Genomic DNA, 109,376 nt, shown 5'->3' with positions numbered 1-109,376 from the left:
CAATACAGATAACCGATAATTTATCGTGTAGTATCTCTACAAATCTGACTGACTTCATAGGTACTTGCTGGGGGGGGGGGGGGCGGGGAGGGCAGCAGTGTGAAACTTGCTGGTGCTTATTAGCTAAAAGATGAGACATCTCTTTTTATCCTGTGGAAATGAAGAGATTGATCTGCTGGCTACATTTAATAGTGGATTAAAAACACATTGTGGGCTGTATTAAACAGTGGAGTTGTCACCGATCCCTTTTTTTATTGGACTGTCCCGTCATGCAAAATAAAATACTACAGTATGTCCCGTTTTGAGGAAATACAAGACGCGATCGATCCTGTATTTTCAGGGCATGTGATCCATCCTCTCTCCCACCCATAAATATTATCATCCCTTATTTCTGCAGACTGAACATCGTAGCCCTGCTTCTAAGCGGTGAATCAATAAAATCCCTCATCCTCCACTATGGAAAATAGCCGATTGTCCAGTGCAATCCTCTCCATTGTTTTACTAGCTCTGGTGCTGCTAACTGGATATTGATAAAGTTTAAATATCGGATGAGAATTCCGGCCAAGACTGACACATCGGAACGATATCAACATCTTGATTTTTAACAAGTATTGGCCAATACCAATATGTTAACTGATATATCCCACATCTCTAATATTAGGAATAGAATAAGTAATAAGCAAAAACCACAATAAAATCACAGAGCATTGATTCAATAATAAAAATACAAATAAGTGACTAAATTATTATACTACTATTATACTACTAAAATATTATTGCGACTAATGGTTTTCTTAGTGAAAAGAGATTGTTCCTTTCGTTGGGGGACAGTGCATGGCTCAGTGGGCTAAGTCGCTATGTGCCTGTGATCCGAAAGACACCGGATCAAGCCTGGCTTTGGAATGTCCATGGGCTCATGAGCAAGGCAAGAATTAGAATTAAGTGATCATCATTAACACACCACAGCACAACAAAATGTGTCCTCTGTACTTAACCCATTTATGACATAGCAGGGGGCAGCTAATTCAGCACCTGGGGGTGGTATGTTACTCAGGTTAGGGATTTGAACCAGCAATCTTTCAACCACAAGTGCACTTCCATAACCATTAAGCCACCACTGGCCACAAACAGCTCTCTTCCCATTACCTCATGCAGCCTGTCACGCATGTGGAAATGGTCCCACTGTGAAGCAGGCAGCATGTGTGTGCATGTGAAAGGTGCGAGATCAGGCCATGCTTCCTCCATCTCTCCCACCACACTCCCTACCTCCATCTCCCACCACACTCCCTACCTCCATCTCCCACCACACTCCATACCTCCATCTCCCACCACACTCCATACCTCCATCTCTCCCACCACACTCCCTACCTCCATCTCCCACCACGCTCCATACCTCCATCTCTCCCACCACACTCCATACCTCCATCTCCCACCACACTCCCTACCTCCATCTCTTCCACCACACTCCATACCTCCATCTCCCACCACACTCCATACCTCCATCTCCCACCACACTCCCTACCTCCATCTCTTCCACCACACTCCATACCTCCATCTCCCACCACGCTCCATACCTCCATCTCTCCCACCACACTCCATACCTCCATCTCCCACCACGCTCCCTACCTCCATCTCTTCCACCACACTCCATACCTCCATCTCCCACCACACTCCCTACCTCCATCTCTTCCACCACACTCCATACCTCCATCTCCCACCACACTCCATACCTCCATCTCCCACCACACTCCCTACCTCCATCTCCCACCACACTCCATACCTCCATCTCTCCCACCACACTCCCTACCTCCATCTCCCACCACGCTCCCTACCTCCATCTCCCACCACACTCCATACCTCCATCTCTCCCACCACACTCCCTACCTCCATCTCCCACCACGCTCCATACCTCCATCTCCCACCACACTTCCTACCTCCATCTCTTCCACCACACTCCCTACCTCCATCTCCCACCACACTCCATACCTCCATCTCTCCCACCACACTCCCTACCTCCATCTCCCACCACACTCCCTACCTCCATCTCTTCCACCACACTCCCTACCTCCATCTCCCACCACACTCCATACCTCCATCTCTCCCACCACACTCCCTACCTCCATCTCCCACCACACTCCCTACCTCCATCTCTTCCACCACACTCCCTACCTCCATCTCCCACCACACTCCATACCTCCATCTCTCCCACCACACTCCATACCTCCATCTCCCACCACACTCCATACCTCCATCTCTCCCACCACACTCCATACCTCCATCTCTCCCACCACACTCCCTACCTCCATCTCCCACCACACTCCATACCTCCATCTCTTCCACCACACTCCATACCTCCATCTCCCACCACACTCCATACCTCCATCTCTTCCACCACACTCCCTACCTCCATCTTCCACCACACTCCCTACCTTCATCTCCCACCACACTCCCTACCTCCATCTCCCACCACACTCCATACCTCCATCTCCCACCACACTCCATACCTCCATCTCTTCCACCACACTCCATACCTCCATCTCTTCCACCACACTCCATACCTCCATCTCCCACCACACTCCCTACCTCCATCTCCCACCACGCTCCCTACCTCCATCTCTTCCACCACACTCCATACCTCCATCTCCCACCACACTCCATACCTCCATCTCTTCCACCACACTCCATACCTCCATCTCCCACCACGCTCCCTACCTCCATCTCCCACCACGCTCCCTACCTCCATCTCCCACCACACTCCATACCTCCATCTCCCACCACGCTCCATACCTCCATCTCCCACCACGCTCCCTACCTCCATCTCCCACTACACTCCCTACCTCCATCTCCCACCACACTCCATACCTCCATCTCCCACCACACTCCATACCTCCATCTCTTCCACCACCCGCCTCTCCAACTCACCTGTGACACAATAATACTAATACAGCTCATTAAAACAATAATCAAACCACAATGAAAAATGTTAAATGAAATAACTGAAAGGTAATAAATTTGGCTAGTACGAGAGCTGAAGCACATTTGACAAATTTAACTAAAACAATTTAAAGCCATCAAACTATTAAGGCCATTGTATACTTAACACAGTTAAAATGCAAACAGAGGCTTTCATTTGAAATAACCCAGAAGTGTGTTTGACATGATTTGCCCATAACCATAGATCAGACTGAGGAGTAACAGAGAAACATTGGTTGAGGACCATCACAGACATCCATGGAGAGAGGAAAGCCACTTAAAAAGGCACGAGTTTACAAGGCACAGACACATACAGAAATGGGAACAGTACTCACTTAACAAGGCACCACAGAGAACTTTAATCACCGTCTCAGATGTGTTACTGAAAGAGTGAAGTCATAGCTTCAGGAATATTAAAGAAGAAATCTGTCAAAGACAGTGTTACTCATACTGACTACTCATGGTGCTGGGAGTACTGTCTGTAGTGAGTCAAGGAGTAATATTGTGAAACACAGTTACGATATAGCTATTCCCACAGGACTGTAGGCAGAAAGAGAGAATGAGAGCGAGAGCGGGGGAGAGAGAGAGAGATGTTGGGAAAACAGCCGCTGCCGCACCGGATAGAGGCCTCATCATAAGGAATGTAGTAAATAAAGGGAAGAAGTTACTGAATGACTGACAGAAACTGTCAGCCTATTAATGCTGTGGAATGCAGATCTATTTTTCCAGTGGCTGGGAAAACCTATTGTGCTCAGATGGACCTGGACAGTGGTCAGTCAACTGGATCTCTCTTGTCTGTTGTGTCTCATTTTTTGTTTTGTTTTGTTTTTTTATATGCTACCTCTGGTTGATTTTTGTAAAATTATGATGCATTAACTTACATGTATGCATATAGTTACTTATAGTGATCTTCCAGTGAAGTCAAACTGCAGCAGATGAATTAAAGTCAAACACAAAACCAGTGAAAGCAACTGAATAACACTTAAAAAGTCAAAGGATTTGTATGCCTCCCTGTGCTCTTTGAGTAGAATCACTACGCCAACCAGCAAAGGCCCAGCCTGTGGGAGAGGAGTCAGAGACCAAGTGGAATTGAGATTGTCCTTGACGAGAACCCAGTGGGCATGAGCCTGGGTCATGATGTAGGACTTTTGGAAGCTCCTGTAAACATTGCGCATGAAACAGTGCCATCTTGCGATCTCATGTATCTGGCAGAAGTGTTGGCACAACCTTAATGGAATATGGAAGCAGATGCGGACTTATACGCCTGGGTGCCATTCACCTTAAAGTGTGCACCACTTCAGGGCCCTAACGTTAGGGTTTCGTTCACAAACGGCTGCATGTGTTTTGACTGCAGGTTCAATTGTTGACAACACACAGATTCATGAAGAGCAGAAACAGTCCCGGCTCAGCGGAGTCTTCGCCTGCATTTGCCACTATCAGGAAAACACATTCAAGTCAACACACATTTTGACAACATTTACATAAGGTTCAAGACATTTTATCGTCAAGTATTATATAAATATTGAAGCGCCAGGCAGACTAAGGTATTGTGGTGGCGGCAAATGAAGATGACAAGAGTCAGATTAACACAAAGTTGCTCTTTATAAGAAGTCCTTAAAAGGACCACACAAATAGCAACAATAACTTGGAGACAATGAATGGCAGGGAAACATGGGGAAGTTACACTATGGGCGGTAAGGCACACAAACGGCGGGTAATTACACAATGGCTAAGACACACGAGGATCAGGCAAGGGCTGAGTACGAACACAGGTACGGGTACACGCGAAAGTTGGGTATACAGCACACTACACTGCACTAACAAATACAAATAGGGGCTATATACAAGACAAACACGGGGCTATATATACGCACTTGCAAGGCATGCTGGGACACGCAGATGCCGCCAACACTGCAATATGAATACCATTCCATACGTATTTGTATAGCACATCAGAAAGCCTTCTCAGATGTTTGCCTGCCTATAGATCAACACTTTAACGCTTTTATCACATTTCTGCAAGATCCAGCGAAGCATTTTCATCACAAACTGCATTACAGAACACCCCAACCCCTGGAATGTTACACTGGAAAACATGTGTAGATATGTTGACATAACCCATGTACGTCATATTGCAGCCTTCATAACCCATTACAGCACCCATATCTCCATGTCTGCCATGCCCTCAACAGCCCTACTTCCTTTTCCTACAGATGTCTGTGTCTGAAAACATCAGAATCATCATCCTAGTTGGGTGTGGTGGGAGATGATCTTGCACGAATCGCAACCCTTTCGACGCGCCTCACTTTTTCACATTGTCATTCAAAGGCTTAAATCAATATGACGGCGTCCAAAAATAACAAAGGTCCCAAGCGTGAGATGGACGATGCACTGAAAACAGGAGACAGGAAGGAGGGAAAAGAACCGCACTGTGCACTGGCGCAAAAACAGCCAGACTGGGCTCCACCACCTCCAGCAATCCCCAACCCACCCATCGTGCCGGACTTCCCCACCCACGGAGGGGTCACGGTACTGGGGGGGCAGAGGGCATAGTCACTGCTCTCATTCCCCAGGCAGCAACCACCCCTGGAGTTTACAAAGGAATGGGTTCCTTCTGAGATACACAAGGACATCCATCAATTTTGCCTTTCTTTCTGCCCCAGGCCTAAACCTACACAGCATATTCATAGGTTGAAATACTTGTTTCTCTCAACAATTTTTAACCTGTTTAAAAACATTTTATGGGTGGATGCAAAAATCCAAATCCTGTATTCACTCAGAACATAAACCGGGGCAGGATCATGTTGCGTCGTTCTATTTAAATTCAACAAATAGCCTCTGCGTCACCATTTTTGATTCTAATTAAATTTGGCAGATGAATTACACATACTGACCGTAGCTCAGATTCTTTTTTTTTTGTCCTTTTGAGATAGAGTACCCGTTCTACAGCAGAGGTATCAAAAAAAAGGATAATTCAGGATTTTTCCTTAAAAGCTTTTTTTACTATGACAGCTGCTCAGCTCAACTATCTCTTGTTATGAAGCTCAAAAAAGGTACTTTTTCCATTCAAGATTCTTTATTTGTTACATGCACAGCTATACAAGTACAAGTACAGTATATAGACACATACAAGTTATACAAGTACAACGTGTATTGTATTGTGTATGATTGTTTATGATTGTATTGTGGACAACGTGTATGATATTGAATCCAAAATTTTGTTTTTATCACTGACTCTCTCAATTTCTGTATTTTGCCTCCTTGCACCCAGTGGCAATTTCTTTCAAAATTATAAATTGGTGATGAAAAAACTTTTTTGGAAACTTGTAGAATTAAAATGGAATTAAGATGAAGTAGAGGGACAGGTGCTGATGCAAATGACGTAACACATCATGTCATAGCAATATAACTTTAAGAAACATGTCATTTGATAAGTAAAATTCATTTGTAATAAAAAAAAAAACAATTATCTTTGTGTATCTGCGACTTAAACTCACATGAGAAAAATGAAAACCACCTAATTTTCTGCAAATGTAAAAATTTCATCTAATGGAATTTCGACACATAAGCACAGGAACAAAAGAAAAATGTAAGTTTTTAAAAAGCGCTTTTCAGAACTTTTATTTATAATTAATAAGCTTACTAGGTTCCTCACATCATATCGTTGATATTACAGTTAATCCTGTAAAAGAAGATTACTGCTTTAATATGCCAGGATGTTGAATTTCCATGCACCATAATTAAACTGGCTGCTCATACAGTTAGCCTGTCACCAGCAGATAATCGGTGCCTAAAACCACAAATGCAAGGTCAGAAGGTCAACTTCCCAGAAGAAAAGCCTTAAAGAAAACATGACATAAATTTATTAAACATAATCCACTTTAATAAATTAGCAAAATTGCAGGATGCTTTGCACAAAATTGCTTAAGCACTCGGCTCAACTGCGCTTGATTAACACTGCGAGCCGAACGTTGACCGAGTTCTTAAAACAAACCAACCGACACCTGGAAACCAACCGGCGTGAGGAGGACATAAAACAGAATCTGCAACGGCATCGGCCAACACAACCTGATTGACCGGCAGGTCGGCAGCCCGGAATCCAGGGGGGAACTCATGGGATTCAACAGCAAGGCGGCAGTTAATCGGGGGAGTCAGAGGGGGGGGGTCAGACACACAATGATATCAAGGCAGTCTGTGCCACAGCAGGGCTGAGAAAAATTCCCAAGCATTCCCAAAATGGCTGGAATGAGTAACCACAACTTTAAATATCCCCTTTTGAATAAGCACAAAGAAAGAAAAATGTTATAACAAGATTGATATGTGTGTTCCGGCAGAATGAAATCTAGGACAAATCTGTTATGCTCAGGTGCTTTGACAGGATAAGCTAAAACATCCGTCTTCCAAATGCTTATCCTGGATAGTGTCAAAGGGACAGAAAACCCTCTGTTTCATATCACCCATCCACCAAAAACCTTTTTTTTTTTTTTTGCTAACCATCTCCCTAATTACAGCAAAATGCCAGGGAAGCCAAATATGCTCACATGTGCCCCCTAGTGTCCCTGCAGGGAAAACAAGACTGCTTACGGGTTTTCAATGCAGCAAGGAGAAGGAAATGTATAGCAGAACTAAATTCTGCATGTCACCAGGGGCCAGTTAGTTGTTTCTGGGGTCCCAATCAAAAAGTCACTTCCACCATCCGGGATACGATCATTTAATTTTAATGGCTTTATATCTAACGATAACACTAGCTAACAAGTAGCTTGTCGTACAGCAGAAGGCCTGTGGCCTGTGGCTCTTGAGGACACAACACTCCACCACTAAAATCACCTAGAAAAATTAATAATGCAATTACTGCCATTTCCAGAGGGAAGCGTTCCCAGTCCGCAGGAGAAAGAGAATCAACACAACGCCTCTGCTGTGGGAACTGTGATTCCCCCGGGTCTGTGAGACTCGCCATAGAAATGCGAGGCTCCCGCACAATCTGACCTTCTCAGGACCTGGCCAATTACAAAGCCCAGCCTGGGCTAAACATCCCCAGCTCCCCAGGAAGGACCTCAACAACTTAAAGGCCATTAGAAACACAATGATCTCACAGACTCGGCTCTTTAAAAGCCCAAGAGGAGAATACCTACAAGTGGAGAGCATTCTTGTCCACCTCCGCAAATTCAAGAGATTTACTTACTTTTACCAACTATATTTCATAAGGGCATAGCTGCACTAATACCGGTCTGAAAGCCTAAGTGGTGATCATGTTTCAGGCCACGAGAGCATGTAAATAAGGCAGTCTCTAAGTGCGGCCCCCCCTCTCCATCGAGGGGAAAGCATGTACTCTGGCTGCGGTACACGGCTGACCTCTGATGGCAAAGTACACTGAGAGCGGCTGGAGCAGCACGGTGGGCAGCACAAAGCTCACATCTCACAGAGGTTTTCCGTAAAACCTGTACCAGCACCTATCCATTCTCCATGCCCTGGAATAGACCGGCATCCCTGCCAGGCTCTCCCCAGCCTCCGGCCCTGGGCTTCCAGGCCCAATCGGTGGTTCTGGAAGATGGACGAATTAAAGAGCTGCATAATTTATAATCACCATATCTTCTGTTCACCCCCCCCCCGTTCAAAAAGTTCTAATGATCCGGGGTTGAGTTTCTAGACCTCCATGTAATACTGAGAACAAGAGCATGATGTGAGCATGTATGCCCATGTCACTGACCAGGAAAAACAGCTGGAAGATGGATGGACAGATGGATGGATGTATTTGTAATTTGTAATTCTCTCATACATTTCATCAGGTATAGACTGGACACATACTAAGCATTAATTTAATCTAATCAGCAATACTCTGTCAATACTCTATCTTTGGATGTTACAGTGAACATTTTTGCTTCTCAGCTCACCTTTGAATTAAATTGTGCTCCAAGCGATGTCAGGATGTGCATAATGCAAAGATTACGGGGTGTGACCAGGAATTCTTCTTCATTGACGATGCTGGACAGTTTTGCACGTGTTATTAATGATAATGTACAAATTAGCTTTCTCACCACCCACCCCCCAGCGTCAAAATGGTCCCCAACCAGAGGAGAGCAAACAGGAAGAACCATCAAATTGCTCTATATGGTCCATATAATTAGACAAAATGCATTGTTAAAAAAATACTGCTAAAGTGATAAAATCAGGCCTTGAGGCTAACAAGGTCCAGGTTCAGCCATAATGGTGCATCACATGGCTGAGGACCCCAGAGAAGGCAGGGAAGCATGTGGAGCATTCAGAAATCCTTCAAATTACCGCAGAATGTTCCGGATAATACGTCCGTCGTAAAAGGCACCCCTGAGGGTTAGCTGCCCCCACAGGCAGCACAAAGCCAGCTCACTTGCATGCTAAGGCCGTTGGCAGGCAGATAAACTTAGTAAGTCACGTCCTTGCTGGCTGACATGTGGGCTTCTTGAAGAAACTCGAGACCAGCAGATACCCCTGCTTGACAGAGGACTGAGAAAGGATGTTAGAAACAGAGAGCGCCATGACCATAAATAGAGGCGTAGATGGTCCTGTTGCCCATGGGAAGAGTTTATGGTTCTCCCTGGGGGAGAGATTAGCTCAGCTAAATAGCCACCCAAGCCCGTCATTACCTGCATTAACACATTTACATTGACGCATACATTAACACGGCAGTCGAACTTTAAAGTTTAAAAGCGAATTTGTCTGAAAATCAAGTGCTTTTTTCTGCGTTTGTGACCTTCTGAGTCCACCTGGAGATTTTAGGATTTACCTTTAGCTACTAATCTCTTTTTCTGTTTTCCCATAGTACTGGGAAGAATTTAACAAGAACAACAAACAAACAAATAATGAAAAAAAGCTTTAAGGGGCTACAATTCTGGTTCATTTCTCTGATATATTTTGTTGTGTATTATTTGGCTTCTACTACAATGCACTGGGATACCCTGCAATATTCGTCTTGGAGTTATAGTAATAGGAGCCTCTTAATCGTCCATAGTATTCGACTCTATCTGTGCGCCTGCACATGAGCCATGGATCGGCATCCAGTTCAGAGTGTCACCCTGCCTTGTGCCTGATCTGCACAGAATCTCCAGGCCTCCATGATTCTGACCAGAATAAGTGAATAGAAGATGGATGTATGGATGAATGATTGTTTCTCCTATGATTCTTAAATTTTTTGCATAATTGTTGGATCATTCTAATTTATGTTATAAAAACATCGCTGTTTCCAACCCACTTCATGTATTATTTTATGCTTTTTGGTTAATAACATGGTGACGTCAGCTTCCCAGATGATTCAATCAGGTGTGTAACTTTGGTATGAACACTGGGGGTGCTGAAGTCTCCACCCATTTAGGGGAGACATGATTATTGGTGGTGGTGGGGGGGGGGGGCATTATAACTCTCCAATCTTCCCGTAATTTATGCCCATGAATTCAATGACCATCGATACAAACAAACAGCACCGCGGCTTAACGCATTGCGGAGAGTATTGCATTTACACATTTTACTTTCCATTAAAGCAAATAACAAACATGACCTAATTTGGGTGAATAAACAGCACCGCTGCAGGCTTTTTCCAAAACACAAAGAAAATATTGTTAATATCTATGTATCTGGATAGGCTACCTGGCAAATGTCACAACCCCTGGTAAGCTCTGCCTTTTCTGTCGTAGCGGTTGGTGTTTGTTTACATGCACGGAAATACTATACAACTTTAGTATATTCATTAGCTGCGAGTAAATATTTAGCGATGCTTTATCCACTCTTTATTTAAAAAATTAAGCTATTTTCTTATTATAAATGCTGTTTAGACGTAAGTCCGGCAACGTTAACAGCCTTACTATTTCGCAGAGATGAACCCACAGGAGTGAACGCAGCTGTCCTGAAACCATAACGTAGAGTCTTTCCCCTAATTATATTTTCTGAAGATTTAATGAATATTACTTACGAATACTTGATATCCGACATAAATAATGTGTGTGTTTGGTCCAGGTATACCTTACCTTGTGTGGACCCGTTTTTTTACCTTATGGGGGTTAGCATTAGCATTTTTCCCATAGAAATTAATGAGCGGTCCCCAAAAAGATATGATTGCACAGCAGTGTGTGTGTGTGTAGGTGGGTGTGTGTGTGTGTGTAAGGGGGGTGTTACCACCTCACACCACCCAGACTGGAGCTTTCAGATCTTGCCCCCATGTGTTGGTGGAATTCACAGATTCTCTCTTTGTTGTGCAGTTTCAGCCCACTGTCCAAAAACAAGCATTTGACCAAACTGGTGCGTCTTAATTGCCCATTTGTAGGTGTGCCCTGTGATTGGCTGGCATCCTGTCCAGCGTGTTCTCCTGCCCTACACACTGGAGATAAGATAGGCTCAACCTCTCCATCATGCTGTATGGGATAGTTAGTTGAAAGGATGAATCTATAGACATTTGAGTGTCTTTTAATAGGCCTTTGTTAGCTTGAGCCCAATTATGGTTAAGGATGTTAAGATAGCACCCTGCGGTGTGTTGGTGACTGCCCAGGGTTGGTGCCTGCGCCTATTGTTCCCAACCCCAGTTGGGATTCAGCGGTTTCAGAAAATGGATGGATGGATGGATGTTAAGATAACTAGGCATAGCTAAAGAATCTACTGGCACAATATAAAACTCAGATATCAGAGAGATGGCACACATCAGCATGTCATTTTCTTTGTTTCCTTTTTGTACAGTACTAAACAATGCAAAATTTTGTGTACAGTGAGGAATGAAAAGAATTGTCAGGATCACAAAGTCTTACATTCTGCAATCATTTCGGCAACACAACACATTTGTTAGCAAAATGTGTGTTTTATTTAAATTTCTGACCGCTTTGAGGTTCAAAGATGTTAAGCAGTGGCTTTCCTGCAGACCAGCAGGAGTATGAGATCTTTACTATTGGCCTTCCTGGTGGGCTGGGTTTAAAAATCGATCATGTTCAAACAGCAGACTGGGATAAGTAAGACTGATATAAAGTCAAAATGGATTCTGCGTTGCAGTCCATTTGAACCTTATGCGGAGAACTTTATGCAGTCCCAAGGTGGTAGGCAATTTAAGCATCAGACTCAAACATCTTCTTCCTGCCACCCATACCAGCCTTGTCTTCAATGTTCTTACGCCAATCACCAACTGCTTCTTTCTCCTAGTGGGGTAGATTTAGACAGGAAATCATGATTCCTTCAATAGCATTTGATTAATACTTCAGGCTTGCATATTTTCTAAAGGTTTGCTCAAAGGACATACTCAATGCTTTTGCGTCAATGATTTTCTTCGACTGAGAAAATGCTATAGCATAAAGTGATAAATAGCAAGAATATTAAGGTTACATAATGCAGATCTTCTGTTTCTAAGCTACTAGTGCAGTTGTGCCATTCATAACTGTTGCAAAGCACCTTAGTTCCAGTGGTGGAGATTTCAGGCCCAGAGGGTCCAAATCCAGACCAAGATTTTGTTTCAACCAACCAGTTGAGTATAAAGAGTCATAGTCACAGAATACTCAACTGGTTGGTTGAAATAAAATCTTGGTCTGGACCTGAAATCTCACCTCTGCTTAGTTCTCCATATAAATCAATATTTAAGGAAAAAAACCATACAATATTTCTGCAGTCTCTCTTGGCTCCTTGTTCAGCAGTTTGTTATTATGACTGGGCATGTAATAATGCCTCTGCCAGTCATCTGAACTCGTGAAAGTGCGGCAGGAACAGTCCACATGAATGCTTACCTCCTCCCTGACCTCCTTCTTCACTTGCTTCAGGTTGGCCCTCAGGTCCAAGTTGACCGTGTGCTTGGAGCCCAGCAGAGCCTTCAGCATGGCGTCGGCAGACATGCGCACCTTCTTCAGTGCCGGTTTCTGAAACTTGCCCTTCAGGTCAACCACTTTAATCTTCAGGTCTTCAATCTGGTCAAAGTCACAAGGGTGGGATTGACATCAGTGACCTCCCCAGACCTACCTACAAAGGAAGCTTCGGAAAATTGACTTACCTCCTTGTTGGACTTTTCCACTTTGCTTCCCAAATCATATCTCTCTTCATCCACCTTATCGATCTGCTGGTGGAGCTTTTTGCACAGCTCCTGAAAAGAGAGAGATTCAGAATAAAAGTGATTTCAGAGAGTAGCCCTCCTAAGCAGCATGCGGATGATTCCTCTATGCTAACCTACCTGTTTGACTTGCCATTTAGTGAGAATTCTGTGGTTTTTACACAGGTGGCAAGATGTGTGATTAATCTGGATGCAGAGATTACAGCTGGTCGTTAGCTAACCTGCAGCTCCTGTAATGATCCTGGCATGGACAGAGAGGGGCAGTTCTCAGCCATGTACCGGGTCTTCTCAGCTTCTAGCTCAGAAACTTCAGCTTCCAGCAAATTCTTTGCAATCTGAAGCACCAGGCTCTGAAGGACAGTGGGCATGTCCAGTGTGTATCATAATGAACCAAAGCAAGGCAGAAGTTTATTTAAACCAGGGTTCCACAATTCTGGTCCTAGTGGGCCAGTGTGCAACACAGTTTCAAGATTTCCCTGCTCAAACATACCTACATAATCAGAAAAAAACAGAACCAATTTGTACCCTTGCTTTTCTCTGGGGCTGTATCCTCAAGGATCTGCCAATTGTACCCTAGCTGTAGGTAAAGGTACCTTCTGCTCAATTGGCAGAACCCCCCAGTGACAAGCAAAGGTACAAATTGCTACTCTTTCTTCTGACAGTGTACTAAACCTGGTAATTATCTGATTAAGATGTGTTTGAGCAGGGAAATGTGCAAAATGTGTTGCAGACTGACCCTCCAGCACCAGAATTGGGGAACCATGATTTAAACCAGAACTAACTCTTTTACAAAATATTCCTGTTTACAATTTTACATTTTAATTGCCATTTTTACCTTCAGATGATGCCTACGGCTTGATGTCATCTTTTTCCTTTTAAGATTCAAACAAGCAAATCATTATATAAGAATCTTACACTGTTATTAACAATTTTATTATTCCATGGTGAATGAGGGAAATTTGAAAAGATATGTGGCATCTGATGCCATACAGTCTTAACACGGTAAATGCTTAGTACACAGTCATTACTACATCCGTGTTATAGTGCTATTTACAGCAAGTCTGAATTTAGAATAAAAAACTGCACCCAAAGTCACAATGTGTTTCAGCACTATACCAGGAATATTGTAATCAGTCTCTTTATGGCAAACATGGCCAAATGAGTACTTACTCAGACATCTTGGCTGTTTATGTGACCCCCACCCTGCAAAAGGAAAGGCGTTATTTCAGCCATTTATTTGAAGAGAATGGAACTCTAGCATGGCATCTTAAATTGGACAACTTGCCCCTGAATTCAACAAGAATTTTTGTAATTATTTAGGTTAAACCTGAACCTACCGATGTGTTAAAAGAGAAAAAAAAAAGTAAAACTGTATGCTGACCATTTAGAGCAAGGAAAGTGTTTCTATATTTGGAAAGTACCAGCTGTCTTGTAGGGTTGCCCTGTTACACTCTTCGCTTCTCCAAGAAGTCAACACACGAAACCACAACAGGTGCCACAACCCCTGCCATTTAAAAGAATCTTTATGGAATGCCTGAGACTTTAGACCACAAACACTATCTGTATAGCCTTCTCTTGTGTAAATAACAATCAAGCTGGCAAATTTAAGCAAACTACACACGTACAGTTTCCACGGTTACTACTACATTTTACTGTTCACTTTGCGTCAATAAAGTTTCTTCAGCTATTCAAAGACAAATCCAACAGATGCATTTCATTAATTAATATAACTCCACATTAATAGGAAAGTTTAGAATATACAAAGTCTGATTGCTGATATATAATTCAGCCTGAATTGATTTGATAATGCCCCAAGAGGCCTTGGCAATATAATAGCAAAATGCTAAAAATAGAAAAAAGTACTCTGACAGTAGCTGCATTTTTGACAGATACAAGTTGTTTTGCTAAAATCTTTACAACTGAATGTGAATAAGACATGCAAATATTTAAGAGTCTTTAGCCATGGCAGTCTGAGCAATGGATACCATTTTTAAGGCTTTGACTATGCCTGTGCAAAAGACCAAGACCAAAGCCTCTCTGTGCCAATTTTCAGTGCCAGACTCTCTCCCTCTAGGTCATTTAACATGCTATACAAAACCTTAGAGCATTTCAGTTACTTCCAAGAATGATGACTCTCAAAAAAAAAAACTTTCTGTTACTGTGATGACCCTGTTTTGTGGAGATGATACATATGTATAAGATAAATCACTTATAAGAAAATGTTAGTCAGAAATATTCTACACCCAGTTATACAGTTAGAAGATGTTGAAATGAGTGGAGCGATTCTCACCTATAAGTGAAGAAGGAGAGCAGGACAGATTTGGAGGAAGGAAGGTACAGACTGGCAAGCCACAGACAGAAGACATTCCTAAGAGGTATATATGGTTTTCTCTGATGGCTCAGCAAAAGTCCATTTCTCTTTATGGAAGCAGAATCCCCTATAGACCAATAGGAATGCAACCTCTAGAAATACTGTCACCCCCATCCAGCTACTTCCGAAATAACCCCTTCAGCCCTCAGGCCTGCAAGACTTAGCTTCACATTAATTATGATCACAGGAAGAGGCACCATTAATATGTTAACATAGGCTTACAAATCTCAGGTGATGTTTTCATAGTTTCAGAATTAGTTCTGAATGCTTCAGAGCTGGGAATAAAAAATAACATTTTAAAATAGAAAAAAATTACTAAATAAGTAAAAATGAAATTTAAAAATGACTGTACTACAGGTCAAAGACACAGAGAGAATACAAGTACCATGGGACAGTTAAATATGATAAAAGTAATTTCAAAAATGGATTCAAAGTACAATACTGCCAACCATCCAGAATCGGAAAAATAAAATGTAATTATAATTACTACATTCATAATTCACAGTAAAACATACCAATTGTTCTGGATAGGAAGAATTCTACCAAAAATATTTGCAAAGTAGTATAGTATTTTATCATGTATAATTTGCAAATTTCTCTTCTTAATGAATCGAATTTGTTTCGCCACCATGTTACAGATAATTAAATGGACAAACAGGAGCAACAGCACTGGCAATTAAAAATACTTCAAACATTAAGTTTGTGTGAAATAATTTATTTAATTAAATTAACTTGGCATCGTTACATCTTTCTATGCAATGTAAATGCTACAGTTGAGAGACATAAGATGATACAGAGTGAAACAGTTTCAAATAGCAAAATTTTAACTTTGACCAGATTTACCAAGTACTCCAACAGCCTACATTAAACCAAAATTGATCACAACTCTGACAGCCTGTTTAAACACAAATCTATGAAAAATAAACCAAAACCAGGCAACATCCACCGATTTAAGCCTCGGACTCAAACATCTTCTTCCTGCCATCCATACCAGCCTTGTCCTCAATGTTCTTACGCCAATCACCAACTGCTTCTTTCTCCTGTATGGGCAGAGAAGACAAAAATGGAATGAGGAAAAAGTTGTTAAAAACACAATAGTTTGATAGAAAAGGAAAGCCAGTGAGAAATGGCATTAATCCAAATTGAAGTTGGTAGTGTGGGGGAAAAAACACAAATAGTACACTCTTACTTAATGTATTAATTAACCAGAAACTAAGTGTTAGTTATGTACTGATCCCATGTCCGATCATCATTAATCAATCATAATGGTTCATGTATTTCATGCAGTAACTATATTTGTTCATGATTTGTACATGAGTAGTAATTAAGTTACTAAGTTACTTGTGCCCTCAAAGGTAAAGTGTTACCTAAAAGTGTTTGAGACATGCCAATGGCAAGGGTTCCTCACCTCCTCCTTGACCTCCTTCTTCACTTGCTTCAGGTTGGCCCTCAGGTCCAAGTTGACCGTGTGCTTGGAGCCCAGCAGAGCCTTCAGCATGGCGTCGGCAGACATGCGCACCTTCCTCAGAGCCGGCTTCTTGAACTTGCCCTTCAGGTCCTGAATTTTAATCCTCAGGTCTTCAATCTGGGTAATTTGGCAGATATCAATGAATATTGAAAAGCCATCTCCACAGAAGCACTGTTGGTTACAAGAGTAGTAAGACTTGCAATTCACCTCTTTACTCCCTTTGTTTGCTTTAGTTTCCAGGTCGTATCTCTCTTCATCAATCTTATCAATCTGCTGGTGGAGCTTTTTGCACAGCTCCTGGAAAAGGTGTTAAGAATTTTATAAATTTCATATATGTTATAAACATCATATATTTTACTTAAATTGTGAGATGTTTATTATAATTGTCTTCATGGGTGGAAGTATGAATTCTTACCTAACAAGGATATACTAATGATGTGCTATTGCATTAAAATATGTATCATGTTGACCTGATGTCAATGCCTGATATTATACCTGCAGGTCTTGCACAGATCCAGGCATGGAGAGTGCGGGGCAGTTATCATCCATATATTTGACCCTGTCTGCTTCAGTCTGTGTTTTCTCAGCATCCAGCAAATTCTTAGCAATCGAGATCATCAAGCTCTGCAGGCCAAGAACAACGTTACATGTCAATAAAAAGACATGGAAGCATAAAATCTGTATGCAGCCCTAAGATTATATTTGCCAGACATCGTAAATATATTAAATGACCTGACTTGATTGGCTAAATTATTAACTGCATCAAATGAGATGGCGAACAATTGAGAGCATCAGGCTCTGCAGGACATATTTATGGAATCAGCAATAATGACAGCAAAAACACCAACATCAACAACAACAGCAGCAGCAGCAACACCCGCATCAGCAGCAGCAGCAACAACAAAAGCAACACCAGCAACAACAACAACAACAGCAGCAGCAGCAACAACAACAGCAGGAGCAGCAGCAACAACAGTAATAATAATAATAATAATAGCAGCAGTAACTTTAATCTACCTTCAGATGGTGCCTACGACTCGAGCTCATCTTTTTCCTGTAAGTCAGAAAGGAATTATTTGTAACATTAAATGAGTCTTAATAAGTCTCTGTAATATAAGTATTAAGTTTCATAGTGTCTAACCTTCAAGCACCAAACCAAGTATGATACCATAATACTCACTCAGACATCTTGGCTTCTTGTGTGTCTTCACCTGTGGCAGGAGAAACAATTGTCTGTTTTATTTAGGCAATTATAATTTTATGTTTGAGAAAAACACTAGATCAGCTAAATTACTTACTTCAAAAGCTAAGTTCCCAAATACTTAGGATATGTTTACTCCTTTGTTTTTCTGCCCACCACCACACCCCCCCTCTTCGGAGGACAACTTTATTTTACATTAAAGTTACAGTGTTAAGATACTTAATTCCAGTGTGGCCACTCCGAACTCACCCGCCCAGTACCGTGATTATACAAAAAAAAAGGGGGGGGAGGAGGAGAAGAGACACAGAAACAACCATCATAACAATAACAGACATTAATCACCATGGAGAAAGAAAACAAAAATTTAATTTGCCACATTTCAAAATTTTAACTGACAGTAAGAAACATCTAAAAATGATCCTGTAAGGTTTTGTTTCCCTCTAAGATATACGGAACATCTGGAAGAATACATCTATAACCACTTATTCAGCACAGAATCATGATGTGTCAGCAGTCTATACTTGGAAGCAGAACATGATGCAGGGTCCACTCTGGTTGACACACACTTTATCTAATTGCAGGAGGAAAGCCCGGTGAATGAGGGTGAACTTTACACACACACACACACACACACACCTAGGGTTTGGAATCAAACCCACAACCAAATAGGCATTAAGCTGCACTGCTATCCATTGCTTCCCAAACCAGATCATATGATATCAGACCGTCCTTCCAGAACATCATCTTGGAAAACTTTACTGGCACAGGCATAGAGGAGCCTTTCCACAAACTTTAATTTATAGCTTGCAATAAAACAAATCTTATATTCTGTTACATTGTAATTGGATATTACTGTCGGAGAGGTTGGGTATATTTTAGGTGTACAATTCCATGAGCACTCAAGGTCAGTTATTTGACATGAAAATAATTATTAAATGTTTTTCCACTACATATGGGATCTGTGATCCATATTTGATCAAGACTGCAACCTGAAAGCATATTGAAGTGCATCCTATATTCTGCATTTCGAAGATGGGTTTGAAAATTTCCAGAAATAAATATCTGAACGCAGATTCCATATGCAAGAACAATGATATATTTTAATTCTTAATCTTTCCGGGTAGAACATAAACAATTTACTCAAAATTCCCTAAGTTATATAACCAAATTTATTGACTGGAAAATAAATATTTTACTAAGCAATTCTGTACTTACTGCCACTCTATTATCAGTAATAACATTATATATAATACATAGTTCTAGAGATATTAAATATTTTTATACCAAACAACGAATTCGGGAAATTATTTTTATCCACATATAGCCTATATTTTAACAGGAGCCCATAAACAAATATGTTTTACACACGCTTAAGAAACGTTCCCTTGCAAATGCATGCAGGTCAATTTAATAAAATGGTGCTGGATACAACGCTAATACTGTAGTTTTAAAGCAAACAATCGATTAAATAATCAGGCGTTTATTGAATTTCTCAGCTATTTTTAATAGGCTAAACATTTTTACAAGTGCGCTAGCACTCAGTGCGGTGCTTGTATCTGCGCATATACCAGCTGTTCCAACACTCGCATGCCTGCTCTCTCCAGTTACGCTCCTGCCTTGTTGCAGTACAGTATGTGCATCTCGGCCTCATCCTTTTTGTCATTCTTTGCTATACAGTGCATCTCATCCCAGGTAAAATTTAAAAAGTGCTTTCCATTCAAAATCATCCACATCACTTCATATCCAATTCTATGTCTTATAAAACGAATAGTTCCCTTCGAATACTCAATTAAAACAGAATTTGCAATACTCTTGTTTACAAGTGCAATACATAAAAATTTAGCCGTATTTTACATGTCCGGGAATACAACACTCTGGGAAGATTTTAAAGTCATGTCATGATCATAACTGCACTAGTGTTAAATTTACTTTGAAACCCACTTAACCCTTTCATCTAGATGTTTATCGATTGCAGCAACAGCTAAATTTATTCTTCCCTTATCCTGGTCATGGTCGTGGACTTTAAAACCCACTGAATTAACGCTTTCAGGTATTTTTTCTGGATTGCATAAGATCTAAATTGAACCTAATAACCCATCAATCGTCTAACCACTTATCCTGGTCGGGGTCGCGAATTTAAATAATAGGAAATTGTTTTTAGTAATATTCATAATGTTTGACAAGAACATTTTCTTTTGCATTCTTGTATTTGGTCAGGTCACGAAACGCGCAATATCCAGTGCAGCTCGAAATGAACTGCACAAAACGGCGGATGCTTATAGCAACAGCCTTCTCAACATCCGCAAAAAAGACTTGTGTCTACATGTCTCAAACTACTTCCAAAAAATGTGAATCATATATATTTTTTTTAAATACTAAAAATGGTCGCATGCACTTAAATCGTGGATTTTAAAGTCAGGTGTGGTTTAGAAGGAGGAGAGGTAGGAGAGCGAAAGATCTCACCTATGAGAAGAAGACTTGGTGGAGCGACGAGATGAACTGGCAATCACCACACTAATGACGAGGTATATATGGATGGCGGCTCGTCATCTGGTGCGTCTTGGTACCTTTCTTGTTATGGAAATGCTGTTAGAAACAGAGGCTTTGCCAGGCTACTCAGATGTCTTAACACCAGAGCTTCCTAATTATAAATAACCACTCTTAATATTAAACAGTACTTCCAAATGTCTGCAACAGAATAGCCTTACTTTTACTTATTATTCCCAATTTACATATTGATTTCAGAAATGACATTCCATTCTTTACTATATTGTTTTTCCTTGACCACAAGTATGCATTATATACCGTGTAATCGCCACATCGTATATATCCCCAAAGAACTTCTGTTGTACGATATGATAGTTTAGTAATCTTTTAGAAAATGTAATAAATATCCACGTTTCGAGGACTGACATAATGCATTTAGCTTATGACATCATCGAGCAGCGATTTAAATTAGCGTGGCCCAAATGCTAGTTTTGTTGAATTGCAATTCAAGGTGCTGGCTTTGTCCCGTTTTTTACCAGATACTTTTGCCAAAAGGACACTAATATAATAACATGCTTTCTGAGGAGACATTTTCAATATTTTCTGATAAATTTACCAATGGAATGTGCTATAGAGTCAACCGAACTATACCCTAGAAATATATTTAGGCAGCAAAACTAAAATTAAAAGTTCTAATAAAAATATATAAACAAGCCCAAGTTCAAACAGCCGGGAAACATACGAATGCACAAAATAATTGCCCTGAGTGTTTATAAAAATGACTGAACAAATTAGTTTTCCTTTCGCGTAAATGAATAACCATTAACATCTAGTCTAGTGGGTGCCACTTAAAATGATATAGTCGCCTGTGGTATTAATAGCATTCCACCAGCGGAGCAAAACAGCAGTAAAGCAGAACATGCGAGCAATTACATGATATGTGGAACTCGACCTTTTATTGCATCACACTGTATGCTGCATAACAGCGATTCTCAGTCCTCAGTTTCGCGACCTAAATGTGGGTCTCGGCAAGTTCTGAAAGGGACGCGAGGCAGAGTAGGAAATGGAAGCATTTTAAAATCAACAAACTCCTATGCGGATCCAGGATCAGATTTCCCAGCCCCAATCCTAGAATTAACCCATATAAACGGATCTTCTTCTGCCAATGCATAGCGCAAAACTAGAGAACACTCAATCAATCCAAGAAGCCAAACCACAGATGCTTAATTTAACATTCATTGGCACATCCAATCAGATTTGTGCGATAGGCATTGATTGGCGTATATTGCAGAGCGCCCTGCGCTCTTGATCACAGCGTTAATTCGCGAAGCCCGCATGGTAAACATTGGGTCGCTGTGCAAAAGAGGTTGAGAATCACTGGTGTATAAAACATCAAGCTGCAAGTTAACAAATGCACTTGTTAATAAATGAATATTGTGTTGATTTTAAGGTGATTTTAAATTTTAACCAGTATAAATAACGCATTACACTGCCATTACAAAAAGATACATTCTATCATCATATCATTTTGATTTAAATGTTTAAATGTTAAACATTAAATGTTAGGAAAATTACAAGAAAGGAAAAATAACATTTAAATGGCATTCCAACTATGAATTATGAATGATATCATAAAAGTGCATCATCAAATGAATTGATTAATCATGGATTAATCCTGTTTTATCCATAATTAACAGCTTATCAATATTATATTAATTTAAACATTAAAAATGTGTTAGTAAGATAAAAAAGAAAATGAACACTTGAATGGTGTCTCCACACTTGAATTTCAGGAGCAGATTTAGGGCACCGGATTCAGGAAGCATGGCTTCACCAGGTTTCCACTACGGTAAATAAAAACCTGTGAATTAAATTTGGACATTACCTTTTACTGCCTTCCCCCATTGCAAAAAAAGAGGTCTGGGACAGCACGTGACACGCACCAGCCATCTCTTGTGGTCTAACGTGCCTAGCAAGTCGTCCTCTGTCACTCCTGCTAAAGGACGGCCCTCCTTCAATGCCCTCAGGCTTCCAGAAACTCATTTGTTGGAAAAGCACTGTTAGATGCATTCAGAAAACCATGAAATACTCATCAACAGCATGCCAAAATAATACAGTGATGTTATTTCATTATGAAACTCTTTTATGCATGCAAAGTTACATTAATGTTCAGATTTGCTAAATATACATTTCGGAACCTCTCAGATTACGCCTGGTAGTGGTACTTTTGGTAATGCATATGACAGACAACTCAAAGCCTTGCAGTAAAACCTTTTATTAAGTCTAGAGTTGAAATACCTCAGGAAATACATTATAAAACTGCTTCCCACAAATTCCTCTCTACAACCTGAGGCCATAAGGAGTTAAGGACCAGAGAACCTGCAGAGTCACAATAGTTGCCAACTTCCACCACTGACCCTCCCCGCTCCTCTACATCCAACGGAGAAAAAGGTCACAGACAATAAGAGAGTTCAGTTTGAGAGCTTTATGTAGCCAGACGGAAAACCTATTGGAAACAATCAGGCCAGAGATGATAAAACCATTTAAGCCTCAGACTCAAACATCTTCTTCCTGCCGTCCATGCCGGCCTTGTCCTCAATGTTCTTGCGCCAATCTCCAACCGCTTCCTTCTCCTGTGGGAGCACATTTTCAGGGAGTGTAGGGAATTCAGGACCAAAAATGTCCAAGTATCCAAATATAGTTTATTAAACAGGGAAAGCCAGAGTGTTGATGTTATGACTACTGAAAATGCTTGGGAAACACAGAGAAGCTTTGTATAACTAATACTCACCTCCTCCTTGACCTCCTTCTTCACTTGCTTCAGGTTGGCCCTCAGGTCCATGTTGACCGTGTGCTTGGAGCCCAGCAGAGCCTTCAGCATGGCGTCGGCGGACATGCGCACCTTCTTCAGGGCCGGCTTCTTGAACTTGCCCTTCAGGTCCTGTACGTTAATCTTTAGGTCTTCAATCTGGTCAGAGTCAATAGAGAAAACAAAGCACAAGGCATCAATGAGCTTCTCAGACCTGCAAATTCACAAAATTCACAATATCTTCTGCATCAGAAAGTGACTTTACCTCCTTATTGCCCTTCTCCACTTTGGCTGCTAAGTCGTATCTATCCTCATCCACCTTATCGATCTGATGGTGGAGCTTTTTGCACAGCTCCTGAAAAGAAATGTATCCAGAGTTTTTTTTTTATATGGTAAACACAAGCATGTGACTGTCATATATGCTCACATCACTACATCACTATTGAAGGGATGTGTTGTACCTGTGTCTTACAGGAGTGAAATATTAATTCTTACCTGTTAATATATTAAGATGTGTATTCTGTTGACCTGATGTCAGTGTCTGGTATCATACCTGCAGGTCTTGCACAGATCCAGGCATGGAGAGTGCGGGGCAGTTTTCATCCATATACTTGATCTTGTCTGCTTCAATCTGTGTTTTCTCAGTCTGCAGCAAATTCTTAGCAATCGAGAGCATCAAGCTCTGCAGACCAAGAACAACGTTACATGTCAATAAAAAGCCATGGAAGCATAAAATCTGTATGCAGCCCTAAGATTATATTTGACATCTTAAATATATTTAAAAAACCTGACAGATTGCCAAAATCATTAACCGCATTTCTGAAACGGGACAGGTTACCTTGAGATTGTGCTTTCGGGTGGAGGACATCTTTTTCCTGAGGGATTAATGCAGAATATAGTTGTTTAGTTAATAACAATGAAATACACTTTTCATGATACACATCTGAGAAGTGTTTCATAAAAATGCAACTTTAGACTGTGTCCTGACCAGGAATGATTGTTAGAGCTCAGTCCACTTAATGCTTTTAGGAGTGATTAAAAAACCAACACATATCCCACGTAAGAATAAGAATCTTTATTGTTGTTGTCACTTGACAACGAAATTGTGAAAATGCAGGCGACTCAATGTGAGGCATAAGAGTGATAAAAGAATATATTACAAAATATACAAAACTGCACTTTTTATACAAATTGCACTGACTACACAAAATGTACTTGTGAAATATAAAAACCGAGAAAAAGAAAAGTACAAAACCAGCTAAAGCAGATCAGGGTGAAGAGGAAGGGTGTTCAGCTAACTTAAAGTCGTCTTCATTGTTTTCTCAATTATTGCTATATCCTAGCTTAGCTTTATGACAGCGCCCCTTGCTGGCTATAACAGTCATGGCATCCATCGAAATTCCGAAGATGAACTTCGTGATGAATAGGACAAATTTGATACTTACTCAGACATCTTGGCTGCTTGTTTGGTCACACCCTGTAAAGAGATATTCACAACGGTCTTATTTTTTCCCCATATCTGAGAGATCTCCCTTTCTGAACAAGACTTTTAGGGTCGTATGACTATATTTAACACTAGTTCTTTCAAAAAATAAACTTTTAAATCTCTACATGTTTTCGCAAAGTTATGCTCAAACTTTAATTAAAGTTTATATATTTCCTTTGTGTATATAGCCTATACTTATTTCAATCATTCTTTAATTCAATTCAATTTCCTATTGCAAAGTTTCATATTGTTACCGGTGCACGTATTCGTCGTGTACCGTTCAGTTACATAACTTTCGTTTCGGGAACGTACAATTCAAGGAAGGAATACATTTATTACTGGTACAGGCGTAACCTGAATTTACAAGTAGATGTTAATTTCTGTTTTATTTTTCATTATTTTGCAATGTGCAAATAAGCATCTCAGGTTTTGTTATTCAGACACATCAACAGCTACATTGTCTTTTTGTGTGGTTTATAACTGTTCTTAATTGTGTTTATTAATAAACAATTTAAAAACAATTTTCCCTGCAGTAGGCTGCCGAAATTACACCGAACCGTGAACCCAAAACCAAGGTTTGTACTGAACCTAGACTTTTTTGTAACGTTGCACCCCTAATTTACAATGACGTAAAGTTCCCCAGATCTTATCAAATTCAAACACATAGAAAGAGACAGTTTTCATAGCTGCGTTTAGCGGTGTAATTATTATAATCACCTACCAGATAAGAAAAGGCACAGTTTCTTCGTGGTGTGCAAATATGTCTCTGTTTATTCCGATTCCGAAATATTCCTTTTTGCTCTCAGTTTTAGAGGATAAATACCAGCGTAATCACAATGTCTTAATTTTGCTATGTTGTTGAGCTAAGCAGACCCGTTATGAATTCAATGACCCAGCTTTTCGGCACTTGACACCCCGCCCCCCAGTTTTTGCGCTGCAAAAAATACAGCCATCGCACTAAACACCAAAACCGGAGCGAGACGTTTGGCACGCTTCAAAAACTCGTGAGTTTTTAAAAAACCAGACATCCTTAATAATTAATTAACCAAAAAAATCGCAATTCATAGGATCGAGTAATAATACAAGCAGTTAGTTTGCGTGTGCATCAAATACTAGATGCAAAACAGAGCCAACAAATAAAGCAAATGAGGATGTTATTAGTAAAATAGTAAAACGACGTATTTTTCTTGATTTTGGGCAATACACTATCGATACTGTTGATCTGCGATACAACTAAGATAATGGTGTTATACGCGTCTTTATTTCATTTTAAAAAGAGATGAAAACGGAACTGTCAAAATTAACAGCTAATGCTATTCTCTATGTTGCAAATTACTAAAAAAATATTTATAGAGAAATCTTAATGTTACGAAAGAAAGGGACATTTAACTGCACGAGTTCCCGCTCGTTGGTTTACCTGTGCCACCCAGGCATCCGTCTATCTTGCATAACTAAATATCCAGTATGGGTTGCAATGAATCACCTAAACATTCTGTTAAAACTGATATCTATAGAAATGTACCAGGAAATGCACTGCAGGACAGCGTAACGGCACTGTATCTTATTATTTTTTATTTGTGTTCAATTGTGTTCCACGGGTTTCCGTTCAACTTCTTTCTTTTTACCACAGCGGTCACGCTCACGAGACGTGCTAATGTGGGTGCTGTAAAGCCTCCATTGTGGATGGATGGAGGGATTCTCACTTAACATCTAAGGGCGTGATTTAGCGTGCCAGGCCTGTGAGGCACTGAGGAAGCTAAACAGGTAAACCTGCTGTGGCAGGAAAGGCAGCCGAGTACAGATTCGAAAGGAGAGGAGCGGTTCTCACCTATGCGAAGAGAAGAAGGACGGACCTGCTGTATGGGCGAGGGAGACCAGCCAGCCACAGGATCCTGCCACTATCGCGGGGTATATATGCCCAACGTATCTGCTTAGACCAATGAGGATTTCTCATTAAGGAAGTAGGCTAGAAGGCCATTTGATCCAGACATATCTGATCTCTCGCGGCTTCAAAATTATAAATAACCAACTAAAAATAATCCATCGATACACCTTCTGGCTTACTTTGAAAACAATGCATAAATTAATTAGAGTGGCTATTTTTAACTTGGATTATTGAACTTGTATGATTTTTTTTGGAGATGAAATATTTAGATACATGTAATATATTTATACAAAACAGCAAACATTTTTTTTCAATTCAACTCAAACGATTTTGAAGATGATTTTTTAAAAACACACAAACGATATTTTCAAATAGTTTTGGATTTTAAAAGGATGTGGGTCAAGTAAAGTGTATGCTGGGTCAAGAAGAGGACATATGAAATTGTGAGGATTCCCTACTGAATAACAACAATAATAATAATAATAATAATAATAATAATAATAAACTAAATGCTCCTGGAATGACAATAACCCCATCACTCCTTCCACCTCATCCAATCCCTGCTCCTCCTACACACCCCAACCTCCAGAATCTCTAGTCCCTTACACACTCTCCCCATCTCCAAAAAAATCTTTATTAAAAGCCCATCTCTATGTGATTTGTCTCAATGTAATCAGATTCAACAGATCTGCATTGGTCCGTTCATGTGCCACCACTAATTCACAGTTTCAATTTTGGTGCGATATGTATGAAAATGAAATATGCCTCAGATATACAATGTTCCTGGAAAGTTAAAAAAAAAAACATCAATAAAATACTTTTAGAGATACAGTATTCACAAGATCATGTCATCTTTAGCTACTCTTTCCTTCCTTTAGTGCCACATAGTGCTGATTATTCAATTTTGGTGAAAATAAAATCAGCTGTAGATCTTCTTGCATATAATGTTTTTGTGAAGTGGCAATAACACCCAGCAAATACATTTTGAGTTATCATGTCCTTTCCCTTTGCTGCCACTAAATGGTGTTGCTTCAAGTTTGGTGCAATCTGTTTCAAAATTTGATCAATTTCAGACCTTCAGCCATACAGTGTATCTGCAAAGTTTGAAAAAGATCAAAATGCTTTTTGAGTTATGCTTATGAGAAAGTGTCTCAAGAGCAGTCTCAAAACTGTATGCATTTCCTGTCCAGGGAATACAAGAATTAGAGTTCTGAACAGCGGTGTGTCACCACCAGCACCGTGTCTTTCCTCAAGTCATCAAGTTGCTTAACAGCCAGTGACCTGCACCCGTCCATCCACTGCATACACTGCACACTATTTTTAACATATTACTCACACTTTATCAATATTATTTACTCTATTGTTGTCAATTTGCACACCCTTATCCTCATACTGCACTATGTATTGCTTATTTGTTTACTCTTATCTACACTGTTTGTTGTGTATTGCACTACTGCTTGTCTTGTATTGCATCTCTGTTTGTCTTGTGTTGCACCACTGCTTGTCTTGTACTACAATGCTCATATTGTAATGTTTATACATATATACACTAAAGGTTCCAATTTATTAGAAAACGTGAAAAATACGTAAAATTAGAAATGTGAGGAATGCCAGACATGTAAATTATGGTTGGAAATATCAGTAGCAGTTTCAAAAATGTACTTAAGTACAAAATATGAATTTTATTTTATATTTTATTTTTGAAAATGTACTTATCTGGTGGTACATCAACAGCATATGCATCTTAGATCTTACTTAAACATTTCATTCACTTTACATTACTAATAATAAAATCAATTTGTGAACGATTTATTTGTGCTAGAAAATTCCAGTCATCCAAAAAAATAACTTTAGATTCTCAAATATTAAATTTAATCTTAATCTTAAATAAAAACTGAAGTCTAAAACAATCGGTAAATACTAAAATACTAAAATATATTATGCAATAGCGTAACACATCCATGATAACACCAAAGAACAAATAAAAAATAAGAATATTGTTAAGTATTAAAATATAAATATAATCTACAGCAGCGAAAATATTTGGATTTAAAGGGGAATTCCTGTGCCCAGTTTTATCCTTATTCTTTTTGATGTTAAAGAAAACTGTTATTTTTGGAGAAATTGCACCATCTAGTGGCAGTATCAATAACTTCTCATTCCACCATGTGGTTGTAGGAAGTACGGCTGGGGATCGTTTGCGCCTGGTGTCTCCCAGCCATAACTCGTCATGCAGCATTTAAAGACAGATGATACCACATGATCACCTAACTATGTACATCCTTTGTTATTCTATTTATTTATTTTTGCAGAACCTTATTCGCGCATGTTTTTCAATAAAGAGTGTGCCTGCCTGCCCGCCTGTCCGTCCGCTCGCCTGTTTCCCTGTATAGTTGGTGCCGCTTCACACGTTCTCCTTGCGTCATTTTATTGTAGGGCTACAGGTACGTGATACAGTATATCATTACATGGCGCATCCACAATAACCACCAGGACATCAGATGATGGGTGTAAACATTTGTCCGGATGCCAGCTTTTCGGTAATATACAGATGTTTACTTACACCCGCAATTTTTTAAACTGATCACTAGTGCGCCTAAAATAATGACAGGGCTGCCAACTCTCGCACATCTGGCGTGACACTCACACCTTCAGACTCTCACTCTCACGCAAGAAATCTTCCGGCAAATCTGTATTATTCCATTGTAAACCTAAAATTAGCTACATCAAAAGTCTTGGGGAAGTTTGCAAACCGTACAGATTATTTACAAGGTAATAATACTCGTACATACATGTAAATGTTTGTGTAGACTGATCTCGAATTCAAAATCTCACTCCACCCAGCTGACCAAAGTTGGTAACCCTGTATTAATCAGAGGCGCATTGTGATGCCCAGGAGTTATTAATCGGTATAAATTCGGGGTATGCTTATATTTATTAAACGCAGGTAGTGGAGCACGTAGGCTACGCCACATGGTATATTAGTGGAACTGATAAGCAATGAAGGGGCGGTGAAGAAAGGGGCATTTCAGCAGCCAGAACATCTTTTAAAAAGATATTTTGGATAATCAAGGTAAGAAAGACGGCAGTGTTGTGGAGGTACTTTTTGCAGTTTAAAATCCGACACGTTCATTAAACATAAAGAAACGCCGGTGTGATATCATGCACCTCTATTGTGGGGTTTTCTCCATGTTCTTCAGTTTCCTTCCACAGTCCAAAAACATGCTAAGCTGAACTGGAGTTACCAAATTGCCCATAGGTGTGCAGGTGTGTGCATGAGTGTGGTGTGGTGTGTGTGTGTGTGTGTGTGTGTGTGTGCCCAGAAATAGGTTGACACCCCATCCTGGGTTATTCCCTGCCCTGCACAGGTAGCTTCCAGGATAGGCCCCAAACCCTGCTTAAAACCAGCAGGTATAGAAAATGGATGGATGTCTATCTCTCTGTCTGTCTATCTCTCTGCCTGTCTGTCTATCTCTCTGCCTGTCATATAAAAATGACACACTGATCTCTTCATGCTTTGCATAGGAAATGTGCCAAAGTGATTGTACCCTTTTCCACTTTGCTGGCCAAGTCCTGTCTCCCTCCATCAATCTGAGCATTTCTCTTAGCTCCCAGAATGAGAGATGCTTAGAATTTTATAAATGGTTAATATTGTCATGTGACAGGCATGTGCAAAGTGCAGTGAAAGGAAATGATGTTTGAATCAACTTCATGTTGATGTAGAACTATGACATAATGCCTGTCAGCTTAGCCATTCCAAAGCCTCTGCTAAAATCACCCCAGTGTTTGCAGCAACCATTCTGGCCACCCATGTATTTTTTGACTCGACCACTAGCACACCTCGTATAGCTAATCAATACATCATTGACTTTTTTGACTAATTAATTAATTAGGTGAGCTGGTGGTGAAATTTAATAAATACATGCAATGGCTGAGGTGCCCCTGAGGAGCGGTTTGGGAACTGAAGCGATGTTCATCTAGCCGTCCAACTAGGTATCAGGAACTTTTTGGTGAACAGAAGCAGCTCTTACTAATTTTATTATGCTACTCCTAATTTGCATATCTTCTAATGCTAAATTCTGAGCAAAAGTCCACTTACTACGCAGATAAAAACTGATGCGTTTTACATTTGTTTTACATGAGTGCAAGTACAGATTCCATCCATCTAGTATAGGGCCAAATGGAGGAAAGAGCTTAGGAAGCTCTGGCAGTAAGCTTGTTTCCTGGCTGCTTAGGTAACAAGGCAGGGCTACTCACATGTGTATTCTGTGTCAATGTCTGATAACATACCTGCAGTTATTCCATAGGTCCTGGTAGGGACAGTGGGGGCAGTTTTCTTCCATAAACTTCATCCAGTACACTTCAGATTGGCTCTCTCCGCCGTCAGCAAAGGGAGGGGGGCATCAGGTCCTGCCGGACAGGAAGTTGTTGTAGAACAGGAAGTTGTTACAGGAGAGAAAGGTACATCTAGATGTACCAACAGCTATTCTGAATCATGAAATTGAAATCGGTAAGCAGTTTTTCATAATCTTTAACAAAGTCTATATTTTCATATTTTTATATGTATCCTCTCATGTCCCTTGACTGAAAAATGCAACCTTTTAAGTGTCGGAAACATGCTAGTGTCAAGTGATGCTTACAGCTCAATAACATATTTTTCTTGTTAAATAATGAAACCAAAGAGAACTGTATATTACTAGTGAATAAAAGCATACATGGATGATGATAATAAGCTGTATCTTACAAACATTATATCTGAAGCAGAAAGATTTCTAACATGATAAATTTTGACCTCAGATGAAAAGACTTTAAGCACAACAAGAAACATTTGTCAGTCATTAATATAAAAGTTTGACATTAATCTGGATAGAGCTAAATGCTATCAAAACACTATAATGAAAATGAAAGGTGTCTTTGAATTATTTGGTGTATAAATGAACCTTCAGTTGTAAAGTCTAGGAGGACAGTCCTATACAATTTACCGATTCATCTCTACAAAAATGGGTCCCAAAAGGTGAAAACTGTCAGATCTGACTCAAATATGATATCTGCTTTTTAGCTCCACACTCTGGGTAAAGAATTAAACAGCTGCTACCAGAAAAATTCAAATTTAAACTGGGGAATAAAATAATATTATAATATAGCTCTGAAACCAAAATTACTTAGTTGGAGTCTAACATATATGTATTTATCTATATTTATTTATACATAAAATGTTTAATTAAAGAGCTACATTAGATGAGGAAGGTCAGTTATTCTTAGTCATTATGGAAAACATTTAATCATGAATCACAGTCAAGTGTATTTCAAACATCACTTGTAAATCAATTCTTAAATTAATAAAGATAGTATTCCTTGCATTGAGTATCCATGATAAGCATCAGCTTAAGGTCTGAGTGTAATATAAGACGCATTTAAAGGGTGGAGGTCACTTTGGTTGGCTGGATTTCTGCCTGGTGATGAGTCCTAGATACTTCTGCAGGGAGATCCAGTGACATTCCACTGGTGTCAAGACAGCAGCGAACACTGCAAAGCAGCCTGCCAGTCAGACATCATCAGCGCATTTAAAAAAAGAAAAATGAACAATATCTGTTTCTACTTCTGTATAGTACCACTCCCCAAGTGGCAACCACTGTAGACATTGCATAAACATAATTACAACAAATTACAGCTAATATACTGTCTTAAAGGTACATTCGTAAAAATGCAGTTAAATCACCTTTCACAAATTTGCTATAGCATCAAACACCATGGAAAAACACAACTGCTTCAACAATCTGGAAAATTTCGTAAGTTCGTGCTGGACATATTTTCCTGTTGAGCTTGCATACATACAAAGTAGCAATAAAACACATTTGGAAAAAATATCTGATATGTTTAATTCCAAATTGTAGTAGCACTGCCCCCTACTGCACTTTACTGGCAATACAAGATTAAGATTAAAAAAAAAAAAAGACAACATGTATAGTATAGCTGCATAATATATAAAAATAAATAAATAATATATAAATAAAGATTTTTTTTAATGTTATAAACATAGAAGTTGCTAATAAAACAATGTAGTTATTCTCAAGAGGCAAAGAATGACATTAACACTGCTGACTGTAAAAGCCGACTTGTTTTGAAGGTCACTCACCTCTGTCTTTTTTCACTTGTTCTGCACTTCTTTTAGGCTGCTTGTGCTTTGGGAAAATAATAATACTAAATACATTTAGATCCGTTAAAAATTCTCAGCCGGAAAGTCAGTTTCACAAGAAAAAATCAATGAAATATTTGCATTACACTATATTCAGTAGTTTAGGAAATAATATAATGTAACATTTCAGATGGATATTTCCATGAAATCCAAAAATTCTGAATGTAATTTCCTTTCTACAGTTGAGCTTCAAAATGATGCCTACACCTAATACCTAATATTATTGCTACTATTATTGTTGTAAGTGATAATAATTAGTTTAACACTTGAGAGATGATTAAGTTGAAATGCCAGGCCTTTCCCAGCACACAAGCACCTCAACTTTAATTTATAACAACAATGAATGTGCACATTTTAATTCATTCATATTGCATACAGCATAGGCATTTCTTTTGTTGAACCAATGAATTATGGCCACTTAAATTGACACTGTTTGTGTGGAGCATAACAGTCAGAAAAGCTTGAAATGAGTTTTTTCCTCAAATCATTTATTTCTCATCTGTGTGTGTATAATAAGTTTATAAAGAAAGAACACTTTTACTTAATAGTTGTAAATTCTGCAGCTTGGCATAACGTACATAGATCATAGATGTTACAGTGAGTTGGCGTGCCATGCTAAAGATTACTGACAATAATAATTAGGTCAATAAAGCAAGTTGAATAGCAATGCAGACTATGAAGCAAAAAGAGGAGCAGTTTCTGCCTGACAGCATGGAGAATAATCCCAGTCCTTCCAGGTGATTTAGCCAGGGTGACCAGTTTTATGACTCAGCCTCAAACATCTTCTTCCTGCCGCCCATTCCGGCCTTGTCCTCAATGTTCTTGCGCCAATCACCCACATCACGCAGGTCCTTATTCTTTAGGGGTGAGGATGAGAAATGTGGAGAATTCGAGGACATTGACAGATTAATTTCAGGAACCATCCTTCTATGGTTACTTTTACTAGATTTGGGTATAACACATAACAGAGAGAAATTGCCCATAAACTCCAATGGTACAAAAATGTTACTCAGAGTCCATTTTTGTACCTTAAAAGGTATGTCTGTCTACAACTCGGGTACAATTGGCTCCAGTGAGAAGTAATTGTACCCTCAAAAGGTACAAACTAGTACTTTTCTGACTGTGTAGTTGCACATTCTCTGCGAAAAATAAAAACAAGTGCTGTAACAAGTTTGCTGTAGCTTCAAGGATCACTCACGTCTTCCTTGGCCTCCTTCTTCACTTGCTTCAGGTTGGATCTCAGATCTAAGGTCACCTTGTGCTTGGAGCCCAGCAGGGCCTGGAGCATGGCATCGGCAGACATTCGCACCTTCTTCAGAGCTGGTATCTTGAATTTACCCTTCAGGTCAATGATTTTAATTTTCATGTCAGCCACCTGCGAAATCAGGAGGAAGATGGACATTTGGAACACCAAGCTGTCCAGGAAAAGTAAATGCGATTAACGAATGAATGTGGGTATACCTCCGTGCAGACCAGTGCTACTTTTCTCTCTAAGTCGTATCGTTCTTCTTCAATCACATCGATTTTCTCGTTAAATTCCATGCATAGTTCCTAATAAGAAATCAGCACAACACACTGTGTGAAAGAATAGCTACAATGATGTAACAATATAAATGCGTACTTATTATATGAGCATTTGCGCTGATATTAAAACAAAATATAATGCATTTTAATCTTTATATACTAATTTTACTTCATTTGCCGCATACAGGTTAAAATGCAAGGTATTTTCTTGTCATAGCAGCATAAATGCACATAAATGAAGTACACATTTGCACTTGTACAAACAATCGATTGTGGCACGTATCGTTTTTAAAGGTGAATGCGTACCGGTACTTGCGTACCAGTTATGTCCCTGGCTATCTAAGTTGCATTCCGTGATGTTACTGTTATTTACACTAGTTTTAAGATTCCGTTACTTTTCTTGTGAAACAGAAGCGAGCTAGCTAGTTTGCAACCAGATACCCAGTGTTACTGAAATGTTTTTAATACAAATGAATTGACAGAATTTGTTTTCTGCTGCTCTGAAGGGAGCTTAGCAATCTTGCCTAGGGTGCTAGAACACTCAGTGTTGGCCATTTCACCTACATATATCTTGCATCAAATGACGAGTAATTGATTTGTAAACATCTGAAATAGAGAACATAATCACTAATTATATTTCGGCCTGAGTCTTGGTGTCCTACCTGTAACCCTTGCAGAGAATTAGGAAGGTGCAAGGGAGGACATTTCTCCTCCAAGTACCTCTTTCTCTCTTCTGCCTTTTCAGTCGCTTCTTGGTCGAGTAAAGTCTTAGCAAGCTGAAGCATCATGCTCTGGTAGACATTGCGTTAACAAAAGTCCTATTAGTACCAATACCTAATCACAGTAGTCTCAATCTGGTGATAAAATCAAGCAAGCCTCTTTACCTTTATGGTGTGCTTACGGCTTGCTGACATTTTTTTTCTATTCGTTGAAAAGAAAAGTCAATGTTATCACTTCAGAAACAACCACTGTTTCCTACGTCAGATGCATAGCAAGATATCCGTTTTATTAGAAGGTGCAACACCATGACAGGAATGAAAGTATAGCAAGCAGTTGCTGCCAGTTTTCATGCCTGCATCCTGACATTATCAATGAGTGATTTCAGAGGAAAAACACAAATAAGTGATTTCAGAGGAAAAACACAATGGGTGTCATTTTCAGTACCGTATTAGAGCATACAATAGATTAATAAACAAAACTCTTCAATCCCACAATCACAAAACACTTACTCTGTCATTTTGGTAGCCTGTATGCTTCACAAGCTGGGAAATGAAATGAAAATGATCAAAATATACTATCAAACAACTGGATACATTTTCATGAGTAAATATCTGAGCTTTTGATGAAACGTTTAATCATAAATATGGAATGTGACGATTTCTGTATCATTATGAAATTAGGTTTATTCTTTAGATCGCACATACAATGCATAGATGAGAAAAAAACAACAGATGATATGTAAATAAATGGGTAATTAATAGTAAATTCATGTGATAAGCAGGAACATGATCTGAACAAGACCTAATCCGTGATACAATTTGGATAGCATGTGCAGTGATCAGCAAATCCAGAGGCAAGCAAAAGGTTTCTAAATTTGGGGATGGCAAGATCTCCTGTTCGGTCACTCTGTTATGATAGGCTTGTCTCCGGGACAAGTCATTAAAATCTGACACTGCATGTGATGTTGCCAGTGCTTTCCTTAAGAGGAAGGCCTTCCTTGAGAGTGCCGAGACATTACAACACATCTCAGAAATAACTACTGTTCCAAATTACATCTCGCTGGAGCCTAATCAAATACAAACTAACAAGATCTTTAACTCTCCATATTCATGGAGCTCCTACCACTCAGCACTTGGCTTTATATGAATATAATTTAAGATCATCTTTAGTCTTTTCTTATTAACCAACTTCACACTGGAATGTTAGGCTTCATACAGCAATATATTACAAAAGCTTTCTCATTTATTTTTTTTGTCATTTTAGGTTCTATTAAGACACAATTAGTCCTACTATTACAACCAGAGGTTCCCTCTTTCTTATTAATACAGTGTTTAGCTGGTTGGTCTAAACTAGCCCAAAGCATAGCAAGAACAAGGAATTAAACTAAACCTGAAAAAGTTTACATTTACAAAACACTTTAACATATATGACTTCTGTGTGAGATGGTGATGTCAGAAGGTTAAAAGTAAAATTGCTGACTTTTTCATAGATTCTGAATAGAGGACAAGATCATTTTGAAAGGCAAAGTAATCCTAACATTCTGGAGACTTTTGAGGGTTTAAGGTTTTTACTATTTTTACCATGGATACAGATTTGTTGGTATCTTTAATTTGCTGTGCATTACATACAAAACGGCACCTTAGCTTTTCACTTATCCTGGCTAAATCAACTCATCTGTGGATATTAGCTTGTAGTAGCAGAAGTTGTTTCTTTTTTTACTTCTCGGCTTGAGAAAGTGTCAAGTGCACAAGACAGCGGCATGTTAAAGGCCAATTAATAGAAACTTTAAAGAGCGAAGGCGACAGCAAGCTGACAGCTCGTCCTCCCAATTTTTTGTCGTTAATTGTACCGAGGAACACTTGTTGGGCTCGTTATGTCTCATCAGTACTTGAGGAGTAATTTGACAGCTGGCTCAAATGTCAAGCACGATTAGAAATGCACCAATGTGACCTTTGCCTGACGCGGATTTTCCCTCCGTTTTGCTGGAGGGTAACAGTACAGAGCTTCAGCAATGTCCTTGTTGTTCAGGGTCAGAATGCAGAAAATTCAGAAACGCAGATATAGGCATGAGGAAGACTTTGACTTAACTGACATTATTTGAGTCCAACATTCTGTTGACAGCAAGGATAACATTTGAAGATCACTTTCAAATTTACTGCTTCTGGCTCTCTCAATTATAGCATAACACATCGTCAGGCCATAATTCAAGCCCCATTATCTGCGAATGACAACTTTTTGTATTTTTTTTCTCCGAATTTACTCTTTGTTTTACCCCAATGTTCTGTATGATCGTCCTAAAATTAAAATCACCTGAGCTGAAAAAGTCACTGGTTTTATAAGAATTCATTTTAATTTAATTATACTTTAAAATTTAGCATGCTTAGCATTTGCTGTTTTACAGCTCTTAATTTATGAAGAGAAAAAAAAAACTTTATACAGCAATACAACATACAGTATACGACAAATTGCCTATGGAGAGCACAAAGCTTGGCACTTCTAGCACAAAAGTAAAACCGTTTACTGACGGCGATATAAGCAGCCCGGTGTGGAGATGAGTAGAGTACAGCCGGAAAGAGAGATGGGATGGTTCCTACCTGTGAGGAGAAGAGCAGAGCAGGAAAAGCGTGTGGCAGCGATGGAGAGAAAAGCGGCCGAGAGCTGAAATGTAGGGATGGTATTTATTGCATTCTGCCAGAGCACTTCAAATCCCCATCTTTCTGTTTATGGCAGAGGATTACCCCCAGACCAATGGGCTAACAAGGTCAAGAAATACAGCACTACATCCATCCACTCCCTCACATTCATCCAATATAAATAAACTGTCCTTCAAGTATGTCATCTCATTGTCTTATTTCATAAACACTGCTACCCAGTAAAATCCGCAATAAAATCTTTAATGAGTTACAATGTAAATTCATTTAAAATACGTTTACTTACTTTATACTTCAGAAACATCACTCATCGATAATATCTACTTTACAAACACATTAATTGAACACGATTGATAAATATCCACATATAAATTTCACTATGACATTATACATATAATTCAAATTCAAAACAGCACTGAGGCAGGTATGATGTCACTCTTAATTCTGATATCTAAAGAAACAAAAGGATTTCTTAGACCTACCTGACTGAAGCCTGGGAGGTGGGTTCTCATTGGTCAGATCGTGAATGACGGAGACACCGCTTTTCATTCACACACCTGCTGTTTCCTTGGCAACAGCAATAAATGAAAAGTTCCTCTTCCAGGGAAAACTCAGAGTAAAGAACATACTCTATGACAGGCAGTGTTTTGAAAAAGGGGTAGAGAGAGAGATGATGTAGGGAAAAGTAAACAGGGAAAACCCTTGAGACTCCTCAAGATTAAATCTGGTCTAATTGTTAAAAATGACACTAATTAGACCTTGAGTCACACAAGCTGTGTCAGTTGTAACTCTGGCCATCACTCCTGAGGACCGATACATACAAATAGACAAATTATAAACAAATGAAAGCAACAAACGAAAAAGAGCTGACACACTGAGATAACCAGCATCTAGTGAAATGTCATGACATTCAGGTAACTGCAAAACTGAGCTTCCAGAATTTTTTGCCAGACCTAAAGGCCAGTGTCTAAATTTATTTCATATGTGAAGTGTTTTAATAACTATTTTTTAAAATTGTTAAAACCGTATTTTAAAATAGATTGTGTTATTTAATACCACAGTATTTGCATGAATAACATCCCAGGGAGCATTACAGCATTTACCTCAAATACTAAAAACAGAAATTCAGATTCTGATCTAACTATCATCAGCCACGAGAATGACAAATGAACATAACTGTGTACACAGTATTTATTAATAGTACCTATTAATATATTAATAGCAGCTGGGTCCATGATATTTACATTTTAATTAAAAAATACTTATGAGTCGTATCGGTAATTAATGTACTTCTGAATGTTACTTGTGTTTTAAGATTACTCCTAAACTAGCTCATTTTCACTCACATTAAAACAATTATATGTGCATATTCCCATCCACAAGAACCTGCAAAGTAAGAAATGCTTGCAAAGGCATACAGAAAAGGCTATAAAGCGTATGAAAAGTTTCCTTAAAGTCATTTATTTATACAAGTTTGTGTGCAATATTTGTGTTAATGAGTCGCAGTGAGGGCTTCAGGGCTGGTAAAATGGTCATTCAGCTATGGCGACAGACCCTGGCCTTGTTTGCCCACTATCCCCCCACCACAGCTAGCGGTTAGCAAATACAGCAATGGGCGACTTTGACATGAGATTCACAGCTCATTTCAGCAGAAGCCAGGCAAGAGAAACACATTTATGCCTCAGCGGACTCAAACATCTTCTTCCTGCCATCCATGCCAGCCTTGTCCTCGATGTTCTTGCGCCAGTCGCCAACATCACGCAGGTCCTTATCCTATGAAGCATAATGTAAGCATGATGTGTTTGAATACCGACTGATGACAAATATTTAAATTGTGATTTTTTTTTTTTTGTATTCAGTTTCAATCTAGTCAAATCCATGAACAATGAGGATCGGCAAGATCAGATTTGCGGACAGTTCATTCTTCAGCCCGTACGTTTCAGTCACTGCCATTCTTTGCAGACCTGTGTCGCATTACTGTTTTCAGAAGATCACTCACCTCCTCCTTGACCTCCTTCTTCACTTGCTTCAGGTTGGCCCTCAGGTCCAAGTTGACCGTGTGCTTGGAGCCCAGCAGAGCCTTCAGCATGGCGTCGGCGGACATGCGCACCTTCCTCAGAGCCGGCTTCTTGAACTTACCCTTCAGGTCCTGAATTTTAATCCTCAGGTCTTCAATCTGAACCCAGAAGGGGAATCACAACAGAACAGTACTGAGACACTAAGACCTATTACAAAAAAGACCATGGAGGTATCAGGGAAGACAAGCCCTTTACCTCCTTAGAACTCTTGTCCACTTTGCTTTCCAGGTCATATCGTTCCTCATCAACTTTGTCAATTTTCTGGTGAAGCGTTTTGCAAAATTCCTGGGTGGCAACAAATAGGTAGACAAACAGTGTGTCAGCTTCGGAGGTGAACGCGAGCACGGAAGCAGGCGAATGAAGCCAAAAGGTCCGGTGAAGGGTTTATTAAAGGCAAAAGGACAGGTGCAGACAACGACGGACCATACAACGATGACAGATCTGGGGAAACAGACTGAGACTCGGACTAAATACACAGGACTAGGCAACAGATAACGAGCTACAGGTGGGAACAATTAGGGCGAAACAGGAGGTAATGAGGTGGGCGTGGCACACATCGGGAGCGGACGGAGTGGGGCGTGACATAACCCCCCCCCAAAGGCGCGCACACCGGGCGCGCCAGGGAGGAGGCGACGGACGGGACGAGGGAACAGGACCTGAAAGACAAAACAGAACGTCAACCAAACCCAGGGAACAGGACGGAGACGCAAAACACGAACAGGGACGAAAAGAAGGACAGGACCTGACAGAGAACAGGGAAGGCGGAGAGACAGACCCAGAAGGGAGACACAGGGGGAACACCCACAGGCGACACGAAAGGGCCAGGAGTGCCAAAAGGAGGGACAAAGGGACCAGAAGGAGAGACAGGCGGGACGAACGAAAAGGGAGGAGGAGCAAGGGGAGCACGAAAAGGCCCAGGCGGGCGACGGGCAGCGGCCGGAGGGGCCGCAGGGGAGAGGGAGAAGGGAGCAGGAGGGGACCACCCAGGGACCAAAGGGACGGGACGAGGGAGTGACGGAGGGGACCAGGAGGGAGCAGGAGGGAACACCAGGGAAGGCAGGCAGGAGGGGGAAGCCGCGGCAGGCGGAGGCGCAGCCGAAGCCGGCGAAGGCGCCGTCCGACGCCAAGCCGGAGCAGGGGGGCCCGGAGGCGGCCGACCGGGAGCCGGAGGCGGGACCGAGGACCGGCACCCAGGGACCAGGGGGGGACCCGGCGGCGACCGCCGACCCCGAGGCGCAGGACCCGCAGGCAGCCACCGAGCCACAGCTAGGGGCCGAACGGGCGAGCCAGGGGGCATGGCGGGCGGGACCCAGGCCCGACGCCTGTGTCCCCGTCCCTTACGGGACACCGACAGGCGGGGTCCTGGGCGGTGTCGGTCTGGCCGGGGTAAGGGAGAAGGAGTCAGGAGGGAGGTCGAGTCTGGGCAGACAAGTGTCTTGGCCTCCAAAGAGGCAACAGGCGGGGCAGCCGGAGCCTCGGGTGTGGCCGCAGGCAGAGCGGCGGCCTCAGGCGGGGCCGCAGGCAGAGCGGCGGCCTCAGGCGGGGCCGCAGGCAGAGCGGCGGCCTCAGGCGGGGCCACGGGCAGGACTGGAACGGCGGCCTCAGGCGGGGCCGCGGGCAGGACTGGAACGGTGGCCGGCTGGACAGGTGAGCAGGGCTGGGCCGGCTGGACAGGCGAGACGGGCCGGTCAGGTGAGACGGGCTCGGGCGTGCGGCCCGCAGGGGGCGCCTCATTGAGCGCCACCAGCACGCGGGCAGCAGGGGGCGTAACCATGGCAACCTTAGGCAGTTCAGGTGCCGGCAGGGCAGGCAGTTCCGGTGCCGGCAGGGCAGGCAGTTCCGGTGCCGGCAGGGCAGGCAGTTCCGGTGCCGGCAGGGCAGGCAGTTCCGGTGCCGGCAGGGCAGGCAGTTCCGGTGCCGGCAGGATGGGCGCTGCCCTCCCGCGGCCAGCAGGGGGCGCCGTCGCGGGGCAGAACCCCCCCCCAAAGGCGCGCACTCCGGGCGCGCCAGAGGGGGACACCCCGGCGGGCGCCGTCTCCACGCGGCCAACAGGGGGCGCCTCGGCGGGCGCAGCCTCCACGCGGCCAGCAGGGGGCGCCTCGGCGGGCGCCACCAGCACGCGGCCAGCAGGGGGCGCCTCGGCGGGCGCAGCCTCCATGCGGCCAGCCACCGGGACTGCAGGCAAGCCAGGCAGGACAGGCGGGTCAGGCAAGACAGGAGGTGCCGCTGACAAGGCGGCGGAAGCTGCAGCAGGCGGTGCCGCAGGCAGAGCGGCGGCAGCTGCAGCAGGGTAGACAGGCAGGACGGGCGGTGCCGCTGACGAAGCGGCGGAAGCTGCAGCAGGCGGTGCCGCAGGCAGAGCGGCGGCAGCTGCAGCAGGGAAGACAGGCAGGACCGGCAGGTCGAGCGGTGCTGCGGGCATCGCGGCGGCTGCAGCAGGCGGGGCTGCAGGCAGCACAGCCGCGGGCAGATCCGGAGCGGCGGCAGGCAGCGCAGCCGCGGGCAGATCCGGAGCGGCGGCAGGCAGCGCAGCCGCGGGCAGATCCGGAGCGGCGGCAGCAGGCAGCGCAGCCGCGGGCAGATCCGAGGCGGCATCAGCAGCCGGCGGTGCCGCGGGCAGATCCGAGGCGGCATCAGCAGCCGGCGGTGCCGCGGGCAGTGCGGCGGCATCAGCAGCCGGCGGTGCCGCGGGCAGTGCGGCGGCATCAGCAGCCGGCGGTGCCGCGGGCAGTGCGGCGGCATCAGCAGCCGGCGGTGCCGCGGGCAGTGCGGCGGCATCAGCAGCCGGCGGTGCCGTCCAACGCACAGCCGGAACACGCAGGTCCGGAGCCGGCAGGAAGGGTGCTGAGCGCGTGGGCGCCCTCCCTTTCAGGGCTTTGGGAACCCGGGGAATGCCGTCTCTCGCGGCGCGAATTCCTCCCTGCCCCAGACGCTCCGGCCGATAGTCATAAGCCTCCATCGGAGGGGGCTGCTCCGGAAGCGAGCTGGCCAGGCTCGTAGCGCTGGTGTCTTCAAAGGCGGGGAGGAGATAGCAAGCTCCTAAGAAGAGCGACGGAGTCTCCTCCTGTTGCTTCTCCCCACGCTCGGCGAGCCGGCGTTGCAGCCGACGGAGGCATTTCCGGGCTTTACCTAGAGGGTACTCCTGCCCCGGCGGGCGCTCCTTCCGGAGCAGGTCCCAGCCCCGGCTAGCCAGCTCCAGGGCTAGCGGGTCCTCCTGTACCTCGGGCTGGGCATGCCAGTACATGAAGTCCTGCAGCAGTCCGAGCCGGTGGTGCTCGGACTGCTGCTTCATGCTTTCCGGGAGATCTGTCATTCTGTCAGCTTCGGAGGTGAACGCGAGCACGGAAGCAGGCGAATGAAGCCAAAAGGTCCGGTGAAGGGTTTATTAAAGGCAAAAGGACAGGTGCAGACAACGACGGACCATACAACGATGACAGATCTGGGGAAACAGACTGAGACTCGGACTAAATACACAGGACTAGGCAACAGATAACGAGCTACAGGTGGGAACAATTAGGGCGAAACAGGAGGTAATGAGGTGGGCGTGGCACACATCGGGAGCGGACGGAGCGGGGCGTGACACAGTGCTACATAAAATCTGCTAATCTTGATTTGTCTGAGGTTAGTTGATACTTCAATAAATGTAAAGCTCACAGATACAGCAGTGTTAGAGCCGTCTGGAAATGGCAACGGAACCTGGTGGTCCTTGTGGCATCAGAGCGTACCTGCAGCTCTTGCAATGATCCAGGCAGAGATAGTGGTGGGCAGTTTTCTTCCATGTAGGTTCTTCTCTCCTCTTCCTTCTGCTTTACCTCAGCTTCCAGTAAGCCCTTGGCAATGGAGAGCATTAAGCTCTGCGAAAGAGACACGAACAGAAGCACGATCAGTCACAAGACAAGGACATTGACAGTCACTTTTAAATAAGGATAAAATGGTTTGCATCCTCACGATTTGTCCTTTAATCACAGAAATCAGTTCTATAACTACCGAATATGACGTAAAATGAGCTCTTTACCTTCAGATTATGCCTGCGAGTCGATGACATCTTTTTTCTAAAGAGGTTGGCAGAAAATAAAGTGTCAATGCAAATGCTATTGAACAAAGACAGCAAAACTGAAAATGTAATAAACTGTACAGTGATTCCGAAAACAAAGCCAAAGCCCTGAATTGGCATCATTATTTCATAATGTCCACAAAGCAAAGCGAACAGGACACTTACTCAGACATCTTTGCGGTTTGTGTTTACCACCTGTGGAAAAAGCAGCCATGGTGAATATTCATGAATCACCCAGAAAACATCACTTTAATTAATAGTGACCATACATCAAACTAAACTCATGACTCTTTCAATAATCATTAAGCTATTCAGAGACACGTATACTATAAAAACATAGATTGTTCATAATAAATTGTCCTCATTGCAGGAATTATTACTTAGATTTGATGAAGTTATTGTGTTTTCTCAAAAGCTTTCTAAATTTGAGTAGGTTGAGAAGGGCCAGCTGTCTCGCATTGCTGTGTTAGGATAGCCTTGCTTTGGCAGATGGGTAACACCTGACACCACAAGTGGTAGTGCCAGACTTTGCCTTCTGTAACAACTTTGAGGAGGACCAACCCATTAAACTGAATTTCACGATTAAGCTGGTCAACACTTACGGTTCAATTCATGCACAGTCTGCTGTGCCTGCACTTAAGTATGCAGTAAATCTGATTTGAACAAAATCAAACTTTAATTGTATGAAATCAGTCCTTTCAATTTAAAAAAAACAGTGCAAAAGTTGAGAGCTGGAAATAAAACAGCAGGCTTGTTTTTCCAGATATTTAGCAGATCGGTCGAGTTTTACAAATGTGCAAAAACAGCATGATGGCTTATATAGACACGACTAAGTGACAGATTCAGATTAACACAGCAACAGCAGCAGGTGACATTGGCAGAGAGATAATGTTATTGGTAATTCCCATTCCTGCTCAAACTCATTCTTCCGCACCCTCTTCTGCTTCAACGTGCACCAAAGTCAGCATTTACAAGCCACAGACATTTCTGCAGAGACTAAAATCACAAGGTCGTACATATACATGTAAATGGATGTGTTGACACCTGGGTAAACAGCGGAGTATCGCTTTCAAAATTTACTGCCGAAAGCAGTTCACTTTTAGTGTATCCCATCATCGGGTGATATATCAGACACAAACTATCAGATCACGCTGGTTCACAGTTCAGCTGCACATTCAACTTGCTCAAAATTTCACAGCCACTTTGCCATTGAGTTCAGGACCAAAGAAAAAAACACTGACATTTCATATATACATTTACGTACTACATTAAAAAAATTAAGAAGGCAAAGAATATAAAAAAACTCTTACTCCATCTGAAAATACTGTACAGAGGACAATGTCAAATTCATTGTAATATAGAACTGTAATATTTTGGCTCAATATTGTGAGCATGCCATCTAAGTGAACAACAGTACATCTCAATATTGCACATGCAATACTGCCACCAGCCTTTGTGGTAACAGTTACAGAAGGACTGATGCAGGATTAATTCCACCTTTCGAGTCCATATGGTGTTCCCTCACCGGCAGTCATGAAAAGTACAAATCAGGGTTTGTAAGTATAGGGTTAGCCATTAGCATACCACAATGTCTTGGATAGCCCAGATGTAACGCAGGATGAAAAGAGAGGAAATAGTCTCACCCAACAGAAGAGAAGATGACAGCCCGACAGACTTAGACACAAGGAAGTTTGGCAAAGACACTAGCAGTTGAAGTATTCGGATGGTATATATTGCTTTCTCTGACGACTAAGGTAAACCTCATCCTTCTCTTTATGGAAATGGATTCCTTCTTAGACCAACAGGCAGGCTAGTAGAAGAAATCCTATCCCCCAGCTCTCAGCTCCTTATACAGCTGTGGGAAAAAGTTTGTGAACCCTTTGGAATTATCTGCATTTCTGCATGAATGGTTGCTATGAAGTTGAACTTCATTTAAGTCTTACTAATAAATAGCGACAGCATGCTGGACGTTTTGTATTGCCTAACCTTTATGGAGCAAATTTAAACAATCGAGATCATTGACAGAAACAGTATGAAATCCTCTAGGATAATGAGCTCTTGAAAAGAGAGTAATTGGAATTCTGTTCAAATCAATTTGTGCGTGGAGTCTTTCTGCCCTGTAATATTAGAAAATATACCATTTTGGTTGCCTCTTCACAACTGAGCTCTGCTCAAAGTGCAATTTAGCCAATATGGTCAATAGAAATTTCAGAGGACCTCAAAAGAGGAGTTGTTACCCAAAAAAATGGGCAGGGTTATGAAAGGATTTCTAAAGCCTTGGACCTGCATCAGCGAAGTGAAAAAGAATCCTAGTTAGCAGCTTGTTAATCTTGCACTTGCTACTGTCTGTGTTCATGACTTTACTACGAGAGTAACTCAAAAAGACCGTGGTATATACTGTATGGGACGTTACCATAGAGGAAATCACTGCCCTCCAAAAAAAAATCATACATATCTATAGTTTGCTCAAGACTAGCTGGATGTCCCACAACACTACAAGTAAAGTAAAAGAAATGTATTCATATAACACCTTTCACAAAGGTCACAAAGTGCTGAACAATTTGCATACAAAACTGCAAAATACGGAAATCCACGCAACATAAATCAGAAATAAAACCACAGTAAAGTTATACAAAAGCCTGCTTAAACAGAAATGTTTTGAGTCGCTTCTTAAATATTTCAATTGATAGAGTAGATCTTAGCAACTCTGAAAGAAAACTCCAGAACCTTGGGGCCGTAGAGGGAACCGCACAATCCACACGGGTCATTAATCGGGTCCGAGGAACTGAAAGGAAATGCGATTGAGTAGATCTCAAAGTACGCCCGCGGGAATAATGTGGCAGAAGGTCGATAATATATTGGGGGGCTTGACCGGGGAACGCCCAGTAGGTGAGTACCAACATTTTGGGTTGGATCCTGAATTCCACAGGGAGACAAGATGATGATGTTCTGCTGACAGAGGAGACAAAAGCTGAACTTTTTTATAAATGTATGCAGTGATGTGTCTGAATGAAACAAAACACTGCATATCACAGCAAAACCTCACCTGAACTCTTAAGCATGGTGAAGGGAGGCCAACGTTGTGACACTGTTTTGTCAACTGCTTTGTATAAAGAAGCTTTATAGCTAAATGCCAGGGAGTCTGTGATCAAAGACTCATAAGTCGTCGGGTCTCGTTAATCAATAACACATATTTCACATACTTTTCCCATCAAAGACTATTAGTTCTATACCATTTGTTCAATAATATATTGTCTATTGTTATACCATGTATGAAAGGCATTCATGCATAAATCCAGATTCCAAAGGGTTCACAAACTTTTCTGCCTTCCTTTGAGATTATGATGTCATCTCCGTTCTTTTGAGGGAACATTTTAATTGGAGGATGGTAGGTCCCCTGCCTCTCTGATGTCAGCAGATAGTTCATCATCGTCTGACAGGGTGGTGGTGAAAATGAATGATTCTCCCATACCAAGGAGCAGAGTGTAGTGGCTGACAGACTGGCAGATGAAAGCTAAACAGAATGTATAAATGGATGGAGATTTGGCAGGCGGGCAGAGTGCTTCAACGAGACCAGACTCCCTGGCAGAGGTGGTGCACGCATGCATTCCCCAGGGGAAACGGCAGCCATAAATCAAGAGACAAGAGCATCAGGCCAAAGCAAGTGGGGTGAAGAAATGAAGGTGAATGAGGCAACGCCCAGCGTGAAGCTGAGAGGCTTTAGGATTCACAAAGACGTCCATTTGGTCCGAGGTGGTGGAGGATTTGCGAAGACATTGTGGCACCTTCTTGCAATTATGGCTTCGACATTGGGCACTTGTCCAGATTGGCTGCACGTTCTAAAGTATGAGATTCAGAAGGAACTCAAGGTGAGAACAAAACATACCATTTCAGGATGGTGGCTAGAGTTAGGACAGAGCTGGTGAATCTTTTCAACCCAGTTACTCCAAAATGCAGCAGTTTCCAGCTGAGGAGAAAGATCCAGGGGTAAAAGCCATAGATAAAGGAATAAGACATTTTCCACAACTCATATGTAGTTCAAGGTAAATCCCCTGCTTTACCTGCACTAGCAGAAATTATGTTTTGTAGTTGGTTTCCTTCTGGTCGTTTATTACCTCATCAGCACTTGCAACTAAAAATCTTAATTGTGCAGCAGATCCCTGAAGTCTGGCTGAGTTCAACAACCGTCTACCTAAAGGCGGTCTTACAGGTGCAAAGCCCTTAGTCCATTTTTATACACTGGGGTCACCAGACTTTTATACACAGGGGTCACCAGACTTGCCTTTGGGTAGTTGGGCTTTTACTCATTTTACATCCTAAAATAAGTGGTATTTATGGAGCTTGTCAATCAAATGTCAGACGTACAGTATCCTGCCACTTGAGCTGCTGACTTGCTATGCAGGCAAATCGATATTGGATGGAGAGTCTCAGGTTGAGGGGCTACTAGCAAAGAGTGACAGGGTTAGCACATAACACTTGCAGTTATCCAATGAGAAGAGTGAGGAGGTGGTGCTTACCCAATGAAAATAGGGTATGACATAAGGAGGGACAAAGAGTGACAAATATGTGAAACCAGGGTCACCAGTACACCCATGGAGGCAGTAAACAGAGGGTTAGAAAGACCAAGGGGAAAAAAGAAGCAGATGCAAGACGTGTAACCTGAGATGACATGGACATGTTGAGAGCTGATTGGCAGTTGCAGAGACTATTACAGTCACCGGTGCAGAGATCAGGTTTGGGGGATGGGGGCCAAATATGAGACAGTTTTGTGAGTGATCATCGGAGGGCTGTCGGGGGGGGGGGGGGGGGGGGGGGGGCATACAAGAAAGGCAATGGAATTAATAGGACAGAAATAGATGTTTCACACAGAAGCAGACGGGGAGGGGCATGCAGGAATTAGGAGGCGGCAAATCCCTAAGGGACACTGGGATGTGGGATGGGAGTGGAGTCACAGATTTACTTGCTATAGCTCATCGGAGTCATGGAGACGAAACCTACAGCTGAATCACACTGATCCACGTACAGCGATGACAATGTGCATCAGTGCTAGAAAGGCTGCGTTTCACTAACAGAACAGAAATACACAAAGGACTTGCAGCTTATATTTGCCCAGATTGCTTAGTATGACATTCTAATGCAGCCGTGTACCAACCCTGCACGTTTTTGGGTTTCTCGATTCTGCAGTTGGATCAGGTATGGTGAGATGGAGAGAGAACTAAGCTATGCAAGGCTGGGATGCTAAAGGCCCAGAGCTGGGAACCCCTGTCCTAATGAAACTCTGCAAAAGACAAACACACAAAATGCTACTTGCCCTTAACTGCAGCCAACTGCTCCAAGGGCTAAGCGTGTCGTCTTTATTAGATTATTTTAATCACACCGGATCGTTTTCTGAAAAATTCAAATTACTGAATTACCGTCTCGTTATGTAAAGAACTCGGGGTCTTAAAGCTGCTAATCGTTCTGCCCTTTAAAATCAGCCAGAGGGAAACTCACTGAACAGGAGCCTGTTTCAGTCACTGGAAGACTGTAACAGGCGCCCGGCACAGTGACGTAGACCTGCCTCCTCTGCTCTTCAGTCCTGTGGCTGTAACGTGGAACAGCAGATGACGTGATGGTTGTGGACACAGTTGTGAAACATCAAGCTGGCCGATTCCGTTTTCCGTATCCAACCCCTATACCCAGAAGAAGGGTACTTGACCCGAGTTACCATGGTGAAAAGCATCGAGCTGTGAAGTCATCTTCCCAGTATGTAATCGCAGTATCATCTCCTTGATAATTGCCTGCATTCTACTTGTGTAGATGAAAACGAAAATATAAACAGAAATCCCAGCTCTCTCTCATTCCCTATAATCCTCTGGTACCTGAAAAACGTAGCCTAATTTAAACAGCAAGATGCTCATGAGGATGAATCCAAACTATGGGTTATGACCCACATAACAAAACCAAAATTATGTAAAAATAAAACTGATGCTCATCCCCTATTACACTAACATGCAATCACCAAAAAAACAGCCCAAACAAACAAAAGAACATGCCAGAGTCCGGCCTAGTACAACTGCACCAAGTCGCCTTTAATATTTACACCATTTACAAATACATTGGACTTTAAAACCATGACACTAGAAACATTGCTGGCTTTGCATGTTTTTGTAAATTACCTTTCCAACACGGTCAGAACTTCTTGGTTTTACAAAATTTGCCTGAGTGTTCTTAGACTTACGTAGCACTGACAGGAGTATCAGTCTATATATATTAAAAATTAAAAAATCAACTAGCAAAACCAATACCTGGAAATCAAACGAACAGTAGCCATATCTTCCATCAATGAAAAACAATATCAATACCAGACACACTGGGAGAATGCACTGTCAGATGTTACGTTACAAACGTTTCGCATTTTGGTCATCACAACATTTGTTTGGATAAATACTGGCACCGATGACCGGCCGACCAATCAGAACACCAAGCACATACGACACTCTGTAATATCGAATAGCGTAGGACTGTGCTGTGCTAAAACGTCACGGAAAATTCCACGAACACCACGGTTTCGTGCGAAAGCACAAGGGGATGGTCGTCAGTGTCTGAAATGACTGCCTGGATCTGCAATGCTTGTAGATTTGAGGAAGGAGGAAAGGGATGTAATTCAAATAAAAAATAACAGCTTCTCCGTTGCGGTTAGGCGGCACCCAGCGACAGGTCAAAACCAGTGTCAAAAAACAAGCACGCCATGCTCACGGGCGCCGGATTGCCAAGAGATGTCACAATGGAAACGCATCAATGAGAAGACGCCCCATGCTGTGTTGTCTCCACTGCCCTTGAAGTTATCAGAGAGCTCTGTGGACAATCGGATAATGTTTATCCTGCTCGTTCAGCGAGACCGGTCACCCAGAATGCTTGTGTGAGGGACGAGCATTACTGGATAACTGAAAGTCTAAAAAGAAAAGCACACACACACACACACACACACACACACACGTGGGGTCTTCTCCCTCCCCATACCCCACAAAAGTCTGAGTCACCCCCAGCCAATCAGAAGCCAGGGAAGATGCCATGATCGGCATAAAATCCCACATCCATGTCACCGGATCACCCGAGATCCTCTTTGAAATGACAGCATTCAATCCAGCATGACAGAGAGTGCACCGCAAAAGTTCGGAAAGTTCGGAAACAAAGGTGTTTGGGGGTGTCCATGACAGCTACACTGAAGAACAAGGGTCCCCGCAGGCAGACTGGACCATCAGAGTGACAGACAGCCGCAGAGGATCATCCTGATGAATTTATTCTGAGTCCAACTTGCGAACAGCGGAGTACAACCCATTTATTAATATATATACTTTAAATAGCTCATTGATCATTCCTACGGGAATCACAACATCACAACTCACAGATCTGATTCAGGAGGGACTTGATGAGGCTAGCATCACAAAAAAAAAAAAAGCTGAGATAAAAATTACCACAATAACCAGGAAGATGGGTCAGGTCCAGGCCACCTTTCGGGAGATCGCCTGTTTGAAACACTCAGGGTCCACATCCCCGCCAGGACGCAGCGCCCTCTCCAGGCTGACCAGCACGTTCTGGTGGCACTCCCGGATGTTTACTGGGTATCGGGCCCTGAGTAGCTCGTAGGCGGCGATCAGCCTCATGTTCTGCCGAACCATGAGGTACTGAATGATGCAGGCTGGGGCCAGAGAGTAGCCGTCCCGGCAGTGAACCAGGACGCGCTTGCGTTTCTCCGTGGAGGCGTCGATGCATTCGTTAATATCCTCGAAGCAGCGCTGCCGGAGGGCGGGGCCCTCAACGACGGCGTCCGATAGGTCGCCCATGTCCACCTTGAGGCGGGACCAGCTGTGCCGAGCCCCCCGCGTGCAGGTGCAGGGGATGAGGCAGGGCCCCGCCTCCCCCGGCAGGCTGCTCATGTCGATGATGCTGTCGATGCTGTTCCTGCACAGCGTGCGCCCGCTGTACGCCGCGTTCAGGTTGCCCACGTAGATGTAGTCGGTCACCTTGGAGATGACCGGCTCGGAGAAGTGGAAGTGCTCGCCGTCCGCCGCCCTGGGCTCAGCGCCGCCCGTCCCGCCGGAACCGGCGCGGCAGCTGTAGCTGCGCAGCTTCTTGGAGCCCGAGCGCGACGGGGGGTTGGAGTCCGACTCGGTGCTGCTGTTCCAAGGCGGGGAGAAGAGGGCGAAGCGGCTGGAGGACCTGCTCTTGACGAGAGGCTCCACAGGGCTGGGGAGGCCGGAGCTGGGGGCCGCGGTGGAACCGGAGGCGCAGAAGAGGGAAGCGCGTTCTAGGGAGCCCGTGCTGCTGGCGGCCCCCGCGCTGTGGGCCTGCTCCATCTGCAGGGACGTCACACACACTTTAGCACTCTATCACACTCTTTAGCACTCTATCACACACTTTAGAACTCTAACATGCCCAGTCACATTTATTTCAATGGCCATGCTTGTTATTATTATTATTTATTATCATAAATTATTCCCCCTCAAGAGACCACATGAGAGAGAGCATAGCAGAAGGTTTTGGGTGGGGGCTATTATTAATAGCCCTTATTACTACTTATTATTGTGTCAAGGGAACACAATAAGGGAACGTCAGCGCCTCCGGTGCCATTCCGCGTCAGGCCCGGGCTGACAGGCATGCGGGACCGTCAGTGGGGTCTCACGACCGAAGGCGTCACCTGCGCTTTGAGGTTGTTCTTCCACTCGGGCGTCTCCAGGGCCTTGAAGCGGCCGCTGCTGTCGGAGGAGATGGAGAAGCAGAGGGGCCGGTGGGTCCTGGGGGGCATCTGTGGGGTCAGGACCCGGGCTCCCGGCCGGGACTCGGGCTGCGCAGGCCTACTCATGATGAGGCTGGGACAGGAGCCTACACATGTGCACCGGAGGGGGAAAAGCCTCCCATTACATGCTGCCTGTTCATCCATCTGCCAATTATTTCACCACAACCATTATTTACTTATTGCCATATATTTATTACTCATTATTGACATAGAGGAACATCTCGCTGCCATTTCCCCCAATCCTACCTCATCCCCGTTGTGCACCTGTCTATCTGTACATTACATTTCATGTTCCTATTGTATGCACTGGTACTGGATAGACACTTACTCCTCATACTCAGCACCAAAAAAACCTGAAAAAAATGTATAGAAATGTATGTATGAAATGTATGGAAAGCAATTGGTGGGGGAAAAAATTGATTCTGGTTCTTCCCAGGAAACTGAAAATCATGTTAGTAAAATACAAAAAGTACCAGAGCAGTTACATCACAAGACCCAGTGAATCTGACCAGACGACTTGTCGACGCGCTCCACCACGTTTCAGCGGCGATTTCAGCCCTTGAGTAGTCCTCTCGTAGGCGTAACAATAGCAGCCTGGTCTGTGATGCGTTTAAGGCCGCGGCGAGATATGCGTTCCTGACTTTCTCCGAGCGTGGTTACATAACCGGCAGTGAGGCGTTATCGCACGGACCAGCATTAGAATAAATTGTGGGGCCTCGCATACAAATGTCCGCAGCACATCTGTGATAACGTGCCGGGTAGGGGGCTTGTTGTGCTGGGGGGGGGGGGAGGTACCCGGGGAGACGTGGGGCTGACACAGCTGAAGTGGAGACAAGCACATGACTCACAGCCACAAGGACCAAACTTTGTATACTCTCAATGGTAAAATGCAGCAGGTGGGAGGATAGAAGAGGGCAGCTATCTCACTGTCAAGTATTATACACTGGGGGGGATCTAAAGAATCCTGCCCCCTAGTGACCACACCGAGGTCCTGCAGAGGAAGACCTATGCCTCTTAAAGATACAATAAACCCTTAATTGCCATTTCAAACATTAAAGAAACTTCAACAAAAAAGGCTGCAAATCCCATTACTTTAAATGATATGTAGCTATTCGGCAGACAGTTTTGTCAAAAGCAACACAAGTGAGGAACGTTTTTAGGGTCAGAGAGCAAAGCATTCCTGGAGCAGCTGAGGTTAAGGGCCTTGCCCAAGGCTCCTACTGGTGCTGTAATACCTTCCAGACACAAGTACTGATGCTTAACCCACTGAGCTTCATACAATCCCATGAAGTACACAATTAGAGAGAAAAAAAATCAAGCATTTCATTCACATCTACTACTGCTACATCTGGCAAGAAAGTGTAACAACAAGCATTCTTCTGTCACCAGGTGAGAAGAACAGAGTCAAAATACAGCCTGGATAGGCTACAAAACCTCAAACCAAGATGGTCAATGAGTGCAATGTACTTGTCAATCTCACTGAAGTTTGTTCTAGATCATGGGTGGGCAATCTTATCCACAAAGGGCCGGTGTGTATGCAGGTTTTTGGTATAACCTTTAGGTCAGCTGTTCAAACCCAGGGGCAAGGACTCTTCAGCCAATCGGTCCTCTAATTCAGTGTTTCCCAACCCAGTCCTCGGGGAACCCCAGACAGTCCACGTTTTTGCTTCCTCTCAGCTCCCAGTGCACCTGTACCAGGTATTCAGTGTTGCTGATTGGCTGGGAGCTGAGAGGGAGCAAAAAAGTGGACTGTCCGGGGTTCCCCGAGGACCGAGTTGGGAAACACTGCTCTAATTAGTAATCTAATTAGGGAGTTGCAGCAAAAACCCGCATACACACCGGCCCTTTGTGGATAAGATTGCCCAGTCCTGTTCTAGATTGTACTCAATTATAAGAATATGTCTAAAGTATCAGAATTTTCACTGGTGACAGCTAATGGTGGAGACACGCAAACACGGGTACGCGTGAAATTCAAGTCACACATAGACGATACAGGCTTCACACGGATTTCAACTGGCCCATTGCCACATGCCACTTCCACTTCCATTGTAAAAAAATGTAATTGTACCTTTGTGCACAAACACAGAGTTCTAAGAGATCAAAGCCCACAATACATAAAGGAGGCATCATAATCACTTTAAGGCTAAACGTTAACGCCGGAAAATCTAATTGGTGCACTAGGCCCAAGCAGACTTAACAGGGCAGGATACTTCAATGTTTGCATGTGTCACTGATTAGCAGAGATAAAACAACACTTTTTCCAGTTACAGGAGGAGCTAACGGGAAGACACACACGTTTGTCATGGTCTGCTGTCAGTGTTGATTTAAACATGCAGGCTAAAATGCCACATCTGAACATGGACGGACTCGAGCACCAGATTTACTGCACCTACCAGTAACATATTCTGAACGAGTGATCGAGGGCTGCAGACTATTGTTGATCTTGGACGGATTGTGAACATACTTGGCTATCATGCCTAAGAAAAGTAGGAAGAAAAAAAACAAGAAATCATTCATGAATTCCTCTTAGACCTATTATTGTGTCAGATAACTAATTAAAAAAAACTAAACAGTTCACAAACTAAATCAGAATCATTTTCGCAAGACGGAATATAATACATGCTGTAACAATTACACAACTTAATCATCATGTATGTTCAATTTTAAAAACACGAAATACCTGCCCTACCATTCTTTTTGGAGTTTAGCTTCTTATCCGGCAGCTTAAGTACGAAAACATCTTTGTTCCATTTTTCTATGGATTCCATCTTATGACCCCCTGGAAAACAAACAATACAAATGAGATGTTGCACGAAATCCGAAATGCTTCGAAGCACTCTCTGTTAAAGATAATTTAAACACAAAGTATCATTTTTATTAGAAGGAAAAACGACTCCCACGCAATTTACAACGATGCTTATGGTGCAAACATACGAGAAACCTGGCATCTTACAGAACGAAACTCTGATTATACAGTAATCTAATGTAGCTAACCACGGTAAATTGTAATTTTATCGAACCGGCAGCCGTAATAAATAAAATGGTTTTCGTACATCTGCATGAATGGCAACCCTCGTGATTTGTGTTCTTTAATCACTGCAGAGCTCTCCGAAGAGATGGCATCGCAGCCCCTTGAAGCTGCAGCAAAATCTTTGGCCATTTCCACACGTACACACAAATGACTGCGTTGCACAAGATACGCTATTTGCCACGATAAACACAATGACACTTTCGTTACATGTATAAAAGGATCTGAAACCGAAAATACATTATTTCTACGGAACCTCCGCCATCCACTCGATCTATGCAGCATACAGCTGAAAAAAGCTCACGTGGACAATCGAGTTACCTCAACCACGCGACGACGAGGGAATGCTGGGAGATGAAGTCCGTCCAAACTGCGGTCGTTGTTCTTGTATAAATTATTGCTGTGGATGTCACTATCTGTTGCGATCGGGTCATTTGAAATAATAATAGATTTAAAAATATAGATCAAATCACTGGAGCATCTACCTTAATTACAAATTACGTGAATACTGAAAAGTGTATATGAAATCTAGCGCCGTATTCAGGTAAAACTGCTTTAATTAATATGCTAACTAGAATGAAAATTAGCATGTATTGCAGGGGAAATTAGGAACCAATTTTTTAAAATGCATTTGTTGATATTTTGCAATTCATTGAAAATTAAGAAAAATAAAGTGCATCACTCTTCTATGAATCCATCTATCCACCCAGAGACTTTATTGTTTATCCAGATTGGAGTTGTGTTGAATCTGAAGCCTATCCAGGTGGTATAGGGAACAATTTGGTTATTTATATGTATTTTTTTATCTATTTATGACTATGTCTGAACATAATAAGTTTATTTAAATTACTTAAATGAAGTTTTATTAAATTCTGAAATGCAGGATAAGAATCAAACTTTACTCACCTGTAATAACTAGTAAGTTGATGAAGGATGTTAGTCAAGGAATTTCCCACTTGTCAAGGTTCCAAAACCATTCAGTGCAATCACTTATGTTGGTAGCCAACAGCACCTTACAACTGGTCAGCCCTTCCCTTCCTGCGGTATCTTGGCAACTAGGACCAGGGTGATGTCACTAGTGAGTGAGGGTGAGCAGAGGACTCGTGACACAGCACACGAGCCCTATAACAACCTGTGACTGCCACTCAACTAGTGTTTTGCAAACACATAGGGTAAATACCTTCCTTTTTCTATCCTTTCTTCATTAGTCATCATTATTGTCTGTTTTTTCAGCAACACTTTACACAAATGATGCAGTAGTACACTTACATATTAATTAATTAACCAGAAACTAAGTGTTAGTTACGGACTGATCCCATGTTCGTTCATCATTAATCTGTCATAACGGTTCGTGTATTTCCATATTTGTTCATGATTAGCACTTGAGTAATAACTGACTTACTAAGTTCCTTGTGCTCCCTCTAGTAAGGTATTGCCGTTTTTTCATCCTGCCTAAAGAGTTATCTTAAGCAAACAAATAACTTGTTCTGCTTGAGAAAGTGTTCCTCAGCCTAGGATAACCACCAGCCCAGCCCTGTACAGCACTGCAAAAGTGGTTGGAACAAGGACTGAGGGATGAGTTGATATGTGGATTGAGGTGTTCTTTGCAATCTACATTTACCTGAATGCAATTTCACATGTAATCACAATAGCCCAAAATTTATATTGCGGTACCCTAATGTTTGGAAATATGCTGTTGTTATTATTGTTGTCGTTACGTTTGACTGTATCACCCTCGAGGAAGCAGAGTATGTCACACTAACTCTGTACTGCTCATGTCAGACACACTCTTGTGTTTATTCAAAGGTGACTGATTGTCCCATGTGAAGGTTATGCTGCTATAGACACCAATGCAAAGGGGCTAAGGAAGGATAAAACAAGTGGGAGCAAATTAGCATTTCAAAGGCTCTTGCAAGACGGGGTTTTTCACTCCTTGGTGCACGACGTGCATTAGCCATGCAGGTCTGCCACACTATGGCCTCACCTAGACATCGAGCCCTGCATCTTTCTACCTCCTTAACCCAATGGTCTAGCAGTCTTCAAACATGGGATGATGACACCAGAAGTAAGGAAAAATCATGGTTTGAGGATGGGTAGATCAACATTTAGAATTAGAACAGCACAACAACGAAACGTGTCCTCTGCATTTAACCCACATGTGACGTTGTGACATCATTGTGGCAGCTAATTCAGCGCCCAGAGAGCAGTGCTTGGGGTCGCTACCTTGCTGCTCAGAGATTCAAACTTGCAATCTTTCAGTTACAAGTCCACATCCCTAACTATTAAGCCACCACTGCCCATTCAAAGTATATAGGAGAGATTAAGGCAGTGTTTCCCAACCCAGTCCTCGGGGACCCCAGACAGCCCACATTTTTGCTTCCTCTCAGCTCCCAGTGCACCTGTACCAGGTATTCAGTGTTCCTGATTGGCTGGGAGCTGGGAGGGAGCAAAAACGTGGACTGTCCAAAGTTCCCCGAGGACTGGGTAGGGAAACACTGGATTAAGGAATTTTTCTAAATATGGTGTTAGGCAACTTTTATTAAGCAATTAAAGTTATTTCTACCCATGCCGTGTAGAGTAGGTAGGTTAAACTATAAACAGTACACAAAATATGAACAAAACCAAAAATAAACTTCAGCAGGCTGGTCTTGACCTCCTACTCCAGTGGGAATTGATGCGGCACACTGCTTGTGTGTTTCACGGCAGGGACCGACAGGAAAGCTCTGTGTTTGTTTCCTGGTGGATGTAGGGAGATCAGAGGACTCAGCAGCCAGCAGAAGGTGAGTCATGGCCGAAAAGGTCAGCTCTGCAGGAGCACCTAACCAAGCTCAGGAGAGCAGTCACCTCCGTAGCATGTAGACAGTACATCGGATAACTGAAACGGTATGTTTCTGTTTTGTCTGTTTGCTGAATCATTGGTTATTGCTGAGATTGCAGGGAACGATTATTGTTCAATCAGGTTAACAAGGATAATCTCAGGTACAAGATGTGCTTCCAAAAATCATCTTGCATGACCCATTACCAAGAATGTCATCTGCCACTGCCTCCATTCTGTCTCATATCCATCTTGTCAATCAATCTTTGCATGTGATGTTAAAAATCGCATCAGTTATTGTTTGTATTGATTACGTCCACCTGTCCTTCATTCTCCATTATGCATACAAATTGGTGAATTCCGTTTTGGTTCAACCCCAGTCTCCTGGATACCAGGTGATGCAAGTCTCAAGACGTGTAATCTCTTTGCCTGCAATAATTTCTCCATTTCTCCCCAGTGTTTAATGCAGCCATGAATGCATTCATTTATTTGCTCTCCATGAAGCCAGTTTCTATTCTAATTGCCTTGTCAACTGCAGTCTGAGAAAGCCCAAAGAAATGGCCGTACTTTCAAAACCTGTGCAAACAAACTCCAGGGATCAATGCTATTTTATCAAACTTGCTTATTGCAGCCGGGCACAGGAAAAAACCATGACAGAAACCGTTCCAGGCAAAAAGATGTAAATAATATTTGCAATTCATTCTAGTGAAACGAAGATAACTCAAGTACATATTCTGCAATTATATTCTGCACTCTTATGAACCTTTAAAGCAGATGTTCACTGTATTGTTAACAGACATCCAATACAGTGTGATGATGCCAAAAGTGGCAACATTTGTATTTCCTGCTTATAAAAACAATTCAGATCATTAATAAAAGCAATTTGGATTCGAATAATAGTCCAGTTTTTTCACCTCTCTGTTGTAATTCCCAGATGTGATGCATAGTTTTATAAGTGCCACTACAGAGCTCTTCCCAAATTATAACAAACTTACAGAATCCACATTTCTTACCTTTAAACCCAAACTATAGCAAATGGACAAGGGGAGATCAAGCTGTCATGCTGGCTACAGTGTTGACCCCAAAATGAGTCATGTGTGATTTCATGATGCCAAAAGCCTCCCCTAACAAGAGAAACATTTCCACAATGTAACACCCGAGAAATGTCATTGGGGGCGACTGAAGATGAATGATTCTGTTCTAAAGACAGAAATAGTCCAGCACAGGTGAAGTCCCAGCGCGGCGACGGGGCTGTCAGAAGACCTTATTGGTGAAGGGTATCCTGATGCTGTGCTTCAGCGCCAGGGTGGAGTCCACCTGCTCGGCCGACAGCAGGGAATGCCACTGGGCCACGGGGCGCCGTGGGTTGGACAGCATGTCTGCCCAGTGACGCAGCTGGTTCCCCGTGGAGTCGCAGCCCAGGAAGATCTTCCCCATGGCGTCGTTCCTGCTCAGCTTGTCGTGATCCCACACTGAGATCACCAGCTGCAGTTTCTACAGGGCAATAACACAGCGGAGTCAGGCACAGGTCATATACATATACATATATATATATTACAGCTGCGATTCTTTTTGTCATTTGGCCTAGAAGAGGCTGGGGAGGTTAATTGTTGTATATAAATTGCCCATAGTGTATGTGTGTGTGTGAGTGTGTGTGTGTGGTTCAGGTATACATTACATTGTGATAATAACTGGACAGTATGGACGGTCCCCACAAAAATATGAGCACAGGTCTGTGTGTGTGTGTGTGTGTGTGTGTGTATGGTTGTGTATGCATATCTATGTGAGTTCACGGTTACCTGGATCTGTTCGAATGACACGTCAAAAGTGAAGGATTCGTTGAAGTACGGATTCAGTGTCTTCTTCTTAACTGAGGTTTTCTTTTTCTTCCACTTTTTCTTGTCTAGTATCAGCTGCGCTTTCACATACGGGTCTATAAAAAAAACAAGAAGAAAACTCAATAACGTGATTGCTGATTTGATTAGCCAGTCCAACCCAGCTTCCTTTGATCTGTCATCAATAGCTTCATCAATTGCTTCCTTTGTACTAAATTACACACCTTCCATGTTATACATATCAGTCCAGTAATACTTGACTGCATCCGGCTTTTTCCATAGCTCTTCCATAAACAATGGCCCGCTCCAGCAATCAAAGTTTCTACACTTTCAGCTGCCGATATAACCAAAAAAGTATTTGCATATATCTGCTGTTTTCCTCTTTTCCTTTCACTTTGAAGCATGTCTATTTCTGGGGGATGCTTCTGAGTGCTCTGTATATTTCGATTCACATTTATGTTTCATTTGCATCCTATTTGTTGTTTGGGTCTGTCTTCCTCAAACTGCCTTTCCTCTCTTGTGTCTTACCACCCAAGCCACTATTACCATGTCTTCCTCTTAGGGAATTAGGTAAATAACTTCCTTACAGGAATTCCCTCCCATCAGGTTAATATCATCACAGACGACATGGGTGGCTGGTCAAAGCTAAGCTGCCCATAGGCCACATCTGTGAGCTTTTACTCACTAACCTGAAGACCCATTTATGTCCATGTCCTTTAGATTCTTGGCCTCGAGGATCACGATGGTCAGCTTGTTGGCCGTCGGCACGTAGCGAAGGGAGAAGCAAATCTCGCCTAGGTTTTCTTGCTGTGGTATAATAGCATCCCAATCCATCAATATACATATACAATATCATGCAGTAAATAGTCCGGGCTCTGATGCAATAAGAAAACAATTCCAACTGCAAGAATATACCTCAATACCCCATGGCACTATACTGAATATTGTTGCACTGTTTAATGATATTTTTGCACATTGTATTGTATATGTTGTTGTATGTTGCATTGCGGTCCATGGAGAAACAGTCTTGATTAGAACCATAGTCTATCTCTATTCTTTCACCTCTCTCACACTGTATTGGCCATCTCAATATGTATGGATACACTGCTGTTGAGGACAATAAGCGACCATGAAGCTTGAACTCAAGTAATAAATTCTAGCTAATGTGACCAATGCAGTGATAGGTGCGGAGATAGACCCAACTCAAACCTCAAACTTGGATGGCTCATTCAGATCTTTCCACTCCTCGATCACATGGTTCCAGTCCACCGTGCCAAGCTGTAGCCGAAGCTCACCAATGATGTCGTGTTTGGAGAATCGGTTGAAGTCGTACACCTGCGCGACCAGCGTAGACTCACTGAGATCAGCCTGAGAAATCTGGGCACAGAAAACAACGCATACAGCCATAATCATCAGACATTTTCTGAAAATGTGGAAATATGATGTTTTCCAAAATATTTCTACAAAATCTTAACAGCAGTGTTTCCCAGTCTGGTCCTCAGGCTCCCGCAGACAGTCCACAGTCCAGTAAAAGCATGGACTGTCTGGCAAGGAGTTGGGAGGGAGCAAAAACATGGAATGTTTATTGGTCCCATAGGACCAGGTTGGAACACACTGCATTACTGTACAGTTAAGATCCTACATTTAAAGCTATTTTAATTTTAAATTTTTCATCAATCAAAAATGTCATCTTTTGATGATATGAGTATTCAAATAGCAAAGACCGTTTAAAAATATTAAACAGTATAAGGCAAATAAATAATTCTGGCCCATATTTTTTTGCCCTTATATCACTTTTGGTTAATAGACTAATGAACAGCAGTAATATACACACACCAACATTAAAATATCTGAAACAGATAAATCTATCATCCAATTCAACTTCCATAAATGCTTAAAAAGTACAAAGTGATGATGAAATGAATTAAGATTAGTAGTTAAACTAAGGACTTTTTTAATTTTCTGCCTAAATATGTAGGGTTTACTAGTCTACAGTATTCATGGGTTTTTTTTATGTGGCACCTGGAATTTGAAATGCTCGTTGAACACTGGGTTGAGAGTTTTCCGGAAGACTTTGGACTCATAGGTCTTTGACTTTTTGGGAAGGCAGTAGACTTTGACATAGGGGTCTGAGGATCCTCCAAAATCCATAGCCTTCAATGCACTGGCCTCCTTGATGCCCACTGTCAGCTGTCAAAGAGTGAGCAACTGGCGGCATTAATGTCGCTCAACAAGCATCAACGTGACTTTTATTTGAATGGTTAACAATTCAGGTTAAGATGGGGGTTAGACTATGATGGAGGATAAAACGGGTGTTCACAATTATTGAGTAGTGTTATCATTTTCAAAGCAAAAACACTGTATCAATAATTCATTGCAAAACACATATTACAGAATAACCAAAACCGTTACAGTTTTTCTCAATTGCTTTGGAGCGTTTCTCAAGGTATGTAAGGTGTAATCCCCAGACCATAATGACACGTCTGCACAGCAGAACATCACGTCTAATTGCTGCATACAAATTTCCAAATGTTTTAGTTCATATATGCAAATGGTTTTGTACAATCGTCATCATTTGGCACAATTTTCAGTTGCTATAGTCTTGTTGGTAAAAATAGATTATGTAGGTTCCCACTGTAATAATTTTACACTCAAAATTATATATGCATGTCATCATTGTGTTTGCCACCACATACAAAACAGTTAAGTTAAGCTTTCAAATTGATTTAAAAATATATTCCTTAAATTGCAGTGATAGGGCATTGTTGTGTTTTTGGTTTCCAGAGTTGTTGTCATTTTCTTGTGGTGCCATTTTGCTGTGTTTGTGTTATACTGTGCTGTGTTTGTTTCCTATTGTACTGTGTCTTGAGATGTGAAGTTGTTACATGTGCATGCGAGTGCTTTTTCTTGCCAGTGAACTTTACATACTATAATGTAGAGCCTTGCAAAGCTGAAACTGGTATCTCTGACATAAATAAGTAACAATTTGCTAAAGAACAATAACAATGAGAAAGTGGGAACCGACTATCACTCAGAATCGTGGACACTCAGGAGCAGACTTACACTGACATACTGACAATATATCTAAGCATTTTGACCCTCATGGTTAAAACAATACAGTTTGTACTTTTCATTTTGGTACCACTGACTAATTCATTGGTGGAATTATTTGCTTTTAAGAAATGAGTTATTTGTTTTGGATACATTACAGGCTTTTGTACATAAACCATAGTCTTGTGGTGTGTGCATGAATTGTTTTGGGAAATGCCCTTATCATCTGGAGAAAGTTAAGTATGTTTCATGAAATGTGCCAAAGCAAACTGAGAAAAATTGTAAAGAGTAAGCTCAGCTTGCAAGAGAATGCCAACATAGAAAAACAGAACAATTCAGAATAAAAAATACTTGAAATTAAAAGCAATCAAATCTAGGTGTAAGCAGAGGCCAACCTCTGATGTCTGTGCATTGTGCTCCAGAGAGTAGAGAATTCTTCCTCTGTTTTTGTCTGCTGAGCCATACTCCGCATCTACGTCAGGCTGGACCTGCCAATCACAGACATGGTTTCAAGCTCATCCTACCAATCACAGACGTGGTTTCAAGGTCATCCTACCTATCACAGACATGGTTTCAGGTTCAACTTCCCAGTCACGGTATGGTATCAGGCTGGACCTGCAAATGAAAGGCGCTGCTACACCACTGCATTAGACAGGCAGCCACCAGTTATTTATTTACTAAGACTGTGCTTCACACTAGATATCATATAAAGCCATGCATAAACAATGCCTGTGGTAGTATAGTACTTCTGGATTTGTTACACTGAAGATGTGAGGCTCATCTCACCAGTGCAGTGGTAGTGGAGCCATTAACATCTTTGAGATTGATCTGCTGGTCTGGTTTCTTTTTCTTCTTCTGTTTCTTCCCTTTGCAGCAGCATTTTATACAGATGCAGAGAATGCAAACTAGAAACACCAGGAGGATGAGAGCCAGGATGGCGTAGATGGCCCATCTTGGCACTGGGAGGGAGACAAGGAGGTGAGAACCCGCATGTAAACCCAGAAACTGCAGAGCACATATACGAGATATAGGCTGCTATGGCACCAATGCAAAGCATGGGGCAAGAGCATGGCCAGGAGGATTAAAGCGAGGTGAATTCGTGAGATGTGAAAATTGAGAGGTGAGATATCTGCCGTTGGAGTGGAATTAGATCTGACGGGTGAAACAGGTGCAGGGGCCATCGCTGCGATCCATCTGCGAAGCGGGACGACGGAACCAGAGGACAGGAGAGAGCCTGGGGGGCCGTTGTACTCACAGGGGATCTTGTTGAGCAGCTGGTCGATAAAGCCAGGAGCGGCGGTGGTGCTGTTGAACGCGGTGGTGAGTGTTACGTTGGTGTTAAGTCTAGCGTGAGTGGGTTTTGATGGCTTTCTGGTAGACATGATCTAGCAGCTGAAATGGTGAGGTCTGAAACAACATTTAGAGTTAAAAGTGACATTTCAGCCCTGGTACAGGTACACATATCAGGCATCCCAACACTGTAGCAATAACCGTTTCCCCATACTACCCTCTGCTGGTTAGACCTAGTATTACTCTTAGTATAACAGAAGGTTTGAATCCTGCCTCTGTAGTACATGTACACAGCTTGTGTAGTTTCCTTTACTCTAGTTTCTTCCTGCTGTCCAAGACATGCAGCTGGGCAGCTTGGTGTTGGACTGTGTGCGCTGCTATCCCATTAGAGGTGGTCTCCTGCCTTTTTCAGTGTATTGGTGGGGATAGACCCCAGGCCGCTCCATGACCCTGACCAGGATATGCAGACAGAAGATGGATGGACGGGTGGACGAGTGGGTTACTAATGGAATCTGTAATCCATCCATCCAGTCATCTTCCATAGCCACTTAAACAATGCAGAGTGCAGACTGGACAGATTATACACAGTACAACACAAGTACACACAAGATCACACTAAGCCTAATTTAAGCACACCAGTCCATAAGGGCCATGAGAGGTAACCCATGCAAACACTGGTAGAACATGTTATCTCCATACAAACTCCACACACACACAGCCAGAAAAAGCCGTCATGCCACTGCCAGGTGGACTGTCGTTATTTTAAATGCCGTACTCTGTCCTTGCATTACTTAATAATTTAAACAAAGGGGCAACTGCAGCTAAATACTTGCCACAGCCATTTATCATAGAATTAGAATCGAATGAGATTGCTGTCAAGATCTCAGCTGGGCGAAATGGTTCACACTGCAAATACGCGCCTGCACGTAATCACAAACAGAAGAGGCAGAAAGTTTCACTCAGTTTCACTGGCTCACAGATTCACAAAGAGCGGAAAGCTAGACACCACCATGGTTAAACAACTCCACCAGCAGTGATGAAAGCGTTAGCAACTTTACACAGGGTGTGCTCTGCCCTTTGGCGATAACATTCCCCAGAAAACAATACTTAGGCTCACTCTAAATACCAATAGAGGCTGTAATTCTTAATTCTTAATGTGAAGGGGCAAGAACAATTTAAAAATAGCAATAAATAAATTAATGAATAACAGAAGGAGTTTAGGAGATTTGTATAACTAAGCATGACCACAATATTGACATTTACTGTAAAAGGAATGACACTCAAAAAACACACCAAAATTAAAATCAACCTTAAAAGCGTATTCACCAGTTGCTTGTAAATATTGCAGCATATTCCACATTTTTCCACGAACCATTACCAGCATCAGCACATTTGGGAATACTTACTTTTTTGGTAAGAGGGCAGGCATTTAATTCTCCACTCATCCGAAGTTCCTGAAGTTTCTAGACTCTTGATCCACTAAGCCTTTGTTTAAGCGGGATGTTCATTGGGCAGAAACATGCAAGGAGGAAGGAAATCATTTTTACTGGGGGTAGCTGAAATTACTTGTGTTTACACATTGACAGGACTCACTGTGTCTGGCAGGAATGTTATGTCTCTCTAACCAGGCCTATCAAAGTCCTTAAACGGCATATCAGAGAATCTTGTTGATAGCAGTGTTTAAGCTGCTTGACGCAAGACTATGCTGTATACACACTGTTAAAAACTTTTTTTTGTATGGCAAGAATGACTGTCTCCATATAAAAAAACCCATTAGAACAGTACAGAAAACACACAAGACCCGCGACAGGAATGGGCTCAGTAATGCAAGTCCAGTAAATATTCATCCTCAACCTCTCCCTTTTCTCTTGAGCGTTCAACTTTCAACTGATTTTCACTACTCCTGTTTGCCAACAGCCTGTCTTTCTCATACAAATCCTTCTCATAAAAACCCCATTACTGTTTCATTGATATTATGCTGAACAAACTGATTTGAGATTTGTTTTTAATTCTTATTATTGAAAAACTCAGTACAACATGCCATGTGAATCTCACAGACCCTCAGAGAAGATATTTATTTGCTTGTTTAAGAAATATATTTTGAGAAAATGTTTAGCACTGTATATATGTATGTATCATTTTTACAAAGAGTGTAATCTACACTGTCAGAAAAAAAGAGTATCAGTTTGTACCTTTGCTTGTCACTGGGGCTGTACCCCAGTGTAGGGTCTGCCAGTTGTACCCTAGATGTAGGTAAATGTATCCCAAGGTACAGACAACATTAATGTACCATCAATGGTACAAAAATGTTCCTGAGAGTCCATTTCTGTACCTTAAACGATACATTTACCTACAGCTAAGGGTACAACTGGCAGACCCTTGAGGGTACAGCGCCAGTGACAAAACAAGGTACTAAATATTACTCTTTTTTTCTGACTGTCTAAAATGAAGCATAAACTGTCATAGATTTTACTCTTGATAGAGGTTGCTTTGTTTTTATGTAGGTATAATTTCACGTGTTGTTTTAATCTTACTCAGGTATAATTAGATGATTTACCAATCTCTAAAAATTATACTGATATCAAAACACATATAAGGCATACTATTAGACTACAAGCCAGTCTGGTAGAAACAGTTTTAATCATCAACATGGCGATATCCGCAGCAAAGGTTTTCAAAAATTGTCACCCATAATGAAAATGCTGCATGTTCATTATGCCCATCTGGCATCTTTAAGTCAGGAAGAGTCTTTTTTACCTTTTATCTTATAAATAGGCTTCTGTGTAAAGCCTCGCTTGTCTCCAATTCCAGGTTCCACTTCTTTACTTTCACCCCAGTCATTTAAAAGCTTCTCTAGAACATCTTCTTAACTTCCAAGAGAACACAGTTAAATCAGCTACCCGCTTCTGGGGCACTCAGCTCCAGGTGTTCCCGGAATGCCAAGCAAGGTAGCAAGGCAAACCTAACCACACCTAATCCTCACACACTCACCTGTAGACGTACTGTACCCAAGGAAAGGATCACACACACCACAAAAATATATGGATCTTAATATTCCAGTCAAAGAGTCAAAGGCAATTAAAAAATAAGTTTACAATGAAAATCTAGGTCAGCTGAAATTTCTACAACAAGTGCACCTTTCGAGCGGAACAATTACACACAGGCTGCATTTTCATTACTAATGTATTCTGATATGACGCACTGGAGTTGCCCATGCAGTACAGATATGTAAACATCAGGGTTTACAGAAGGACCACAATGAAAACAGGTTCGGTCTGTATGTTGCACACACTTGCATTGAGTCTGTACTTCACACACATACAGAGTGGGGTATATATAAATTTCTCACATTCAGAGGTAGACAGTGCCATGGAGATACACTGATGATGTTGTATGTTGATAATGTTACGTAGGTGAAATGCTTTGTGTGTGTGTAGGGCGGGTATGTATATCTCAATATGTGGGGATCAAATGTTCCCACAATGTGATAAAAAAAAAACCTACCAGTTTGACTGCAGTCACAAAATTTAAAATGTCAAAGTTTGTTGTTTGGTTATTTATGGTTAAGGTTAGGCCTTGGGTAGGGGTTAAATGTGTCAGCTGGGGTTAGGAGTTTTTTCCATAGAAATGAATGAAGTTTTTCTCAATTGCTTTGGCACATTTCATAAAACATATTCTTAACATATTAATATATTCTTAACATACATATTAATATATATATATACACACACGCACATGTAGGGTAAACATATCCTTATGGGGACCGCTCATTCATTTCAATGGGAAAAATGCTAACGCTAACTATGACAACCTTAACCCCTACCCTGCCCTAACCATAACCGTAAGTAACCTAACAAAATACAAGAGTTTTTGCATTTTTAGTTTTTTCATAGTAGTCACCGATTTTTATAAAATAGAGTTTTCACGTTATGGGGACATAAGGATAGGTAAACCCGCTCGCACAAACATAACGTATAACCTATAACCACACACCGCCGCAGTACTGTTAGTACCCTTTTCTGATACATTTATACTCCGATACACTAGGTGGCAGTAATTACAACAGTCACATATAAAGTGGATCTATTTTTCAAAGAAGAAGACTCAGTTTTTAGGTACGCTGAATTGTGTGTTGTATGAGGTGTGTTACGTTTTGGAGCTTTTGTATAATTTAGTCATCTATAGGCAGTTGTTCTATGCCTTAATGTGTTTAAAACTTTCTAATTTTGCATTACCTAATTTGGGGATGTTTGGAGCCATCGTACTTGTTAACCTAGCGAAAAACTGTTAGACATAGATAATTATACTTTGCGTTTCTGGTTTTCATAATTCATAACCTTGCGATCAGTTTTAATTTCCAAGTTTATTGATTGCGTTTATTTTCCTCAAATATTCTTCATTTTCCATTTCTTTTGTGATGTAATCATTAACTGTTTAAATTATTTCAGTTTTTCCATTCCCCAATTTAGTTAATATGTAATTTATCTAATTATATTCTCAGCAGTACCTGTAATGCCGCCGATTTAAGATGGATGCAGAAATTGTTGTAAATACTGACATTAAGCAGGTAAGCGAATTACAATATCCAGTTTCCAAGGGAACATTTGAAAAGCTTTTTTGGTATTTTATGTGATTCTAAGGTACATTGCTCGAATCTATGTGTACTTGCAGAAAGACTCGAGACATGCATTGGTTATTGCCATCGAACACTGCGCCTTTTTTGATCAAAATGGAGACTGGGAACCAAAATCGTCTAACACAGCCAGTGAAGTGCTGAGTCATGGTCCCGCAATTTCTTTTATCAAGGTCACCACTCTCACGTGCCTGGACACTGAAAGCATACTACACATTGCTCAGCTGTCATGTGCTATGACTAATGTAATTTCAAAGGGGAAGTTATTTTTGCCTCTTGTTCTCCTATTTCCTGCAGGCCATACAGAGAGTCAACCATAAACTTATGGAAAAGAATCCTAATGAAACGTTTCTTTTTGATGTAATTCTCATATGTAACAACCAAATTCCAGAAAACCAATCAAAAATAGTCACCAGTGCCAAGCACTATGGTAAGCTCTTCTGTGATCCACATGAACAGTTACTGAAACGGAGAACACACTGCCTGAAATTCATTTCTTTTTCACCCAGGTCTTGAGATTAGCAGATTTTGCTTTTGCAATGATGCCAGTTTCACCAACAGCATGCTGTCTAACAATGTGAAACTCTTCCTGTCAACAAACAGAGATGATATTGTCAAGACCCAGGAAAGAGGTATATTTCTTGAACGATGTCGCTGATGAAATGTTACGAAGTGTTGAATATGGGGATTGAAATTACAGAAATAAGGCAATTGTGGGGCTGCTCCTGAACCCCAATTTAATATACATCATCTGGCTTGCTTTGGTACAGTAGTAAGCTACATGCAAAATTCTACTACTGAGTATTTGTCCTGAAATGTTGGCTTTGTTCTTGTGCAGGTCTCCCAGCTGCACTGCTATGCAAGCAGGTTGCCCAAGAAGCTGTTGATCAGCTCAAGTTCCTATTTATAGGGGATAGTCTAGGCATTCCTGAGGATTTGAAAGGCGAAATGTTCAACGTGAACCAGCCTCACAGCCTCCAGATTACCCAGGTAGCCCATTGTGTAGAGGATGACTCATCTACTGTTGCGTTTTTACATTTATTGTTTATTTTTTCACATGTGCTTGAAAATGAAGTGTTGTGTTTTCTGGGCTTTAGGCTTCCTTGAAAGAGCTTGTGGCGGTCATTGGACAAATGAGAAGCAAGTTTGGGCAAGACGACAGCCCACTCCGCACGTGCCTGGTAACATTGTGGAGTCCCAGGGATGTGTGTGTGAGAGCCCTGAAGACCTTCCGTGACTGGGGCATGGAGGTTGAGGAGGCCTATTGTTTGGCTGGAACTCCGCCAAGTGCCATCTTGGCCCAAATACAGCCTCATGTTCTCTGCGGTGATGGCCTTTATCACATGCGAGATGTTGCTGCATTGTCCTGAAAGTAGGACTGATTTTTCACATACACCTTAATAATTTTCTCGTGTTACTGTTGACCATCAGTATTTTTGTATTGACTTTTTAGGCTTATGATCTTACACACCCTTTGAACTGTAAACACATTTCAGCAGTCATGATAACCAGTCTTATTTTTAAGCACCATTTTTGTCTTGATTTGTATAGCAATATATAATTATTTTGTATAAATGTCAAAATATTTTGTAATGTTAAAATATTGTTTTTTGTGCAGTTCTATCAAACATCTTCCAATAATAGCATGTTCAGTAGTATTGGCTCTGTAAAAAGACAAGAGAATTCAAATGTTTTTATTCAGGACTGTTTATATCACTTGCATTAAAAGTGGGTTCTACCATAACTTCACTTGGCTTAATTGAAAGATGAAACTGATTACAGACAGCCTGTCTTGTCCAAAACTATATAAACAAATCTGGCAGTAACGGATGCTAAATATCACCCGGCCTAGTCCCACCTCTAGGATTTGGCATTCCGTGTGTTGGATTTATATGTTGATTTTAGAGGTGCAGCGATCCGATATTCGCATCGATATGGACACTGATCCATACCTATTAGACGGATCGAGTGTTTAGTCATATGTGATCCACGTCCGATATTTACTTATTTAGTTTTCGGCATTCTGCAAAAAGATGTCTCCTGTTTTTTGTTAGATCGACTTGTACAATCAATTGCACGACAGGTCTTGGCTACTTTAGATGTGTTTCTGTAGCATTTAAGCTGAACACTAACGCTGCCACTCGGTGCGTTTGCCACTCGGTGGGTGTGAGGGCGGTGACTTCCGCCTGCTGTGACGTCATGCGCATACCCTTTGCAGTAGGAGGGTGAACATCAGATAAGAGGGTGATGATAGTAAATGCGACTTGCGTGCTTGCAAAGCAAATTAAACATGGCTGCAATCTGGAAGTATTTTACGCTTGAAACGATAACTAGCAGCATATCGATTTTCACTCTTTCTAAAAACGAAGTTTTGAGGGGTAGAAGTAGCGCTCAGTGGAAATCGGTTTACTCCTAAATGAGGCGTAAGCCGGGCGCCTCGTGCAGGCAGTGTGGCCGCTTTAAACAGGTAATATGGGCGCTGAAATAAAAATCCGTACTTTACTCAGCCATGCAGCACACACCACACATCCAGAGTGTCCCAGGGGTAAGTGACGCTGATGCCAGTGGGAGAAAAATTGAGGCATTCAAGAATTCGCCACTTGCGTATGAAGATACTGCAATACTGGACGATACTCAAACTGAAAATGCCTCAAAAACTCAAACCAAAATGTACAGGCGAGGTGGAATAGTACGTTATGTATGTTTCTATAGTAGTCTAATTGAAGTTCTTTTGAATCTGGTATCAGATCGGTACTCGTATCGGCCGATACCCTCCGTTCAGGTATCGGGATCGGTGCACCTGCAGTTGATTTGTTTGGATTAAATATATTTTTTGTTTTCCATACACATTTTTGTACGTTAGACGTATCACGCGATTTCCCCGAGTTTGGGTCGGGGTTAGGATATGCCGCGTGCCTACATTACAAAACAGTTTGCTTTGACACTGCAAAATCTAACCAAGCAGCTGAGCGCTGAGTAGTACTTCCCCAATTTTAAATAAGAAGTTTGCCGTGCGCAACAGTAACGCATTTATGTTATATCCTTTGTTTTTTACATATACAAATTACAGCAGTGCAAAATACGTACTTACGTACTTTTTTTGCTTAAATTTCGGTTGTGCAACTGTCTAATTGACGGTATTACTCTTACAAAAGTAGAGGTAGCTGGTCGGTGTGCGAAAGCAGGATTCCTTGGGGGAGCGCTGGTCTCCATGAGTCACGTGACCCGTCAGCTGACCCGAGTGCGGGGTGCTTATTAATGTCAGAGCGATCTGCTCCGTCATTGTTTTGTTCATATACTACTCTGTGATCTCATTGACTGTACGAGGTGAAAATGAGATTTTTCGTGGTGTATCTGTTTGCTGCGCTTGCCTGCGCCTCCGATGCTCTCGTCCGGTAAGTGGTTGAATGGGACTCATTTTGTTGCGTCAGTTTGCACGTATTTAGCTTGGGGTTTTAAACAGTGGTTGACTAAAGCATTGTCTGGTACAACTTTTTTAAATGTTTGTATGTTTGAAACGTAACACATACGCGTCATCTGTAAATGTCTTTTAAATAATGTAACTGTGGGATTGGTGACTTTATTTGGTTTATTGTGGATCATTTTATTTCTGCCCTTCAAATTCACCATGTAGACGCTTTGTAGTGGATAGACGCACATAAAGGCTCCATTTCGTTCCGTAAGTTACGTTTGTGTTGGGTCACATGCTACCCTCGGTGGCTGCGCGTTTAGCACCGGTAGCGTCTATCTGCAAAAAATAAATAATAAGCAAGTAAACCGGGGCAGCTGGTGCACTATTCTTTATTTTTAGCATGCTGAGGGTTCCTGAAAATGAAGCTCTCGTTTATGTAAAACAATGTTGCTTGAACAGTAGCGGATCAGTTATTTTATTGGCCCATTCTGGAAGGCAGGCATCGCCCTGGAAGCCTTCCTTGCTTATTCGTATTAACCGTCTGGCCATTGCCTGTTATGAGAGAGATATGCACTTCATTCGATCTGCCTAGGAGTAGCTTGCATGACAGGCCAAACGCCTACGTGACGCAGAATGAGAGAAATCGGTGTTTTTTAAAATACATTTCCCATCCTATGTATTTGCACGCATGTAACTGTGGGAACTTAAATCATGTTATTGCACCATCGGAAATGCAAAAAATTGTGTAGTGTTCTTCCCCATGGGGCCTGGGGGTGGCGATGTTATCGCTGTCATATAGGAGGGTACCCGAGATAACACTTCAGTGGAGCGTGACTCGTGGTTCACTAAGGAAGTGGTTAACCACGCATTGCACAATAACCAGTTTTCCTATCACTAAACTCATGTATGGTCATATCTTTGTGGATTTTTAAGCCAGACTGTAAATGCCTGCTAGTTTATACAAATTGTGAACCCCTACAGGATTCCATTAACGAAGTTCCGCTCCATCCGGCGTTCTATGTCTGATTCAGGGAGGAGTGTGGAGGAATTACTAGCCGGTCAAGCACTGTTCAGCTATAACTTGGGCTTCCCCTCCAGTAAGAACCCCACTCCAGAAACCTTGAAAAACTACCTTGATGTGAGTATCTCCCTAAGGATCTTGGATGTGGTTCAGATGATTGCAAGTTCTAGTCTATTGTCCAGTTTGAGTCCTATTTAGCCAAGTAGGTGTGCATCTCATGGTCAGAAGAATGATTTCACAATTTGAGCTCTTGAGCAATGAAATGCCTATAACTTCTGTTGCTCCAGAATCTAGATAATTCTGCTTTCTCAGTTATACCTCAAACTGGGTGATTTTAAATATTCTCCAGAACCCCCCCCCCCCCTCCCCATTTATCAAGAGAATGTTTCATCCTTTCCTGATTTTGCACCACTGAACTCAGTCAGTGGAGAGTCATTTGTCTGTCGGTGAGCATGTTTTGCTTCTTGGGGCACTGCACAAGTTTGTCATGTGACATGACTCATAAAGTGCCTGGTTGGTGAGCTGCTCTTCGCACCGCCAAACCATCCAAGGGGCTGTCTCAGGGCTCTATAAAGGACAATGTGCTGTTATCTTACTTGATTTGTTCTCCAAATGAGTAAATCTTTGTCTCACCCAAAGAAGCTTGTGAAATGCGAGGGTCTTCTATTTAAAATTGCTCCCTCACTTTGACTGAAAGTTCTATCATGGTTGTCCTTGGAGTGTTGGTTTGTGATCAATAGTCATACCGTAACAAGAGAGAACCATAATGCGAAAACCACAATGTATTTCCATAACTCACATAGGTAATCAACAGGCAAAAAAAACACATGCCACTGTGCCAGTGACCTATTTTAAGAGTGTTCCATTACAGTTGTCTCAGAGAAGGTTAACATATTGAGGCCTTATCTAGCTTGCTGTGTAACATGACTAACATCACCTGTCAAGATTTCTGCAGTACTGAGAGTTCTGCCCATTACAGACAATTGCATGAACAGACTGACAGAGCATGATGCTTGAGCATTTTTTTTAATGAAGAAATAAAGGAATCTTGATATGGTTACTTTTGCCCAGTTGTTTCTGGTTTATACCCATGTTAGTGAAGCCCCTATATGTTTAACTTATTTTGAAGCAGACCTTCAGTAGGAGGAGTTCATCTCCTGAGCTGGTTGCAGAGCATCGATGGCGCTGTTTTACATCACGTTTAGTCTGTTAATTTATAGGACTTGAATGAAGAATCGGCTTAGTATCTGTTCGTTAATGGAATTTTAATGCTGCTGTGTTGTACTGTTGGTATGTTTCCTGACTGGTCTGTATTCCTGTAGGCCCAGTACTATGGAGAAATTGGCTTGGGCACCCCACCTCAGCCCTTCACAGTGGTATTTGACACTGGATCATCCAACCTCTGGGTACCCTCAATTCACTGCTCCCTCACTGACATCGCCTGCTGTAAGTCAAAATGTATTTGTCTGGACTACTGATTGTACCTAAGTGGCTCCTACAGAAGGGTACACACCAAACAATACAACAAACTCTCCTTACTACTTGCTATATAAATCCATGTGATTGTAAGCAACCTTTTCTCATTCTAGTGCTTCACCACAAATATAATTCTGCCAAATCAAGTACATACGTGAAGAATGGGACTGCTTTTGCCATTCAGTATGGGTCTGGTAGTCTCTCTGGCTATCTTAGCCAGGACACTTGCACGGTAAGACTGTTGAGACTATGAGAAACCCCCTTGTGGCCAACCATGGCACTGCGCGTTTTGATGGCTTGGTTTTCTTGCATCCCATTAGATCGGGAACATGACTGTGGAAAAGCAGCTGTTCGGGGAAGCCATCAAGCAGCCTGGGGTTACCTTCATTGCCGCAAAGTTTGATGGGATCTTGGGCATGGCTTACCCTCGTATTTCTGTGGATGGCGTCACCCCAGTCTTTGACAACATCATGAGCCAGAAGAAGGTGGAGAAGAACGTCTTCTCCTTCTACTTGAACAGGTGAGGTGGATTAATAAGGTGTAGTTCATGATGGTGGTTGCTCATATCCTTCGCTTCATCACGGATGGCCTCTTACTTGAAAACTGAGTTGGTATTTTTTTTCTCTGCCAGAAACCCTGACACACAGCCGGGTGGCGAGTTGTTGCTGGGGGGCACAGACCCAAAATTCTACACTGGGGACTTTAATTACGTTAACATCAGTCGGCAGGCTTACTGGCAGATCCACATGGATGGGTAAGTGCCACAGAGTCCCACCAGGCCACGTTTATGTGTTTCTCTGTGTGTGACAGATGATACAGGAGTATTAGAGCCGCTTCTTATAATGAGGCTGCTGAATGAGGTTTGGCTTCAGTGTTCTGAGTATGGGCCATAAAGGCAGTGCTTCCCTTAATATGCTGCCTCGATACCTTGTTATTCATTCCCAAGTGTACACAATGCATCCAAATAGGCCTTGCAACCTTAGATTCCCCCCCCCCCCCCCCCCCCTGCATTTTATATTTTTAATGTTTTAATTTTGCACCAAGCAAGCTCCAGGGTCAGTTAAAATACCCTTGGTAAACATCTTGCACACAAGGGTTAAAGGTTTGTAGCTTTGCTTGTCACTCCTCAGAGTCCATTTGCTACCTTAAAAGCTACAATTACAAGGGCACAGCCCCAGTGACAAGCAATGGTACAAATATGTACCCTTTTTCTGAGGGTATATTAGCATTCTTTTTTTTTAATAACAAGGTAATTTTAGCTAGCAGTGCTACGATATTTGGTGTGTAATCTAGAGAGTGCTGTGTGTGACGCCTCTAGTGTTTATACCTTTACTTTCTCACCCTGCCGTCTGACAGTATGAGTGTGGGCAGCCAGCTGAACTTGTGCAACGGTGGCTGTGAGGCCATTGTGGACACGGGCACCTCCCTCATAACCGGCCCGTCCGCTGAAGTAAAGGCCCTGCAGAAGGCTATCGGCGCCATTCCCCTCATCCAGGGAGAGGTATGGCACAGCACCCAGCAGTCTGCCGCCTTAGTTTTTCCTCAGTTTGCATTCCCACATTTCATAAAGCATACTTAACATTCTCAAGACTATAAGGACGTTTCTCCAAACAATTCATGCATTTAGCATGACGCTATAGTTTAGCTGCAAAAGCCTGTAACGTACCCAAAACGATTAAGTCATGTCTCAAAAGTGAATAATTCCACCAATGAATTACTTAGTGGCACCAAAATGAAAAGTACAATCAGCATCGTTTTAACCATGAGAGCCAAAATGCTTAGATATACTGTCAGTATGTCAGTGTCAGTCTGCTCTTGAGCTCCATGATTCTGAATGATAGTTGATTCCCACTTTCTCATTGTCACTGACTGATCATTTTTCTTTAGCAAACTGATACTTATTCATGTCAGACACCAGTTTTAACACTGCAAGGCTCTATATTACAGTATGTAAAGTTCGCTGGCAAGAGAAAGCACTGGCATGCACATGTAACTCATGTATCAAGATATGATATAACAAACAAAAATGTCACACAGCACTTTAAAATACAAAAATAGCAAAATGGTCATACAAGAACAACATAACGACAGAAATTATGCACTGTGGAAACCAAAAACACAATAATGCCATATCACTGCAATTTATGAAATTTATTTTAAAATTTTGACAGCTTTAACTGTTTGCATTATTACAATGGGAACCTACATAATTTTATTTTTTTCCATAATCTATTGATGTACATAAGACTAAGGCAACTGAAAATTGTGCCAAAAACAGTTGTACAAAACCATTTGCATACATGAACATTAGGAAATTTGTGTGAAGCAATGAGAAATGATGTTTTGCTGTGCAGGCCTATCATTATGGTGTGGGGATTACTCTTGTGGTTCTGCAGATGTTAATTGTCATTTGAGAAATGCTCCAAACCAATGGAGAAACTGTAAACAGGCTCTGGTCTCAGTTACCAGGGGACCCACCCACAACGTAGACCTATAGGCTGAGGAAGGATTCTGTATATGTAACTGGTTCTCTCTCTGGTTCTGATGCAGTACATGGTTGACTGTAAGAAGGTGCCCACCCTTCCCTCAGTTTCCTTCAGTCTGGGTGGCCAGTCCTACACTTTGACTGGGGAGCAGTACATTCTCAAGGTGAGGTTACAAGTGACTCTGTCCAGTAGAGGTCAGCGTCGCCCCTTTTTACTGCTGCACAAAAGGACAGTTCCTGTTCCAGTCTGGTCACGATTTCATTCCTCATTTCTCTGCAGGAGAGTCAGGCTGGGAGAACCATCTGCCTGAGTGGCTTTATGGGTCTGGACATCCCAGCACCTGCTGGGCCACTGTGGATTCTGGGAGATGTATTCATTGGCCAGTACTACACAGAGTTTGACCGTGACAACAACCGTGTGGGCTTTGCCAAGGCGAAATAGGTGCCTCTAGGTGTGCTGCCTCTAGGTGTGCTGCCTCTAGGTGTGCTGCCTCTAGGTGTGCTGCCTCTAGGTGTGCTGCCTCTAGGTGTGCTGCCTCCATGGTGCCCCCTCAGACAAGAACAAGTACTAAAAATGCTGCATATGGGTGATATGTTGCTTCTGATGTCTGGTAGCAATACTTCTTGTATAGAATTCAATGCGCTGCTTTTAATTTTAGATAAGAATTTGTGTCATTTTAATTATTTTGGGGTGGTTTGCGTGAATTTTGAGTAGTTTTAATATGTGACAGAACTGATTATTTCCCAGGTTTGGCAACACTGGATCAATTTTTAATATTTGCATATTTTGTCTTGTTTCAACTTTGTCCCGCCCCCACATGTTTTAATTAGCTCATTTTTTTTCTTAATTTAACACCTCAGTCTCAGAATTGATGGAATGAAATAAAGGCCTTTTCTGTTATTTGTTTGTTCATTGTACCGTTTTTCTCCTTTTGCAGTAAAACTAGTTTGATTAGCTTACTTGTTTCATGCAGCTGACAAAAGCTTTGTTACAGCAATTATTTATTCAGATGGTTTTTTTAAAAATGTTTTTTCCCCCAATTATCAATAGTTTGATCTTGTACTTTTCTCCAATACTTGATGTAATGCATAAGGCACCATGAACAGCATGCCATTTAATCACGGGACACACGCATAGGAACATTTATCTGAATTTCCCCACAGTATTTGGTGTGTGGGATACTAGCCACACACATAGCCAGTGATGGGATTGAAACCCACAACCATGGAAGGTGTCGGGCTAACAGCCTCATCACCTTTTGAATGAAAACTCTGCAACTGCTTGTCCCATTTATTGTTGGAGGGGTACAGAGCCTGTGCCTGCCGCACAGTGAACGACCCTGGGCAGGGGTGCCAACCGTTCACAGGGCACGATCACATACTGTTCACTCACATATGTATATCTACGGGCAGTTTGATAACACCGGCTCACCTTGTCATGTTTGTTGACTGGGGGGAAGTGGGAGAACCCGGAGGACGCCGCATAACGACATGGGGAGAACATGCAAACGCCATACACATGGAGCCACGGCAGAGACTCAAACGCAGGTATGAGGTGTGGCACAACATGCTAACCAGTGCACCATCATGTCACCCCAGAATGATGAAAAAATCCTGTATAAGTCAGACACTTGGTTATACTATATGGAGTAAATTTTTCTGGTGCCCCTTTACAATAAGGCTCCCTTATGCCACTTGTAAATGGTAGTAACTCGTGCATAAAAAGAAAACCGTGTTATAACTTGTTTAAAACTGTCTATTAATTTACAGAGAATTGCAACCTAATTAATAACCAGATTCTAAACCATTCATAAACCCTTTACATGGGTAGCTGTATTGTAAAGTGGCATCATTTTCCTTTTATTGGTGAGCGCTCGCTATAATTAAACACCACAATGACTCAGGCACTGAGTGCAGTTGTGTAATGGTTTAATTTTTTAATTGCCATTGTTAAATTTTACATACATAATGTATAAAGATATAAAATGGTGGTAAGGTGTTCAACAGTCTTTCCTACAAAACATTTTGGAGAACTGCAAAATAGTGAATTATTTACTAATTAAAGTTGTTAGATTTATACAAAAAAGCTGTAGAGATTTTGAATATTTTCTGAAATAGGTCAACTATTTAAATATTGTTTCTTTAGATGTTATTTAAAGAGAGGTTAGTGCATTTCTAGAAACTAAATACAACACGGCTAGTTATCTTACATCAACAACAATAAGGAAAACGGGCTCTGAAATTCCTTCGGTGGGTGGATAAAGCTCAATGTCCAGAAACAGATTAATTTATTATACGATGTGTAGCTTGTTAACCTACCGATGGATTTTACATAAACACAAGATCTTTCCAAAGTTTTAAGTATTCACACTGTTCCTTCCATCTGCCCCCTCCACATTTAACACTCTGTTGTCATCTGCAGTTTTGACACCTTTCTGAGTGTCTTTGAAGAACACATTTGGTGTGGCAATGGGTGAGCTGCTGAATACGTCAAAGGAATCTTCCTCGTCATCAACATCCTGCTCCTCATTGTCAGGTATTATAACTACCTCCTTCTTGCCGTTGGGATCAATGTCTTCTTTGAACCACACTGACTTATAGCCTTCTTCGTTTTTCCTCTCCTTGGTGAGGATGGGTTTGACCCCCTTCTCACTGTCGGTTTTCTCAGACCCAGTTAGACTACTGGAGTCATGCAGGAAGGTGTCCAGGGCTGATGAAGTCACTGGGATTGGCTTGTCCACGGATGTTTCCCTGGACTTTGCAGCTGATATTGTGTCCAGCTTCAGATCTGTATCATCTTGAACTTTGGACGCCACACTGCCAGTGTCCCCATCATTCTGGAAGCCATCATTAGTGTACTGCATACCATCCTTTGGTCCAGAAGAACCCTGGGTAAACTACAAATAAAGCAGAATGTCAAAGACAAAGTGAAAGTTGTGAACATTGTAGTCAAAATAACTTCATAATAGCAGACAATAATTAACAAAACAAATTGCTTTCTAAGGTAACGCATTTCCTTTCTCCGTTCCCCGTATCTCACATACTATTGTATTATGATTATGCTTAGAGTTTTGACAGAGCTTACAGAACTCCGGAAAATGCTGGCTTCAGTCAGCTTCTGCCAGTCTGCTTTCCCCTTCTTGATACGGTAGATCAATAGGCCAATGATGACCAAGCAGAGCATCACCACTGCGGCCAGGCTGGCCCCCAGGGCGGCCATGTCCTCCATCCGGTATCGTCCGAAGGGTAGGGAGACTCCCTCTTCATTATAAACCAAAATTATTGAATTGCATCACAGATTAAAGGTCAGAGAACATTGAAAATTTAGAAGTTGGGATGTCTTTTTGGATTTTTTTGTTGCACTACAGGTGAAAGAGCATCGGAATAAAAAATTGATTGCATAGCTTTCAGGTGAGGAAGGGAGAAATCAGTAAATCATATTGTGTTGAAAATAAAAACACCTCCAAAACACCAAGGAAGGAGTGATATGATCGATTAAAAACTCACTGTTGGGAATCACAAGGGCATTTTGATTATATTTTTTAAGACAGCTGTCATTTAGGCATACATAGGGACCCAGTACATAAATTTTCCGCCAGTGCTTTAGGAGGTAGACCTCAAGCTACCTGTGGTATGGTCTGAGATACTGGGAAAGAAGGATGATGTGCTACTGGACCATTCTGTGGTATATTTGCCTGTGGTAGTCAGGGTTGTCTCTTCTGTTGGTGTCAGAGTGTTGGTGGAAGGGGAGTTACTGGTGCTGCCCATGAGTGCTGTGGTTACAGCAGTCATGTTGGTCGTAGACATGTCAGTGGTGGGATGAGCAGTGGTAGTCCCTGCAAGAACAGTAATGAAATTTGGTGCCAGAATCTGCTATGGTTGTTTGGCAGTGGGGCACTTGGGTGACCTGTCCTCAGATGGCATTGTAATTCTGAAGACGAATCAAAACCAAACCAATCCTTCCAATCAAACCCTTGGCTCCATACACCCATTTTCTGTACCCGCTTGTCCTATTTAGGGTGACGGGGGGGTTCAGAGACAATCCCAAAAGCTACAGGCAAGGTAACAGCCCAGGATGGGACACCAACAGCTCAGAGGACACGCTCACACACCTGCAGGCAATATGGTCCTTATAATGTTGTTGGACTGTGGGAGGAAACCCCACAACAAAACAAGGAGAACACGCACATGAAGCCATGGCAGAGACATTGTTCGTGATTATGAAATTGCAACACTTGTCCATAGTCTTGCAACCCTGACCTGGTAATACATGGACGATGAGTGCTGTTGTTCCTGCTTCAGCATTGGAGAGATCCACAGCACGGATCTATGAGGAAACGAACGAGAGGTTACTGGGGAGAGCATTAACTCCCTTCTCATCTGAACGAGAAACCAGAGAAGGTCAATGGTGCTGCACTGTAAGGGGTCTGTCATTACTGCTTACACTCACAGTAACTACTGGCCAGATAGAGTCTTGTATGGATCTGTTTCGTAACCTCACTCAGGAAGAACGATGCCTTTTTCTGATATGAAATTACAAAACAGAAAGTCTTTGTTTTCTTTTTTGAAATAATGAGTATCCACTTACTTGTAGGTCTACGATGCCTGGCATTACTTCTCCCTTCAGAAGTACAAAGCCTTCTGCTGTCACTGCAAAATCACTGTTGCCTGGAACTTCATATTTCAGGTCAGGATTTATACCCTATGAACACATTCCTTTGTTTAGTTTCTTTGCAGTTTCTTCACACAAAAACAAACACTAAAGACACTCAATACCAAGAGTAGCATCAGTAGATTCTCCTGTGCTTACATTGGCAAAATCGGCATCCAGTGCTTGCACTTTCAGAGGTCTGTTGAAGTTAATCTCAAATATTATACTATCCTGACCAGATTCACTGGAAATGCGTCCCTCATATAGCTTTTCCACAAACTCTGGGGGATGCTGGCTTCTTTTCACCACAGTGAAGGTGACGGTAGTTGTGTAAAATTGTTCACTGTTTAGAACTTGGGAGGCCTGTGCACAAGCAAAGCAAAATGTTTTTATTGAAAAATGCATGTGTAGCATGTATCTAATTGAAGCTACCAGTGATTTGTCTTCCTCCAGATTGGTTTCACCCCCCCCCCCACAACAAAACACTGCTGTCCAATTTTTCTTCCTCTTTCTTAGTGTTCTGGTTATAAACAAAGTAGGTTAAAATCTTATGTGCTTTGACCAAACATTGCAACACTTTACCAAAACAGTCAATATAACTGGCCCTGGAACATCTGCCGGCTTCAGCATGGTGATGTTGCCGCTGTTTGGGTTGATCTGAAATATACCATCTTCATTTCCTGTAGACACGATGAAATAAACTAATTGGTTTATACGCGTGATAATCAACAGGGCACACCAAGTCAAAACCCATCAACGAATTGAGACTGATAGAAAATCAGAAAGCTAAAAGACTGGAAATGATCTAATTACCTGCAACAATTCGGTAGGCAACCTCGTCATTCCTTGCTTTGTCGCCATCGACAGCATATACAGGACCCGGCTCCAATATGAGAGCGTCAGGCTACAGAGAACGCAGGGATGAGTTAACAAATTACTTATGAATCTGGATTATGTGGATATTTTTTTTTACCATAAGCATGGTTCTTCTGAGAGACCCACCGCCTGCTCCGTTAGGTTGACAATGCCTCTGTAGCCTGAGTTCAAGCATATTTTTGTGAAGCTTTGTGTTAATTCTATGCAGGGCAGGAACCACGGCGGACGGTTGTCAATATCAAGGATGTTGAAGGTAATTGTTGTCGTGGCAGTATGACTGGTCACTGTAGAAAGGGGGGAATCCTGCAAGGAAATGGAATAAGAGCCATTATCTCTGTTAGCAAAAGATACCTGCTGCAATACCTGCATGGGCGGGGGGTGCCTGAAAACATGGCCCTTTTACCTTAACGTTTGAAAGTCACCAACAATCATCGACCATCGACCAAATTTCACTGAGGGGACCCAAACCATGTCTGTACAGCCTTGGTCAAATGCGTCCTTTTCACCTAAACTTACATCCTATTAAATTCAAAAATTGCCGAAACAAGTTTCATCTACATCACCTACCTGTACGTGTAATATCAGAGTGTGTTGTTTGATGGAGTCGTAATCTAAAACATTGTTTACTGCAATGTTGGGGGTTATTTCAGACGGTAAATAAAAATAAGAATCCTAAAAAGGAAAAAAGACAAATAATTAGTTTTCGTTAAAATGATAATTTGTATACTGGTGAAACATTTTTATTCAGCTGAAAGTACCAGAAAAGGCTAGGAATGTACAGTACAAAAATAGGAATATAGCTAAAAGCACATTCCGCCAGTTTTATTTAAAAAAAAAAAATAAATTATGTCACTTGTTGGACATGTTGGGGTGCCGAAGTCACCTTTGGGTCGACTGGTTTCAGTTGGTAAAACAACTGATCTTCATCAATATCTGTAGCATCAACCCTTGCAACATTTGTGTGCACTGGTGTGAGCTGTATAGAAAGAATCAGCATGAATATACAGGTAAAGAAGAAAAGACCCTATATAGAGAAGCATGTGGTGCATGTTCCATTCAGTACAAACCTTGGAAACTCACCTCATTCACATTAAAACTGTAGCTGTTTTTCTCAAATTTAGGGGCATTATCATTCACGTTCAAAACGTGAACATAAACATTCAGGGAAACCTTATGGAGAGACAATGCGGAACAAACATATTTAGTAAAGAATGAAACAAGATCTCCACGTGTCACTCATTACAGTCCTTCATCAAGCTCCCAGACACGTTTCCAGAAGAGTGTCACGTGTAGCTTACAGTCAATCCATGGAAACACAGCGCATGTACAGGTAAACATTCGACAATTTACAGATGCTGATATACCTGTTGTCTTTGGACAGTGGCATTGTAATATTCGATTATTGTTCCATGCTACCGTGAATTAAAAGTAATGCAGTGACTGTAACTTTGTGACACTTGGTTTATGTAGGATATGAACATTTCGAGACAGTCACTAGTAGTGGGCAATTTGGGTGAAGTTAAAACTGCATAGTTCAAATATCCATTAAGGCTCAGCAGGAGATCAGCTACAGCATGGACACTTGTTATAGGTGGGTAACGTTACTAAAACATGTCATATCCAGAGTGGATTCCAGTCCTGTGCGGCCTGGGATAGTCTGCAGCTCCCCCATGATCCTGTCCAGAATAAGTGGCCGGAAGATTTATGGATTATTAAAACACATTGAAAATACTTCATGTGATGTAATTAGTTGCCAAATTGACTGTAGGTGTGAATGTGTGTGTGAATGGCATGTGTGCCCCCATCCTGGGTTATTCCCTGCTGCTCGCGGCTGTAGCTTTTGGAACAAGCTCAGACCCTCACGACCCCTGTCCTGTCCACCATCTCTCTGCTTCCTGAGATAGCTGTCAGGCTCATGGCAAGACTGAACTGGGTGGGTGGTTATAGAAATACATGGATCAACGGATGACCTAATAGAGTTGATACTCACTGTGTGACTGCCAGGTTTATTACAGTTGATTTCAACTTCAAGTAATCCTGCATTATCAAGGGTCTGAAACATGAACGTAAAAAGATTTCAACACCCAGAGCTGGATAGTTCAGATCCAGAAACATAAAAATCCAGACCAAGATTTTGTTTCAACCAACCAGTTGAGTGTGACACTTTATACTTGGTACTGGTTGGTTGAAACAAAATCTTGGTCTGGATTTTTACTCTCTGGACCTAAACCACCCTGTCAAATCTGTCAACACCTAAGCATGTCTCTGTTCAAAGCACAATATAAATGTTAGTTACCAACAGTATCACAGGTAGTTACAAATTTAAAACGTACCTCAAAATCCAACGACTTTACAACTACAAGATTTGGCCCGTTAATTTCGAAAGCGTTTTCTGGATTGGTCGATAAGGTAAGCGTAACCCCCTCCTGAATGGTGATTGTCATAATCTTAAGATTAATTTCATTATTCTCAGCTATGGGTATTAGTTCTTGGGGAGCTGAACAAACTAGAAAGAGGAGAAAAACATGCACAGCACAGGGATGCATTCAAAACAAGGAACAACATACTTTTATTTAACTTCCAAACATTTAAAAGTATTTATTAATTTTCTAGAACATTCAGAACATTTTGAAACCATTTAAATCAAGGCCAAAGTCTTTTGCATAGGCTGTCTATACAAATATCAACTCTTATAAAATACTATTTTATATATAATAGTGCAGAGCTCCGGAAGGACACTGTGGAAGGATGGAAAACAAATTTAGCTAAACTCTAACTCTGATTGAAACCATTAATTAACAAAATACTTACTTTCTTGAGCTTCACCATTGTTTAATAGTAAGAAGACCAGAAGTACACTGGAGACAGTACCGAAAGAAACACAACTATATTTTAGCTCCATAGTCTAGCTCAGGCTTCAAATCAATGCAGATGAAATACAGAAGAATAGCAGTCTTTGGTACCAACTGGTACTCCAGCACATAAAGCAGAGTCTGTTGGCCGATGAGTGGGACTTGACGTGCGTCCCAACCTTCGTAGCTTAGCTTATCTGGGTTTATGGTTTGCGGATCTTGCCTGTCATGGACTTTTACCCCTATAAATGCATGTGTTCTGTGTTAGGTTGCATGTTGTCTGTAAGAGTGAATGCAGGGTTGCGGGGGGGGGGGGGGGGGGGGTAAAAATTAGGAGAGAAAGAATGAGAGCAATAGCATAAACACTGGCACTTGGTAATTGTTTTGTTCTAATGGATACGGTCCCTTGGCATTCAAATGAAGTTTAATTTCTTCTGAGGCTATTCACTTACAGAGGCTCATCGGTTTCTACGTGTCCTGTTTGAGAACATTTAATTACTTCTGATGACTGTGCTTTAGTGTAACCAGCCCACACAGACCACTACCTAGGAGACTGTGAATACAGGTAAATTAAATTCAAATAGAATTATTGGAACTACCCTTGAATGGATGTTGAAATACATTATGAAAGGTCCCATTTTTAAAATGACTAATTTATTACGGACGGACAACTATAGGCGATGAATTCTGGAAACTGGGATTATTGTGATATTTTAATATGAATTCAATGTATTTTACTGCAACTCCTTAACACTTGTAAGCTGGTTATTTTGAAGGCAAATTAGGATAAAGTTCATCCATTTATCTTCCTTTAACGGTAATGAAAATGTACTGCCAGGTTCACGTGTAATATGGGGTTTCCCTGTTTATGTCCTGAAATGATCCATGGTGTCATACCTTAGAGTAAGTCTTGAATCCATACAATGACGAGGGGCAAAACTAAATGGTTATAACAAATGAGACAAGTAGAACCTCCTCTTTCTAAACAAAATAAAGTTTTAAGGAATACTTCAAAAGCACTTGCACTTGAATTCGAAAAGGACATAAGCAGAACAGCAGTACGGAAATTTCAGGACCTTGTTGAGGTCTCTGCTGAAGCATAGATGTCAAATGACGACCAGCTACGCTCCTGGGCTGCCACGATCCTGTAAAGCTTATTTGTTTTCTTTCATTCACCACACAGACAAAAGAAAACGAACATGAACATGGGCTGGGCCTCTTTCTGGAGCAAGAGATATAATGTTATGAATAGTGTTCATAACAACAAGAGAGATACTGAGAGTAATATCAGTTCGTTCTCTCACAGGTCATGTTCTGGCCTCACAATGGCTCTTCTCGGTGTTTCCATTGACGTGGCTCCCACTTTGGCCAGAGTTTTGTTCGACTGAGGCGGGGGGGGGGGAACACCTAAACACTTAAAGTGCAGGTATCTCGCAAGCATCCGCACGCACGCCTGGAGGCTTTAGTAACGTAGACCTTACACAATATGACCAGGCCCAACATAAGCCTCTTAGAGGATCTCTGACGTCGGCTGTCACTCATATGGCTACCAGGCGGGTGTCTACACAGCTCTTCATGCTAACTTACCACAGACCAGTTCAATTTACATTAAGCTTTTTGCACCTCCATCAACATGGGAACATTTCAAGCAGCCACACTATAGCTAAAATTAACAGCAATAGCCACTGACTTTGACTGATCTGGTGAACTTCACCATTTGACTCCTGCAGTGCACCATGGAATCACTACAATTTGATAATTCATGACATGTATTTGTTTCTGGAAAAGGACCCCACGAATGAGACAATGACATCATTGTCATAGATCAACCTAATTTCAGACCAGCAATGCACAAATGTTCCTGAGGACCAACCCCTAGAGAGTCAGCTCCAATGACAAGAGGAACCTCATTCAGTTGGTCTCTCAGATGCTCTATTCAGTCCGAGTAAAGAACCTAAACAAAACGTGTGTCTTAACGGAGACAAAGACACCACTCACCCCCACTTAGAGGAGACACAGGACCAGAGGAGGCGTGACCCTCCCTGCCTGACGCCTGTCTGTAGTAACTCAGCTTCATGGACCCTCTTGGAGAAAGACCCAATGATGTCATTTCTGTGTCATCATTTGTTCTTCTGTTGTTGTCCTTGTTGTTGATATTCCTTGTAGTTTTTCCATTCCAGCTCTCCATGTGAATAAGCATTTTGATTCATTGTTCTCATTTGTCACTCTTAACTTCCTCCCCTACTATAATTTTTCAGCAGATGGTGCCATTAACTGTCATTTCTATTTTAAAGCTTTTAAAGAGCTCTGTCTTTTGAAAAATAAGAGGATTAACCATTGACTCTTTGTGGGCTTTTGGGAATAAAAGGCATACTTCCCAAACCTGAACTTTCTAACTTTCTGGAAACTGTTGGAAAAGTTCTGGTATGTACGTGTACTTGTCTTCTGTTTGCTATAATATGAAAATAAGGTGAAAATTAAACTTTGTAAATACATAGTTATAATGATTAACATTATATTTTTGCCTTTTCATAGACAGTCTAGGTGACATAAAATGAAAATGTAATTGGGAAATTATAATATAAAATAGTTGCCAAGTCAGCTGTTCTGATTTTAATACTGCGAACAGCGTATTTTTTAACATTCAATATATAACTTTAGTCAGTTAAATAAGAACATAAACTAAAGGCATCAAAAAACAATGCAAGATGTTCATCAATCTCACTTATTTATCTAGTAGAGTATCTTGGTGACCCTGGAGCCTGGGTTATTCCAGGTACTGTGGTCTAAAGACATGCAGTTACTTTAATTAATTAGCATTGTTAACTGTGCTTGTGCACTATGATGGTGTCTCATTCAGTTGGTTCACCTGCCTCACGCTCTGATCTGCCCGGGTTAAATCCCCCCCCCCCCCCATAACAACAACCCTGATCAGAATAAGTGAATGGAAGATACATGGACTGATGATGTATGTATGTATGTATATATCCTTTTAAGCAAATATCTGCAAAATCTAAAAATAAACAGTCACGTAGAGAGTTATTCTGCTGGGGCAAAGTGACTAAGGTGATTAATGCAGCATACAGGCTTCAGAAATCCAATTCAGCTTTTATTAACTAACTCACAGTCATGCCAATCCAGAGTGTAATAAGGCCATAAACGGAAGCCTGTCTACCACAGAGCAGACACATTCAGTCACAGCTAGTATAAACACTCACCGCTGCCTCCAAACAACACCTTTGGACTGAGGGAGGAGTTTGCAGCGTTACAAAGAAACAGATACAATGACAGTCACAGGACAAAATCATGGGCATGTAAGAATACTGGTAACACAATTATTGTGTTACTCATCATGCGTCATTGTAGTTATATCCAATCAGAGTAGTATTCTGACTGTCCTTGGGGGTAAACTGCTTAAAAATATGCTTATTACCTAGCAGAGGTTTCAGCATTCAATTTCTTGTTGAACACAGTAAGTTTCTATTGCTCACGTTTTAAATTAAACTAATCAAAAACAATGCAATGACCATCATGGTGAAATTCTACCTCATTCTGTTCTCCAGGACACACGTGCGGGCGAGAGCAAAGCTTGACAGCAACGGGCAGCCGCCTGTAGCAGCAGCCATGAAGCTGGTCGGGTAAGGGCCTTGCTCAAGGGCCCACAGACACGTGAGTATTCTGAGGAAACTGGGTTGGAACTGGGAGTCTTGCAATCATAAACACAGAGGCTTAACCCACTGAACCCCCACAGACATGCGGTTTTGTGTATCACTTACAATAACAACAGCAATAATAATATAACTGTAATAATAATAATTATTATTATTATTGTTATTGCTATTTTTATTGTTATTATACTACCTTTGAGCACATGCTTCTTAACCCTTGTCTAAACTAAATATAAATACAATTTCTAATGCATTGAAATCAAACCTTCCATTATTGATGGCCATTATCGAAGGTAAAGTCAATGCAGCAAGACAGGGCTTGCAGTAGCAGCATCGCAGCAGCAACGCAGGCAGTGTGGCAAGCGCGCTGATCCGCACAGCAACAGTTCGGCCACGACACACCTGCCACGCAGCCGATGTGCTCAGGGTGTACGCCTCCACATCTGTGATCAGAAGGTCACCGGCTTCAGCCCGGGCCTTGGCAGCAAAGTGACATTCTGTGGGTCCCACAGCAAAGCCCTTAACCCCCAGCCACAGGGATGCTGACCCTGCGCTGTGACCCCAAAGCTTCCTCACCACTGTATGTGTGTCATGGAGAGCATGATAGGAATGATGGAAAGAGGATTTACAAAGTATCACTATTACAATTAAAAGCACTCATGGTACTCGTGGTACAAATAAATACAAATTGAACTAAAGACAATGAGTATTTATGAAGACAGTTGTGCTGTTTGTTGCCAAAATTAGTATTTTCAGTTATCTGACTTTTATGTGCTTACTTAATACATTAATGAACCAGTAACTAAGTGTTAGTTATGTACTGATCCCATGATTGTTCATCATTAATCAGTCATGACAGTTCATGTATTCCATTCAGGCACGATATCAGTCAACAGTTAACTAATTACTAAATAATGGTAAGACCACTTTAGGGGGCAAAAATTACTTAACTCATTTACTACTCAAGAACAACTCATGAACTGATATAGGTTTCCCCATGAAATACATGAACTGTCATGACTGATTAATGATCAATGAACACTTAGTTACTAGTTAATTAAGGCATTAAGTAATTGTGTACTACTACATTATTCATGTCCCCGTAAAGTGTTACCAACTCATCTTAGAGGGTAAGTGTCTTTCAGTTGACTAACTAAGAGGTGTCAAAAGAGAATATTGCATTGTTACATGTTTAAGTAATTAAAAGCACATTATTGCTGTTAAAGACCATTTTCTGTGTGACGTCACTCAAAGTCAGTGTGCCCTGCCTCCTCATATAATGGTTGTCGCAGTAGGTCTCTTTGCTCCTTATGAGCTCCAGCGCCTCAGAGTTTGCAAATTAAGTGCCAACTGGCCAACCACAGTCTAGAGGAACAACTGGACAGACACTACAGCCCAGATTGTTCCATCACTTTGAGTGTAATCTGTTCCTCAATGGTTCTTGCGGCAAATAAATGTCAGCAATAAACAGCACGAAATCGAGGTATTTTATTTGCATTATTAGTGTCCTCTATGGATGCAGCTTATTGAAGCAGCAAATTGGAAACAAGCAATTCTTCTTCTTTGCAGTCTGCCAAAACAAATTAAGCATATATTTCTTATCAAGCTGGCTTTGTAAGGAAGTGCACTTAGAATTTACATCAGCTGTGGTATTCGGAGGCAGTATTGCGGCTCAGTGACTGGCGCTCTAGCCTCGCATGTCTGGGGTTGGGGTTTTGCCATTGGCTCAGTGTACATTGACTTTGCATGTTTGCCCTGTTTTCCAACTGCAGTCAAAAAAGTTTACAGGTAGGGTAGTTGGCTTCTCAAAACTGTGTACTTCATAAATTTGTTTGCACACCATTTACTTTGTTTACACTGTGTGTACTGTCATTCCACTTTTTGACACTATATGTACTGTATGTTCACCTGTGTACTATTCTCGTGGGCATTTACACTGGAATATCCATGTTACGGGGTTGAGTTGTTTTGGTGTGTGTTTGGATTTGTCCTGTAGGTGGTGATTGGACCTTGGTGACTGGATTAGGTCATGGCTGGGGCCAGCCTTCCTGCCTATAAAGACCACCTTCATTTCAAGATGTCTGACCTTGACTTTACCCCAGGCTGATATGCTGGCACCTTTTTTTTATTAATATTCTTTTTGTATTGGTTATTGTTAAATTGTTTTTTTTGGATATGTTGCTTTTGATGGGTTGCCAACCTAATTGCACTTTTGGTTTAGGATCAGTTAGTGTAGTAAGTTAGTTTTCGGAAGACTCACCTATTTGGTTGTCTAATTTTGGACCTTGGTTGGGAGGTAGGCAAATGGTTTATACTTCTTAGGAAGTAAGGGTAGGGCTCTTCTTCTTTTTTGGTGTTTGTGTGTTTTGCAACCGTCAATGTTTTGATTGTGAAGAATTGTTAATAAATTATTGTTAGACCGAAGTCTGTGGCCTTTTCTTATGTTGCGTTGTTCCCGACATTTGGTCTGGGACCGTAACAATTCACCTGGGATCAGTGAAGCCCATTTTAATCTTAATCTTAATCTGAGTCTTAAACTGCCCATGTATATTTATATGTCCAGTGATCGACAGGCATCCTGTCTATAGGATGTTTCCTGCCTTGTGCTGTATGCTTCCAAGGCGTGAGACTTGAGAGCCCTGCCTACCGCATTTATCCGACTTTGCTCTCACACTTCCACCTTGTCTGCACTCCATCTGTGGGCACATCTATGTAATAATGTGCTGGCAGTGGGACCACATGTAACTTATTTTGGAATTTACCTGGAAACAACAAATCCTATTTCCTGATTGGCTGGCAGGTGGCTACTAACTATGTAATATTTGGGACAGTTTTGAATTTGGAGGAAAACTCCACTCTGTATGCCTGTGCATCGTCCAATAATTCTATATAATGGGACACCTTGGTGTGCATGATCCCTGACTTACACAAGGTGTGGCGTGTGAGCTGGTTGAAATGCGATGTGTCTCGCGGCCAATGCATGAGACTGGAGAGCCCTTATGTTAATGAGAAATGTTAGAGCAGGGTTTCCTCAACTCTAGCCTGTGTTTCTCAATTTTTTTCTGCCACAGGACACTTTCCATATGGCAGAGTTTTTCAACTGTGGACACCGGTTGCAAAACGCTGCACCAGTGGGTACCCAGTCACGGTCCTCAGCCTTGGTCGGCGAAAGTTACCAAAGGGGAACCCCCCCACTCACACACGCACACTTTGGATTGGTCAACAGCGAGGTCTTGTGGTTGGAATGGTTGAGAAACCATGTGTTGGGGGATAATGACCAGGCTGAAAGTCAATACCAAGGCCACAGCTGTAAAAATGACATGGTACAGCAGCAGTGTGAGGAAAGGATTCATTAGACACACAACTCATGCAGAAGTGGAGACAGAAGTGGGCCTTGCCTGGTACTTGCTAGGTGTCCCTAAAGAACTGGCTACTGGGTGCAAACTCCATCAAAAGCTGGGATGTTTTCCAGCTTATATGCAGAAATGTGCTGTCCTGCTGGAGAAACTGTCCAATCTGGGAGTTTGGCACAGGGGAGCAGCCTGCTTCCATTTACAGACACGCTCTTAGAGTATCAGGTGAGGAGATGAGGTAGTAAGATCCTTTCCTGTGACAGAGCTACTGGCCGTAGGGATGTAATTAATGAATGAGATTAATGAGTCATGATTGCTAGTCTCAGGTAGAGTGTGAATGATCTATAAACCTTAAGTTTACTAAGTCTATGCCTATTTTTGTAACCTGTCTTCACCAGAACAAGAAGCGGAGTTGTAATTTAAGCTTTATTTGTTATTACATGCTAATTCTGCAATTAAAATGCTGATCCCAATGTGTAGTAATGGTCAGTCATTTCTATACAGTTTTAGCCCTGTTGCATACAAATCTATGGATCCCACCGTTTTGCCCGTGAGCTGCATGCATTCCTAGTGGATTTAGACCAAGCACATTACATTTGTTTGCTAAACAAGTAATTGTAATGTAAATGTACATAAAACACATCATTCCAGTATATATTTTTTTATTAAAAGATAAAGGCTAGAGAAGCTACTTAATTGTTTGACTAAAGCAGACCTGCATACCCTATGAGAAATGGTGGTAGATCAAAAGATTAGACATTTTAACAAAACTGATTACATCACAGGTCTCCTCCAACTGGCTCTCAATACATTCAATCCACGCAAACTGTAAGAAATTGTGTAACATGCTCCCAAGGTTTAAATTATTTTGTTGATAAAATAACTCGTGTTTTTGAGAAACTAAATCACTTCTCTGGATAGTGCAGTAAATAAGTGATTGAACATACGCTGATCAGCAATAACATTAAAACCACCTGTCTTATATTTCGTAGATCCCCCTGTGGCACCGAAAGCAGCTCTGACCTGCTGACGCATGGCCTCCACAAGACCTCTGAAGGTGTCCTGCTGTATCTAAGCCGTTAGCTGCAGATCCTTAACTCCCATAATTTGCCACAGTGGGGCCTCCCTGGATTGGATTTATTAGTCCAGCACATCCCACAGATGCTTGATGGGATTGAGATCTGGGGATTTTGGGGCCAAGTCAACACCTTGAACTTTTTTTTCACGTTAATCAAGTCATTCCTGAACAATTTTTTACAGTGTGGCAGGGCGCATTATCCTGCCGAAAGAACATACTACTATCGGGTGATACTGTTGCCATGAAGGGGTGTATTCCGTCTGCAACAATGTTTAGGTAGGTGGTACTTGTCAGAGTCATCAGCAAAGGAGAATATTGTCCAGATCCTCACACTGCCTCTGTTGGCTTGCCTTCTTCCCATAGTGCATCCTGGTGACATTTCTCTTCCATAGGCAACAAACTAATCAGGGCTCATCTTCACCAGTCAGTAGTTTTAATGTTATCACTGATCAGTGTAAATGGCAAAAATAGCTTATCTACAAAATTATGGTTCTCTATTGCCCTCTGTTGTTTATTATATGCCTTGTATTTAATACTGCTTATTACCCTGGAGAGAATGCCAGTAGACCACAGTACCCACCATAATCCAACGTGATATGTGAAGACCCTTTGATAGAAAAGGCCTTTATCATGAGAAAAAGGAACTGAATGTAGTATATACTGTCTTTCACTGTATTTCACTGAATGTAGTATATATTGTGTTTCATCTATCTCCATTAACTATGCAACTAACTTTGGGGACAGCAATAAATGCAGGGCATATAATGAACAACAGAGGGCAGCAGAGAACCATAATTCTGTAACCTATTTTTCCCATTTACACTGATCAACCATAACATTAAAACTACTGAGAGGTAAAGTTAATAACCCTGATTAGTTTGTTGCCTAGGTTCTTTCGGCAGGATAATGCGTCCTGCCACACTGCAAAAAATGTTCAGGAATGACTTGATTAACGTGAAAAAAAAGTTCAAGGTGTTGACTTGGCCCCGAAATCCCTAGATCTCAATCCCATCAAGCAGCTGTGGGATGTGCTGGACTAATAAATCCAATTCAGGGAGGCCCCACCGTGGCAAATTATGGGAGTTAAGGATCTGCAGCTAACGGCTTAGATACAGCAGGACACCTTCAGAGGTCTTGTGGAGGCCATGCGTCAGCAGGTCAGAGCTGCTTTCGGTGCCACAGGGGGATCTACAAAATATAAGACAGGTGGTTTTAATGTTATTGCTGATCAGCGTATGTTCAATCACTTATTTACTGCACTATCCAGAGAAGTGATTTAGCTCCTCAAAAACACGAGTTATTTTATCAACAAAACAATTTAAGCCTTGGGAGCATGATACACAATTTCTTAGTTTGTGTGGACTTATATTTCTCATAGGGTATGCAGGTCTGCTTTAGTCAAACAATTACCTCGGTTAGTATGTGGCCTCACCTGCAGTCTTGGGGGTTAGTGACCACAATGCTTGGGGACTAGAGTGTTCGAGGGAGATTCTCTCCCTATCCTTAAATCTCTGCATTGTACAGGTAATTGATTTGATGTATGTTTGGTTAAGACAGAGCTTTCCTGGGTAAATAGCCATAATGGGGCATTTTTCCACACAATTTGCACTTTTCTACATATCCTGCCTCCAAATACAAATCCCATGCTGATTCTTTAAAGACGTTTTGCACATAGTTACCACCTGGTACCTTTCCTAGATGACTTCATGCTTTAAATGAATGTGAAAAGCAGAAAAACGCAAACATCTTAAACAAAGAGAAAGGAGGTGTGAAACCCAATCCTCTTTGATGAACACAAGCCCCCATAACCCAGATGACGTCAAGCAGTGGGGCATATGTTCATATGCATAACCTGAACAAAGGCAGGACTTCTTACATCCTAATTCTCCCATAAGCCTTTTCTGGTGACCCGCTTTAGCAACAAGTCACTGCCAGATCTGAGCTGAGAGCCACACTAACTCAGGCCGTTCCTTTGCAGGCACCGGCTCCTTATTGAGCCAGGAGCAGCAGGAACTCAGATGAGGCATTGAAACGATGGACAATATTGAGGGTTTGTACCTATAGAAACCGTAACCTTTCATGATTACTCCTAAGTAGCTTCTCTAGCCTTTTTCTTTTAATAAAAATATATACTGGAATGATGTGTTTTATGTACATTTACATTACAATTATTTATTTAGCAAACAAATGTAATGTGTTTGGTCTAAATCCACTAGGAATGCATGCAGCTCACGTGCAAAACAGTATGATCCATAGATTTGTATGCAACAGGGCTAAAACTGTATAGAAATGACTGACCATTACTACACATTGGGATCAGCATTTTAGTTGCAGAATTAGCATGTAATAACAAGTAAAGCTTAAATTACAACTCCGCTTCTTGTTCTGGTGAAGACAGGTTACGAAAATAGGCATAGACTTAGTAAACTTAAGGTTTATAGATCCCTGCTGTCATCATTCACACTCTACCTGAGACTAGCAATCATGACTCATTTTTCTCATTCATTAATTACATCCCTAAGGGCAGTAGCTCTGTCACAGGAAAGGATCTTACTACCTCATCTCCTCACCTGATACTCTAAGAGCGTGTCTGGAAATGGAAGCAGGCTGCTCCCCTGTGCCAAACTCCCAGATTGGACAGTTTCTCCAGCAGGACAGCACATTTCTGCATATAAGCTGGAAAACACCCCAGCTTTTGATGGAGTTTGCACCCAGTAGCCAGTTCATTAGGGACACCTAGCAAGTACCAGGCAAGGCCCACTTCTGTCTCCACTTCTGCATGAGTTGCGTGTCTAATGAATCCTTTCTGCACACTGCTGCTGTACCATGTCATTTTTACAGCTGTGGCCTTGGTATTGACTTTCAGCCTGGTCAATGGTTTCTCAACCATTCCAACCACAAGACCTCGCTGTTGACCAATCCAAAGTGTGCGTGTGTGAGTGGGGGGGCTCCCCTTTGGTAATTTTCGCCGACCAAGGCTGAGGACCGTGACTGGGTACCCACTAGTGCAGCGTTTTGCAACCGGTGTCCACAGTTGAAAAACTCTGCCATATGGAAAGTGTCCTATGGCAGAAAAAAATTGAGAAACACAGGCTATAGTTGAGGAAACCATGCTCTAACATTTCTCATTAACATAAGGGCTCTCCAGTCTCATGCATTGGCCGCGAGACACATCGCATTTCAACCAGCTCACACGCCACACCTTGTGTAAGTCAGGGATCATGCACACCAAGGTGTCCCATTATATAGAATTATTGGACGATGCACAGGCATACAGAGTGGAGTTTTCCTCCAAATTCAAAACTGTCCCAAATATTACATAGTTAGTAGCCACCTGCCAGCCAATCAGGAAATGGGATTTGTTGTTTCCAGGTAAATTCCAAAATAAGTTACATGTGGTGCCACTGCCAGCACATTATTACATGGATGTGCCCACAGATGGAGTGCAGACAAGGTGGAAGTGTGAGAGCAAAGTCGGATAAATGCGGTAGGCAGGGCTCTCAAGTCTCACGCCTTGGAAGCATACAGCACAAGGCAGGAAACATCCTATAGACAGGATGCCTGTCGATCACTGGACATATAAATATACATGGGCAGTTTAAGACTCAGATTAAGATTATGATTAAAATGGACTTCACTGATCCCAGGTGGATATTCCAGTGTAAATGCCCAAAAAAAGTGTCAAAAAGTGGAATGACAGTACACACAGTGTAAACAAAGTAAATGGTGTGCAAACAAATTTATGAAGTACACAGTTTTGAGAAGCCAACTACCCTACCTGTAAACTTTTTTGACTGCAGTTGGAAAACAGGGCAAACATGCAAAGTCAATGTACACTGAGCCAATGGCAAAACCCCAACCCCAGACATGCGAGGCTAGAGCGCCAGTCACTGAGCCGCAATACTGCCTCCGAATACCACAGCTGATGTAAATTCTGAGTGCACTTCCTTACAAAGCCAGCATGATAAGAATAAATACTTTATTTGTTTTGGCAGACTGCAAAGAAGAAGAATTGCTTGTTTCCAATTTGCTGCTTCAATAAGCTGCGTCCATAGAGGACACTAATAATGCAAATAAAATACCTCGATTTCGTGCTGTTTATTGCTGACATTTATTTGCCGCAAGAACCATTGAGGAACAGATTACACTCAAAGTGATGGAACAATCCGGACTGTAGTGTCTGTCCAGTTGTTCCTCTACACTGTGGTTGGCCAGTTGGCACTTAATTTGCAAACTCTGAGGCGCTGGAGCTCATAAGGAGCAAAGAGACCTACTGAGGAAGCAGGGCACACTGACTTTGAGTGACGTCACACAGAAAATGGTCTTTAACAGCAATAATGTGCTTTTAATTACTTACACATGTAACAATGCAATATTGTCTTTTGACACCTGTTAGTTACAGCCAACTGAAAGACAGACTTACTATCTTAGATGAGTTGGTAACACTTTGAGAGGACATAATAATGTAGTACACAATTACTTAATGCCTTAATTAACCAGTAACTAAGTGTTTGTTAAGTTCTGATCGCATGTTCATTGATCATAAATTAGTTATGACAGTTCGTGTATTTCGTGGGGAAACTTATATCAGTTCATGAGTTGTTCTTGAGTAGTAAATGAGTTAAGTAATTTTTGCCCCCTAACGTGGTCTTATCATTATTAAGTAATTAGTCAACTGTTAACTAATATCGTGCCTGAATGGAATACATGAATTGTCATGACTGATTAATGATGCACAAGCATGGGATCAGTACATAACTAACACTTAGTTACTGGTTAATTAATGCATTAAGTAAGCACATACTACTACATTATTCATGTCCCCTCGGTAAAGTGTGACAGATGAGTTCAATCAGGGGTGGCCGACCTTATCTGCAAAGGGCCAGTGTGTATGCAAGTTTTTGGGATATCCTGTAGGTCAGCTGTTCAAACCCAGGTGTGAGGACTCTTCAGTCAATTAGTCCTCTAATTAGTAATCTAATTAGGGAGTTGCAGCGCAAAACCCGCATACACACCAGCCCTTTGCGGATAAGATTGGCCACCCCTGAGTTATATGGTCCAGAAGGTAACCTGATCCTTTTTATTGGCGAAAAAGCAGACATATCTGTTCACACGTGACGTGGTTTTTCACTTACAAATCAAAAATCAGATAAGTGAAAATACTAATTTTGGTGAATGTATGTAAAAAAAAATACCCACAGCACAACTGTCTTCATAAATATTCACGTTCAATTTGTATTTATTTCAAATTTGAACTTAAATTAATTTTAAGTTATTTATATTGGGGTGGCGTGGGAGGGGCGGGAATGCAGAATCCTTTGAGCCAGAGGTGTCTGAGCTGAGCTCTGGCAACAATTTAAACACTAGATTCAGGGAGATGCCAATACCCATTAATGCTACCCAAACACCAGTACAAGGGCAACAGGCATAATTAGCGCTTGCACTGCTCTGACTTATGTAGCACACATGCATTCCCCACATTCTTGTTTAATAACATCCGAGTGGAAAAATGGTGAAAATAATTAATATTTAGATATTTGATGTCTATGATATGTAGCCTAGACATCGAAACTATAACGAAAGGTGCCAATTAGGTAGTTCTGCTGGCATGATGTCAGTATGACTATCAACACATGTTTCAGCTGTCTATGTAAGATGAGGACCACTTACCGCACTCGTGAAAAAGAGCCGTCACTCCGACGCGCTAGCGGAGGCGCCGCTGCCATGAGATGTGAGCCGCGCCTCAGACGTCTCACGCAGGCAGTGCGGCTGCTCTAATCTGTTAACATGGGCGGCAAAATGAAAATCAACACCTTCCGCAGCTGCGACGCACACGCCACACATCCGCTGTGTCCCGGGCCTTAGCCCATGGAGCTTCAGCACTTCCAATGCCAATTAATTTCATGGTGCCTTTTCGCCGTCCACACAACACATTTTTGTGGGCTGCCACTGGTCCGCAGGCCGCACATTGAGAAGCCCTGACCTGGGTGTTCTAAGCTTAACTTCACAACAAGACAGATTTACACTTCTGTGTATAATCTACACCACAGGTAACCATGTAGCCATATAGCTTGATGCACCCCTCCTCGGAAACGTAACTACAGGCGTAGGTTACACGGCGACCTACGGTGTAGATTCTACACAGAAGTATCGATCAGTCTTTAAGGTTTCGCGGCAGCATTCTCTCGTCGGTTTTGCTCGTGAAAGAGACCCAAGGTTGTGTGACTCTGTAAAGCCTGAATTCATCAAGGGTGACAGGACCAAGTCACACGGTTTGATCAGGTCGACTGTTGTTTCAAAATACATGCAGTGCGGGAAAACCGTACGTGTCACCATGAGCAATAACACGTGCAGCTGATGGTCTTTTAAAAAGGAGGCTGAAAGTATTGTGCCGAATAAAAAAAAATCCTAATTGCTTCATTTCAAATTCTGTCACTGTTCACTTCCTGTTACGTTTTTCCTTGCTACTGTGACCAGAAAGACTCAGTACATTAGATAAACTGATTGCATACATCAGGCTCTGCAGCAGTGCTACTCTGGCTGCACTGTCCCGATCATTTTGTGTCAGGCCCCATCAAACAATCTATGGAAGAGGACTAGGGCCACCATGAAAATATTATTTGAATTCTGACTTTATTCTCAGAATTCTGACTTTAATCTAAGAATTCTGACTTTTTTCTCAGAATTCTGACTTTTTTTCTAAATTCAGAATTCTGAGAAAAAAAGTCAGAATTCAAATAATATTTTCATGGTGGCCCTAATCCTCTTCCGTAAGAATCAGTTACATTTTAAATAGAAAATAAGTGTTTTACTCTGCATGTGAATTAAAACTGTAGGTCAAGGTTCCCCAGTTCCGGTGTTGAATAGCAAGTCTGCGACACAGTTTGCGGATCCCCCACCCCCCTCCCACCCCCCCCCCACATTGTGTCAGGCGCCCCAGAATTGCAAGTTATGCCCCAGAGGGAGGCACATCGCTGTCGACTTGTTTGTGCATGTACAGCTTTCACATGATATGAAAAATAGATTTTCATTCCGTAATATGTGTGCTTTTGCAAAATGGCATTTTCACAGGGGCAATCATTACTGTCAGATGAGATTTCCTGGAACAAAATCTATGTGTAAACCTCAGGAATCAAAGTTCATTAGCCCCTAGTTCTCATTCTGTAAGAAACACATGTAAAAAGAAGCTCCCTTGTGATGGACAGGTGTCCCATCCAGGTTGTCCCCTGCCTTGTGCCCAGGCTCACACAACTCAATACTGCATAAGTGTTTATGAAAGATGGATGGACAAATTATTTTGTGCTGATTTCTAAAATGGTCAAGTTAATTTTTAAAAGTATTAACCATTATCACCATGCTTCATTGTAGGCATGGATGTAAATCCTTCCCAGTATCTCCAGCAGGGTCTATCTAAGGTCATGGACTGGGGCTTTCCTGACGAGCATGAATAATGTATCACTAATCTATGTATGATTACACAAGAGTCATACTTATTGCTTCAGTTCAAGTCATTATCATGAAACAAACGCTCATTGTGTGCAATTGATATTTGGTGAATTATTGTGTCTGTGACAAAACTTTCATTGCCAATCTGGCCGTAAGCCAGTCAGCAGAAAATGCTGGAGAACATCAACAATAATAACAAAAATAATAATCTTTATTTATATAGTACCTTTCAAACGTAAAATGCATAAGAGATTACAGCAAGGACATGTGACTAGGATATTATTGTTGCATTCATTAGTTATTATTTGACTGCTCATCAAACACATTCTCCTTTCACCTGTGGAAACCCCAGACACACTAGTGCCTCTTCGCTTTGCCATTTGCTTGTCTTTATTTTCGGTACAGATCTTCTGTAACTCAGTAATGATAAGGAGGCCTTTTTGCAGGTTACACTGGCGGGTGAATCTCAGTACCTAGAACACAAAGACTGTACTTGTGGTCTTGGCAAGACCTGCAAACCTGCCTTCCAAGAATGAATTTGGGTTGCAATGAATCATGGGATTGGTCTCGTTCAGCGAGGATGCAACCGATGTATCCTTGACATTTGGGGTGGAGCAAGACCAGCATTTGGGGATTTTTACCATCCTTGTGCACTTAGTATTGGAACTGGTCTTCGGCAATGGAAGATGATGTAAAACGGGTACACGAGAACAAAAGTACCTTCAAGTAAGCATGTTGAGATTCACCCTGAATGTCAGACTAGACTCCCAGCAGACTTGAGGAGTCTGACAGGCTTCAGAGCTGAGCCTCTCCATATACACTCCCACTCTGCACTCACCTGAGGAACATTAAATCACAACCACCTGATCCAGCAGGACTTGTGTAAGGCCAGTGGATCGCAGGCAAAGAGCTGATATGCTGGTTTTGCAAGGATTTACTTACACAGTGCAGTCTGTTTCATGTGTTTGATGTGAACTTTGGTTCACTTTCAGTATATATATATATATATACACACACACACACACACAACCTTCTGTTGCTGTTGAACACCTACCTGCATAGTAAAAAAAAATCAAATATTTCTATTTGATAACGTGACAAATTCACGCTCCACTTCCGCGCTCAAATATGGAAAAGAGAAGCGCCAAAGGAACTAAGTGAGATTTTTGCTATAAATGCGTTTAATTGATAGAGTGTTCACGTCTGCTTTTGTTTTGAGATACGAGTTTAATTTCCCTGCTGCTGTATTTTACGGTATCATTATAAATGAGCACCGTTTAGAGCACTAACGCATCTGGCAAACACCGGATAAATCGGGAAAAGGGACGTCAACATAATTATCCTTGCTGAATTTTTCTGAGAAAAAAAACAATTTCCAGAGTGGCACAGTTATGTCTTGACGTGTAATAGCCATTTATTTTAGGGATGAAATAATTTGTTATTTAACAACTGTTGAAATTTTCCTCATAGGGGGACAAACCTGAAAATTATTGCTCTTTCGTTGTTTGCTTGGTGGCCTTTGCCACAGGGCACGTATAACCCCCAAACGATCACCGAAGCATGTTTTTAAAAAAAGCCCCATTCGAAAACTTTTACTGTAATGTGTACTTTACAATGATGAATCACATAGGGTACGTTTTCGTAATTTATGAGTTAAAAACCTGAATCCTTTCAAAAACGCTAGAGGCACAGATGTCAATAGCACAATTAGGGAGGGCATTGTATTATAAGTAAGCATGTTAAACGATTGTTTTTTTAATCGCATACCTTATTAAATAATGGCATACACCACATATACATATAATGAAAGATTTAAAGGCAAAAACATTAAATAATATAAAATAAATGCTGAAAATGACTATATTTTTATCCTGTCTATGACAATTTTTAAAACGAAATTAATAAAAACTAGCTGCATAATTCTGATTTTAGCTTTGAATTCTGGGATTCTGTGAAACATCATAACTTAAACTCTCGTATATTGCTTACAACCAGCAAGGAATATTATAAGTCGTTATTGAAATCTTTGCCCATAACATTCTCACATTTGGTTAGCAAAATGAAGAACATGTTAATGCCATTAAAGAAATAATAATGCGTTCTGACTTAAAAATTAAGGTTATGTGTTAACGCGCGATAAACAGAGAGTGAGACAGAGCATGACTCTTTGTTCCGGATACTTTCTGCAAGACCTTCAATGGTTACTATGGCAACCTTTAAAGGCAACAGTTCTTGATAAAATTAAGTCATCTCCTCTCACTAACATACGTATTAAGGCAGGCAGTTCTGTATTACTGTGTTAGCGGCTTTTTTCAACAGATTCTGAATCACACCTCTACTGCCAGTCAGCAGGAGAAATTAATTAGATCCCATAAGATTTTCTCTCTGTAACAAGTAAACTGGTCACATGTACTGTAGCTAATCTCATTCATTTCTGGAAAGAAAAAGATTGGTATCATAAATTATAGCCTTATTAACAATTTTGTCCTTTTCAGAATATTCTTGGACAGCAAGAAGACTTTTCTCTGTGGATGAAAAAATGTTATTAATTTACCACCACCTTGAGAAACACCAGATCATGTGATTTTTTTTGGAACATTTCAACAGAATGTGTAAGAGAAACTGTAAGTTTGTTCAGAATTATATTAAACATGCAGTTAGTGCACCTCCACAAACCTCACAATGCTGGTTATCTGTTCCCAGAGGTCTGCAGGATGCCTTCTCTTTTCACGAAGTTCTTTCAGCTAAACAAAACATTATATGCTAAAGTATATTACCTGCCAACAGCACATTAAAAAAAATCTTCAGGATTGATGAAATATAAAGTGACAGTAATTGGTGAATATTTGCAGACATTGCATTGCTAAATTTACTAATTTCTTCCTTTTCACAAATCTCTTCATTAAGTCTGCCTTGTTTTTCAGTCTTTTAATATGACGTTGATTAAAATAATTACAATGGCAACAATCCAGTTTAAATTGTTAATAGGTATGACAGTGTTACCATATGTATTTTATTTTCAGTTAACAACAACAGACAAGTTTGGTGGTAAACAAATATAATGGAATTGTGTGGTCAATTTGGATGATATCAACCCATGAGGAGTTCAGTTTCCATCTCCTTGAGTTCCACTGCACTGGATTTACTGTCTATTAAGACTAATGATAAAGCCACAGGTGTCTCCTGCCAGTTACAGAACTAATTCTCTCCTGCCATCTACAGACTTACAAGTTTGTTATAGTAATTCTTCATGATTGATGAAGTGTCACCCCAGCTCCTTCCAGAACATTCCACATTCATGCAGAATTCCTCCAAAGTGCAGAATTCATCAAAAGAGTTAGGGACTTCACTGCAAAAAATGTATAGAATGTTGTCAATATATCTGTAATGTGTAAAACTTCCAAATTTATTTGCAAATACGCAAATGATATTCTTTGATACATCTAGAACAAAAACAATTAAAAATCTACTCATCTGTGGTTCATGTCACCATAGAAAATTTGGTTAGGCACTTACGGTTATAGGATCTTGGTACTCTGATGAAATTGTAATAGACATGCTATCCATCTAGAGAAATGTCCAAACGATTCTAACATTCTGGGGTGGTGTGGTGGTGCAGTGCAGTTGTTGGTACTGTTGCCTCAGGGTGGTGGGGTGGTGCAGTGCAGTTGTTGGAACTGTTGCCTCAGGGTGGTGAGGTGGTGCAGTGCAGTTGTTGGTACTGTTGCCTCAGGGTGGTGGGGTGGTGCAGTGCGGTTGTTGGTACTGTTGCCTCAGGGTGGTGGGGTGATGCAGTGCAGTTGTTGGTACTGTTGCCTCAGGGTGGTGGGGTGGTGCAGTGCAGTCGTTGGTACTGTTGCCTCACATCTCTGTGAACAGGGTTTACATCTCTGACCTATTCCATGTGTAGAGTTTGCATGTTCTCCCCATGTCCTCATGGGTTTTCCCTCAGCTTCTGTCCACAGTCCAAAAACATGCTATGGCGAATGAAGGTTGCCCAGGTGTGAATGGTGAATGTGCCCTGTGATGAATTTGCTTCCCATCCCAGCTTATTCCCTGCCCATAAATGGAGCAAAAGGCGATTTATTCCACAGAGTATATATATATTTCTTTTTTGTCTCTCATTCTATGTTGTGATATTCTGTAATGTGTTTTTGTATAAAGCAGCCATGCACTATGCCCAAGCTAATTTCCCCATCAATAAAAAAGTTTAACCTATCCTAACCTAACCTAACTTATCCTAACCTAACCATAGGCTCTAGACCACTGCACCCCTGAATAGGACATGCAGGTACAGAAAATGGATAGATGGCATTTAGGCACTCTGTTTAATTTATTTCCATCCACATTTCGTCTCTTGATTTATCAAGTATCAAAAAATAATTTTAATACTATGTGTTTGATTCTGTTCATTCTGCTTTGACAGTTATTTGCATTGGCTGGTACTGGGCTGCATATCCTCAAGCAACTTAGGGATGATGCCAGACTGATATTTATTACAAGCGCTTTTCCCTCCGAGAGCTCTTGTGTCACAGTAAAAGGTCTCTGCTGCTTTGAGCGATGGACTATAAACCACCTCAGCATCACAGGGAATTTGTGTCACTGAGCCTTTCACAGCACAAGCTATAAGGAATTTAGTGAGTGAAAATAAATCCAATCAGTATATCCATTATAATAAGATTAGTTTCTGTGTATTATTCTTTCCATGCAAGATTTGTTTCAGATTCATAATCTGCTACTTCAGTTATTTCAGTTATTGATTCTTGTGAAATTCTGAAACACAAACACCCTGTATAACCACCTACGTCAGACCCTCGTGGTATGTGTCACTTCCTGGATGTATGTGTCACTTCCTGGATGTATGTGTCACTTCCGGGAGGTGTTAGTTGAGGACATTTCAGTAAAAAGATGGCATGTAGCTCAAGAAGTGTGCTAATATTGCAAAGGTTGTGGGTTCAACTCCCAAGGAGCATTCATAAGTTGTGTTCTTCTCTTTACTGTAAGTCACTTTGGCTAAAAATGTCAAGTAAATTAATAATAATATGCTAATGAGGATTCTGAAGTTTAGCCTGACTGGTAGCATCAGCAATTTGTCAAGTGCCACAGTGGAGAAGAGAAAGACTCTCTGATGCCTTAGCTGAGGTCAGCAGCTAATGCACACTTTGTGGTGTTGCACTGCTAATATGCAACCAGTTTGCTAATATATTCCCCCTGGTGCTGTCAATCACCAACAAGCTTATCCTTCATAATATTTAGCGAGTTGTCAGCTGGGGACCAGCCTTGTGCTCAGTGAAACATCCATCACATTGGCCTGAAAACACCACTGGCAGAGAAGTGCCTGAAAAACAGAGGAATAGAGCATTGCTGTCCACAGCAGTCCTAACAGGAGAAACAAGGGACAAGTGGTTATCGCATTTAAATAGCAGATCACAGAAACTCCTTATATGGCCTAACAAGAAATTATCAGCATGCAGGATTATGGGTAAAAATTATGGAAACTTGAGTCATGGAAATTGGGGAAACACATCTGTCAAATCTCAAGGCACATGGCAGTTGATTAAGAAGCCATTTCTGAGCTTTGCTTAGGAGGACACTAGGCGCTCGCAGCATGAGCGGTGACTTGCTTGGTGACAGCATCCTAGCAGCCCAGAAGCACAGTGGTCAGGCTCCTAAAAGATAACGTGGTGTCCATGTCCCGCCAAGGCGCTTCACATGGGCGTGTTGTGATACAGTACATGATCAAGGCAGAACAACACAAAAACAGGGAAAGGGAAAGACGAAGAAATGAAAGAAAAAAAATGTCAGATCACAATGGAGGAGAGAAGTATGGAGAAAAACACCTTGGGGGGTCCAAGGTCAACCGGCTGCCCAGCCCCCCCAGGCCATGCTAACATTATATGCTTTTACATATAATACAATTACATACTGCAGAGAAAATAACACATTACAATTAAATGTCTTTGCTTTGTAAATGGGAGGGTCAAGTTTGCACAGTGAGTTAGTATGGCTGTATCACTCCTCTGTGGTTGGAGGCTTAAATCCTGGCATATCAATAATTGGTAGTTTGTGTGGCAGAGTGCATGTGTGTATGTCCCTGGAATGGTGTCCTATCCTGGGAGTACCCCTGGCAGGCATAGTGGGTTGAAAACCTATACTGGGTAGTAGCTCTCCACAACCAGAGCAGGAGAACCCTGGTTTAGAAATTGATCCAGACTAGTTCAACTAAATGTGAAATATGTGGTTAATGGGAGATAGACAGAGAATAAGGTAATAGAGGGATCTAGAATATTACCACCTGAGCCAACAGCAGAATCAATTAGCACATTCACTAAACAATTCTTCTAATGTGTTACAGCTGACCGGGATAATAGGTCTTCCAGGAATATGTTATGGCCAAAACAGCAGATTTTAGCTTATTAGGTTTGTGTCCTTGAGTAAAGTCAAAAAGGGAGAAGAAGAGAGAAGACGAAACAAAAATACCACAAAAACTGTATGAAATTAAATACAGTTCTGCAATCGATATCAATTTCCTCAGAGCTTCAAAACTTACAAGGTGAGGATGACCTCCATTTAGAGATCAGACAGTAACATGAGCTTCACAGAGTGATGGGAATGAAGAGGAGCCTGACGACTACCAAAGCGTAAATTGGCCTGAAATATATATTGGGACTTTGAGAAGGGAAAAGATCATGAAATAATACCAAAAACGTAAACTCAACGTAAACTCAAGCACTTCAAGTAGCACTGTTTTATCCATAAGTCATTTTATTTTAGGCACACTAGAATTCACCCTTCTAGCCCTGTAAATTATAAACCTATGTGAGGAGTATGAATTTTAATAAAATAGACACAAGCAGAAGTGAATGCTGAAATGATACTGACCCGTTGCATAATGTGCCAGTGCAGCACGCTAATCATATTGCAGTGGCATTTCCCAGAAACACCCGGTATTATTGCATACATTTATTAGGCTGCTATACATTAAATTTATCTTCGTCAAAAGACGTCTGAACCGTGATACAAAGATAAACGCACGACAAGTGTGATGCAAGATATTTCAGTGCGCGGTGGAATTTATTGGGCGGCACTATACAACAATTTAATTTGTTCAGGTAGAAAACTTATCAGGATATGAAGGTTAATTGTTTCAGGTTATTTCCAGAATGAGTGGAAATTACATAAAAACACTTCTGGGAATAGGTAGAGCAAGATAAACACCAAATAATATCTGGAATCATTCAGGTTCCATAACATTAGCATAAGTCAAAGAATTTTGCCTGAAATGATAACCCCAAAGAAAATTGTATTTGTCAGAATGTCCATGTACTGGATGCGTACATCTGTCAAAACGTCTATCCTTTATTTATTTGTACTGCGACTGTGATTAAAATATCAGTGTATCTTGAATACTTTTTCCAGTGAGTAAATCAGCAGTTCGCATGCATTGTGCAGTGCTTTGGTTTGATTTCATTTTTTTTAGTTGTCCTAGGAGTTATATTATTAAATGACCATCATCAAGTTTAAAGAAATTAAGTTAGATCATAAATGTACTGATGCTGTTCTTCTGCTTTTTTCCCCCCGAGACTTGTTTTAGACATTTTCTTGCGGTTGTGTGTCAGTGGTTGGCTGGCAGGTAAAACAGCCACGTTTTAAAACAACTGCAGCATAGTTTCCACGCGTGT

At 41.7% G+C, this 109,376-nt stretch overlaps 10 protein-coding genes and 1 long non-coding RNA gene across 26 annotated transcripts; 3 read left to right on the top strand and 8 right to left on the bottom strand.

Annotated features, from left to right (window-relative positions):
* Positions 1-11,768: 11,768 nt before the first annotated feature.
* LOC111857243 (troponin I, fast skeletal muscle-like) lies at positions 11,769-15,972 on the bottom strand. Of its 2 annotated transcripts, none has more exons than XM_072698194.1 (7): positions 14,353-15,972; positions 14,186-14,218; positions 13,851-13,887; positions 13,237-13,365; positions 12,959-13,048; positions 12,699-12,875; positions 11,769-12,119 (listed from the first exon to the last, which is right to left on the bottom strand). In XM_072698194.1, the coding sequence occupies exons 2-7, from the start codon at positions 14,191-14,193 to the stop codon at positions 12,030-12,032; spliced, it is 531 nt and encodes a 176-aa protein (XP_072554295.1). In that variant the 5' UTR covers positions 14,194-14,218; positions 14,353-15,972; the 3' UTR covers positions 11,769-12,029. The 2 variants fall into 2 exon arrangements, with proteins under 2 accessions (XP_072554295.1, XP_072554294.1); XM_072698193.1 differs by having other exon boundaries at positions 15,306-15,972.
* A 113-nt stretch (positions 15,973-16,085) lies between these two features.
* LOC111859408 (troponin I, fast skeletal muscle-like) lies at positions 16,086-20,660 on the bottom strand. Its single transcript, XM_072698192.1, has 7 exons — positions 20,519-20,660; positions 18,035-18,065; positions 17,872-17,908; positions 17,350-17,478; positions 17,062-17,151; positions 16,795-16,971; positions 16,086-16,426 (listed from the first exon to the last, which is right to left on the bottom strand). The coding sequence occupies exons 2-7, from the start codon at positions 18,040-18,042 to the stop codon at positions 16,337-16,339; spliced, it is 531 nt and encodes a 176-aa protein (XP_072554293.1). The 5' UTR covers positions 18,043-18,065; positions 20,519-20,660; the 3' UTR covers positions 16,086-16,336.
* A 2,141-nt stretch (positions 20,661-22,801) lies between these two features.
* LOC111859407 (troponin I, fast skeletal muscle-like) lies at positions 22,802-26,782 on the bottom strand. Of its 2 annotated transcripts, none has more exons than XM_023842031.2 (7): positions 26,666-26,782; positions 24,797-24,828; positions 24,190-24,226; positions 23,905-24,033; positions 23,617-23,706; positions 23,334-23,510; positions 22,802-23,175 (listed from the first exon to the last, which is right to left on the bottom strand). In XM_023842031.2, exons 2-7 carry the CDS (start codon positions 24,802-24,804, stop codon positions 23,086-23,088), a joined length of 531 nt encoding a protein of 176 aa, XP_023697799.1. In that variant the 5' UTR covers positions 24,805-24,828; positions 26,666-26,782; the 3' UTR covers positions 22,802-23,085. The 2 variants fall into 2 exon arrangements, with proteins under 2 accessions (XP_023697799.1, XP_023697800.1); XM_023842032.2 differs by lacking the exon at positions 26,666-26,782 and adding an exon at positions 25,559-25,712.
* A 5,887-nt stretch (positions 26,783-32,669) lies between these two features.
* On the bottom strand, positions 32,670-39,111 carry LOC111859406 (troponin I, fast skeletal muscle-like). The gene is made up of 7 exons (XM_023842030.2): positions 37,757-39,111; positions 35,672-35,704; positions 35,327-35,363; positions 35,105-35,233; positions 34,380-34,469; positions 34,117-34,293; positions 32,670-33,775 (listed from the first exon to the last, which is right to left on the bottom strand). Exons 2-7 carry the CDS (start codon positions 35,677-35,679, stop codon positions 33,680-33,682), a joined length of 537 nt encoding a protein of 178 aa, XP_023697798.1. The 5' UTR covers positions 35,680-35,704; positions 37,757-39,111; the 3' UTR covers positions 32,670-33,679.
* A 142-nt stretch (positions 39,112-39,253) lies between these two features.
* Positions 39,254-45,735, bottom strand: LOC111859405 (troponin I, fast skeletal muscle-like). 2 transcript variants are annotated; one of them, XM_023842028.2, is made up of 7 exons: positions 45,589-45,735; positions 44,111-44,140; positions 43,907-43,943; positions 43,617-43,745; positions 40,087-40,176; positions 39,813-39,989; positions 39,254-39,586 (listed from the first exon to the last, which is right to left on the bottom strand). In XM_023842028.2, the coding sequence occupies exons 2-7, from the start codon at positions 44,116-44,118 to the stop codon at positions 39,488-39,490; spliced, it is 540 nt and encodes a 179-aa protein (XP_023697796.1). In that variant the 5' UTR covers positions 44,119-44,140; positions 45,589-45,735; the 3' UTR covers positions 39,254-39,487. The 2 variants fall into 2 exon arrangements, with proteins under 2 accessions (XP_023697796.1, XP_023697797.1); XM_023842029.2 differs by having other exon boundaries at positions 45,530-45,725.
* Positions 45,736-49,995: 4,260 nt separating this feature from the next.
* Positions 49,996-56,126, bottom strand: LOC111859423 (uncharacterized). 4 transcript variants are annotated; one of them, XM_023842054.2, is made up of 5 exons: positions 56,074-56,126; positions 55,414-55,503; positions 55,118-55,201; positions 52,626-52,810; positions 49,996-52,284 (listed from the first exon to the last, which is right to left on the bottom strand). In XM_023842054.2, the coding sequence occupies exons 2-5, from the start codon at positions 55,490-55,492 to the stop codon at positions 51,424-51,426; spliced, it is 1,209 nt and encodes a 402-aa protein (XP_023697822.2). In that variant the 5' UTR covers positions 55,493-55,503; positions 56,074-56,126; the 3' UTR covers positions 49,996-51,423. The 4 variants fall into 4 exon arrangements, with proteins under 4 accessions (XP_023697822.2, XP_023697821.2, XP_072554291.1 ...); XM_023842053.2 differs by lacking the exon at positions 56,074-56,126 and adding an exon at positions 55,778-56,064; XM_072698190.1 differs by lacking the exons at positions 55,118-55,201; positions 55,414-55,503; positions 56,074-56,126 and adding exons at positions 52,971-53,077; positions 53,198-54,009.
* Positions 56,127-58,477: 2,351 nt separating this feature from the next.
* syt8 (synaptotagmin VIII) lies at positions 58,478-68,364 on the bottom strand. 3 transcript variants are annotated; one of them, XM_023842135.2, is made up of 11 exons: positions 67,735-68,364; positions 67,501-67,613; positions 66,150-66,228; positions 64,709-64,860; positions 64,240-64,412; positions 63,849-63,941; positions 62,425-62,592; positions 61,612-61,779; positions 61,092-61,209; positions 60,367-60,500; positions 58,478-60,061 (listed from the first exon to the last, which is right to left on the bottom strand). In XM_023842135.2, the coding sequence occupies exons 4-11, from the start codon at positions 64,833-64,835 to the stop codon at positions 59,822-59,824; spliced, it is 1,221 nt and encodes a 406-aa protein (XP_023697903.1). In that variant the 5' UTR covers positions 64,836-64,860; positions 66,150-66,228; positions 67,501-67,613; positions 67,735-68,364; the 3' UTR covers positions 58,478-59,821. The 3 variants fall into 3 exon arrangements, with proteins under 3 accessions (XP_023697903.1, XP_023697904.1, XP_023697902.1); XM_023842136.2 differs by lacking the exon at positions 67,501-67,613; XM_023842134.2 differs by lacking the exon at positions 67,735-68,364 and having other exon boundaries at positions 67,501-67,697.
* On the top strand, positions 64,631-71,120 carry LOC111859462 (cytosolic 5'-nucleotidase 1B). Of its 6 annotated transcripts, none has more exons than XM_023842144.2 (7): positions 64,631-64,773; positions 69,248-69,310; positions 69,415-69,549; positions 69,674-69,806; positions 69,886-70,008; positions 70,215-70,366; positions 70,474-71,120. In XM_023842144.2, the coding sequence occupies exons 2-7, from the start codon at positions 69,272-69,274 to the stop codon at positions 70,744-70,746; spliced, it is 855 nt and encodes a 284-aa protein (XP_023697912.1). In that variant the 5' UTR covers positions 64,631-64,773; positions 69,248-69,271; the 3' UTR covers positions 70,747-71,120. The 6 variants fall into 6 exon arrangements, with proteins under 6 accessions (XP_023697912.1, XP_023697910.1, XP_023697908.1 ...); XM_023842142.2 differs by having other exon boundaries at positions 64,637-64,773; positions 69,245-69,310; XM_023842140.2 differs by lacking the exon at positions 64,631-64,773 and adding an exon at positions 68,779-68,858 and having other exon boundaries at positions 69,245-69,310.
* A 1,471-nt stretch (positions 71,121-72,591) lies between these two features.
* Positions 72,592-78,671, top strand: LOC111859461 (cathepsin D-like). Its single transcript, XM_023842138.2, has 9 exons — positions 72,592-72,771; positions 73,770-73,926; positions 75,132-75,255; positions 75,399-75,517; positions 75,606-75,805; positions 75,917-76,039; positions 76,642-76,786; positions 77,836-77,934; positions 78,051-78,671. Exons 1-9 carry the CDS (start codon positions 72,710-72,712, stop codon positions 78,210-78,212), a joined length of 1,191 nt encoding a protein of 396 aa, XP_023697906.1. The 5' UTR covers positions 72,592-72,709; the 3' UTR covers positions 78,213-78,671.
* A 1,007-nt stretch (positions 78,672-79,678) lies between these two features.
* LOC111859421 (cadherin-related family member 5-like) lies at positions 79,679-86,349 on the bottom strand. 3 transcript variants are annotated; one of them, XM_023842049.2, is made up of 15 exons: positions 86,109-86,349; positions 85,631-85,803; positions 85,288-85,350; positions 84,378-84,467; positions 84,181-84,273; positions 83,865-83,969; positions 83,424-83,600; positions 83,235-83,325; positions 83,004-83,101; positions 82,581-82,784; positions 82,359-82,472; positions 82,031-82,097; positions 81,397-81,606; positions 80,856-81,031; positions 79,679-80,667 (listed from the first exon to the last, which is right to left on the bottom strand). In XM_023842049.2, the coding sequence occupies exons 1-15, from the start codon at positions 86,197-86,199 to the stop codon at positions 80,128-80,130; spliced, it is 2,292 nt and encodes a 763-aa protein (XP_023697817.1). In that variant the 5' UTR covers positions 86,200-86,349; the 3' UTR covers positions 79,679-80,127. The 3 variants fall into 3 exon arrangements, with proteins under 3 accessions (XP_023697817.1, XP_023697818.1, XP_023697819.1); XM_023842050.2 differs by having other exon boundaries at positions 81,466-81,606; XM_023842051.2 differs by lacking the exon at positions 81,397-81,606.
* A 3,131-nt stretch (positions 86,350-89,480) lies between these two features.
* Positions 89,481-92,011, top strand: LOC140578164 (uncharacterized). Its single transcript, XR_011982217.1, has 3 exons — positions 89,481-89,621; positions 89,713-89,818; positions 91,814-92,011. It is a non-coding gene; the product is annotated as an uncharacterized lncRNA (long non-coding RNA).
* Positions 92,012-109,376: the final 17,365 nt, after the last annotated feature.

The sequence above is a fragment of the Paramormyrops kingsleyae genome, chromosome 13 (genome assembly GCF_048594095.1).
Source record: "Paramormyrops kingsleyae isolate MSU_618 chromosome 13, PKINGS_0.4, whole genome shotgun sequence".
Lineage (NCBI taxonomy): Eukaryota > Metazoa > Chordata > Actinopteri > Osteoglossiformes > Mormyridae > Paramormyrops > Paramormyrops kingsleyae.
This window is presented reverse-complemented; position numbering and strand designations above follow the sequence as displayed.

Bases quoted from the DNA above. Each gene is read 5' to 3' on its own strand.
- LOC111859462 (XM_023842144.2), top strand. From the start codon at position 69,272: ATGGATGCAGAAATTGTTGTAAATACTGACATTAAGCAG. The intron at 70,009-70,214 runs GTATATTTCTTG...GTTCTTGTGCAG, and splicing joins TGTCAAGACCCAGGAAAGAG to GTCTCCCAGCTGCACTGCTA. The intron at 70,367-70,473 runs GTAGCCCATTGT...TCTGGGCTTTAG, and splicing joins ACAGCCTCCAGATTACCCAG to GCTTCCTTGAAAGAGCTTGT.
- LOC111859407 (XM_023842031.2), bottom strand. The intron at 23,511-23,616 runs GTAAAGTCACTT...GACTCTGACCAG, and splicing joins TGGAGAAGGGCAATAAGGAG to ATTGAAGACCTAAAGATTAA. The intron at 23,176-23,333 runs GTGAGTATTAGT...GTGCTCCCACAG, and splicing joins AGAAGGAGGTCAAGGAGGAG to GAGAAGGAAGCGGTTGGAGA.
- LOC111859423 (XM_023842054.2), bottom strand. From the start codon at position 55,492: ATGGAATCCATAGAAAAATGGAACAAAGATGTTTTCGTACTTAAGCTG. The intron at 55,202-55,413 runs GTAGGGCAGGTA...TACTTTTCTTAG, and splicing joins GCTAAACTCCAAAAAGAATG to GCATGATAGCCAAGTATGTT. The intron at 52,811-55,117 runs GTAGGTGCAGTA...GCACATGTGTAG, and splicing joins TCGTTCAGAATATGTTACTG to GCTCCTGTCCCAGCCTCATC.
- LOC111859408 (XM_072698192.1), bottom strand. The intron at 17,479-17,871 runs GTAGATTAAAGT...CTTGGCCTGCAG, and splicing joins GTCGTAGGCACCATCTGAAG to AGCTTGATGATCTCGATTGC. The intron at 17,152-17,349 runs GTATAATATCAG...CACCTTTTCCAG, and splicing joins GATCTGTGCAAGACCTGCAG to GAGCTGTGCAAAAAGCTCCA.
- LOC111859406 (XM_023842030.2), bottom strand. The intron at 35,234-35,326 runs GTAAAGAGGCTT...AATGTCTACCAG, and splicing joins GCCGTAAGCACACCATAAAG to AGCATGATGCTTCAGCTTGC. The intron at 34,294-34,379 runs GTATACCCACAT...CTGATTTCGCAG, and splicing joins TAGCACTGGTCTGCACGGAG to GTGGCTGACATGAAAATTAA.
- LOC111859461 (XM_023842138.2), top strand. From the start codon at position 72,710: ATGAGATTTTTCGTGGTGTATCTGTTTGCTGCGCTTGCCTGCGCCTCC. The intron at 73,927-75,131 runs GTGAGTATCTCC...GTATTCCTGTAG, and splicing joins CCTTGAAAAACTACCTTGAT to GCCCAGTACTATGGAGAAAT. The intron at 77,935-78,050 runs GTGAGGTTACAA...ATTTCTCTGCAG, and splicing joins GGGAGCAGTACATTCTCAAG to GAGAGTCAGGCTGGGAGAAC.
- LOC111859421 (XM_023842049.2), bottom strand. From the start codon at position 86,199: ATGGAGCTAAAATATAGTTGTGTTTCTTTCGGTACTGTCTCCAGTGTA. The intron at 83,102-83,234 runs GTAATTAGATCA...TCGTGTCTACAG, and splicing joins TGCCTACCGAATTGTTGCAG to GAAATGAAGATGGTATATTT. The intron at 82,098-82,358 runs GTAAGTGGATAC...GTTTCCTCATAG, and splicing joins CAGGCATCGTAGACCTACAA to ATCCGTGCTGTGGATCTCTC.
- LOC111857243 (XM_072698194.1), bottom strand. The intron at 13,049-13,236 runs GTTAGCTAACGA...CTCTCTTTTCAG, and splicing joins GATCATTACAGGAGCTGCAG to GAGCTGTGCAAAAAGCTCCA. The intron at 12,876-12,958 runs GTAAGTCAATTT...GACTTTGACCAG, and splicing joins TGGAAAAGTCCAACAAGGAG to ATTGAAGACCTGAAGATTAA.
- syt8 (XM_023842135.2), bottom strand. From the start codon at position 64,835: ATGTCTACCAGAAAGCCATCAAAACCCACTCACGCTAGACTTAACACC. The intron at 64,413-64,708 runs GTGAGTACAACG...TCTCCCTCCCAG, and splicing joins GCTGCTCAACAAGATCCCCT to TGCCAAGATGGGCCATCTAC. The intron at 60,062-60,366 runs GTAACCGTGAAC...ATTGCCCTGTAG, and splicing joins TGTCATTCGAACAGATCCAG to AAACTGCAGCTGGTGATCTC.
- LOC111859405 (XM_023842028.2), bottom strand. The intron at 43,746-43,906 runs GTAAAGAGCTCA...TCTCTTTCGCAG, and splicing joins CTCGCAGGCATAATCTGAAG to AGCTTAATGCTCTCCATTGC. The intron at 39,990-40,086 runs GTAAAGGGCTTG...TTCTGGGTTCAG, and splicing joins TGGACAAGAGTTCTAAGGAG to ATTGAAGACCTGAGGATTAA.